Source organism: Acipenser ruthenus, chromosome 6, assembly GCF_902713425.1.
Source record: "Acipenser ruthenus chromosome 6, fAciRut3.2 maternal haplotype, whole genome shotgun sequence".
NCBI lineage: Eukaryota > Metazoa > Chordata > Actinopteri > Acipenseriformes > Acipenseridae > Acipenser > Acipenser ruthenus.
The window spans coordinates 22,165,563-22,308,155 of record NC_081194.1 but is presented as its reverse complement, the minus strand read 5'-3'; the positions used below and the strand labels follow the sequence as shown (position 1 = coordinate 22,308,155).

The window sequence follows — 142,593 nt, the reverse complement described above, 5'->3', positions numbered from 1 at the left end:
ATCAATTTAAGCAGCTAACCAAGAAAATGTTAGCAAATTAATCCAACTGAAGTATGAAAGGTGAGTTATTTGTGGGGTTTACTAATGTGTGTACATGTTGAGTGTTTAACGTTTTAAACGTACAACTTAAACCCCCACAAATATTTCACCTTTCGTACTTCAGTAATGTTCAATTCCTTGCTTAACTGCCTCTCCTAGCTCTGTCAGTCCTCTTGTCTTTAGTGTATCTACGTTTATGGACACAAACGTGATATTCTGTGAAACTCCATCATGCTGAGGGCAATGTTTTGATATCTCTTTCCTATCACACTAGGCACTGTAGTGAACTACTTTGAAATTATTGTTGAAATATGACATTCAGTCTTTATTTCAACAGCACCAAAGATTTTTGCTCTTTCTGCACACCCCGTACTTTTCACTAGTTGAAATATTTCAACTGTATCTGCCGCCTGGTTGACATAGTTGCTGTAAAACCCACTATCGCAGAAAGCACAGCAAAGGCATTGGCAAAATGCATCAAAGGCACAGGTATTTACTAACAGCGTCTCTACAATCCTTTACTGGTAGTAACTGTCTGCTGCTGCCATTCCTCATTAGACCTACTTTAGCCTTTTTCCCAGAAAGAGATGTGCAACCACTCAAAACAAGGGGATAGCTATGATGATTTGTTCTGTTTTTTTTGTGGAACAGCAAGTCAGTCCTCTCCAGTTTTCTACACAGCTGTCATTTGATGGATAGACAATTTCATAATTTTTTTCAACATCTTCTTGCAAGTTTTCAGAAGTCTCATATTTCCTTCTATGGATGCCAAGTGATGAATTAGTAACCTGTCTACTCTCATCGGCAAAGTCACATGTTTAAGAACACAGTGTTTCAAATTCTATAAATCAGCTTCGACACTGGCTAAGCTTGCAGTGATGTTCTCACCTTTGAATAACAGAACCATTATGCCGCCCCGTCGTTGAGTGACTCTGCCGGCAGTTTGGGCAAAAAAACCCCGTCAGTCAGCCATGTGTTCCTCCATCGGTGCCGTGCTTAAGCCTAAGACATCTTAGACCTGAGAAACCTCAATGGGTTCTTGAGGCCGGGCAATTGGTTTACAACTGTAGACTTGAAGGACGTGTATTTTCATGTTCCTATCTGTCCAGCGCACAGGAAATATCTCCGCTTCGCCTTTCAGGGGAGCGTTTTCCGTGCTCCCTTTCGGCCTCTCCTTAGCCCCCCACACGTTTTCAAAGTGCATGGATGCCTTCCTAGCTCCCTTGTGGCTGCAAGGGATCAGGGTACTGAACTACCTGGATGACTGGTTGATCTGTTCCCAGTCACAGGAAGGAGCAGTGGCACACAGGGCGACAGTGACAAACCATCTAGCGAGACTGGGTCGCACTCTCAACGAGGCCAAGGCCAATTAATACCGATGCAGTGTACGGTCTTTTGGGGTCTCCGGCTGGATTCCGTCACCATGCAAGCCTATCTGTCGGATGACAGAGTAGAGGCTATTCAAAACAGTCTATCTTTTAGTGCAAAATGTCAATTCCTGCTGATATTATACCTGTAGTTTTCAGTTATGCTAAGAAGTTGAATTTGAAATTATAAAGCAAAATATGAATGTTAAAATATAAGAACACAATTTCGACAAATTGTTCAAAATGATTTTCTTTTATTTTCTGCTTAATTAAAAAAATAAGGCTGCTAAATGAAAGGAATTTTGCAAAAAGGTTTTGCATCACCCTATAGAATTACAGTAGGACGAACACCTCTGGAATGGAGGTTGACCGTAACTCTGAAATGTTCGTAACTGAGAAAAACGTATGGTTATTCTTTCAAATGTTTACAGCTGAACATTGACTTAATACAGCTTTACTATGCAGAAGAAAAATGCTGCTTTTAACCATCTTAATTTAAATGAAACAAGCACTGAACCAGCGTCCTTACCTCATCATTTTTTATGTTAACTTCACTTTATTTTTATATACCGGGTAGTAGTTTATGTTTAACACACTACTGTATATTATATATCATTTCTCTCTTGCTTCTTTTTTAATGTTCTGTTATCCTCGAAAAAAAAAGTCAACACAAAAGCCCCCCGATTTATATGTCCAAATAGTAGTGTGAGGTCCTTACTAAAAAAAATGTTGCAGACTAGCCTATTAGTCTTTATAATTGACATTACAAAAAAAAATAATAAAAAAAACTTTCCTGTATAAGTAGCCTACTACAGGATAAACTGTGCAAATGTTTAATGGTACTCTGCTTTAGGTAGCTAACATGCTTTTTTGCTACCAATGTGTGTAGCTCTTGAAGCATCATTAGGTTCTTCGGTGTGGCTTCTGGCTGTTGTTCAAGCCATTGTGAGCGGGATCGCACACTGTATGCCACACTCTGATTGGTGGATGTATGTGACGGATGCGAGTGGTGTAATGAATAAATAAACATTCCCGAAACAGTATTTCTCCCAAACGACTGTGTTTATTAAAATAAACCTCCCCTTTACCAGCGATGGTATCGGGTGAAACGCAGCTGGCTGACAAGCCAAACAAAAACACAAAAAACAAACAGAAAGTGTCCACAATGAAATCCTGAGTGTCCTGTGCATGAGAGTGCTCTGTAATCCACACGGGGTGTGCTGATGTTGGTGAAGGGAAGGTAGTGCTCTGTGGTCTGGAACTGGCTCCGTGGCTGCAGTCCCTTGCTCCTACTCCGCCTCTGAAAACACACAACAAACACGTAATCCAAAAAACTCAGAGCTCCGGCTGGTGGCTCAGTTTCTCAGCGCAAGAGTAGGTATTGACGTAGCTGCTTCCCCTTGTACCTACCAAACTCCTCCCTGCAATCAACACGTCGCCATGGTTTCTCCAATGGAGGGCTGCCCAGTGGCTGATTGCAATGGATTCGTCCTGAGTACTTGCAACTACGCGCCCCTCCTAATCTGGTTACCTTCCAGTTTCCACCTACCATCAAGGTGGTCCATCTAGAAGGCAGCGTACCTTCACTCTTACACAGCGCCCTTTCTGGTTGGGAGGGAGATTTACAGCATTGATTCTTTCTCTATCACAATGTATTATTGGCGATCCAATCCAAACCGCCAATAAAGCCAAAATAAATTCCACTCCAAAATGTCCAGTTATACGGTATGTCAAAGCAAATATTAAAGGAAGGTTGGTGTTTCTTATGCGTTTCACTTAAAACCGGACATTAGGGCATCCGGGGTTGGTAATTCCTGCCACCCGGACACAGGTGCCAATTCCCGGACAACCCTATGACATAGTGACATTTGCAAAGCACCAAGGTTTTTTTTACTTTTGTGAATGAACACCAACGGGAGACAGAAATCCCCATTTGCATTAGCAGTAGCCATCAGCGTGACCCGATCTTTGCTGGATTTGAAATCCTTGTCCTGTTTTTCTGAACTATCTGCCAGTCTTATTTGGAAGCAGGCATCAGTACAGACCTGTCTCGTCGCAGTTAAACATTTGGGCTCAGGTAAGCTCATACTGTTCAATAAATGATTTGAGAGTGTTTTTAAATTCACTAGAGGCATTCGAGTCAGCTGACAGAGACTCTCCTTCCATCCCCAACTGACGTATTCCATGTCGATTTTTTAACCGACAGAACTGCTCTGTACATGCTTTAAAATGTTCCTCACTTTTGTCTGGATACATCTCTCGTTAGAGTAACTTTGCCTTTTCCGTAAGCATCACACCGTTTATAGGAGTGCCTTTTGATCTCTCTTGTGTAAACCACATATGCATTGCCTTATCAAAATCATCAGCAGGAGCTTTGCATACAATACACCTGCTTTTAACTGCTCCGCTGTCTTTGGCCTCTTTTGCGAATTGTTTTATTTTTTCCTGGTTTTTCCTAATGTCGGTGACAGTTGATTTCCCTGTACCGTATATCTAAGTCTGAAGTATTCTGTTAGATCCTTCTTGATGTAATCTTGATGAAATAATTCATTTTCCTGAGGTGAAAATGGAGCTGTCCTAGAGGCAGCTTTAAACACATGTTATGAATGTGTTTAAATCACCAATGTCACTTTTACATTATTGTTGTGTTTAAACTAATATCACAGCAATTTAATTGTATAATATTGAAAGATATATAACACTATTGATGGAGCTACTCAGTGAGGTAACATTAAAAACAACCATTTGGCAAAAAGCAAACTTTTTGCTTTTGTGAATAGCTGGATTTTATGAAAATAACTGGCGTATACACCTTTTTCAGGTTAAAACAAGTAATGCTATTTTAACACACCACTCAGCACATAGCATACAGTCGCATTGGCTACAACAGATAAACAGACACAACTGGGTAACACAGCATAGTAATACAAAGTCCACAGTTGGTGTTCTTATTTCGTATTAGATAGATTCAGAGCTCATATATATTAGACATAAATGTAATTATAGACTTGGTATTTGGAAGGTTCCAGAAATAATTTGGTTATATGGTCAGGCAATCATTAGCACATGTCAGCAAAAACATATGCCTGTCATTTAAAATTATGTTACATTATGTTCCTTACAGGAATAACAAAAAGCCTATTTACGGAGGTAATATTCTGCTATAATAATGTAAAAAATGTATGATTACTTTTACAAACTTGATTAGGAAGAGAGAAACATAATAAAAAATCAAAAAGGATTTAATTCCCATTTACAATCGCCAGGTTAACATTTTATTCAACCATACCACAGATGATAGGCTTCGATTAAAGGCTATTCTTGTGGACCATGCTCAGCTGTTATTGCTCATATCTACAGTACTATGTCAAGGAAAAATTCTTTAGTTTTTTAATTGATTTATATAATATATATTTTTCTTCTGATTGTAAAATTGATGCTTGGATAAAATATATGCTCCGTAAGTGGTTCTCTAAATAAATTGAAGGAGATTACACAGCTTCGTTGTATGCCTATAACCCCTTTCTGTGATGTAGTTGTGACAAAATTACAAGATTAAGATTAAGATTTTACCATGTGTTACTTTCATAACAGATGTTGGCTGGTTTGCTGTCTTTTTACAAAACGTATCCTTGCAAACGTTTAAAAGTTTTATTGTTTTATATTTTATTGGTCTTGAAAAAAACAAGCATAGATAGTTTCCCTTAATTATTAATTATACTTAATGGTATTATTTAAATTCACATAGTAAGTTCGTTAAATACTTGACTTTTCTTCAAAGCTGATTTCTGCCACCATTTCTGTGGTGGTGATGTCATAAACAATCTGAGTCGGTACATATGATATTTACACACCCTACTAATTCCAGATTACTAGCCTTAAACTTTTACACCCACCTCTGACTCCAACATCTCCTCCCGTATCTCTACCTGTCTGTCTGCTATTTCCTCCTGGATGCACTCGCATCACCTCAAACTCAACCTCTCTAAATCGGACCTCCTTTTCTTTCCCTCCTCCTCCCCCTCCTCTGATCTCTCTATCTCTGTTCCTCTGGAATCTACCACACTCTCTCCCTCTTCCTCCGCTAAGAAACTTGGAGTCACCCTGGACCCCTGCCTCTCTTATTCCCAGCACATCTCCACTCTGGCACGCACTTGCCGATTCTTCCTGAGCAACATCCGAAGAATCCGACCCTTCCTCACCAACTACTCTACCCAGCTCCTGGTCCAGGCCCTCGTACTCTCCCGCCTAGACTACTGCAACTCCCTCCTGGCTGGCCTCCCTGCGTCCGCCACCCGTCCACTCCAGCTCATCCAGAACTCTGCTGCCCGCCTGGTGTTCTCTCTGCCTCGCTTCGCCCACGCTACTCCACTACTCCGCTCGCTCCACTGGCTCCCGATCACCGCTCGCATCCAGTTCAAGACTCTTGTACTAGCCTACAGATGCCTTGACCAGACTGCACCCAGCTACCTCCAGACCCTCATCTCTCCCTACACCCCCACTCAACCTCTCCGCTTCGCCTGCACTAGAAGACTGGCTCTACCTCCGCTACGCTCCCCTGCCTCCCGAGCCCGCTCCTTCTCCACCCTTGCTCCGCAGTGGTGGAATGACCTTCCTACAGATGTCAGGACTGCCCAGTCCCTGACCACATTCCGGCGCCTCCTTAAGACTCACCTCTTCAAACAGCAGCTGTAGAGCTCCTCTGTTTGTATCCTGGGTCACTATCACCCTTCTTTTAAATGTGCTTTATTTTGCTGTTATCTGCCACCTATTTTACTGCATTTAATCCTGTACTTCAGAATACTGTAATCTGCCAAGTGTTTAACCTGTAGTATTTTGTATTTAATCATATCCTGATGTAACTATCACTATTTAATCATATCCTGATGTAACCATCACTATTATCTGCTGTATTATTGAATTATGGTTTGTCACACTTGAACAAAAGTTATTGTATTTCTTGCTCTTATTGTATTACTTGTATTGTAACACTTGAAATGTATTTGCTTACGATTGTAAGTCGCACTGGATAAGGGCGTCTGCTAAGAAATAAATAATAATAATAATAACAAACTTGTGCTGTTTAGCAGTTTCTTTTTGAGCTAAACAAATTACCTAGATAGTGGATAATAAGTAAAGCCCTGTGAAATTATTTACATTTTTTATAATTTTTTGTTTTATTTTTCACAACTTTCGTTATATTTTGTTTTACCCACAAAAAAAGTTGTTTTATTACAGATACACAGTAATAAAATAACTCAAATAGATCTGTATAAATAAATAAAAAGTAACATCACGTACATATTTTTTATAACATTATCCTTTTTTTATTTTGACATAAACAGACCTAGTACAGAAAAATAATGTAGTTAGCATAATTTCTCATTAGTGACGGTAACTGTAACGTACGTGAAATCCCCCACTATTTTTAATTAACTGCCTATTTACAGTAAATACTGCCCATGTATTCACAAGGAGCTTTAATCTAGCACAAATATTCAAATTAAGAATTTAACGCAAGCGTACAATAGAACTATAGGTTTTCTTTTTCATGGTTTGTCATCTATCACTTACAATCAGTGAATACATGCAGAGGCATGTGTACAATATATTTCCTTCAACATATTTTTATCCACTGATGCCCAATTAACAATGCTATCTCCTATTGATTAAACGGTTGGCCAAGAGAAGTCAAGAGAAATACTTTGCAGGGGTGTTTAATTGTTATGCGCGGTTTAGGCATTTTAGAAACAAATGTCTCTTCTATTTTAATTCCCAAACGACTCGCTCCAAATTATACATTTGCGCAAGTCAGAGCTTCTGTTTACCTTCAGCAAGCACTAATCTGCAATTCAGTGGCGATTCCGCTAAAAACACACACTCCTATAATTGTGGGATCTCAAAATCACTAAACTAATCCTATTCCTTATAACAATTGAAATACTGACCCTGGTTGTGCGTGGTTTTGGCATCTTCTTCTGGAGCTCTGATCCCACTTTGAAATACACTAATTGGAGGACTTTAGCTTTTAAATGTTCATTGTCTGGGATTTTAATACCTTGGAAATGGACTGTTTGCAGCTCAGAGGTGTGTTAGTTGACCCTTTTTATTGTGAGACACTCACTCACCAACTGCTTTCCACAGCAAACAAACAAGGTAGGAACTCTCAGACAAAGTGTTTGTCTCTTTAATAATTATTTACAACAATACTGTTTACAAGAAATAAACAAACATTTCTCATGTGCCGAGCCTCAGCCCTGCCACACAAAGCTCGAGGGAACAAAAAGGGTCACTGGGGATTTAATCTGTCTTTGGATTCCTAAAAGGAGTTAGCAAAGTTAATCATTGTCACTATTTTAAGTGTAGGAGACCAGGACCAGTTTGAAATTGAGTAAAGAAGAGACTCGGGTCAAAAAATGAAAGACATTTTTCTTTTTACACAGAGTTAAGTGTATGGAATGGGTTACCACATTGTGTTTTTGCTGCTGAATCATTGGGATCATTCAAGTGTCGACTAGTTTTGGGATCAATCAGCTTCTGGGATATGGATTAGTATTGATGAGCCAAATGCCTTTACTTATTTATATGGGTTTAGCTTGGTTCACTAAACTGCAAGCTCAAATCATTGGTATTGAATTTTTTTCTACCAACTAACAACCCAGCTCAAAGATTCATTTGTCACTTCTGGATGTTCCTGTCTCTCTCCTTCACTGGTTTCTAGTGTATTGAACAATTCTGTTCCTGTACAGTCTTGTTTCTTGTTATATATGGCCCTGTTATTGTGTAACTAATTTAATTAGAAAGCTAAAACAATAAGTGTTGGTAAGGATGTCAGATTGTTAAATATCATTTTAACAATATCTTTATTAAAACAAATTGCTAGGCCAAACATTATATGTAGTTCATAGCCAAGAACGAGTCATCCTAAGTAATGTTTTTGTTATTTCAATATTTGGCTGTCAAGAAATGGAAAACAATTGTGCTAATCATGTCTTCTTGGTGATTTATATCTGTACTATGAAATTTGATTGTTAGTCAATGCAGGAGAGGTGTAATAACTAAAGCATTAAAGAATAATCCTGTGGGTCGATCGAAATGAATGAAAAGTAACAAAGTGTGGATTATAATAACCTGCGGGATAGAACCTGCAATGAACCAAACGTCTCCACATAGTCAAAAAGGTCATCATTTCTGGTACATTGGAGCACCATAACCCCAGTCTTTTCCCTGGAAAAAGGTCACATTTTAGAATTTTTGGGGGGATTTGTTTAGTTATTTTAATGCAATTTTACCATAGTAGCATTGCAACGCAGGTAGTAGGTAATACTCCTAGGCTAATACAGGATTAGAGAAGATGAGCAGTGACTTTATACGTGTCTTTATGAGACACTTCGTGGTATGGATGTTAATCATTTTGTTTTCCTTTCTCTTTCCTCCATGAACCTGTTCATTCAAGCATATTTTAAGGGGCAAAAACATTTTTATATACTTGTGCTGTATGTCTGGTGATAAGAGAAGTACAACAATTCTTACATCTGAAACCAATATGTCCATGTTAAGTAATCCCCTTCGACTGAAATGAAATTCCCCCTCCAATTTGAATGGTGACCAAATACAAAAAAAGAAAAAAATGGCTCTGGGACTCAAGGGAGGATAGATTAAGGTATTTGCATAGTGCTAATGGCTTTTTGCCATGAATTCAGGAACCTTTGTGCTTTATATACGAGTATTCAAAGAATGGCAATAAATAACATAAATTGGTTAACTGCATAGAAGGCAATGAGTACTTTATTTTACTTTTTTCATAACTAGTTTTTATGCTCCAGTACATATTTATTAATTATATTTGTGTTTTATTATTCTTTTAAGTCTATATTCATGCAGGTAAATAGGCATATTTCCATTTAGAAGTAGGGTATTACCATATTTCATCACATCTTTTATCTTTAGCATATGTCAATGCATATGGCAGAGCCTGCTAGAAATAAAGAAGTAGCTGTGTTGCACAGATTCCAGATTTTTACATCACAGATGTTCTACTTGATTTAGAATAATTTGGAATTTGAAGGATGCTTGAGGGAAGATAAGCAAGCTGTGATTATGGTCAAGAAGCAGAATATTATTTTTATGTAAATAAAAAGTATTCCTTCCGGGAAAATAAAATGATTTGTGGCTAGATTAGAGCATCGACTATACTTTAAATAACTACAGTTCCAGAATCAGTGGATATTTGTTTAAATATGTCAGTCCCATAAACAGCATATATTCATTATATATTTCCATGGGAAACTGACATACTGTACAAGCCTATGTTGGCAATGCAATTTTAAGTACTTAATATATACAAGCAGTCAATATTGGATGATAAACAAGTTTCCAACTTTCATTGATAACAATTTTGTCTGTATCCTACAATAAACTCCATGCCCTTAGTGATTTGTTTTATTTAAGCAATACAATTTAAGAATGGAGATTTTCTTTCACCAATCAGAAGAAAAGTAAAATATACAAATACTGTATTTACATATTTTCGGGTGGATTGATTTGGAACAGTGATTAAACATAGTTGGAAAGATAACGTTCGCTGTCCTTTATCAGAGATTTGAGCCCTCATATTGACCAATCAGGTTAAGGAACTACAGAAGTGTTATAGAATTATTCTGGGGTCTAAAGTGTATTAATATTTAAAAAAAAAAAACTATAAGTATAATTAAGCAATAGAACCCAAAGACATTTAGGTGTAGATGTACGGTGTCCATATTAGGACATCGTCATTTCTCACGTCTCAGCGTCAGTTATCAGGAATTTCTTTGTCATGGATCATTAAGTTTGGCGATCAGTCGTCATTTCTCAATCATTTTTTTCTGTCATCCCTCATGTGTTTTTTATGTCAGCCATTATTTGTATCAGGTATCATTTGTATTTTGTGTCCGCCGTCACTCAAATTTTGAGTCACGGAAAATCTCTGTCACTCCAATTTCGAGTAATGGAAAACCTCAGTCACTCAAATCTCGAGTCATGGAAAACCTCTGTCAATGAAATTCTCTGTCAACCATCAGACAACATTTTTTCTGGGACTTAACGTAATAGCCAATCACGTTTCTAATTTTGCATATCCTATGATTTCATTGGCTACTGCGAATGTCAATCAACTGAAAACAAAAACTGGACCCATAATTGTACTAATAATTCTCTTTTTCATTTTTTTTTATGTTTTCAGCTCTTTAACTAGTGGAGATTGTTCACATAAGTGTTCAATCCCATAACTGTCAAATTCATTAATCACGCACTGAATTGGCCACAAAATACACAGCTGACTTAAATGCAGGTACCCCATCACAGTTCCATAGTAAGATAATAATCTCCATTACAAATGTCACTCTTTTCAGCAGCATTTCTTTCATCTCTATCTGATTTCACACATTCTTTTTCTAATATATCAGCAATCTGCTCTTTGAGTGATACACTATAAAAAAATTACACTCTTTCATGCTATTTTCTCTGTTACATTCTACATAGCACTTTCAGGTGGCAGGTAAGCCTTGCACATTTTACAATAAAAATGTATATTTAGGGAGTCTGAAGGATGTTTAAAAAGCTCACCTCTGTAATTGTGTTATAGTGAGCATCGCTCCTATGATTATCTCAACCTGTGCCTCAATGTGAAAATGTTATGATAAAACCCAAGATAACATTAATAAAAACTATGCAGTGAAATGAGACCATGCACTGAATGTTAAACAAAGTATTCTCTGTGTGTGTTTAAGGAAGTTCACAAATCTTATTGCAAATAATATTACAAATTTTACTGTAAACTGTTGCAAATGTCAATGTATTTAATTTTGCTTATATATATATATATTTGCTCTGAAGACTTGTTCGTAATTCTATTTGATTTTCTACAGAGAACTTAAGAAATTCAGTTTTTTCAATTTTACAGAGAAGATTCCAGCAGAAAATCCAATAGGAAATCCTATTGGGAAGGTTCCAAAACCAAAAACTTTTTCTATGGGATTTCCAATATGATTTTTTGACTAGGTAATTGCTGCTGTCAGCAAATACTTTTTTTCCCATACTTAATTTGCTATACTAAATTGAAACAGATAGATTGAGAGGATAGGAAAGCGAGGAAGATGACTAACTAGAGGGCGTGTACAAGAACAGAGATTTTCTTTCATCAAGCAAAAAAAAAGGTTAAAACACATGAATACTCTATTTAGGCTACGTATTTTTCAGTGGATATATTTGGAAAAGTGATTAATAATTTGAAAGATACCGTTCTAGGTCCTTTACCAGAGATTAAATCCCCTGTATTGACCAATCAGACTAAAATAAATCAATTTTTAAAAATTTATTTTAAGAAAAAAAACGACGTTGACAAAGTGCAGCACGCTATCTCGTTGTAAACAGGCCCAATTACTGCTTGTTTTTTTCTCATTCATGATGCTATTTGGGACAGAGAATGTTCAGAATGTTCAACGCGACACAACTTTGAGAGCACTATAATTTACCTCTGTGAAGACTAGTAACTGCAAGTGCTCTCATATGTTACACTGATGAAGGCACATGTTGAATGGGTTGTCTACCTAAATATTTTGCAATAAGTAAATATTATATATATATATTCAAAAATAAATGGGTTGTAGGGAGATATTCAAATAAAGCATTACAAGAGCCAATCAAATCGCGTAAAAGTTGCCTAACGGCTTCTACATTCACAGCGTTTTAAAAGTCAAAATACAGTAGCTGCATACATGTTTTGCCCTTTTTGGGGCTCATCAGTACAGCGCAACTGTATTTTGACTTCAGAAAGGCTCAGGAGAGTAAGTAAAAACAAGTAGCTTTCGAGTTAAGGTGAGAGAAAGCAATACATTCAAAAACAAATCTTAAAAATATTTCCCAACATAAAACCAATGTCATCTTACAATAATTGATTTTGAGTTTCAGTGTTTTAAAATAAAATATCAAACAGAACAAAATTTCAATGTACCATTTGTAATTCAGTAATATGAGAGAATTGGTCAGGGATCTGAATACTTTTGCAAGGCACTGTATATATATATATATATATATATATATATATATATATATATATATATATATATATATATATATATAATATTTTTTTATGTGATCTGGCTGTTCCTAATAGTCATGATCACCAATAGAACCAAGGTTTCAGCTAATGTCTGGTTGCCTTTTAACATCTATGTGGTGGCCTTTTCAGGTTTGAGTTTGATTTTAAAAAACGACTTGGCCAAGCTTCTCTAAAACCCATTTGAGTCACTGCTGCACTCTCTCTTTGCACATTGTGTGAACTTTATCAAGCATACAATTAATATTAATGAAGTGAATCAAACATGACCTCACAACAGTTTAGGTCCAATTAATATAGGAATCAATAGAAGAGTGTGAGCAATATAGAGAAAACTGTGGCATGCTTAATATGATCAATTATTTAAAACATTTTAGTGACAGGGGACATACCAGATTAATTTCTGGAACAAGGTGCTGTATGACTGTTTGTTTAATGAAAGCAATCTTATTGAACATTTGTTCTGGGGGTTTAATAAGAAGACATTTCATGATTAAAGATGATTCAATCATTTTGAAGAATAATATGTTTCTTTTGCAAAATAATCCAATTCAGTATGATTGGTTACTTGATGGGTGCTTTAGTAGTGATTTTGGAACAGTAAATTAAGAGAGTTGTAATTATAAAAGTGGAGTCTCTCCAAAAGAATAAAAGAAATGGAAAAAGACCTTTAGGTCAAAATAATTTTGAACTTTTCAAGCATACAAACTTTAGCATACTGTTTACATCTGTTGGATTTTATAAAGCACAACAGTATGGGTCAGAGGAAAAGGTGCTAGTAATAATTTGAGATGATTTTGGAACATAAAACAGTGACGTATAGAGACTGGTGAAATGTTGGCTTAATAAGTAATTGTTTTTTGTTAACTAATTACATGAAGACTGATAAGAGAAAAGGGCAGCTGGCTTTGCAGAATTATATTTCATCTTGCCATTATACTCACTATTTGTCTTGATAGATTGTGCATGCCTTATCATTTCAGAGTAAGGTCTTACTCATGACTATTAACAGTTCAAAAAATGAGTTTTAGATTAGCTGTTTTACTTGTTCTAAGAAATGAATACTTGCTGGTGCTGGTACTTATACTTAGATGTCATCACTCACACATCATTATTTAACAAGGATTTTGATCATTTTAATTCTTATTATGCTAGATGTGTTATTATTTATTTAGTAGTTTGTCAGGATGTGAGTGGTGTGGGGAAGAATAGCAGTTCCAAACAGTGGTATATTTATAAAAGGACCGTCTCTATATTTGTAACAAGTAATCTCTTGGAAACTATAATAAGATCCAAAATGGAAAATTACCTAGTTGGTAACAATATCCTGGGAGACAGTCAGCATGGTTTTAGGAAAGGGAGATTGTGTTTAACTAACCTACTTGACTTTTTTGAGGATGCAACATTGAAAATGGATAATTGCAAAGCATACGACATGGTTTATTTAGATTTCTAGAAAGCTTTTGACAAAGTCCTGCATAAAAGATTAATTCTCAAACTGAACGCAGTAGGGATTCAAGGAAATGCATGCACATGGATTAGGGAGTGGTTAACATCTAGAAAACAGAAAGTACTGATTAAAGAAGAAACCTCAAAATGGAGCGAGGTAACCAGTGGTGTATCACAGGGATCAGTATTAGGTCCTCTGCTATTCCTAATCTACATTAATGACTTAGATTCTGGTATAGTAAGCAAACTTGTTAAATTTGCAGATGACACAAAAATAGGAGGAGTGGCAAACACTGTTGCAGCAGCAAAGGTTATTCAAAATGATCTAGACAGCATTCAGAACTGGGCAAACACATGGCAAATGAAATTTAATAAAGAAAAGTGTAAAGTATTGCATGCAGGCAATAAAAATGTGCATTATAAATATCATATGGGAGATACTGAAATTGAAGAAGGGAACTATGAAAAAGACCTAGGAGTTTATGTTGACTCAGAAATGTGTTCATCTAGACAATGTGGGGAAGCTATAAAAAAGGCCAACAAGATGCTTGGATATATTGTGAGAAGTGTTGAATTTAAATCAAGGGAAGTAATGTTAAAACTTTACAATGCATTAGTAAGACCTCACCTAGAATATTATGTTCAGTTCTGGTCACTTCATTACAGAAAGGATATTGCTGCTCTAGAAAGAGTGCAAAGAAGAGCAACCAGAATTATCCCGGGTTTAAAAGGCATGTCGTATGCAGACAGGCTAAAAGAATTGAATCTATTCAGTCTTGAACAAAGAAGACTACGCGGTGACCTGATTCAAACATTCAAAATCCTAAAAGGTGTAGACAATGTCGACCCAGGGGACTTCCTTGACCTGAAAAAAGAAACACAAAGAATTAGGGTCTGGAACCAACTCCCCAGTAATGTTGTTGAAGCTGAAACCCTGGGATCCTTCAAGAAGCTGCTTGATGAGATTCTGGGATCAATAAGCTACTAACAACCAACGAGCAAGATGGGCTGAATGGCCTCCTCTCGTTTGTAAGCTTTCTTATGTTCTTATGTTCTTATGTATATTCAGCATTAATGGAATCAGTCTATGTGTAAGTGGATTACTGCAACTAGTTATCTTGTATTCTTTAGCATTGGTCAATAGGCTATATGTAGCATTTCTGACTGAACAATGGGTGCACTTCTGTTATAGGCATGAATAGCATGCCATACCACAGCATAGTCATTTTATCTGTAGTGAGCTAGCAGGCTTTTATATTTTGTTGCATATGTTTGATTTTATGATTGTTATTAAAAAAAATAAAGTTAGTTAACAGCACATATAATAATAAATATTATTATATGTGCTGTTAACTAACTTTATTTTTTTATAACAATTATCCCTCTGTTAAATTTGCCTTTGTCTTTGCATTTGTCTTATATTGCTATAATGATAAATGCTTTGCACTTTAAAATGTTACATGAACTTTCCTCATTAGTATACAGGGTGGATACAAATAGATGACCAACAGTGGTTCTATCAGCCTTTAACCTAATTTACGTACAAAGGGAGGTGTGAAGCTCTTGTCATTCTCTTTATTGAACAACCTCTTTAGGGGGCACACAAATAAATTGATTATATGCCTGTGCTTCTAAATGGCAAAATCTTTGCTTCATACCACAGTACCTGGGGGAACATTGCATTACAGTATGAGAAAGTCAATTATGAATAAAGAATTGCTTGCAAATTTGACTAAGTTCAGAGCAATGCTTTTTTATATCCAACTTGACAGTAAGGGGCAGAGCAAGTTAATCTTAATGAGGTTTAGCAAATGTCTAGAAGACACCGGGTACTACTGCAGTGTTTGTCAAAAAAAAAAAAAGGCAATTTATTTAGTTCCTTATAAGCAACTGTGATCAATGAGGTTGTTTTCCTTTCTACTGATAGTAGTTGGTATTTCAGAGTCAGTAAACCTGTATGCTGATCCAGATTATTTATAATGTGAGGTAATAACCAGACAACCCCACTAGAATCTAGATGTAGTGGGTTGTCAGCATGCTTGCTTATATTTTTCTGTAATTTATGTTTTGGTTTTTAGGATGGCCCCTTCCCATACCCCAATCCGGGGCAAACGATCATCTAATTATCCTCACCAGAATAGGCTAAAAAGGCTGGCTTTTATATCAGAGGGTTTGGGTTTATTTTAGTTTCCATTCCTTTTCTTACAGATAATTTTGTACTGGTATTTTAGCCTATTTGTATGAATTGTATTTTGCTATTTAGTAGTCTGGATTATAAAAATATCCTGTTAAGGATGTAACTTGAAATGTATTATTACAGTTAGTAGTAATATTGTGGTTTTTGTTAATTATTCATTGGAATAAGTAGTATTGTTTGATAGTTTGCTTAGATTCTTTGTATTTTATCCTCGATAGCACTCTGTTGCACTTTTGGATTTACTGAATCTCTTGAAGCTTATGCTGATTGTTTGTAGTAATTATTTGATTATATAAATTTTGCTATCCTACTTGGATCTTAATAAACATTATTTTACTTTTTATTCTTGCCTTTATCTTTTCTCCACTGATTATATCCCAGTTATCTACCACTGCACTATAAAATGAACCTGTGTGCAAAAGTGACTTAGTTGGGTGTGTTAACCAAATTTATTGGTGGTATAGACAAGTGACTGTTTTGGACCCCATGTCACTTACTGGGTTCTAGGCTCCTGTACCTAGGAAGCGCTACATACACAGCAAGACCACAGTGTTCTTTTTTCCAATTACCACACAGGGGTTGTTTTCTTTTTGTTTTAGTTAAATTGTACAACAAGATAAATAAATAAACATTGCATTATGATATTTTATGTAGCTGTTTCTTACCACGCTAATGCTTATCAAGAGGCATAATAATGAAAACAACTACTAGTCATTTTTTTCAGAATCTATGCCAAATAGTCCTGCCTACTATTGTCTCAATCTCAAATCTCAGTAGATTTGTCTTACAGGTAATAACAATAACAGGTAATAACCAGTGTGACAGGTTGGCTGGGCGGTGATGCAGGAAGTAAACAAACTGACACCAGGCACTGCAGTTTTCAAATAATAAAGAGAGACGCAGCGGCGCCGTTTTTATTAACAAAAATAAATAAAATATTCAAACAAAAACACTGTGCTCACAGAGCGAAATAAAAAAGGTAAACAAAAACAATCATGAACACTACAACCACACAGGTCAGGCTGGGCAATAGCCTTCACTGTTCCTGTATGTATGTTATGTTTTCTTTTAAGTTTCATTTAATTTAATTTAGTTTCGTTTCGTTTCGTTTCGTTTCGTTTCGTTTCGTTTCGTTTCGTTTCTCTAAACTCCCCCCCCGAGCTGGAGAGCTGCAGGCTTTTATATTCAGGTGACCATCTCCCGATTAGCAACAAAATGAATCACTTAATTAATTCGGGAGATGGCCACATTCTGCACGAGTTTTCTAATTATTCCTGGCAGAAGACGAGCACCAATCTCGCCTCTGCCAGAACATGTTTACATAAAACAAAACAATAACAAAACCCACGGCACTCGCCGTCATTTAAAATACATAACTAAACACAGAAATAATAACAGAACACACAGTGCTTTGCCGTCATAGAAATAAATACATAAATAATAACAAAACATACGGCGCTTTGCCGTCATATAAATACATAAATAAAATAAAAAACAAATACAAAATACACTACACAGGGGCGGAGGGGGAGACCCCGATCTAAAAATAAATAAAATAAATAAATGTACAGGGCTCGCTACCGCCCCCGCTACAACCAGTAAGAAGGTATTTAGTATACAGCGGGAGTTTGGTTGCAGTGAGTTTGACCCTGGTATCTATAATTCTGCTACAGCAGTAAGCAGAACGAACTGACTCCCAGTGAACCGTGTTTATTGTACTCTAGCTGAAAACTACAGTACTTTTCTCTTATCCAGATACATTTGTCACGTTCGTGCTTCATAAGGGTAAACACAGGAGTGGCAGGTATCCTGGTGTGCTAAATGATTTATATATTCATGCTCTAGGCTTGAGTGAAATAAGAACATAAGAAAGGTTACAAACGAGAGGAGGTAATTCGGCCCATCTTGCTCGTTTGGTTGTTAGTAGCTTATTGATCCCATAATCTTATCAAGCAGCTTCTTGAAGGATCCCAGGGTGTCAGTTTCAACAACATTACTGGGGAGTTAGTTCCATACCCTCACAATTCTCTGTGTAAAAAAGTGCATCCTATTTTCTGTTCTGAATGCCCCTTTATCTAATCTCCATTTGTGACCCCTGGTCCTTGTTTCTTTTTTCAGGTTGAAAAAGTCCCCTGGGTCGACATTGTCAATACCTTTTAGAATTTTGAATGCTCGAATCAGATCACCACATAGTCTTCTTTGTTCAAGACTGAATAGATTCAGTTCTTTTAGTCTGTCTGCATATGACATGCCTTTTAAACCCGGAATAATTCTGGTCGCTCTTCTTTGCTCTTTCTAGAGCAGCAATATCCTTTTTGTAGCGAGGTGACCAGAACTTAACACAATATTCTAGATGAGGTCTTACTAATGCATTTCCCTTGATTTAAATTCAACACTTTTCACTATATACCCAAGCATTTTGTTGGCCTTTTTTTATAGCTTCCCCACATTGTCCAGATGAAGACATTTCTGAGTCAACATAAACTCCTAGATCTTTTTCATAGATTCCAATTGTACCTAAACATTTCAATGTCATAATTGGCTTCCAGCCATAAGATTATGTTAGCAAGAATTCTTACTGAACTGTAAAGTTTGAAAGAAGAATGGGTAACAGTGCAAAAATAAAATGAATAATAATACTGTAGAAAATGCAGTGACTCATTTTGCCATGTGAAACAGTGTAGTTCATACAAGAAAGCTAATGTTGTGGATTCCAATATTAGAGTTTGGAGAAATAAGGCTTGTGGAAGGTCCCAACTAATTAATTAGCTCTACTGTATTCTGAGTTATTTGGTTTTATTTAGATCACTGGTGATATAATGAGCTTGACAGCAAAGATTGTGGGAATGCAGTTACTGAACATGTTACCAATCACAATGACTTCCGTATGGCCAGTCTTTGGGGAGAATTTGTCATGTGCTTAGTGATGTCATTGCCCATGTCATTGATGATGTCATATGTGATGCTAAGTGTGACAGGAAACATACACATAAGGGTGCTCATTGAAGTATATAATGAAACATTGTTGAACATGTTCTCCACAGTTATTACTGTCAGGAAGCTGAACACAAGGTTGCTCACGCTGTTCTCCTGGTAGTAGCCAGTGCCACATTGCACTGAAGTTTTCAGCACGCCGCTCACATATGTTGTGAAGCACACAGCAAGCGAACACCATGATGGGCACAAACGTTATGTCACCGTCTATTCTTAAGAACATAAGAACATAAGAAAGTTTACAAACGAGAGGAGGACATTCGGCCCATCTTGCTCATTTGGTTGTTAGTAGCTTATTGATCCCAGAATCTCATCAAGCAGTGGGGAGTTGGTCCAGACCCTCACAATTCTCTGTGTAATTCTCTTTCCGATGCAACCCCTTGTTCTCCATTGGTCTGCTATTCCGGCCCCTGTCGGCTGGATTTATGAGATGGACTGTTTTCTGTCCTAGGTGTCAAAGCACCCAAAACTGTCTGGATTGTGGCACGGTTAGTTTATGACCAAGTAGACAAAGAGAATGGCTTAAAATCCCCCCCTCTGTATATTTCAATTCTGCTACTTTCACACACAGAATGATATTATGACCCACTCTGACACTACACGGGCAATTCACGAACCATTGTTCACAACGGAAATGTCACTGTATTAGATCACGTGATGTGACATTTCTGTTGTGAACATTATTTTTTTTATTGTCCTCAAAATATATTTTGTGTTCTCGTAATTTCTGGGGGGTTTTTTTTTTTGGGGGGGGGGCTCTGGAAATATTTTTTGTGTTCTCGTTTTCTTTTTTTCATGCTCTCCAAATATTTTTTATGATCTTGCAATTAAGGAATTTTTGCGTTCTCAATTTTGTTTTTCTGCTTTCAAAATATTATTATTATTATTTTTTAATATTATTTAGGCTTTTTTGTTTTTTTAAATACTATTTGCGGTTTGTACTTCTTGGCCACCATAGTAGAGGGTTGAGTTATACTCTGCTTTTTTTTGCTGAGTCATTTCCAGTGGGGACTTCTAATGGATGCTTTATTTTTTGTGACCCATTATGGACATTATTTCAAGCCCATCTTTGGTAAGAATATGAACAGCAGTAGCATTACATCTTATTGAATGATGTGTCTATCAATTTGATAGTCTCCCCGCTTTGCTCAGCTTCAATATCATTAATCCAAGGTAATTCTTACCCATTGGATCCGGTGAGTAGGTGATGTTGTGGGAGGCACCATAGGTGTAAATAAAAAGCAGGTGAGTTTTCAGGCACGTGTAGTGAAAGTACAGGACAGAGTAGATTATTAAAGTCCTCCTACATCATTCTACAATTTGTTTGTTTGTTTGTGTGGGGGTTGATTTTTGTTTTTTTCGTTGACTCTTAGTGTTTCATATCTTTTTCTTGTCATCTGTTTTTACTGAAAACGTGTTGTGTAGTCCATGCTTATTGTAATATTAGGAGGCATGGAGTACATGTTTTCTTCAATTTCCTCATCTTCTTTCTTGTTTTTGTTTAACTGTTAGCAGATTAATATTTAATTATCAATATTTTGTGATGAAACGCCAGCCATAGGCAATGATTTTCATGTGATTGACCAATAACAGAGCAGCATCTCTGTCCTTATAACAAGTAGATTGATCAAATGTATTACATATTTGTATATTTGTACTACCTGATCACAACTAAATGAGTTCAGAGAGTTTATCTATTATATTAAACAGTAAATGTTAGAAACCAGAATTTGAAAGAATCTATCAAATACAGTAGCTGATGTCACCAAAGCAGAAAACAATTTAAGATAATGTATTGCAGCATACCAGCTATTCAGGAAAAGAAGGAATAGAACAGACGAGATGAGACGAGGATTCAGGTTTAGAACGTCAATTATTGTATTCATGAGTCACAGTAGGTATACCTCAGACAGCTGTACAACAAATCTCACTGCACACACACTGCCCTAGAGATGTGCGAACCGGTTCCTTTTAAGCCGGGTACCTGGTTCCTGCTTTGGAACCGACGAACCGGTTACAAATATCAAGGTTCCGGTTCCAGTGAATACAATTATGTTTTTAATAAAACTGATTATTAAAAGAATAAAACTGTTAAAATTAGCAGACTTTTCATTTCTGCCAAAAATACATTTGATAACTATAATTGACACGTTTATACTAAACACATGTACTTAGCTGGAATATATATTCATGTTTTGTTGTCGTTGCTTTGGACTACTGACTGATTGCGGTTGTGATGAGTTTAGTTTGACTTATTTTTTGCTCTGTGATTGTTGTGGTATTTCTAATGTTTTTTATGACTGGGCTTTGTTTTGACCTAGAGATTGGAAATCTAATGTAAAGCAATATAAGGATACCTTGAATAAAGCTAAAGCCACATACTTTTCTAAATTGATTCTAATTGGAAAAAATAGACCTGCTACTCTGTTTAGTACAATTGATAAATTGCTAATCCAAAACTGGTAACTATACAAAATGTAAACACAACTCAGCGTAACAAATTACTGGATTTTTTCCTTGATAAAATCAGGGCAGTTCGAGCGCAGTTATTATCTGCTGATTTGGCTTCCTGCACCATGCATGCAGGGGCTCAATGCCCTGCAGGGCTAGTGTTGCTGGTGGAAAGGCTGGATCACAGCGACGCAGCCCTAGCATCTTGGACTGCACTCACTGTTACAGTATTATTGAGACTTACCTGCAACTTCTGTTACAATATTAAATGTGCAGCAGTGTGGAGTAGTGGTTAGGGCTCTGGACTCTTGACCGGAGGGTCGTGGGTTCAATCCCAGGTGGGGGGACACTGCTGCTGTACCCTTGAGCAAGGTACTTTACCTAGATTGCTCCAGTAAAAACCCAACTGTATAAATAGGTAATTGTATGTAAAAATAATGTGATATCTTGTAACAATTGAAAGTCGCCCTGGATAAGGGCATCTGCTAAGAAATAAATAAATGTTGCCATTTTCTGTGTTGCTATGCTAGCATAATGTGTCTGTGTATTTTCTTTAACTTAAGGTTGTATTAGGATGTGGTTAACAGCAACACATGCTGTGATCTTCCACAATGAAAGTTATCGAGAAGGAAATACATTCCTTATTTGGTTATGATGTATGGAAGCTGTCAGTGTCTGGTAATCTTGTGTACCACTGTATGTGTCTTATAATCTTTTGTCACAACATATCTTATTAGCAGGATATGTTTGTTGAATGCATGAGTTGTGAATATGTTTATTTTAGAAACTTAGAAGTGACCAGGAGAGGTAGATTATGGGAAGGTGCTAGGTCAAGCTGTACCCAAATTACTGTAGGTATAAAATAGGCTTATTTAGAGCTCTTTGATGGATGAGAGGAAGAAGAGAAGACTACATTCTGCATCTCTGGAATTGGTAGATATACATATCTCTTACCTTTTCTGTAATGCTTACTGTTAATCTAAGTTTAATGAAGTGTTAGTATTTTTTTTTTCCGGATAATGTGTAGTGTCTAAAGATACCAGACCAAAGCATTTTTTTCAAGAACAACTTAAATACTGTAGTAATATATGTTAAATGACAGTGTTCTAAGAAACCTATTTTAATGATGTATACTGTAACACCCTGAAAGTTATAGTAAACTCAACCACCGTCCTCCATTATTAGTCCCACCTGCTAATGACTGTATAATATATTGTATAAAAAAGTCTTATTGTCTAGCAGCAGAACTTACCATAAGTGTAAAAATCAATTGGCAGACTGTAACAAAAAAAACATCACTTATTCTGGGTGCACGTGTTAATTGGTGTTATTCTGTATGCTAACACTCAATGTGCAAATCTATCAATGCCAGGGTTCTCTGTTTTTATTTGTAAAAACACACTGCTACACAGTCATGGGGAAGTGTTTTTTTATATGGATATTGTCCACTTGGGGAGTTTCCATGCAACCATCAAACTTGGTGGAGGCTTATAACAGGAATCACAATTACTTTACTAAAAACTTTCCTTTAAAACAGGGATATCCAAACACAGTCCTGCAGGGCCATTCCACTCTAGTTGTAAGAGGTAAAGTGATATAATTAACTATTTCAGGGTTTGGATGGAGGTTTAATTTGTTCAATTAAAAAGTGTGAAGCAGGGTTGGAACACAGACCAGGAGTGAAAGGGCCAACTTTGGCCACCCCTACTGTTAAAGGTACTAACGACCTTTGTACTAAAAGACTCAAGAGTTAATAATTTTGCTCAGATCTTATTACCTTATCAGCAGGGTTTCACGGTATGCAATATAGCTGACATACCCAACATATATAGACCCAGCCATTACAGTCTAACAGTGTGAGTCTTATTTGACCCAGCCATCCAAACAATGCCTTCACTGCTGCAGATTCCAATCCTCATGTTAAAGCCATGAAATCTGACTGTCATGTTGATGACAGATCATTCTTAATACTTGAATCAGCTTCTGGTTCCAATAGGGCAGTGATGACTGTCAATGTTTAAGTCTAGAGATAGAGAGCCAGTCCAGGGGGAAAGGAGGAGGGGACCAGTGTGACACACTCAACACACTGGAGTGTCATTCTGTGTTGTGTGAGTGAGGTCAGGTGAGGTCAGGTCGGCTCAGAAACAAACTCTTCAGAGATTACTTTGAAAAAGGGATTTCCTAACAAATTTTCTAAAAGAATATAATTAAAATATACATTTATTTAAAAAATTGTTGATATTGGGTAATGGCCTTTGTGAGTGTATTTGACTGTGCAAATAATTGTACTTTAATGTTTTTAAAGAAAAAATAACAACTGGTGTATAATTTATTTAGAGGTGTTTTTGTATGGAGTTGGATGAGTTCCTCATCACTCAAGCACCTCTGCTTTCTGAGAGCCATCAGTCTAAACTGCCTAACATCTCACAGAGGGCATGTGGCTGATGTCATTTCTTACTAAACGTAGGCTGCTTATTGTTTTTCTAAGAGTACTTGTGATATTGTGCATTTCCACACATTTCTCCCTGTCCTCTGTGGATAAAATTGGTGTTTAGACATTTATCATTGTCACCAAAAACCTGAGATTTAAAACATGGATGTATTTTCTGTTGATTTTGCCAGTTGGTTTGTAAAGGCCAATTGGGTGAAGTTGTTTATGTTTATACAGATGACATTATCTGAAAAACTGAAAACAATAGGGCTGTAATTTACACAGATTCTACATTTGCTACTAATTATAATAATTATTGTATATAATTTACCACACTGGTTTGTCTTATCCTTTCTATCTGTTTTTGGTGAAGTAAAATGATCAATTCTGTAGCTTTCCACATTTTTTATATTTAATGAACATCATTTGACATTGAGCTAAGGCAATAACAGCTTTACATGAGAGTAACATTTTACATTTTACATGCCAACATTGCAGAGTATTTATAGAATGATTCACAACATTTAACAATTAATAACAATCACAAATAAGCATTCATTTAGGGATTGTAGGTACTATCGTAGACAGTTAATATTCTTAAAACAATGACGCATCCTATTATAATGTATAAACCTGTTTTCAATATCATTCTCTGAAAACGATAGCGGATTTACACTTTACAACAAGACAAAAATAGACCACATTCAATGCTGTTCAAAGTTCAATAAATCGTGTTTGTTCTGGGAACTTATTCTTAGAAAGATGGTATTTATTAAGCATGCAACAAAATACTTTTGTAAATCACACAAAACAGTTACACATTTAATATCACATTAAAAAGCATTACAATGAGAACTAAGGTTTTAAACAACAATTTGCTAATTAAATATTAGTACATGCTGACACTATAGGGAATCACACAATACCTGAATAGATTAAGAGTATTGTTACCTAGCCTGGAAAGCAATTGAGTTTCAGCATGATATTACCTTGTGTTTCTTTGAGTATCTGGGCCCCTGATCTTGATGGATTAATACTGAAAGCTGAGGGCTTCAGGCACGATCTTGTAGTTTTCTTTCTTTTGAATCCAAGGGAGCGTAGAACAGAGAGCAGGTAGCCAGAGATCAGAGTTCAGGGAGCAATGAACTTATGTTTACAGTTGGCTTTATACTTTTCAAACAAAGGAATTGTTTAAATTTCCCACCGCACATTCTGATTGGCTAGTTCATGTCTGGCTTGGGTCTGCAATCTGGATTGTCCCCACCCCACCCCACCCCCCTTTCTCTCTTGCATGATTAGTTCATAATTTAGAAAGGGGAAACTTTTAAACGTATATAACTTTTGCTGAATCATTCTGATTTTATTCTGAATCACTGTTATTTTTACCAAATATGTCGGGTTGTGACTTGGTTTGACATCGCAAACAGTTTCATTTTCTTAGGGTTTTTCTACCTGCGTTATTCTGTGCTTGTTAGGCAATTTAATAATAAAAATGCTTGCCTCTTGTACTCGTACTGAATTTAAATCAATAATGATGTTAAATTGTTTCAAATCTGTTGTTTTCTTGAAGATGATTTTAAACTACTGGTTGTTTTTTCCTTTTTTTTCTTTCGCCTTAGTGTAGGCTTTGTGCTAACCCTCTTCCCTCACTAGACTGGGTAATTCAATTTCAAAGAGATGGGTTTGATTAGCCTTTGTTTAATGAGTGCCTGGCATATTCAAATTGTTAGATCGATCGTTATCACTAGGCAAAGCTAGACAAATTAGGTTAGATTTAATTAGATTTAGTTTTCTGTTAAAATGTAAAATATCCACAACATTTGCAATATATTTGTGATGACAAAGACATGTCATGATCAAAGACTGTTTACACGATTGCTAATTCATTATTTTGGAAAAAATCATGCTAAAACCAATTAATATCCATAATAACACTGAAAGGTTTGTTAATTGAAGTAATCAATACATATTAAATATCTCTGAAATTGTAACAAAGGTAAAATGTATACCACTGATACACAACAGTTCATGACATCCCTAACTCCAGTTAGTATTAATTTCTAAGGTTTGCATGGTTGCTATTACTCACTATAATTTAAAAAAAATGTCTCCAAGCATCTTAAAGTCAAACTGAACTCACTATTTTGTGTGACTATGTTTCAATGTATTACAGCAAAAGCAATAATGGTCTAAACGATAAACATCAGTTACAATAACACATGTCTTTCTTCCTTCAAGCAAGAAAGGAGAGAAATATTTTAAAATGCTGCAGGCAACCACTTTGACATATTTAGAACTCTTAGGTAATACACAGACATACACTTTGTGTTCAAAAAAACATTTCCAGAGGACAACTGCAAGCTAGACCAGAACAAAACATGTAACGTTTACTTTTTATTTTACCACATGTGACTAGTGTTGATATGAAGTAATATTCATTCTCTGCATACTGATAATGCCTAAGGCTACTGTAGATGTTTTCTATGGCATGTCATAGTCAGTAAATTAGAATCAAACAACAAAATTGAATTTATTTACTACACTGAATAAAACCTAATATTTTAGTTTTAACTTGTAGGTTGCAGAACATTACGACCTATGGCAGTTTTTGTCATTTATGTGATCCACTTGCAGAAGAAACTTCTGTAAGGTTTATGTGACGTCATAAACTATGGGACCGTTAGGTCAATTAGTTTATAAACTGTTTCAATGGGGTATGCCTTTTTTTTTTTTTTTTTTTTTTAGTCACTCATAAATTAAGCTTTTTATTTAAATTCTGTAGTCACTGTCAGAGTCGAAGATTATTTGTCTCGTTCGCTTGGTTGGTGCTACCATGGTGGAGGATGATTGTAAATCTTCACAGAGACAGACTTGTTAAAAGTGCCTAAAAACTATGAAGTGTGGGTGTCGTCGAGTGATTTAAAACAATAGGTTATGGATGTAACCCCGGTTCCCTGAAAGAGAAGACGACCACTAATCAATACTTTTGGGATATGCCTGCCATAGGTCAGGTATTCGCTGAGCATTTTATATCAAAGCTGAGGATATGCCCCTCCGTGGAGTGACGTCCTCGGTCCCGCCTCACTGAGGTACTAAATAGTCACTACACGGAGAACTCATTCTCTTTTGCATCAAACCCCCGAATGCGAGTGATGCGACCTCGCAAGGTTTGGTGGTCGCCTTCTCTTTTGGGAAAGTATACCAAAGCCGTCGTGAGGGAGTATGAGCGGACAGCATATGAGGGACGTCTCGCTACCGCCAACTAGTGTTAGTGATGTCAGCGTGCAACCTCAAGGACCCTTGTGTGTAATAAAGACATAAAGTTGGTAGAACCTGGTGAATGTATGCAGAGTAGCCCACCTAGCCGCAGTACAAATATCAGTCAATGAGGCACCTCTAAAGAGGGCCCATGACGTAGCCACTCCTCTAGTCGAATGCGCAGCCACTCTCCTAGGTGGGAGTAGGCCGGCAGGAGTATATGCAGTCGAAACTGTTCCACAATCCAGTGGGATAGCCACTGTTTCGAGAGGGCTTGACCCAGGGTCCTTTCACCATGACAGACAAAGAGCTGCGGCCATCAGACCCAACAGTTTCTGACACAACACCAACTGTACTGTGGATCCCTGTTGAAACAGGTCTAGACAGTTCTGAATGACAGCCACTCTGTCACCAGGGAAGGGAATCCAGCCGGAGACCCAAGTATACCGTACTTTGCATCAGTGTAAAATTGGCTTTTGGCATAGTTCAGGGTAAGACCCTGTCTCGCCACATGTTCTGTCACTATCGACGTGTGGATCACTGCTCTCTCCTGTGACTGGGAGCAAATCAACCATTCGTCCAGGTAGATCAACACCCTGATCCCTCAGGATGATGGGAAATGTTGTTCTGAGAGGTTCATGCAGGTACATGAGAAGACATCTTGAGGCAGGGAATGCAATTTAAAAGTTTAAAAAAGTGGTCAAAATATAAAAAAAAAATAATTAAACAACACACACACCTTACATAAACAGTTGTAGCAACACATGGGAACATGTAACACAATAAAATAAAAAGGTCCTTATGTACCCTTTAAGTGCTTGAGGATGCAGCACGCCTCCTCTGCTGTAGGCGATGAGACGTTCTGCACCGAGGCTCTGGAGCACCGAAGCACCGTTGTGCTGAGGCTCTTCAGCACCAAGGGTATTGATGCAAATGGTGCCTGTGCACCGAAGCACTGAGACGCCAAGGCTCTGAAGCATCGAGGGTGTCGAAACACCGATGCACCAAGGCTCTGAGGCACCGAAGCACTGAGGGCACCGAGGTTAGCGATGCAGGGGGTGAATATGCACGAAGCATCGAGGCCCCAAAGGTACCAAGGGCACTAAAGGCACCAAGCACCAGGGGCGTAAGCATCGAGGTTGCTGGACTGGTGTCTAGACTGGACCGCGTGCGGTCACACAACAGATGCAGCGCACAGCTTAAAGCGGTGTGGAGCACTGCCTACAGGCATTATAAGCCTGGCCCATTAGTAGTCACACAACCAAAAAACGACACACACACACACACAGCAGAGCTGAAGGTAGAGTAAACAAAAAAATATGGGTTTTTTTTAGGCTGCACACACCGAGTGGGAGGGCAATGGTACGCCCAGCGGCATCGACACAACAGTGGGTACGGCAGCGCCGGGCCCCAGTGGAGGAAGCGTTTTTAGCTGCAACAGCAGAGGAAAAAACACAAACAGCAGAAGCTGTAGGATACAAAGCAGCCTACAATTGGCGAGCGATGTAGGCTGTTGAAATAAAGAGAGAACGGAGTGCAATTGCGCAGCGTTTGCTCAGTCCTCAGAAGCCGAGTTACTGATTCCGGGAAGTGGCAAGCCGACTTCCAGCAATATATGCAGTGGAATTAGCAGAAAACTCAAAGTGAGAGCTCTTTTACAAAGATACAATCACGCAACTGGAGAGGTTAGTTATACCTACCTTACCTACCTGATGGTGAGAAGCAAAAGAGAATGAGTTCTCAGTGTAGTGACTATTTATTACCTCGGTGAGGTGGGGCCAAGGACCTCACTCCATGGAGGGGCCTATCGCCAGCTTTGATATAAAATGCTCAGTGAATACCTGACCTGTGGCAGGCATATCCCAAAAGTATTTGTTGGTGGTCATCTTTGAATTGAAAGGGAACGAGACATTTTGTTTGAAAGTGGTTGGGGTGCACAGGAGTCAAATATGGGTCAAAGGTCAAGTATAATCTTCTAGCTAGACGAATATTTTTAATATTATTATGTTTAATATATTTTCTTAATGCATGTCTTCTGCAGCTTATTAGATACGTTTTGATAACTTACAGCTAGAGAGCATGAATTGCCTTGTATTATTACTATTGGAAAGTGCTGATAAATCTTGCTTTTCTTTTGTCCATTTCAGCTAATTTCTTGGTCTTACTAGAACTCACTTTTTTTTTTTTTAAAGTATCCTATCTTTTTCTTAACTTTAAAAACTTCAGTCTGCTAAGGTTTTCCACTGATGTTTATCCCATGTCAAGTGCTTTGTGTTGCTTGCCAGGTTATGATTACAATTCATTTTATTGTATTTTTTGTTTATCCTAGAGTTGGCTTTATATTTAAAAATGATAAAGTCATCTCACGCATATTTGGTAGTACAATACAATAAACATCTATAGGCCCCCTTAATGTAAAGTATCCCAGAGCAATGTTGCATTATTAAGAAATACAAAATCAAGCTGTGTTTTTTTTAATGTTGGGGGAAAAATGGTTAATGTTTTTGACTTTGCTTAACTAATTCGCAAACAAGCTAAAATACTATTTTAAATACTATTTCCTCCTATCAAGATTGATTGGTGTGCAGGTTCATGTATTTACTATTTCAATTGTATTCATTATCATGCGAAATAATGGCTCACACTGATTTTATTGTGCCACACTATGGTAATCAGAATGAGTATGTGATTTATATGATAATGCATGGCATTATCATATGTATTTAAATGAGGCATCCCGCTCTGAGCTTTATTCACATCATATTTACTAAAGGGTGATAATTGTAGTGTGCACCTTAAAGTAAGCGACAATTAGTTTGTTCAGAAACCAGACTTTAACCACTGATAGGCGCGCTATTTAAACCGAATTAAACCTACTTGTAAATAACAGGTTATATTAAGCATGAATAAACAAGAATTAATCATTTCTTAGATGTTATTTTATAGTTCATTACATTGGTACAAATAATAGAGTGGTTGAATAAAACACTGGACCAAACAAGGTATTATAAATACCATATGGGAGATACTGAAATTTGAAGAAGGAATGTATGAAAAAGACCTAGGAGTTTATGTTGACTCAGAAATGTCTTCATCTAGACAATGTGGGGAAGCTATAAAAAAGGCTAACAAAATGCTCAGATATATAGTGAAAAGTGTTGAATTTAAATCAAGGGAAGTAATGTTAAAACTTTACAATGCATTAGTAAGACCTCATCTGTGTTCAGTTCTGGTCGCCTCACTACAAAAAGGATATTGCTGCTCTAGAAAGAATGCATAGAAGAGCAACCATAATTATTCCAGGTTTTAAAGGCATGTCATATGCAGACAGGCTAAAATAATTCAATCTTTTCAGTCTTGAACAAAGAAGACTATGCGGCGATCTGATTCAAGCATTCAAAATTCTAAAAGGTATTGACAATGTCGACCCAAGGGACTTTTTTCGACGTGAACAAAGAAACAAGGACCAGGGGTTACAATTGGAGATTAGATAAAGAGGCATTCAGAACAGAAAATAGGAGGCACTTTTTTACACAGAGAATCGTGGGAATCTGGAACCAACTCCCCAGTAATGTTGTTGAAGCTGACACCCTGGGATCCTTCAAGATGTTGCTTGATGAGATTCTGGGATCAATAAGCTACTAACAACCATACAACCAATGGCCTTCTCTCGTTTGTAAACTTTCTTATGTTCTCATGTATTATAATTTTAAAAAAACCTCTTCCATTAGAATTTCTAATTCCTCTGTCCTCGGTCAATGTAAGCCACCTCCACCTTTCACAATAAGCCACTGACCAAAAGTTACACGTGGACTGCTGGGGCTTTTTATGTCACGGTGGTCATGGGTAAGTCTTGGACATCATCATCACATTAAATTATCGCTTACAATAGATGTAGTGTGCACACTATGGTATGTAAATTAGCCAAATAGTGTGCTCGGAAATTAATGCACTCTCTGTTAGTAAATGGGACAGTAAATTTAGATTTATGGTTCACGTTAGACTTACTACTTAATGTGCACGTTGCAGCCTCATTAAGTGCTCTTTCATAAGTGAGGCCTAATAAGCTTTGTTTAAATTAACTTTATTTCTAGTTGTTCAGAGCGGTAAATGAAGAAAAAAAACCTGAATAGCTACTGTTGCTAAATATACAAAAACAATATTAACGTAAATACGTTTAACAAAACACCAACAGAGGATGCTTATATCATAGGTAAGTTCTCAGTTTCAGATACTGGTACAGCAAAAACAAATGTTGGTGACAATGACTGTAGCTGTGCTCAGAGCACTCCCAACCTCTATGGGAACTGATTGGGACACCCTTTCACTGTTAAATTAATCGGCTCTTTAACTCAAGTTTCAAAACATAATATCTTTCTTTAATATCAGCTGTATCCCCTGGAACAGCTGAAACAGCATTCACGTTATCTGGGGAGTGGATGAAAGCCAGGCGAAGACAAAATTGCCCAGACAGGGAAATGTCTTGAAAACTGTACCACATGATTGCTTAGCCTATATATATATAATAAAGTATTATTATTATACAAGTTCATAGTTCTTATTGATTTATTGCCCCATCCAGACAGGTTTGTCTTGGTTTGGAAGCATTATAATGTACTAAATGATAATAATTTTTTAATATGTAGACTATAATGAGAGAGTAATCGTGTGGTATCGCTTTTAATATGTTTCGCATTGTTTAGTGCCAAATCTTATCTTTAGTTTTTTTTCCCTTTTTGTCAGCTATAAATTATTATAATATCCTCTTCAGTAAATTTGCCCTCTCTATGCTTTAGCCAGTGTCTCACCTCTTATGCAAATACACCTGCATCAGTTGGGTATAGCCTGAGTTGCGATTAATTTCCTGTTAGATTCATTTAAATGTATTTATTTCTGCAGCTTTGCGATATTAGCAATTTCCCTGCATCTCTTTAATTTCACAGACTTGTGAATATATGCAAAATATCTGAAATGCAAGCGGTTGCCTAAAAGTTGCATACATTCACAGAATCTTTGACTATTTGGTCCTTAAATTCTTCCTGATTTAAAATTTTGACTCTATTGACAAAACTAAATAAAGTGATAATCGGTACCTCTTAATTGCATGAGAACCTCACTGGTTTTCTATATTTTCACTTTCGATATGCAGATATTTTAAATACAATGCTATAGAGAAAACTTTGAAATTTAACATATTTTTATATCCATAATTAAAGAGAAAAACAACAAGTGAAAAACCAATATATTCTCTCTTCTCTAATTAGTAATGAAAGGCAGTAAATGTAATCTAAAGCATTGGTTAGCAGTTCTTTACTGGATTTTTTTTAAAATCAGAAAACATTAACTTCTCTATTTGTTTTAAAGCCAGCCATTATTGCCGGTACCACAAGGAATTTGAAAATTGAAAAAGGTTTGAGGATACAAACAAATGGCAAAGGGATTTCTTTTATGCAACCTTTTTTTTTGTACCAAATTTGTTTCCTAGAAAGCTTATTGAACACCATCCCCCCATCTTTGATTCAAAGTGAAACTTCCCGTTTCAGGTTGTGTCCATTAATAAGATTTGTAGTGGTGGGTGTATTTCTAACATTGCTTTTAATGGATGTCATTCTGACTGCTGATGTGCTCTGCAGGTAGCTCATAGATCTCTCCCGATACTTCTTCCTCTGGCAATGGAGGTGACTATTAAAATGTCTCCGGAAACTCTCACTCAACAGATACAGGGCAAAAGGGTTGACGCAGGAACTGGAGAAGCTCAGTACTCGGGCCAGTAGTGTGATAACCAGGTGTGCCAATGAGGAGTCAATCTCTCTGTAGTTGAAGGAGCGGTACATGTACAGGACATGGTTTGGAAACCAACAGAGAGCAAACAAACCAACAAAGACCAAGACGATTTTTGCAAGTCGTTTCCTTGTTTCCATCTAAGAAAAAAAGTTGTTATTATAATTTTAGAATTAAAAAAAAAAACACTCAATCCTACTATCTGAAAAAAAAATAGTAGACAAACAGTGTCTAAAAAAAGAGTGGAATGTTAGAAATGGCTGCTTATTTAAATTTCTCATCCCAGCATTCATTACAAATAACTGACATGGGTAAAGACCCGTATATTCCAGTTTTGTTATTTATTCTAACACATATTTTTGACCATTATTAAAGTTGTAAAGTTTAACCCCTTTTATTCCAATTAATGGGCTGTATTTTTTTCAGATAGATGCTATCTGTGAAGAATATTTGCATTTTCCTACAACATTTATGCATTATCCCAACAAAGAAAATTACCTTGTACTAAACATATGGAATTAGCTTAAAAAAACAAACAAACAAACAAACAAAAACATTAACCTTACTTAAAGCGTAAGCTTCATCAATTGTAACCTAGTATTAGCCAAATTGACATTTTTAACGCATTATTTTATTTGCTTTGTCTTTGCTTTTGGCTATGTTGTTCTTAATATTAATTTGTTAAATGTGCTTTTGGAATCACAGCATTACTTAAATACATGAGCGTTCGGGATGTGCTCTTCAGTGAATGCAATTTTATTTTTACTTTTTACTTAAATATGTTTGTTTTTAATATTTCCTTTCAAGATGATTTCTGCTGCCAGATGTTGTGGTGAAGTCTGCCAAATAATTGCTTCAGGCTATTAGTAGTCTCATAAACTTTGCAATGAGAGTTGAGTATAGGTGTAGAATATGTGTACATGATAAATACTATACTAGTAACCTTAAAAGCCCTGAAGGAGAATAACAAAAAAAAAAAAAAAAAAACCCTGCAATGTTAATCTGTAGACCCCTCTAGTCCCATCGTCCTCATCAGTACAACAATCATGTCAGTGAAATCTGAAACTTCCCCATCGTCCTCATCAGAACAACAATCATGTCAGTGAAATCTGAAACTTAGAGTACAGAGTTGATAGGATTTCACTATAAAAGAAACAGCAGCCAACATTAAATAACTGGTTTTGAAATGATTTTAGCATTAAATATCAGCTATTTTTAATATAAGTTAACTGCTCTTACATGTAATTATTTACTGTATTCTCTATTTTTTGCTCTTATTTGAATTTGATCTTTTGCTACTGATTTTATTGTACTTTACAACTGCTCTTATCTGTGATATTCTGAAATGTGATACTTTACAATGTGATATTTTGTAATGTGATACTTTGTACTGTGATATTTTGTAACAACTGTAAGTCACCCTGGATAAGGGCGTCTGCTAAGAAAGAAAGAAAGAAAGAAAGAAAGAAAGAAAGAAAGAAAGAAATAATGTTGAATCAATTAAAGAAAAGGTGCATATTCATGTGCAGGTTAGTATTAAATGTCTAACTATTTGAAATAAATTAATAGTCATGTAACACTACAGTAATTCTTTCATGAAACCTTGACCCAAATTTCCCTTGGTGTTTCTCTACATCAGTGGCGCCCAACTTGGTTCTGGAGGGCCGGTGTCCCTGCAGGTTTTTAGTCCAACTTCACCCTAAAGTACTTTACTGGACCTTATTATGAAGCTTAATTGGTCCAATTAACTAATTTAGGGAATGGTTAGAACAAAAACCAGGAGGGACATCGGCCCTGCATGACCTGAGTTGTGCACCGCTGCTCTACATTCATGTGGGGGTTTAGAGTTCTGTAATTTAGCATTTGTACAACCTTTCTGTTACAAGTAACTGGTAAAAAGAAATCTAAGTTGACACTAAATGAGCAACAACATATGTCACTGATTAGTTTTCTGTCCCTAGGTGATAAAAAACATATTTTCACTTAGCATAAAAATAATGAAATTAAAATGCATACAGCTTTTAGGCAGCATCTGGGAGTAGGTGAAATTTAAATTAATTATTTGAATCACAGTCATAAAAAAAAGCATAGCATATAATTTACTATACAATTGGAAGTACAACCATTCTATATCATGAAAAATAAATAATTTTGTAGATGCACTAAGTCAGTCCTCATGAAAAAATATATATATTGTAGTATTATGTTAAGATTGTAGTATTAAAAATACAAAGCTACACTATGGCACCAAAAAGTTAATCAGAAATACATTGGACCACATTTATCTGAATGCCAGCTAATGACTGTGCAGCAGTTCAGCAGTTTCTGTAAATGCAGTACATCACATAACACTGCCTTATACACCCCATAAGACCTCAGCAATCAGCTGCTGCCTATCCAATCACCAAAGTAACAAGTAAGCACTGGCCACGAGCAAGTATCCTTGTGGTTCTAAAGAAATGTCTTGCTGCTGTACAGGCTGATCCTTTCATAGTGTTTTCCTAGATAAATCTGACCTAGAGGCTACAATTTATTAAAGCCTTATCCAGGGTGGATGTTAAGATATATCTTAATGAAAAACAGAACAATGTGGCTCTGTGCAATGCGCAGCTCTCAAGTAACCTTATTTTCTGTGTTCAATATTTGATTTTTCCATCTGTAATTCAGATACTGAAAAAAAACACAATGTTGATTCTCTTTCTGAAAAAACAGTGATAATTAGAAAAGTTAACAAGTATATTGTAGCAGTGCAGTAGAACTTATGCTTGCGTTGCATTATCGATTGATTCAAAATAATTAGTAGTTTCAAAAGAAGCACTTCAGTTTACTCTTTGTAGTGGGTCTTCAACATCTGATGGTCCTTATTTTGAGATAATAATCACATTAAGCCTTACAAATAACCTACTTAGTGTGAACTGCGCTTAATGTACTTAATTTAAGCCACATGACATGTTTTTCACATAAAGCACAGTTCACATTAAGTGGGTTATTTGTAGGGCTTAACATGATAATTATCTTATGTTAATGAAAACCCTCATTTTTTAGGATAGTATTGGGCAGTGCTAGGCTTGCCATTTGCAAAGGTTCTAGGGGTTTGGTTTGAATGTAAGCACATTAAGCCACGTTAAGCGTTTTTTCACATTAAGTGTTTTAGGATGCCCCCCTAGCAACCACCTGGTGCGTTTTCTTGCCAATTTGTTATGTATTATTAAAATGATTATAAGTACTAAGTACATTATGATACTGCTTCCATATAGCTACCTGCACAATATATTATAACAGACTTGATTACTAGTTGGTTGCTGTAAAACAATAATTCAAAAAAGAAAAAAGGTCATAAACTGTAAGATATATTCATTTACCTGTCTTTTGGTGTGCTCACTGAATTCTCCAGGCATGTTGTGTGCACTTTTGATTAACGTCCTTGCAATGTGGTAGTAGTAGACGCTAATGATGGTAAGGGGGACGATGAAATAGACCATGAATATCATGACAGAGTGAATTTTGGGGTGTAACTCCTCAGATAAAGGGTATGGTACACAGGCAGTGAAGCTGACGTTGTTGTCACTGATATGCACCACTTGGGAAAAGATTGCCTCTGGAATGGCCAGCAGTACAGAAATGATCCATACGGCGACTGCCTTTAAGCAGGTCCAAAGAACTGCACTAGATTTCTGGATGTCCATAGGATTTACAATAGCTTTGTACCTGTTAGGAAGAAAGACATATTGTTGAGTTTTTTTTTTTTTTAATTCAGTGCAGCTCATGTTTTTTTAACCTTCTTGCAAGAACATTCATTCAAAAAAGACAGAGATCTGCAATAGGATAAACAGGAGGGAAAAAAGGGGGAGGGGGGAAGTCGTAATCTGTTTTTGTTTGCCTTCTAGAGGTACTGTAATAGGAATTCAACACTCAGTAAACAACCTTCGGCCACTACTGCAGTTTTTTTTTTTTTTTTTTTGCAATTACTAACTGAACATCAACAGGCATGACATTGAAAGGCACTGAATTTGAAATGGAATAGAATTAATTTCTCATATATTTTTCATGATCACATAGAGCAAATCAATTTAGATGAGTTTCAGCAACATAAATGGTACACAAGGAAAGAAAATCTTTATAAAAACCTTTAGTGAACAATTGTTTGCTATCATACTGGCTAGAGAGATTTGACAGCTGTTGCATCAGGCAACTCCATTAAAGCACCTGAGGTAAAGTAATACAATTACTGAAGGGGTCGGTTTTCTTATAGTTTCATATTGTTGTCAGTTTAATTTTAAAACCCCTCCAAGCAACCCAGTTGCTTTAGGATGCTGCTGTCATTCCTAAATTACTTGAAGTACTTGGGAACATCAGATAAACAGGGAGACGAGTGTAGCCCTTAAAGAAGTAAGCGGTTGTGTTTTCATGTTTCTGTGTTCCACTTTGATAAACTTATTGATAATTCATTGATCAGATTCTGAATGTATTCACTATTGGGGACTTATCTGGAATAAGTGGAACAGTTTAAAGGCTTAGAGAATGCCCTGCAGTGATTGCAAGAAATGCAATACACTACCTTTGCTGTATCATAAATGTACATATTTTGCATATCCTGATCATACTTCCTCAATGATACTGCTGTTTTTTTTTTGGTCCTCCATTTAAATCATAGCATCAAGGAGTATGATATGGATACAATATGATGTCCATAAGACAAATGTTCATTCATAATTGGATGTTTGCAAGTGAAAGATGAGAAATGTTTTCAGTTTTATTCCTCACATGATTCATGGTTTAACTCATTACTAAAACTGGATTATGTTAAATATATTGCCACAATATGCACAACAGGATTCAGCAAAAGTAACCCTTTAACGTATTATTTATGTGCTTATCAAACCTCACAGACTATTCATATTCTAAATGTGTGTGATCTTACCAAGGAACCAAGGTTTCTTCTAACCTTTATATTTTAGTTACATGTGGGTGATAAACCCCTAACTGCAACCTTACAGTCAAGACTAAATTCAGAGTTCTTGCCCCTTTATTACTGACAGCCGGACTAAATCAAATGGTCTATAAAAAAACAACAAGCAGGCTTCAGGCAAGGTGAGAGCTGTATCAGTCAAATTCTAATTTTGCAGATAATTACAAGGTGGAATGCTAATTACAAGAAGCTTATAGTGCAGTGGCAAGATAAATTATTTTGTGAAAATAATTCCTGGGAGACACAGCTAATAAAATATATACAGTATAAGGGGCTGGTGTGAATGTTATTTTGCTAAAAAGAGATGAGAAAATAGCATTGGTTATTTTCCCTTTATTATTAATGGTGTTACATTTGAAAATAACCTTACTAAAGGAATCTAATTCCAGTAAATATGTTATATTGATATATACTGTATTGCAGCTGGGTTTCCAATAAGAAACCAGTACTTTCATTGTAAAGTAGCTGGTCAACAGCGCATCAGCAGTTGATTGGATTTTTACCAGGCTAACTTGTAACAGTCAACACAAATACTACTTACTGTAAGAACTCAGTGGTGTGCCTAAGTTGTCTGGTCCTAGTTTTTTTACATTAACATTTTTCTTTCACAATTACTAGTTAAAATAGTGCTTCATAGTAAAGACCTTGATCAAATAAATCTTTTCCCAACAGTTTCACCACAAGGTGCTTTATTCTGCTTTGTTAGATTTGGAAAGGCCACTAAAGCAATAACACAAGCAATGGCGGCATATTTTTTAATTGCCTGATGCCTACGCTCCCAATAACAGCACCTTGTTCAACTTATATTTTGATAGGTGTTTTAATCTTGACATTTTCTATTGATCCACGCAGTCGATTAATCGATTAATCACACCTGTTTGCTCGTGATATGAAATTGTATCTAAAGACAATTACAAGTAATACAAAGCATTAACATTGTGCTATTTATTGCAAATGTTTCATAAGGCCAGCTAATGTTTAATATATATATATATATATATATATATATATATATATATATATATATATATATATATATATATATATATATATATATATGTACATTTGACAGCTTGAAAATATTTGCCTACATGTAATTGGATGTTAGCCAAAGTGTTTTTTGGGTTGGGAGGTCTCACATCTGCAGAGGTGACCCTGCATTTTCTGTTTTCTTTTTCTTTTTAATCAGTGGTGCTGAAGGTTAAAAGGGTAGAAAGGTGTGTCGGACTGTTTGTAATGTAAAGATGAATCTGTTTATTTGATTCACTCTTATCAAATATATTATTTATTATTATTTATTTCTTAGCAGACGCCTTATCCAGGGTGACTTACAATTGTTACAAGATATCACATTATTTTTACATACAATTACCCATTTATACAGTCAGGTTTTTACTGGAGCAATCTAGGTAAAGTACCTTGCTCAAGGGTACAGCAGCAGTGTCCCCAACCTGTAGTTAAATCACTAAGCCTGACAGTTTTTCAGATATTATTTTCTGATACCATTTAAAATACGTTGAATAAAAAGAAAAATCAACTTACTTGCATCTAAGATGATACGATAAACTTGTAGTACTGCCGTGAAAGGAAAGCACCATTTAGAAAATGTTGAAAGTTGCAGTCTTTTTTTCTTTATTCTGAGATATTGTGAAATATTGGGTACACCCTTAAGTAAGCACCCTCCGCCATTTTTCAAGATTCTTTTTCACAGTGTTTTTGATACCGCACTGAAGTAGACAAGATGAATTGATCAATTATTTTTAATCGATCAAAGCCCACAGGTGTGATTAATCATTAATCGATTAAAACCCCTATATTTTGATAATTTCAGTAGATGTTGTGTTTAATAGCAATGTGACACAAAACATGGATATTATTCTTTTAAAACATTTATCACTGCCTCAAAGTTATTTATTTATTTATTTGTTTTTCTTTTAATAAGCACATTAAAGTTGATTGGTTCAGGAACAGCTATGTCAGAAATGCTTTACAGTAATGCTAATATAGTTGATTCTTTGTTATACTGTTAAATCTAATGGATGCATTGCAAGCACTTTTAGCACACTATAGTAATGTTGTGCTTTCCAAATTATGATTGAGATGTCGGTAATACATATACATTTAGCAATTAGCAACATGGATTCTGAACCCCTACAGTGCACTCTAAATCAAGGGTTTAAGGATTATACATACATCTTAAGAAACAGATTATAGATTTATTCACTGTACACTGTAATGTGATTTTTTTGTTCACACACGTTTTTATAAACAGTAATATTTTGTACTATTAAATTTATGTTTCAATCTGAAATGTTTGGTTCCCTTTCAATTTGAAGACGACCACCAAAAAATACTTTTGGGATATGCCTGCCTTAGGTAGGTATTCGCTGAGCATTTTATGTCAGAGCTGCCGATAGGCCTCTCAATGGAATGATGTCCTCGGTCGCGCCTGCTGAGGGAATAAGTAGTCACTCCGCGGAGCTCACTTCCTCTTTTGCTTCTCACACGCTTCTGTGTCACTAACCAGAGTTTGTTTTTCGAAAAGAGCTCTTCTGAGTCGACTGTAATTCCCTTGCATTCGTGCTGAGAGCCGACTTGCCGTTCTCGTGGAATCAGCGGCTCCATTTTGAGTGTCTTTTGCCGCCTTCTTATGGTCTGCTTCACTTGTGTCGCAGGCCGTCTTTTCTTGGCTGTCTGTCGTATGAGCGAGACACCGGTGCAGTATTGGTGTGTGCGTGTGTTGTCTTTCAGCTTACACCTTCCTCCGCTGGGGCTCGGCTTGCAGCCCCATCGTTGAGTGACTCTGCCGTGTTAGCCGTGTGTTCCTCCATCGGGGCTGTGCTTTTGCCTGCCTAGCTGTCGAGAAGACCTTGCCGGCCACCCACCTCGGTGCTTTGGGCCTTCAAAAAAAAAAGGGTGTTCTCCCTTCTGCTTTGTTCTTTTTTGACTAACTGGTGCTCAGTGCATACTGCACTTGCTGCACACCACACTTGGTGCACTCAGTACACACAATGCTCGGTGCACACAATAATCAGTGCACAAGACATTCGGTGCGCACGGTGCTCGGTGCCCTCAGCGCCCACGGTGCTTGATGCGCACGGTACCCTTGGTGCTTGGGTACCTCAGTACGCATAGTGCTTAGGCGCTCCCGTGCATACACTAAGTGCAAGACGGTGTGCTTGCACGTCTCCCTCCAGAGCTACCGTCCTGTCTCCCTCCTACCCTTCCTTTCCAAAACCCTCGAGCAGGAAGTACACCGCCAGCTCTCTGCTTTCCTGACCAACCACTCTCTGCTCGACCCTCTCCAATCTGGCTTCCGCTCTGCTCACTCCACTGAAACCGCCCTCCTGTCTGTCACTAACTCACTAAACTCTGCCCAAGCTGCCTCTCTCTCCTCTTTCCTAATTCTCCTCAACCTCTCTGCTGCCTTTGACACTGTTGATCACTCTATTCTCCTATCCTCTCTCGCTGACCTGGGAATCTCTGGCACTGCTCTGGCCTGGTTCTCCTCCTACCTCTCCAACCGCACTTACCAGGTAACCTGGCGTGAAGCAAACTCCACACCTCGCCCTCTCTCAACAGGAGTCCCCCAAGGGTCAGTCTTGGGTCCTCTCCTGTTCTCTCTCTACACCCGCTCCCTGGGCCCCCTCATCGCATCCTATGGTTTCTCATACCATTTCTATGCTGATGATGCTCAGATTTTCCTCTCCTTCCCCCCCCTCTGACTCCACCATCCTCTCCCGTATCTCCACCTGTCTGTCTGCTATCTCCTCCTGGATGCACTCGCATCACCTCAAACTCAACCTCTCTAAATCTGACCTCCTTTTCTTTCCCTCCTCCTCCTCCCCCTCCTCTGATCTCTCTATCTCCATTCCTCTGGAACCTACCACACTCTCTCCCACCTCCTCAGCTAAGAACCTTGGAGTAACCCTGGATCCCTGCCTCTCGTATTCTCAACACATCTCCACTCTGGCATGCACTTGTCGATTCTTCCTGAGCAACATACGAAGAATCCGACCCTTCCTCACCAACTATGCCACCCAGCTCCTTGTCCAGACCCTGGTACTCTCCCACCTAGACTACTGCAACTCCCTCCTGGCTGGCCTCCCTGCGTCCGCCACCCGTCCGCTCCAGCTCATCCAGAACTCCACTGCTCGCCTGGTGTTCTCTCTGCCTCGCTTCTCCCATGCAACTCCACTGCTCCGCTCACTCCACTGCTATCCAGAGTCGTTACCATTGCATTTGGCAACCTGGCATTGTCGTCGCTTGCGGCTGGCAGTGGGGTTACTTCCTTCAGCTGCAGGTACCTGCATCGCACTCTTCCTCTGTTCAGAATGTTTCAGGTGAAGTTCTTCGGCTATGCAATACATCATTTCTCCTCAATATCTTCTTGCCCATGCATTCCTTGTAAAGAATAACAGAGCTGATGGCTGCAAGATCCAATACATTGTAAAACACATGACCAGGCCACCAGCAAGACCAAGCTTTCACTGAGTATTTCCGTGCTATCTGGTCTAAAATGTCAACATCATTGTATTGTAAAACTCCACAGTCTCCCTTTTTTTCACCAGTCCCAATGGTAACTGAAGGATGATGGGCACTAAGCATAATTACATGCCTTTTCGGCTTGCACTTGTGAACTGTTGGAGTGCAGTTAAAGTGCTTGTGACCAGGCTGGCTGGTGGTGACGTCAGACCCGGAAGAAGATGGACACACAGTCAGTACTGCAGGGTATGAAAAGCGCTGCTTGCACATTTTATTAATAACAAATAAAAGGTTTAAACAAGCCCAAAACACTTTACAAAACAAAATGGCACAGTGGCCAAAACAGACACGGAACCAGCACGCGTAGCAATTATTATTGATCTTTTCTCTTTCTCTCCTTAATTTACGACTTGTTCTGCCTCTCAACACACCAACCCCTTTCTCACCCATGATCACCAGCTCCAGCCACATTCCCACGTGTTTTTACAGGGACGATTTTAAGTGCCTTCCTGTCACCACTATTCCACACACACACAAACCCACATCCCCGTGCTCACATACCAATATAAATTAACTCCCCCATGATACATAACCCAAACTATACAAAATAAACCAAAAATACACCCAGGGGTGGGGGTACCCTGTCACACATCTCCCCCCTTGTGCACACCACACATGGCCTCAAAGGCCACCCCCCCACTTAAAGTCTCTGGGGTACTCCTGGGCCAAGAAGGGAGGCATCAAGGGGCCCACGGGCGGCAATGTTGCCAGTAGCAATGCTGTCAGCGGAAATGCTGACAGCTCCAATACGGGCTCCTCCAGCCTAGGCGATTCTGGCACTGAACATGATGCCAGTAGCAATGCTGGTAGTTGCACGGCTGATAGCGGCACTGCTGTCAGAGGAAGTGCTGACAGTGGAGCGAGGTCTTCCTCCATTGGTAATGCTGTCAGCGGAAATGCTGACAGTGGGGCGAGTTCCTCCTCCCGTAGCACCATTGCACATATACATATAAACATCCCACATACAACATAAAATACAAATTACACACAGGGGCGGGGCACAGTGCTTCAGAACTGTAGTGGAGTCCTGCTCTGTTTGCAGGTCTCCTGCAGATGGTGGCAGTTCTCTCATTTGTTTATTTACAGTTCCAACAGGCTGTGAGGTAAAAAATTGTCGGTGGTAACATTTCTTCCTTTTCCTAAATAGGGTCCTATGGCAAAGTGGTTTGCAGTGCGCAGCTGTAGAGGTGATGCGGTGCTCAAGTAATGACAAACAACAACGTTCACGGTGCAATGATGGTTTATTTATAATCCAAATCCACTTGACAACTGTAAATAATAACTATGTGTACTGCTCCGTAAAACCCATAGGGTTCAGTCCCGAAATAATAATCACAGTAAATATACACACAGAACACAAACATGGTCACAAGTCCAAAGTGAGTGCTTTTAATTATTTGTGAACAGTAGTGTGGTCTTGTCCAGGTTTGTACTGGTCTTTAGCGACAGCTCCTGGTTAGCGAGTGCAATCACTTTTCCTCCAATCCACGATCGCCACATCGCTTCCCATCTGGGTCGATGACTTGGTGTACTGTAGCTCTGCCCACTTCCTGGATGGCCGACTTAAAACTGAACCTGGAATGAACAGCCAAACCATCCAGTACGTGGCACACTGTTCCCTTTACACCGTGCCCTGTTTGTTTGTTTATTGTTCCTTTTACATTAATAAATGTGCACTCTAGCACTTTCACTGCAGCTTCCTTGTCTCCGAGTTTCCCCTTTTGACAGTAAAATCAATGTTATCGTGCTACATTTGGAGACTCAGAGCAGGACTACAGGTGAAAAAGATAAATATACAAATAAACAAACAGGCCACAAGGAACAAAATAAAGCGTTAAGCAAAAACACAAGGATAAAACACTTACACAGGTCAGGCTGGGCATTCACCTTCACTGAACTGTCCTCCTAACACCACCAAACAAAAGGATATTTTCTCCCTTTATATATATGTGTGGCCATTCCCCAATCAGCACTTAATTACCTAATTAGGGAATGGCCACATTCCACCTGTGATTTTTGGCAGGGATGGTTTTAACTCCATCCCTGCCAAACTTACATTCACTCAACACTATTTACAATGACAGGACTTTCATCCTGCTACGCTGTCCCTTTTTGCCTGTATCAAAAAAGCATCAGCAAAGATATATTACTGCATGACATAAAAGGTTTAATGTACAACTATATATCAGCATACAAATGTATAGTATAGCAATCTCAAAAGGAAACTTTACTGATTTACAGTACACTCTAGGGAACAGAATATTTGTGGTGTCACCTTCATTACTGCTACTTCAATATATACAGTAGTAAAGAACTGTGGCTGAACACAGACATAGAATACAGTGTTTATTTTCATCAAGTTTTTCTATTTCTTTCTTGTCTTCTTTTTATGTGTTTAGTAGTAATAGAAAATGCCTAATTATTTCATTTATATGCATGCTCTGCTGCTTGTCTTGGTTTATACCCTGCAGTGACCTTTATGTTTGTGCTTTGATCAATAAACTGACATGACACCTTTTATATTACACTCAGGGCTTTCTCTGGATCCCTTGATATAGTGGGGTAACCTGTACATAAAGGACGTATAGCACTCACTCAGTCACTCTCAGTCGCTCACACACACACACACACACACACACACACACACACACACACACACACACACACACACACACACACACACACACACACAGATTTACATTACATCTATAGAACTGCTTATCTCTTAATAATTTGGGGATATAAGGAAGGGTCTGTCCATCAGCCTTTACGTACATCTACTATTTGTGACCTGTCTACCCACCTCTAGTGTGGAGCATGTTCTCCTGACATACCTAGGGTCCCTTTATTACTCTTTATTACTTTCTAAACATTCTTGAAGAGCAAGTCCACCCTAAAAGGTTGCACTTGTAGTCCACTATGTTCACATGTGAGTATAACATAATACTACTGAAAAAACCTACTCAACCGACCTTTAAATACATTTATTGATCAAACAGTGTTAGAAGCAAATTTCAACTGTTTGACACAATGTTACAAGACTCATCACAGTTGTAATTAAACATAGTTACAGTTGCCCCCCCTTTATAACGCCACCCTCGCATACCGCCAGCTGTTCTCGCTGAACAAATGTCACCAATATAACAGTGCTATTTGTACCTGTTATAAAAAATTAAAACATTTAAATTTATTGCAGACATAAAAGGTTGTGTGTGTGTGTGTTTTTTTTTGTTGACCCTCACTATAACGCCACCCTCGCTTATTGCCCGTTTTTGCCCATGACCCTTACCTGGCAGTATAAAGAGGGTTGACTGTACTAAAATTGTAACCAAACATAATTACAATGTATGTTTTTCTGTAAGTTATTTCTGTCTTTAACAAAGTTGAGAAGTTAATTGTGTCAAACAGTTTAACCTGACCTTTCTGCCCCCTCCTACTTCCAGACTATTATCTCTCCCTACACCCCCTTTAAGTTTCTGCTCTTAGTCGTAATCACTCTTAAATGTAATTATTTACTGTTTTTTTTTTTATTTTCTCTTATTTGAATTTGCTCTTACTACTGATTTTATTGTATTTTATAACTGCTGTTATCTGTAATGTGATATTTTGTAATGTGATACTTTGTAACAACTTTAAGTCGTGCTGGATAAGGGCATCTGCTAAGAAATAAATAATAATAATAACTTCAGACCTGATGCCATCCACAATTAGCATTCTAATTAGAATTTTTTCCATTATTTTTGCTTGTAATTAGTTAGTAAATAGTGTGTGACACTTTGGGAAATGCCATTCCTCCAGCAATTTTGGCCAAATTACTGCCACTTAGTAAATGAGGCCCAGTGTGTGTGATAACACCTTTAAATAACTCACTCATACTCAAGTATGATTATACAGTCCAATTAGTTGTGCATGTTTTGTTTAGGTTCTGTAAATATTTGAAGATATTTAAAGATGTTAGTGGTTAAATCTACTGATGAATACAAGGTTGTCTCATTTCAACGTACTAATGTATATGGATTTGGAAATGAAGCATATAAACAATAGCCTACTGTATGGTTGTCTAGTTGTGGGTGTATTGTCACCCTGCAGTTTCAACAGTTTAGGGTGTAAGTGATGTCAATCTTTAGAGAAGATTTAGAATTACCAGTGACATTATTTTTGGTACCCATCAAACTGTAGCACCTTGCATGCTTTACATTCCTAGCCTGTTTTTTTTCTTTTAAATCAGGAGCATCCATTCTTAAGTAATCCCCTGCACCTTGGCTGTGAAGGCAATGTTTTGTAATTAATACATTGTATATCAAATACATGCAGTCACCTACCTTTGAATTAATGCGTCTGTCTGTAGATTCAGATTATTTTGTAGATTGGCTAATGTTATCCTGATTAACATCAGGCATGAAAAATTACACCTAATTTGTTGGAGTGTTTTATTGGCTTTACAGAAAGGACAAACAGGCAAGGATATTACACAACAGTATACAGTAGGTGCAACAACAAAACAAACAACGCCAGGACACACTGTTTTAAACAGAACAGTAATTCGTTTGACACCGGTATCACATTTTGACGAGTTAACACTATTACTTGTTTATACTTTAGGCTCACAAAAAACAAGTGTTACTAAACGTACAGTTTATAAGTATATTGAAATGTGTTTAACCACTTCAGCTCCAGGAGGACGTACGTCAAATGAAAAAGCACTTGGGTACCTTTCAATATGATCTGTTTGTATGCTTGTCCTAAGGCAGTGTAAGTAATGTGATATGTGTTTTGAAGTCGGGAAGGAGAACTCGAAATCATCAGGTGACTTTATTATCATATTGCGTTCCTTGCAAAAATCCCTACCTATCTGTGAAGACATTGAGAAGAGTTGGAGATACCGCAGGACACAGTAAACTATCTAAACTATATACATAGTATTTGATTTTCATTATTTTTGCAGTTTTTTATTGTTCAACTTTATTTTATATTGGTATCTGATTGCAAAAAATAAAAAATAAAAATGTTGTCTTACATCGTTTCTGAGAACGGGAGTGATGAAGATTTTATGCCGTGTTCGGAGGATTATGAAAACAGCGACAGTGATATAATCTTTATTTTATATAGCGCCTTTCATGTGCACATCTCAAGGCGTGTCACAAGAATAAAAAAGCAATTTAAACAGTGACATTAAAAAAAGATAATGTCCAATAAAAACAAGAAAAACAATAACTACACGCAACAACACATAACAGGTTAGACAATAAAAGCCAAAGTATAATAGTGGGTTTTCAGCATTAATTTGTGCATGTAATACATTATTCCATGCACAAACAACTGTGATCCACAATCTATCTCAGTTAGCTGACATTACGTGGCATGCAAAGTTATATATTTTTTCTTTTTTTTTAAACAAGAAAAATCTCACTATTAAGTTGAGGAAATCAGACAAGAACTGCGAGATATAACTGGTGGTGGGTTCCCTGTATGTTAAACGCTATTTATGTTGCTTTGAAAAATTATAAAGATTACTGATTCTACATAAACTGGATCCTGTCTTCATGTAAATAGGTGACATACAATATAACAATGTAAATACCTTTAGAAATATAACATTGCCATTCTTACCTGTCTGCGCTCAGAGCTGTAAGGGTGAAAACCGAGACACCTACTGAAGTGAGTTGGATTACAGGAATCAGTTTGCAGGCGACGGTGCCGAAGATCCATTCTTCAAAGAAATACCTCGAGGCATCTACGGGAACACAAGTCACCAGAAGCAAAAGGTCTCCAGCAGCCAAACTGGATATAAAAATATTGGGCACGCTTCTCATAGCACTGTTGGTGATGAAGATCTTTATCAAAGTGATATTCCCCAGCAAGCCCACTGTAATAATGAGAATGTATATGGACGGAATAACGCATCGTATAATAAAACCAACAGTTTCCCTGTCATTAGATAGCATTCCCTCGGTAAAGTTTGAAGCAAATAACGAGACATTATCAGAAAAGGTTACGTTGTTAAAAAACTCTTCAACCGTCATTTTAAGACTCTTCCCACTGTAGGTTTTGAAACTGGAAAGATTGCATTCAGAAATTAAAGTAATAGTGCCTTTAGTCGATTGACTGACAACTCTTCAGTGTGCAGCAGCTCAAAAAAGTAGTGCTCTGTATGACTGATGTGGGCAAATCGCCTGTCCATTGGTTAAGCACCTTTTAATTTTCAGTTCAGTTCCATTGCGTAGGAGCTGTCCATTCCAGTTAGTGCTGAATCGTCCTCTATTAGTATTCTGGTTGGTTCTTAAACACGTATTTACTGTAGGTAAAGAATTGATTAATGTTCTAATCCACTAATCTATATGGTTTAATGTTATTCTGCAAGCACCGCAGTTCTAAACTTTTCATAAACGAAAACGAAGTATCTGCCTTAAAGTGCCTGATCCAGAAATCTGAACCAGAATAAGTGAATTGAGTACAGACGTATTGGTTCAGTTTCTTCTGTTTTATATACGTTTTCTAAGCAGTGGGAGGTAGATTGCTCCTCCTCTCTGTGCTTCTACTAAAGCCTGCTGTTTGTGCAATAGTGTTAAGTACATCAATACGTCAGAACACACTACGAAAAAAGATTAAAAGATGCTGAATGAGAAATTAAGGTAGAATATTGTTTTACTATTTAAAATTATTATTATTATTATTATTATTATTATTATTATTATTATTATTAGTAGTAGTAGTAGTAGTAGTAGTAGTAGTAGTAGTAGTAGACGTAGTAGTATTACACAGCTAATATATTTACAGTATTAGAAATAAAATTAATGGAAATGGATAAAGATAAGGCAGACTGATTGTGCAAATCCATACAGGTCTTTACAACAAAATTAATCCACCATTCACAAATGTCACAGAACAGAGCATGGAGGGTTTAAGCATGATCTTTTTTCATTTAATCTTTAGCTGTTGAATGTCTTTGCAGAAAGATTTTAATCATTAGAGTGTAAATCTAAAACTGGTCTATATTGGTAAATATTTCAAATGTAAACTCCAGCATGATATTTTGTGATTCTATTCTATAATTGACTATTTTTTAAGTGGCATAGATGTATTCATTGCATAAATCACCAAGTCATTTTAACTAATGACAAATGTAATTTTCCTAGGATTTCTTTCTTTCTCATCAATACATGTAAGTAATAGCTAATGGTCCAGATGTATAGGAGGCTGTGTTGTCCTATAGGAGGCTGTGTGGTCCAGTGGTTAAAGAAAAGGGCTTGTAACCAGCAGGTCCCCATTTTAAATCCCGGCTCACTCACTGTGTGAACTTGAGCAAGTCACTTAACCTCCTTGTGCTCTGTCTTTTGGGTGAGATGTTGTTTTAAGTGACTCTGCAGCGGATGCATAGTTCACACACCCTAGTCTCTTTAAGTCGCCTTGGTTAAAGACATCTGTTAAATAAACAGATAATAATGACAGATATCTCAGACCTTTACATTTATATATTGAGGTTGTGTGCATGTTGAACAGTATTTACCATAATTCTGTCATGACTGTTAAATAATTTTGTTTCTTTGTATTTTATAATAGGGTACATGTTCTGGTCTATAGAATCTACTTAAATCACCGTGGAAATAACAGGTACAGTAGGACAAAGTCAATTTGTACACCAATTGCAGGCCCACTGTGTCTTCTGAACATAAAAACATATTTTTTCTAAGATATTTAGTTGCCTTAAGCTCCCAGCAACTGGATTATCAAACCTTGTAATCCCCAAGATGACAGATCCTGCCAAACTTAACTGCTTATGTCTATTTTTTCTTTTATAAGAATGTAATGTCCTGTACTAGACCTTTTCCTTGTTACTAATTATACATTTTCTAGTGCCAACTACATTCCCGGCTGATCACCTCCCATCACACAGATGAATCAATTTGATGGCCTCCTTTTTGTCTCCTAAGCAGTTTAAGTAATCATTGGTGGCATTACGCCAATGCCAGTACTGAAGGGAAAGTTTACTTTCTCAAGTTCTTTTAACATAGACACAGACTGGTAGAATGCAAATGTTTCATTATGCGTCATTATTCTTAGTTACTGAACTAAGATGCTACCATATCTCATTACACATCACTGCAATCTATATATAAAAGTTGATGCTTTTGTATCCTGTCCTTAATTTGACCTTCACTTCACATTTGGTCCTGAAGGATAGTAATAGTAAGCTCACAATCAGATGCAAATACAAAAACATAGTTACAACAACATTACATTCAAAGACAGAATAATATTGGGATCAGCGGTTCAAATCCCAACTCCGTCACTGACTGACTCACTGTGTGACCCTGAGCAAGTCACTTAACCTCCTTGTGCTCCATCCTGCGGATGAGATGTTAAATCAATGTCCTATTGTAAGTGACTCTGCATATAATGCACAGTTCACAGCGTACTTCTGTAAAGCGCTTTGTGATGGTAGTCCACTATGAAAGGCCCTATGTCAAAATAAAGATATTATTATTATATTGTTTGTGTGGAGTGTCACTGCTTTGATTTACAATGACCTTTTTTAAAGCTGATTGTGTTTTTTATGTCCTCTCCTGTGAGATGTATTCTAATTAAACTTTGCCACAGTAGTATGAGTTTATGTCTGATTTATTTCAATACATGATTTTAGATGATCCACTTGTGTTGTAAGTGTTTAATAAATATCAAGTGTTTTCAAAGTCAGTATGATTATTTAAATGCAGTGTTGTACATCTACTCACAAATGACTAGATGGTCCAGAATTGTGAAACTTCAATAAAAAAAATAAAAAATATATAAAAACTTAAATGCCCTCCAAAAGCAGGCTGCATTGGTTGCAATTTGTCAGAGAGCACAAGCACACATGGAACTTGTTAATCATTCTAGGAGAGAGTCCATTCATCAACCAAGTGGAGAAAAAGGCATATCTGAGTGTGTGTCTGGCACTGTATCTCACCTAGGAGGTTCTATTCTGCTGGAAATGTTTTTCATTGGAAATCTGGTGAAGATTAATAGAACAAATACAAAGGAGCATAACCACAGTATCCTGGTCCAACATTCTCTACCCAGTGAAAAAACATTTAGTCAGTTCAGGATTTCATTTTCAGCATGATAATAATACGAAACACAATGCATGTATAAGCTACAGATGGGAACTTATACCCAAGTAAACCAACTGTTCTTAAGTAGACTGGGATTCCCTATGAGGTGATGGCTTAAATGCTGGATATATATAAAGTGATCTTGAAATCCACAAAATCATTTACTCACTAAATGCACAGTAATATACAGTACAGTATGTGAATCAGCAACTTAGTCAATTACAATACATTCTTACTCCTTGTGTTCCCATACCCATGACTTGCACACTATCATATTATGCAGTATACTAAACAAAAAAAGAAAAATCAATATATCTTTTTGATTGGGTATAAAATTCAAGTACGCCTCATATGCTTTTCTTTAGCATTGTCCTACCATGGCCTAACTTGTTCTCTATTGAACACTTGTACAAGCTGCTTGGTCACATTTGATAGCCAACCTGATATGTGATCTATGGAATATAATTTCCTTTGGTCATCTGTTCCCAGTACCAAGTAGTGTTTGGAGTAAAAAAAATAAATAAAAATAACGTTTAAAAAAAAAAAAAAATTGAAACAATCTAAACCCCCAAAACACATTGTGACTAGAAATATATGTTTAAGTCATAGTCCTGTTTAAATATCTGAATGGGGAAAAAAGGGTTTTAATGACAGTAAATTAAATTGCTAGGTGCAGGATAGATGCATTGGGCATGTTCTAAGTAGTAAAAGCAGTAATAGCAGTCCTAGTACACAGTGGGTTCCGTGGAAAACATCCACCACACCATTGCAAAGCTGCGGTATCTCGAGGCACAATCGAGTTTGTAAAACATAATTTGCCAATAAAACATAGTTTACACTGGTCTTTATATTGTAGAGTAGGTTCAAACTGGGTGGGTAATCTAATCGATCAGCATGTAACCCGATTTGTTTTATAAAATAAAATAAAACTAAAATGGGTACACATATAACACATATAACATATGTTTGTTTGTTTTTTTAACTGAATGCCTACCTCATACATTAATTAATTAATTGCAGATTTTTCAAGAACCACTCTGTAGCTTTAGAACATACCCTATCCTTCTGTATGCTACAAGTAAATTATATTGTCTGGCCTTATTCCCATGGTGTGCCTCAATCTGGTAGACCACAGGAGCGATAGCATCCCCAATCAAAGAAAAAGATCTTCAGCAGAAAGAGGACCAGTGATAATGTTGCCAAAAGAGGTAAGAACTATAAACCTTCTTTATTATTAAGTAAAATACCACAAACCAGAGTATCAGATGTCTCTTGCAGTCACAATGCTGTAGTTTCATTTAAAGGGTTGTATGGATTATGATTTCTACATGTTTGTTTGGCGACATCTGCTGGTTATGTTTCATGTTTCTAAAAATAACAACACAAAAGGACAAGACAGCCTTTTGGCTTTTTGACCTGGCAGAATAGACTTTGAGACAACAAAGTCACTGCTAGTTTGAAAATGTGAAGCTTAACCTTTAAAAGCTTTTCTTTGATTTAAATATGTTCATAATAAAACCACTTGAGCACTAACAACTCCTTTTCAGACAGCAGACTTCAATGACTAATATTAACATAACATTTATCATGCACAGTACATTTTTCTTTTGCTTGTAAGTAATTCATACTTGGAGTGCAGTGAATTAAAAGTAAACTCTAATACTGTGCCTCAGCAAACAATTAATAAGTTTTATGTTAGCATCTTTGATTCAGGTAAGTTTTTAGTCAGTAGTAAAGTCTTTTGATAATGCAAGGGGGAAATAAGTTGATAAAATAATACACATTTTTGTAAAAGGAGTATGACATTAAAATAATAAAACTTGTGATTGTGTTCAGTGGATTTCTGGTATTTTCAGTTTTTCTTCAAATGACACTAAATAAAGCATTGACTGTTTTGACATTACAGTTTCCCATGCTTCCATGACAGTTTAAAAATCACAAAGCATGAGTAGTCCCTGGTAAATTGCCCCCTGCACTGTTTATAAAATATGATATCACAGTTGGAAAGAAACACAAACAATGCTTTATTATTTTTAGCAATGTTGTTTACATTTCTACTTGTAAAACAAATAGTGTGATCCACGACAATGACTTGTGTACCGTGTTATAAACAACAAAACAGGGCTCAGTTGCTTTGAGAGTAGCCTATTCATGCGGCAAAATAAATACATAAATAAAAAAAACAATAATAAAGTTTTATGTATGGTCTTTTAAGGGAGAATGTGTTAGACAATCAAAGGCATTTCCATTAGTTAAGACAAAAACAGTTATTTATTTTTTTTGCTTATACACATATATATGTGTGTATGTGTGTATTTATTTAGATTTCCAGAAAGCTTTTGACAAAGTCCTGCATAAAAGATTAATTCTCAAACTGAGTGCAGTAGGGATTCAAGGAAATGTATGCACATGGATTAGGGAGTGGTTAACATGTAGAAAACAGAAAGTACTGATTAGAGGAGAAACCTCAAAATGGAGCGAGGTAACCAGTGGTGCACCACAGGGATCAGTATTAGGTCCTCTGCTATTCCTAATCTACATTAATGACTTAGATTCTGGTATAGTAAGCAAACTTGTTAAATTTGCAGACGACACAAAAATAGGAGGAATGGGCAGACACATGGCAAATTACATTTAATATAGAAAAAGGTACTGCATGCAGGCAATAAAAATGTGCATTATAAATACCATATGGGAGATACTGAATTTGAAGATCTAGGAGTTTATGTTGACTCAGAAATGTCTTTACAATGCATTAGTAAGACCTCATCTAGGATATTGTGTTCAGTTCTGGTCACCTCGCTACAAAAAGGATATTGCTGCTCTAGAAAGAGTGCAAAGAAGAGCGACCAGTATTATCCCAGGTTTAAAAGGCATGGCATATGCAGGCAGGCTAAAAGAATCGAATCTATTCAGTTTTGAACAAAGAAGACTATGCGGCGATCTGATTCAAGCATTCAAAATTCTAAAAAGTATTGACAATGTCGACCCAAGGGACTTTTTCGACCTGAAAAAAGAAACAAGGACCAGGGGTCACAAATGAAGATTAGATAAAGAGGCACTCAGAACAGAAAATAGGAGGCACTTTTTTACACTGAGAATTGTGGGAGTCTGGAACCAACTCCCCAGTAATGTTGTTGAAGCTGACACCCTGGGATGCTTGATGAGATTCTGGGATCAATAAGCTACTAACAACCAAATGAGCAAGATGGTCCGAATGTTCTTATGTGTGTGTGTGTGTGTGTGTGTGTGTGTGTGTGTGTGTATATATATATATATATATATATATATATATATATATATATATATATATATATAGTGGGTATGTAAGTAGTACAATTGTATTTTGTTACATGTTTTCTAGTTTTCCATTGTGTTGTACTGTAGAGTTGGTTTTCTGCTGACTAAATTCATTGGGGATTATAGCTATACCACATGCCCTGTGCTTTTGTTTTTAGCTTTTTGTTGTCATTTTTTGTCAAGAGTAAACTGATTAAGGCACCACTGATAAAGGAGAAATCTGCTGACAAGGGCTTTCTACAGCAAAGAGGTCATTAAGAGCAGCAGAATCAGATCCCGAGTTTGCCTGTTGCCAGCAGACTGTCAATGAAGGGAACACGCTACAATATATTTGAACTAGGATAGCAGCTGCAAAGCCATGTCTTTAAACTACATCAAGAATTTTTATGAAGGATGTGTAAGTATGCGATTACTACAAACAAGGAGCCTTCTGTAATAAGCAGTTTGATGAATCAATAATATATATTTGGAACTAGTTGCACTGCAGTGAAAGCTCTGTGAACCATAGCAAGTTAAATAGTTAAATTAACCCTTTGTTTTTTGAAGGTGGAATATTGCTTTTATTTCTTTGTGTTTTAAAAGGGTGTTTCAGTGCTGTTTAACAAGTGTGATTCACCATGTCAGATTTTTTGCTGAGTTGTGCTATTTTATGTACAATAGGTTATCTAGTTAATCTTTGTTATTGAAACAGTATTATATATATATATATATATATATATATATATATATATATATATATATATATATATATATGAAAAAAATACAATTCTTGTTCAATTTGCAAGTACAGTATAAGAGTAATCCGGTGGACAATTCAATTCCACCTTAAAACAAAAATAAATTAATTAATTAAAAAAGTTATACAAGTTATCTTGTAACCATACATTTGAATTTATTAAACCGGTAGTTATTTGTAATATTTAAAGTAAAGCTTTTAAGGACATTATTTGGTTTTACATTTTTAAAAAACAGATATGCTCTATATGTATGACAACATGACAATCATTTTGTAACAATACTTGAAGAAAACAAGGACTCCTCTCTTTCATTGTAAATTGTAAAACTAGGTATTCACTGGCCTGATGCTCATCCTGATCTGACTCTAAGAATTAAAACAAATTAAAAACAAAATTGTTTATTTCTTTTTTATCATTTAGCTCAGGCCTCCAACAGTGATTGGACAGTTCCACACCCTCTTCTTTGGCTCTGTGCGCATGTTCTTTCTTGGGGTTTTGGGCTTTGCGGTTTATGGCAATGAAGCTTTGCACTTTAGCTGTGATCCAGACAAGAGAGAGCTAAACATCTTCTGTTATAACCAATTCAGACCAATAACACCTCAGGTAAATGAAATTAAAGCACCTTTGTTGAACTATATTATACTGTATACCAAGGGTCTCCAATCCTGGTCCAATTAATTAATTTAGGGCACAGTTGGAACAAAAACCAGAAGGGACACCGGCCCTCCAGGCCCAGGTTTGGACACCCCTGCTGTATGCTGTTTGTTTTTTTTATAAGAAAATGTATTATTGTAAAATGTGAAATAACGTGTCAGATTATTTACTTCTGCAGGCCCTTATCACAAAACAATTTCCTCATTGCAATACAATAGTTTGGTATTCAGCAGTTTATTGAAAAGGGCTCCAAATTGTAGTTTATTTTATATTTACCATTTAAATGTAGCAGCGTAAAACTATATCGTTTTTTTTTCAGTAAATAACCAGAACAGATTAAACACAGAGCTTTATCTTTCGTGTGCATTTGTGGTTGTTTGTGCCATCATATGCCTCTAGCCACTGTTTTGTTTTATGCCAACTGTGTATAGGTAAATTGTATTGAAGTAAAATTATAACATGTAAGGAAATAAATGGTGTATTTTAAAAGCAAATTAAAATGTATGTATTTGTTTGTTTATTTCAGGTATTCTGGGCATTACAGCTGGTGACTGTTTTGGTTCCTGGAGCTGTTTTTCATCTTTATGCTGCTTGTAAAAATATAGACCAGGAAGAAATCCTCCAAAAACCCATCTACACTGTGTTTTATATAATCTCTGTCCTGTTAAGAATTATTCTTGAGGTTCTAGCATTTTGGCTTCAGAGTCATCTTTTCGGTTTTCGGGTTCACCCACTTTACATGTGCGATGCTAATGCCCTTGAGAAAACGTTTAATGTTACCAAGTGTATGGTACCAGAACATTTTGAGAAGACCATCTTCCTCAGTGCAATGTACACCTTTACTGTTATCACAGTGGTGTTGTGTGTTGCAGAGATTTTTGAGATACTCTGTAGAAGATTGGGCTATTTGACCAGTCAATGACCCCAATGTTATTGACAGCAGAGCTTCAGGTCGATTAATAAACACTCTTTGTGCATTTGCTTTGTGTGTAATCCAGGTCTTTAAACAGAAACAAAGTCTGCATGTTAAATACCTCTGTTTTTTTCTGTTGGAAATTAACATACAATAGCCTTTTATTTTGTATTGCTGCAATCACAAAGTTCCCATAGGACCGACAGACAATTATTGTGAACCTACAGTAGTTGGAAAAGAGAAAAAAGTTTTACAGTTATCAGTTTTTAATTTTAAAAAGCTTCTGAGGATCTGTTATGGTTTTGTTTTGTGTTTTAATCAATATCAAACGGATTGTTTTTCTTTTTTAGCTGTATAATACAGCCATAAACTTAAAGGTGAGACAACATATCCATAAATTTATATTTTAAGAAATTGACCTTGTTTTAGATGCTTTAGATGTTTCATTAATTAGACCAGGGTCTTTGCTAAATGCAGGATGAATATGTTATTCTTATTTAATTATACAATTTATCCACAACTCTGACAGGTGCGGGTTGGGAGACTGTGGTGCAGCATAGCCAGCTGGTCTGACACTTATTGGGAACCCCCTTGGTGATGCTGGCTCAAATACATTTGGTTTTTCACCATTAAGTTCCTGTGCTTCATACTTAAGTGAACAATGCCCTGATACTGGTTTGTTTCAGTTCTACATTTTATCAAACTGCAAATGTCCATTATATACATATATATTTTTTTGTTTGGAAAAAACAAAAACAAACATATAGTAAGAAAAACACCACAACAAGTTCTATCCAGTGTGACAGTGTTTTGGGAGGTCTCATTAGAGTAACAGCTGCCAGCAGTTGAATTGCTATTTCCTTTCAAGTCATTTATCTTTGTTGTGGAAGCTGAAATTAATGTATGCTAACAGAGGGACAGGGACAGTTGTGATTTTTAAGAAATTTAGGAATTGTGTATTTCTACTAGTTTTACATAGAAGCAGCGTATGTTCTATATTTATAAAAGTTGTGGGCATTTTAGAAATGTGATAAATCTTTGGCAACTTTGTTTTCATTTTTTGCAACTGCAGGCGACTTCCAGAAAGATTTTTGCAACTTATTATCTTTTTTATTAAAAGGTAAAGCAGGTTGCTATTTCTTTTTATTGCAGTTTGTGGCACAGTAATTGCTGTGAATACATGCCAAAGTATCTTAGAATAATATAAAATTCCCAAATATTCAAAAGGCTGTTCTTTTGTAATCGATAAAACACTGGATAGTGTTGAAAATCCTGAGCGAAAATATCTTAACTTTTTTCCCCAGCAGTTTAACCATAGTTATCCGTACAACCTGGAACATGCGTAGTGCTGTCAATCGCAGTTTACCTTGTGATCAGTTATTGTTTTATTTTAATTTTTATACTTACTCATCCTAAAACAGTACTGGTCACAGTGTGTCTGGATAACTGATGTTTCACTGTATTTTTAATCTGTTAAAGACCCTACACATAACATAACCTGTGAAATAATCCATGTGTAGTGGCCAATATAAAAGTTATTAACTTTATTTTGTTTATTGAGATCTGTAAGTAATTATCAAGCATCCATCCAACTTCTGTTTTACTATTTTCAGCTAAATGTATCATCTCAGGTACAATATGGTTTACTGTGTACAGGTATACATTCTGACCATTTCTGTGTAGTTTTTGGATACTAATTCCAGTAGTTGCTTTTAAGGTAAATTTGATCAAGTTTACAGATGTCCATAAATGTCTGTAAAACAATAATAAAATGTGTATTAAGTATGCTGTTTTAGTATTTTGTATATATTCTAATTTAGTTATTTTTTAACATCTGTAAGGAGGAACGTTTTACCTTGTTACTGATTTCTTACAGAGCCTCAATTTAAACAGTGTGATGGGTTATGAAACAATACATTGGAGACGTATGTACAGATTGACTACAATGTTATCAATTTTCTGTTCAATTTTTGTAAATAAGATGTCACTTACAAGAAAATAAGTTTTTCAATAACATTTGGGCGGGGCATTCAGCAGAAAAAAAAAAAAAAAAAAACTTTGATTGTTCATTATTTATTCCAGCAGCACATGCCCTCTAAATGTATGGCTTGAATTTTTGAAGAGAAGTCTTTTTCAGTGTCTTCATGTAAGTCAAAACAACATTAATACCCTTCGGAATTGGCATTGCCTGCTTGAGAAACATACTGTGTGATGGTCAGATATATAGCAGGTAATGCAAACTGCAAAGAGGAATAATAATTCACTTGGCAAGAGACTCGGAGAAGGTGATATTGTCTATATTGACCGACAAAGACACACACTGTACATGTAACATTCATGGGGTTTCCTTGAGGGTCTATTTACACGTGAAATGGCGATGCGCGCGCAGGTTTGGGAGAATTACTTGTGTAAATCAGGTTTGAGGCCGAAAAAAACGGTCAAAGAGAGGGATAGGGTAAATCTGATTTACTCGTGTAAATGACGAAACACGAGAAAAACCACGCCCAGTTTCGTGTGGAAACCCGCATTTCACGTGTAAATGTTAATGAGCTTGTTTATCCTTAAATATAAATATTGCAAGGGAGCAGGTCAGTTGTTACTGTGAATTCCAAGACAGCAGAAAGTAGTGGCTGATGGCCGATTTTATGGTTAGCAGTGGTATAGTTCACCTTAATGGTAATGCGGGCGACTTTTTATTTTATTATTGTTTTTTGCTGTGTTTGGACTGTCATGTTGTATATCTCTTGTGGGTTTACAGTTCTGTATAAAACCACTTACCATGAACTGCATTATGCCCTTGTTATAGTAGTAAAGCAGCTGTTAGAGAATACCCTTGCTGTAAAAACTACGCTAAATTTAAACACGAAGAGCAATGAGCTGCTTAAATGTAACAATTAATTCCCGCCCTTTTTTTCCAAAGACAATGTGTGTCCGCCCCATGTTAATAAATATTGGTGAACTGGATGTCATGATCCAGCTCGATCGTCCAAAACAGTGCAACAACATCCAACAAGTTGTTGATGCCCTCTCAGAACTGCCCAAATATGATTGCAAATGAACATATTGATTGTGTTTTATTTGTTTGCATCATTAATATTTAACACAACAGTAAATCCAACACAACTTAAAAGAAAGGAGAGAATCTCTGACAGGACGAGCCTCCTCAGATCGCTGCTGGCCAATTGAAACTGGCGGCTAGGTTTGCTGCCCCACCGGTATTTTACCAGACTGTCCGGTATTTTTATGTACTTTGACCCCCTGTCCGTTTTTTTTGGAAGATGTCCGGTAATTCTAAGCATTCTAATCTATTGGATATATTCTTTAAAAATGTGTTACAATAAACAATTTAATATAACATGTTGTGCTTGTATGAGTGAAATTCAAATACTATAACACAGCGGTGTGTAAATGCACCAGAAAGAATTGAGGTAACAACGTAAGCCATCAAAACACTGTACCGTTATGTTTTTCTTGTGTGCTCACCGCTGTGTGTTATCTGGTATGAGCATGCGCGCTGCTGTTAAGTTTGACAGCCCTTTGAATGAAGAAGCGCGAAACTATTAAGTAGCATACTGTAACGTTAGTCACAATGGCAGAGACAAATGAAGAAGTAGACAATAGGAGGGGATGGGGTGTCCAGTATTATCGTATCTCAAAGGTGGCAACCCTACTGGCGGCTGAGGTAACATTCATAGTGGCCAAGTCCGCTTATAATAAGCTGAATTGGGCTTGTTTTTAAGAGGCACGGGTTCGGATTTGCATACCCATACTCTAACATGGATTTGCATGTTTTGGGCTGTTTTGAATGGCAGTGCTGCTTTTTTTTCTCATGAGACTTGGCAACACTGGTAACCTTCCTTATCTGTCTTATAGGCAGCCACTGATTCCTGAATACCTCATTTTGTTGTTGATAAGAGTTTGTGCAGGATACAGCAGGCAGTGGCAATTTTGGGAATGAATTAATGCACTTCAGTCCGTTTCATCAAGTGCACACTACCCATATTTGCCCAAGCGTGGTGCTGAATGCTTCCTCAGCAGCTGTCAGCCGTCCGGACGGGTAGGGTTCTCTGCTGGTTTTCAGCCATGGTGATCTGCAATACCTGTTGGTCAGTTTCATTTTATACCTCCCAGTTCATTTTTAATTAATGAGTAAAGATAAATTAGTTGAAACAGTATTCACTACTAACTTCACGGCACCCCACTAATGACATTTGAAAAACAATTTGGGCAAGAGCAGTAAAACACATTATTAACCAACCAGGCACGAGGTATTTTGCTTTATTACAGCAGCTTAGATTCACTCGTGTACCAGTTCTCTGCACAAGGAAACCACATTTTCGCCAAATTTCACAAGCAATCTTCAAAAACAGCACGAGTACTTTACGCATAGCTAATTTATATATCAACCCCCACCTTTCCCATTCATTTGCATGACGTCGGATGAAAAGCCCGGTTTACTCGAGTAAAATAAACTGAGCGAACGGAAACCCCAAAAAGCATTTTACACGAGACATTTTTCTTGTGCAAATGTCTCGAGTTAAAGAAACTTGCATGGAAACCCCATGATTGTTGTTAATGTAAACACTGAGATATGTTATGTACCTGTCTTTTCCTTCTTTACTATACACAATTCTCTGCTTTAGAACATAAGAACATAAGAAAGTTTACAAACGAGAGGAGGCCATTCAGCCCATCTTGCTCATTTGGTTGTTAGTAGTTTATTGATCCCAGAATCTCATAAAGCAGCTTCTTGAAGGATCCCAGGGTGTCAGCTTCAACAACATTACTGGGGAGTTGGTTCCAGACCCTCACAATTCTCTGTTTAAAAAAGTGCTTCCTGTTTTCTGTTCTGAATGCCCCTTTATCTAATCTCCATTTGTGACCCTTGGTCCTTGTTTCTTTTTTCAGGTCAAAAAAGTCCCCTGGGTTGATATTGTCTATACCTTTTAGGATTTTGAATGTTTGAATCAGATCGCCGCGTAGTCTTCTTTGTTCAAGACTGAATAGATTCAATTCTTTTAGCCTGTCTGCATACGACATGCCTTTTAAACCCGGGATAATTCTGGTTGCTCTTCTTTGCACTCTTTCTAGAGCAGCAATATCCTTTTTGTAACAAGGTGACCAGAGCTGAACATAATATTCTAGGTGAGGTCTTACTAATGCATTGTAAAGTTTTAACATTACTTCCCTTGATTTAAATTCAACACTTCTCACAATATATCCAAGCATCTTGTTGGCCTTTTTTATAGCTTCCCCACATTGTCTAGATGAAGACATTTCTGAGTCAACATAAACTGCTAGGTCTTTTTCAAAGTTCCCTTCTTCAATTTCAGTATTTCCCATATGATATTTATAATGCACATTTTTTTGCCTGCATGCAATACTTTACACTTTTCTCTATTAAATGTAATTTGCCATGTGTCTGCCCAGTTCTGAATGCTGTCTAGATCATTTTGAATGACCTTTGCTGCTTCAACAGTGTTTGCCACTCCTCCTATTTTTGTGTCGTCTGCAAATTTAACAAGTTTGCTTACTGTACCAGAATCTAAGTCATTAATGTAGATTAGGAATAGCAGAGGACCTAATACTGATCCCTGTGGTACACCACTGGTTATCTCGCTCCATTTTGAGGTTTCTCCTCTAATCAGTACTTTCTGTTTTCTACATGTTAACCACTCCCTAATCCATGTGCATGTATTTCCTTGAATCCCTACTGCGTTCAGTTTGAAAATTAATCTTTTATGCGGGACTTTGTCAAAAGCTTTCTGGAAATCTAAATAAACCATGTCGTATGCTTTGCAATTATCCATTGTCAATGTTGCATCCTCAAAAAAGTCAAGCAGGTTAGTTAGACACGATCTCCCTTTCCTAAAACCATGCTGAATGTCTCCCAGGATATTGTTACCATATAGGTAATTTTCCATTTTAGATCTTATTATAGTTTCCATAAGTTTACATATAATAGAAGTCAGGCTTATTGGTCTGTAGTTACCTGGTTCGGTTTTGTCTCCCTTTTTGTGGATCTGTATTACCTTTGCAATTTTCCAGTCTGTCGGTACAACCCCTGTGTCAAGAGACTGTTGCATGATCTTGGTTAGCGGTTTGTAAATAACTTATTTCATTCCTTTGAGTACTATTGTGAGGATCTCATCCGGCCCAGGGGATTTGTTTATTTTAAGAGCTCCTAGTTCCTTTAACACTTCTGCCTCTGTTATGCTAAAGTTATTTAAAATTGAATAGGAACAGGTCGACATGTGAGGCATGTTGTCCGTGTCCTCCTTTGTAAAAACCTGTGAAAAGTAATAATTTAATATATTTGCTATTTTTTTTTCCTTCATCTATGATTTTGCCATTTGTGTCTCTTAGACATTTAACCTCCTCTTTGAATGTTCTCTTGCTGTTATAATATTGGCAAAACATTTTGGAATTGGTTTTAGCCCCCTTAGCAATATTGATTTCTATCTCTCTCTTGGCCTTTCTAACTTCCTTTTTGACTTGTGTTTGCAGTTTCAAGTACTCTCTCTGTGTACTTTGTTTTTGGTCCCTTTTAAATGCTCTGAAAAGTGCCTTTTTTCACTGAATATTTTTTGTAATTGATCTATTAAACCATTTGGCCATTTTGTTTTAGATTTAGATTTGTCTACTTTTGGGGTGTAATTGTTTTGTGCCTCTAGTACTACATTTTTTAAAAACAGACATCCTTTTTCTGTGGATGTTTTCTCTATTTAACTCCAATCTACTTTGTCTCTGTTTCATACCTTCATAGTTTGCTTTTCTAAAATTGTAAACCTTAGCTTTTGTCATTACTTTTGGGGTTTTAAAAAATACTTCAAATGTTGTGGTCTGAGTTTGTCAATGGCTCTCTGACCTCTGTTTTAGTTATTCTGTCTTCGTTATTTGAAAAGACTAAATCAAGGCATGCCTCCCCTCTAGTCGGTGCCTTCACAAATTGCGTTAGGAAGCAGTCATTTGTCATTTCCACTATTTCAATTTCTGTCGTGCTCCCCACCGGGTTCTCCTATTTTATACGGGGGAAGTTGAAATCCCCCATTAGTATGGCTTCTCCTTTTCTACACGCATTTCGAATGTCATTGTATAACAGATTATTTTGCTCAGTGTCTGAATTTGGCGGTCTATAGCATGCTCCTATTATTATGCCCTTTGATGATTTCCATTATTCTGACCCATATTGATTCAGCGTTGTTTTCTTTGTCCAGATTTAACACCTGGGCTTCAAGACTATTTCTTATGTATAGTGCTACCCCTCCGTCTCTTCTGTCCTGCCTGTCTTTCCTATACAGTGTGTACCCACTAATATTATATTTGTCTCCATCACTCTCAGACAACCAAGTTTCTGTAACACCTATCACATCGTAGTTACTTGTTAGTGCAGTAGCTTCAAGTTCTAACATTTTGTTTCTCAGACTCCTAGCATTAAGATAAATACATTTAATAGTTGTCTTACTTGAGTTGTTGCCCTTGTTTTGATGTGGTCTCCCTTCTGTTTTTTTTTTGTTTTCTCCCCCCTTCCTTTCTAGTTTAAATGCTTCTGGACCTCCTCAAGGATCCTTTCTCCAAGTAGATTTTTTCCCTTTCTGTTTAAGTGCAGTCCGTCCCACCTATATAGATAGTCCTTGTTGTAGAATGAGCTCCAATTTTCAAGAAAGGTGAAGCCTTCCTGTGTGCACCACGATTTCAGCCATGCATTTTGATTTTGTATTTCCAGCTGTCCACATGGTCCTTTGCAAGGTGCCGGCAGTATCCCAGAAAATACCACAGTTTTGGTCTTGTCTTTTAATTTCCTTCCTAGCTCTCTGAACCTGTGCTATCGTGGGCTGGGCTTCCCGTTTGCCCTGCCTTGCTTAAATTTTGGAGAAAAATAAATTGGCCTTACATCTGAAGAAAGCACAAATGGAGAGTAACTATGACTAAAAGTTAAAGAACCTGTGTTTAAATACTTTCAACTGAATTGAGTAAAATACTCTAACCTTGAACTTGTAAAATGATAAGTGTCACAAGGATAATGAGATTCAGACTGTGTGGTTTTACTAATGCATACCCAGGACAGCTGCAGCTACTGTATGAGCTGCATTTATAAGGCATAAGCAAGCACAACTGTGAAAGATACATGGCAAACTGAACACATTCAAGTTATTAATTCCATTTAGGGATATGTAATATACTGTAGTAGCGTAGTGCATTAAAATGTATTGCACCCCGAGCCATACTGCTAAATATTTGTATATATTGCACCCTAGAGCCAGACCACCACTCCAAGCGATGTGTAAACGGATATTTTCTGAGAGGAAAATTACTTTATTGCTCTATGAAAATTAGCTTAACAATAAAGTTCAGTAAAGCAAATGCAAAATTATATTTCTTTCCAAGGGTACTGATTTCCATTACACGAGAGTAGATGTTAAAACTTCATGCTGATTTGAACTTGGCTCTCGCCAAGATAAGCACCAACTAAGACGCAGCTTTACAGTAAACTAATGTGATCCATCTGTGTCTACATCCATTTGCGTTTCCTTCCATATGATGATGTTGATATCCTTTTGCCTGGTGTTGATGGCTGAAGTGTAATGCTGGCTCCAGGGATCAGCTTATTTTGCCTCCCTAGCGCATCAGCATGACAACCGTTTGGATAAGTTCTGCACAAGTTCTTATTTTATAAAAATGATAAATGTATTCATTTTGAAATAATAATAGTATCAATAGAAACATTTTGAAAATGATGTATTTATAGATTATTAGTTGTATTTATCCTTTCAGATTAAGGATGGCATTGGGTAAATAGGTATTTAAAATAAATAATTACGGGCTCCCGAGTGTTGCATCCGGTAAAGGTGCTCTGCGTGGACTGCAGGATGCGCCCTATAGCCTGGTCGCCGGTTTGAGTCCTGGCTATTCCACTGCCAACCGAGGACGGGAGTTCCCAGAGGCGACGCACAATTGGCCGAGTGCCGCCTGGGGGGGGAGGGCTTAGGTTGGCCAGGGTGTCCTTGGCTCACCGGGCACCAGTGACCCCTGTAGACTGGATGGACGCCTGTGGGCTTGCCTGTAAGCTGCCCAGAGCTGCGTTGTCCTCCGACGCTGTAGCTCTGGGTTGGCTGCATGGTGGGCCTGCAGAGTGAAAAGAAGCGGTTGGCTGTCAGCACACGTTTCGGAGGACAGTGTATGTTCGTCTTCGCCGCTCCTGAGTCAGCGCAGGGGTGGTAGCGGTGAGCTGAGCCTAAAAATACAATTGGATATTTAAAATTGGGAGAAAAACAGGGTAAAATCAATTGGCGACTACTAAATGTATTAATAAATAAATAAATTGCTGTTGAAACCTGAGGGTCAACCTGTGGCCCCTATATATTAGCCCACCCTACAGAGATGCTTAATTAGGTAATGCAATGAATCAATGAATCAATCAAAGGTTGTTTCATTTCTGTTTTTGTTTAAAAGAAAAAAAAGTGGGCAAATGAGCTCAGAACAACAGTTGCCAACAACCTGGAAATAATAATAATAATAAAAAAACAGGCAGTCTTATTAATACCAAATGTATTAAAATAAATAAAAAAAAAAACTTCTTATGTCCAAGCCTTGTTGCTTTGTGCGTTCCCTTGCTGTACAGGTTATCTAATCGATAATAAATTCCTGTTTGACAATAAGGTTATTGATAAAACACTGTGCTGAACTATGGTAAAATGATCTTAATCATTTGTTACTTGGTATAAAAATAGATTAAGGAAAATATAAATGTGTAAGGTTTAAGTAGGCAGTTAGTGAAATACAAAGCAGGTTCTCAAAAAAGAAAAACAAAAAAAAGGATTCATGAGAAAGCACCCTATATTGTTTAACATGTCATTGAATAAGTGTTGCTCTAAGTTTCCAACAGCTGCATGTGTTTAATTAAACTCTGGAGGGGGAGCAATATGGTTCTAATACATTTAAATTTCGAAACTTTTTTTACAATAAATCTTTATGTGGCTAATCCTTTTAATAGATTGCAGCTTTTTACGGCTGATCCCATTATAAAAAGAGACTTGTGTTTGTAAGATCAAATCATTTTATTATAATACTTTTATGTATTTTTGTTTACGACTGTAAGTAGCCCTGGATAAGGGCGTCTGCTAAGAAATAATAATAATAATAATAATAATAATAATAATAATAATAATAATAATAATAATGCCAAATCCTGTTGAAGGTTTGAAGCATGTGTTGTTAATTACTAAAAAGAACCATGCTGCTCGTCACTTCACTTGCTGTCCGTGAATACAACGTTCCAGAAGCTTTATTGCTCAGTAACTAAGTCCGCTTCACCAACAGATGTCGACAGCTACTGTTCTGAGTTAAAGGGTTCAGGAAGCGGAAGTCTCTGCAGTAGTGCTTGATTTGTGTTTGGGGAGTTGTTCTTACAGTGTTTGTGCGAATTTTAACTTATTTGTACAGTGTTTAATCAATGTTTCATTAGTGAAGATGGCAGCAGCCCTCCCCCCACAGTTAAAACAAATTCAACATCATTTACGGACTGGGCAGGAACATGAGAAACGGGACCCCGTTGTGGCTTATTACTGTGAGTCTAAATTTAAATTTCTATTTCCATACCCATTACAGGCAATAACCGTATCGTACTTAGTGTAACTGTCTACACCCAATTGGATATGCTACTTTATACAATCCACTGTGCATACCTTGAAATCGGGAAATAATGCTATACAAGCCATACAGTATAGAGAGAACGACACACACACACAATCGGTTGCTGTGGGATACCTATCTGTATCGTTAATACTGTTCCTTAGTGTATGCAGCAGCTTTGAATTGAATGTAAAGGTTTGAATGTTGCTGGTGGTCCAGCCAAAATAATTCTGTATTCAGTCAGGTGACACAAAACTCTTCGCCCTGGTACAGCCCTCGGTGTTTTGAGCCAGCCAGCATTATTGTAAGAATTCCTTACTCTTTTGCCTGGGCAATTTTCCTGCTATTATCAAATGAAAGCAAAGACAGTCTTGTTGTACTGTAGACCACAATCATAGGATCTTCCTCTGACATATAATGTGTATGCAGAGAGGCAGCCAAATTCGCTACTGCCAGTAGATATACAAAACAAGTTATTAATATAACTACCAGTTTCTCGGTTAATTAAACGAAACGGCAATAACGTATAAATATACATTACATATCTACTGGCTGTACAATTTGTACTGGTAGAGGTAACCCCAGTACAGTAGAGCTAATCATTTACAATGTCACTCGTATTGGCTTAAAAAAGGGTTTATTTGGGTTTTCAAATATAATACTATACTAACACAACCCACCTTTTTTTTTTTTTTTAGTTTACAGCGTGTTATTGCAAATTTAAGTAGCGGCATATTGATTTTTTTTCTCATCTTTCGAATAGATATGTAGTATATCGCCATACTGTTTTCTCAACATTTAATAAAAGTTTAGAATGTGTCCACTGGCTGTGAGGATACAGGGAACGTTTTATGACTGCTATTTATTGCGGGTTTAAACCATTTAAAATAACATCCAATTATTGAGTAGTTTAACCTCTCTAGCACAAAAAAAGTATTTTTTACAGTGCAAGTACAGTGCTGAGCCTGAGTTGTACACCCATCACAAATAATGGAGCCTGGCAGTTTAAGGTCCTAGGTGGTTCAGACTTCTCTCTAGTCAGGGCTTGAATTTCATTTTTGTGTGCTGGGGGGATTTCCTCCCTATGCTGCAGCCAATGGGGGGGGGGGGGGGGATTCCAAAATTTTAGGGGGGGAATGGCAAAAAAAAGGCACTTTTGCATATAAAAAAAGTATATATATATTTTTCTGCATCATCATTCACACTGGTGTTGCGTTAAAATAAGCTGCTTTCAGGAGACCTAACAGCTGTTCATCACTGTGAGACAGAGCACTCTCCATTGCTTTTGCCATTACAGGAGGCAGTGTAGTCCAGTGGTTACAGTCCAGGTCTTGTAAACAGAAGGTCACTGATTCAAATCCCACCTCTGCCACTGACTGACTCCCTGTGACCCTGAGCAAGTCACTTAACCTCCTTCTCCATCCTGTGGATGAGATGTTAAATCAATGTCCAGTTGTAAGTGACTCTGCATATAATGCACAGTTCAGCTGTGTGGTCCAATGGTTAAAGAAAAGGGCTTGTAACTAGGAGGTCCCCGGTTCAAATCCCACCTCAGCCACTGACTCATTGTGTGACCCTGAGCAAGACACTTAACCTCCTTGTGCTCCATCTTTCGGGTGAGGCGTAGTTGTAAGTGACTCTGCAGCTGATGCATAGTTCACACACCCTAGTCTCTGTAAGTCACCTTGGATAAAGGCGTCTGCTAAATAAACAAATAATAATAATAATGAAAGGCACTATATAAAAAAAAATATATATTATTATTATTATTGCCTAACATGAAGTTTTTGCGTGTAGTAGAAGAAAAAGGTGCTTTTCTCTTTAACCAGCACTCCATTTCTTTTTTTTTTTAACTCTTTACACTCAGCCCTTTTTCCGACTGTTTTTCATTGTTTTCATTTATGTATGTTTAACTACTAGATAGTTTATACTGCATGCATGTAACATATCAAATGAAAGGCCACAAAATGTCATTTCCTATTATGTAAGTTGGAACAGGATCAGGCAAACTAAATGTGGTAGAGATGAGAATATGTGTAACAAAAAAAAAACAACCCCCCAAAAAAACGTTTGGTCACTGCAGGGTGGTGGGGGGGGTGGGGGTCGGACGGAGAGCTGAGCTTTCCAACGATACCACCCCTTTCAGTCTAGCTGCTACAATGACAGAGGAATAGACTCAAAACGAAACCTAAGCTGTTAACTCTGTCGCTTGATGAGAGGCTTAACTTCAGGTGATCGTAGTTCCGGCTAGGAGTACTGCATACACACACTGAGTACGTCTTTGGAAAGCCTGAATCTGTACTTTTAGACACGCTTTTACGGTGCCTGAGTAATATGTGCGTAACCTACGGTGCACTGGCACACCATAATGAATGGGGCTGAGTTTTAATAGTTAAAGCGAAAGTCACCGCTTGCAAAACAACAGAGAGACTTAATATTGTTGTTTTTTTTGTTTTTTTTTCAAAACTGTTTACTTACTGCATTGTACTGAGTTTCTATAATGCTTAAAGATAGCGGCCGAGAATCATGTATGAGAGAATAAAGTCTCGCACCACTTAAAATATCCATCACTACTTCTATTTATTTATTTTAAACATAACTACACAGAATGCGGCTCATAGGGCTTTCGTCACTGACACCCACTTCCTTAGAGATTGTTGTAGCGTTTCAGGCATTCTAAATTGGGTGAAAAATACAGTAGCTTGGTGTCTTCAAATATCTCTGTGGGATTTTCCCGCACTGAAAGTTACAGATATACGGGAGCAACTTGGAAAATTTGTGTTTCCTGCAATCCCGCGCTGAAATTCAAGCCCTGCTAGTGAAGGCGTAATAGCCTGAAACAGGGTTCGTACGGGTGCTTACAAACCTAGAAAGTCCTGGAAAACTGCTTTAACAAAATCTAGTCCTGGAATACCCAGAAATTAGCATTTAAAGTCTGAAATAATATGGGCATTAAATGTAATTAAAAAAACACTGCACATACAAATCATGTGAAGGAGTTAATAAGCTGTTTCAGAAGATTTTCCCAGACAGTGAATTATTATTATTATTATTATTATTATTATTATTATTATTTGTTTATTTAGCAGACACCTTTATCCAAGGCAACTTACAAAGACTAGGCTGTGTAAACTATGCATCAGCTGCAGAGTCATTTAAAACAATGTCTCACCTGAAAGACGGAGCACATGGAGATTGTGACTTACTCAGGGTCACACAGTGAGTCAGTGAGTGAGCTGGGATTTGAACCGGGGACCTCCTGGTTACAAGCCCTTTTCTTTAACAACTGGACCACACTGCCTCAAGTTAAATCATTTTCTTGTGGAGAACAAAAATGTGCTTACCTGTGTTAGTATGGTTGCTCCCTATTTCAAGTCCATGTTATCAGAGCAAATCAGCAAGATCAATTTGTCTTGTTTGATGAAAGTCTGAACCATAAATCTCAATCCCAGCAAATAGATATCCATGTGGGAAAACGGCAAAGTAGCCACAAGATATTACGGGTCCCAATTTTTAAACCACGCTGATGCCAACACCATGCTTAAGAAGTTTAGCACTTGTGTTGAAAAAAAAGAAATCCATGCAGTCTTCTTCAGCTGTCTATGGATGGTTTGAATGTGAACTGGAAATGTTTTGATTTGCTTCAAAATCAATTAAAAACAGACTCTGATACAGCGTTATTAAACGTTGGGAGCGGCGGACTGCATATTGTTAATGGAGCTTTTAGATGGTTTTCTTACGTGTAACTGGGAAATCACCAAACTGTTATCCAGGATGTATTGGCTGTTCAAAGATACCCTAGCTAGGAGGGAAGATTATAGCACAGTCACAGGTGGTGAATGTTTTCCTTTGAAATGTTGTCAGCATAGGTGGCTAGAAAATTTTCCGGTAGCAGAAAGAGCACTTGAAGTTTGGCCTAATGTCATTAAGGATGTTAAACAGGTGAACGAAAAGAAGTGTGCTGATCCAAAAACGGAATTCTTTGAAACAGTTAAGACGATGTAGTGACAACCTGGTTACTGCTAAAATCAGATTTTTTTTTTTTGTCTGTCACTAAACAAATCGCACCATTCCTTACTACCTGCCAGACTGATAAACCTATGCTGCCTTTCCTTTGCGATGACATGTTATTATAGGACTGATGCAAAGATCTGATGTCCTTAAAGAAGACACAACGGTTATTAAGCTTATGAAAGTGGATCCAGTGAAAAAGGAAAATTACTGCGACCTCAAAAAGGTAAAAGCAGGCTTTGTGGCAGACCAGTATTTTAAAAGATTTGTTAACAGCCAAAAAAGTCAGTGAACTTAAAGTGCTTGAATTTAAAATGGAATGCAGAACTGCACAGGCTGATTGTGGATAAATTACTGGAGAAATCGCCAATCAAATATGCTCTTGTGAGAAGCATGTCTGCCCTAGATCCAAGGCTTATGTCCTCTGCTAGAGAAGTGCTGTGAAAATGTGATGAAAAATGTGAAGATCTTAATGGATGCCAAAAGAGTAAGTGTGGTGATATACTGCACAAGTTTGGAGAGTTTCGGAAGTAACAGTGGCTTGGTTTACATGAACTTGAAAATTGACTCTACAGTCATGACTGTGTGACGTTGTCACGCAGTTACATCGTGAAACAGCAAAAGGACTTCCTTTTGGCAGTGCGACTTTAAGGGCAGGGTCAATCGCTTTCTCACGATTAAAAATAGCTATAAAAACCCATGTAAAGCGGAGCAGGAATCGTGCTTGTGGCTCACGAGGTTTCAGCAGTCAAGATCCCCTTCTTCTGACTTAATGTCACGTAATCTCCAGCAGAAAGGCCGTACAAAACATAGACACCCCCCCAACACACACACACTGTACATTTATGGACTACTTCAACACTAGAACCGCCACGGTTATACTCATACCTGCCGACGGCAGTCATTATCACGGTACATTTTAAACATCATCAGTATTAAAATGAAAGACAAACTCGGATACAACTCAAGTTTTATTGCAGCACATCATATCAAACATCTGCACAGCCGAAACGCTGTATTTAAATGAACAATTAAACATAAAATAGTTTATTTTCTAACTTGCCACATATAAAGCACTACTTAAAAAAATGAAAAACTATAATAAAATAAACATTTCAAAAGAAACTAATTTGTAAACAGGATGCACATACAAAACTGTAAAAACAAAAGTAGCATATGATTTATCCTGCATGTGTGTCACTCGCAGCACAGAATCCAGCTTGAGCTGCTGCAGCCTGCGGCTTCACAGTTTTCTGATCTAAATGTTTCTGCTGAAGCGCTGTGGCTAACTTCAAAATGAAATCTCTCCTACCTTATACAAAACGAAGGAATTGATGGCTGCCAGGTCCAGTAGAGATAACAGGCTTATATATATACATATATAATGGAATGTTGTAGGTTATATTCAAAATAAAAACATGTATTGTAAAAGGCGGTTCTAGTGTTAATGAAATGTAACTTTTAGATGTTCCACAAACACACACACACAAATATAAATTCCAAGTACTAAAACTTGTAGAAATTATATTTTATATTATTGTGCGTGTGTGTGTGTGCGTGCGTTGGAAAGGTAACCAGACAAACAAGTAGCTAATGCGCGGCGTAATTCAGAATGTGCGTGAAAACACTCTCCTCACAATATTCAGAGTTATTATTTTCCTACTTAGTAAGCAGACACGGACATTTAAATATCCCCTCCCCTAAATGACTATGAATTGAGTAATCTGCATTGGTACAGACAATTTTTTTTTCCTAAATCAGAACTGCATAGCAACGCATTTCCTGAAAAGTACGGCAAACAGGTCGTGAGGAAAACTGTCATGACTTGTGCATGTAAATGAGTCGCCAATTCAAAGATTATGAAATGAATGACAGAGTTGATGTCCTTCTGTATGAACACGTAGCCTATATTACATCTTTTACAGATTTGTGGCAAGTTATTAAAAACATGCTGCTTTTTTTGCATCGCCAGGCAAGTGTTGAGCAAGGGTTTACAGTGAATAAGGAGCTTGAAGTTGAAAACCTGCATGAGGAATCATTAGTATTTCAACTTCTTATCCTCGATCACATTGTCAGTTGGTGGAATACTAAATGTGCAAATTACAAAACCGCTTTTGCACTTTGCATCTGGTGCTAGACAAAAGTAAACGGCACATCTCGAAGAAGATGGTAGAGGTTCTCAGAAAAAAAGAAAAGGAGAATGGAAACGGACATTGCCAGTCTAATAAAATCGGCTGATGAATTTGCTGAGAAGGCATGATCGACAGGACACTTAATGTGGATTAGTAAATCCAGCAGCTTGATGAGAACTGCTAAAGAAATAGAGCGTGACCTCCCTTCCCTTCAAAGTAAAACTGATGAACTTCTGCAAACATTAAAAATACCAATTAAACAGCCAGGTAAGATTGTCAGTTAATATTTTTTTAATCAAATATACTAAGTCTGTTCTTTTAATTATAATATTAAAATAATAAAATGAGCTGTATTTTTTTAAATCATTTCTACCGTTAGATGCCTGTAAGGTATTTTTCATAAATTATAGAGGATGCTATCCAAAATAAAATTGTAATTGTATAATCGGAGGCCTTTAGCGTAAGACCTGCTCCTGTTTAATAATTTTAATTTAACCACATCTACAATTAAAAATGGACGTGCAAGAATAAATAAGGGTCATTTAATATGGTCCTAGACGGTTGTTTTGGCAGTTTTGTGATGACTTTGTGTGTTAATGTTGTTTCTTGGTTGATATGACAGTTTATGAACAACTGATATATATATACACACACACACACATATATATATATATATATATATATATATATATATGTGTGTGTGTGTGTGTGTGTGTATATATATATATATATATATATATATATATATATATATATATATATATAATTTTTTTTAGCACCTCCATTATAGTTTTAGTTATTTGCAGTTTTGACTGTAAAACGCTTGTGCATCGTAGCATGACATTCTTTTTTGACCCTGGGAATTATAATGTGCGTAGTCATGGAAAGTGCTTGAAAGTCCTTGATTTCACTTGGAAAAATAGCGTCCGAACCCTGCTGAAAGCAGGAATACATAATTAAAACAGGGATGGCATAGGTGCATGTCAGTGTTTCATAGTGATGAAAGGGGCTTGGGCAAATCCATTCTGTCTGGTAGGTGTCACTTGACACACCGTACTGTATGACATGGCTTTTTTCTGCCAAGCTGAATTAGTACCATCTTCCATAGGGCTTTTTTATTGTTCATTTTAAAGTCTTAGTAACTTTCCTTTCATCCAACATTAAAACATCAATCATAAGGTCTTCAGTAATAAAAACCTGAAATATCGCTCACCAGTACTGTATTGGTATAAGAAAAGTTTGTTTAAAAAAAGTAATTTCAGCTTCCAATCACTTAAAATATGCTGACGATTTTGTAAACAAGACCAACCTACTAGTCCCAAGCTTTAAATGTGTTACTGTTTATAGATAAGAACTCAACTTTATTATCAATATATTGTGTTATGTTTTAAGCAACATACTACAATAATGTTCATTATGGTAATTCTTTGTTTATTAGTTTTAAAATGTTTAGTAAAACGTGACCTATTGTTTGACCTCATTAGTACAACCGGCCCCCTTTGCCAATGACATCTTCAGTCAGGGTCGTAACCCAGTATAAATCCAGTAGAAAATGGACAACCCTGCATTTTTTTAACGCAAGACTGAATGTGAGAGTGTGTACATTTGTTTTAAGTACTCGCCCAGAAGACTACTGAGACACAGACATCAACTAGTCCTCATCAGATTTAATTTGCCTTGGGCGAGCGTGAGTTTCTAACCCAGGTATAGCGCTTAGTTTGTTTCTGAAGATATTTCTTGTCTGCCACAGGATTACTTTACAAATGCTTCATTTGTTTAGTATTTTATTTATAGAATGCTTATGATGGTTCAAAAAGCCTTTTATTACTTAAGCCCCAACTAATTTATCACACTTATTTAAGAAATAACATACTTAATCCTTTTATTATCAGTAGTAATTTTGCACTATATTGCTCTTCGCCTTTTCCATTGCTGAAAAGCTTAGCACTTGAATTTTACAGAGGACTAAAAGCCAATTTGTGAGGAAATTTAAATTTTACATTTTTGTGCATAATCTTGCATTGACTGGTAGATCAGTGAAAGCGGGATTCTATATTGTTACTGCCTGTATTACAATAAGTTCCCAGCACCATCTGTTTGCATTGCATTGTTAGGGTTTTATTTCACCAAAGCTCTGTAATACAGGACTTCAAACTATGTGTGTAGTTTTCCTCTTGATTTGACAGAAGTTGATGATGGAGTAAAATTATTGACATTAAAGTATTTTCTATTCGATTGTACTTGTTCTTATTGATTCATCTACTGTACACAACCTAACATGTCACTCTTGAGATGAGGTGAGTATCGTTTAGGTGTGGCAAAAGTGCAATTTGATAGGCTCAGACAATAAGGAGAACATGAGTCACTCTTTAGTCATTAAAGATCAGTTGAATAACAAAATAAATTACCACTGTGGTAGAATGTAGTGTAGACCCAGCTAAACAGGTTTTCCTGTTAATTGTTTTGGAAGGAGTATTGCCAATTTGGTATTTTTTTTTAATTATTATTATTTTTTTTTAAGAACACTGTACTGACCACAAGGGGTCAGTATTGACATTGGTTAAAGATGTTAGTCATACAGTAGTAGCCTACTGTACATCCAATTAGTATCAACAACTTTTGATTTTATATCAAATTTTACAACAGCATCATTGCTAGACAGATGGATTGCAAATAGTATATTAGAATTCTATATTAAAATCAGCATGCATCGATGTCTAATTATCCAGTTAAGTGATGCAAAAACATTTTTACATGAGAATAATACTTAACAAAATGAAATAGATTTTACAGGCACCTGTGATCGTAAGAAATACATTTAGACAAATGTTTAGACTAGCTTAAGTCTTAAGCATTCTTTGCATGGGGCTAAAATCCAGGTGTCCTCAGGGTTGGTCAAAAGCAGAGGAAGTGTTGTAACCTCCATACGAGGATTTGTTTTCATTAAAGTCGGTAAATGCAAAATTTCATTTGATGATGTGGCCAGAGAACACACTTTTTTGTGCATGATTTGTAAGCAATGACCCGGGTGTAAACAACTAATTTCGTTGTATTTTCCTAATTTCGTTGTTCTTTTCCAAAGGCGAGAATAACTATTTCTTCATTTGAGTCAACAATTATGTTTTGTATTTTCGCCCATCCCCAATTTGGTTTTGCACAGTCATAGTGTTTTATTGAACTGGAGAACCTCAGGACAGAACATACCAATTTTAATATTATATTATGGTTTATTCTGAAGGCTGGTATTGCTTGAGGCGAATACCCCGGAAATGCTATCAATTCTAACGTTTGCACGGGATTAAAAAGACACAGGGCACTTGAGTTTTAAATTTTACAGTGGGTCCTGATGTCCTGTAAAAAAAAAAAAAAAAAAAAAACACACACAAACAGAGGACCTGTGATAAAAAGAAATGGATGGCTCGCACAGGACTAAATTTCAGTGATGTCAGTAAAAATTCATTAACCACCTGTTTAAACTGGAAATACTCTGAATTTAAGAATTGAGTTGCGGACTTATTTAACTGTCCGTGTCTCGGTTTGTTGTTGTTGAAAGATGCTGAGCGCCAACCGAGCTGACAGGCTGTGGATTGGCTGATGCAGCAGTGGCGGGTACAGTTGCAAAGTACTGATTGGCTGTTTTTGGTGGATATCAAAATACATTTGGACCAATTGTGTCATGTTTAGTATTTGTGGACCAATACTGTAGATGATAACAGGATTCATTACTGGAAGTCAAAATGAAAAAGCCGGTACTTGGGCAGATTGATTTTAAATTTGATTCACAGTTGAAGTTGCTGTGACATAGCAACAGGCATCTATCGCCTATAGAAGCTCACTATAGCTGGAAGCTGATTGGCTGATGGTACTGCAAAACGTAATGCAGTATCAAAGGGCATTACAGGTAGGGCAGTGATAAGTGTTTTGGTCAACTCCTATTATGTCGATTTGTGCCCTAGAAAGCATTACATTTTGTCTCGTCTGCGCTTCCAATGTGGAAAGGTAAAAAACAACACACAAATACATTGTCTAAATATTTGCAGAGCTAAATACTTAAATATAAATTGACCCCTGGCATTGGTGCGTTACTGTGGCAATGCGCCCCGCCCCTGTGTGCATTTGTGTGTTATGTGTTGCGTGTTGCGTGTGTAAATGTTGGTGTATAGTCATTGGTACACGGGATATAAACGGGTCTGTGTTTCACGTGTATTTAAAAAGTGTAGATTTGTATTTAGGCACGAGGAGAGCACAAATCACTTCACGTGCTGGTTAAATGTAATATGTGAGCACGGGGTTGCACAGAATTAATTCACGTGCTGGGATTCAAGTGAGTAATTAATTAGTAATTGAATCCCAGCACAATAGTATATATAGACGCACATTTCTTGCACTCAGGGTTAGGTGTTCAGAGAGTGGAGAACGGGTGAGAGAGAAGGAGTAAAATCGTAAAAGTGAAATATAATAAGTGTTTTGTTTGTACTCACCGTGTTTGTTCGTCTGTCCTGCACCGTCTGTTTAGTGTTTAGTCGTTTTGTATGTCTGTTTATTTTGGCGCAAGTGCCGTGTCCAGCGTTTTTGTGTTTCAAACCTTTTATTTTCTGTGCTGTTTTATTAAATGCTGAGCGAAACCATTCGCTCAGCTCCACCAAACTCCAAGTCTCTGTCTGTTTGTGTTCCTGTTTCTGGTCTGACGCCACCCACTCCGGCCGTCTTTGTGACAGTTACGTATTATAAAAAAAAAAGAAACACCCTCGAGATTCACATACTCTGTTAGATGCTAGGTTATTCATAAGCTAGGTATGTAAAGGGCCCTATCGTAAGGATCGAACAATAATAAATCATTTCTAATTTATTTTTTAATGGTGAATTGGCAGTAAGTGCATGTCCACTTTGTAGTTGTCATGTTAATCTACAGAAAGCAGTTCACTAAGTTATTCAGTATGATGCAAAAAATGTGAATTAACCCTGTACACCTGTATTAATAGAATAAATAGTTTGGGCATACTTTTTATATCTTAGTCAAGCAAAATAAATTCGTTACGGTTATAATGTCTCCTTCATAAATCAAGCTTTAGCAGCCTTGCCCAAAGTTGTAAGTGTATGAAAAAGCCACTATTTGACCTTCTATTTTCCCTCCTGGGCCTGGACTGAATCCAGTCTTCAAATTAAACTTTTGCTACATAATGACATCCTTGTATTTAGGAAGGCAGGCAGTGCAGGCTGAAATTCCTGAATACAGAATTCTGCTCTCACTACAGATGTCAGCGGGTGCGTGTTAATGAAGAGGCCATGCTGATGTGTATTGTGTATCATGTACGCTTAGGGGTTTAAATGTAAAAAGTGTTGAACGGTTGTTTACAACAAAATGTCAATAAATCGGTCATGGTCAAGTCTATAGCTCTAATGTAAACACAACGTAATGGAGTTGGTTTGACTATAGCTCCTTGTTAATACACCTTAATATTATTCAACTTGGAGCCTAAAAAGAGGGACATTTAGTCCTAGGTCTTTTTAACAGTACCTGGACTTTAATGGCTGTAAAGAACATTAAAGTCCAGGTACTGTAACATTTCTGAAGGAACAGATATACCCCAATACCCTAATACTGTAGTTTTGAGTATAACATGCACCCATTTATATATTGAGAATGAAGAAGAGGAGTACGCGGAATGCATCGAGGTGTGATTTGTGAACTCGCAACAAACATGGGAGTGTATTCACGTGTCGTACGTATAGTTCCATGCCTGCGTGCATGTTGCCAGAGCACAGCAGAGATGAAAGTAGGTGGAGACCTCACTGAAACTTCAATAACCTTGAAATAGAACACAGTATTTAATCAATGACTACTGCAACCAATAACATAGAGTAAGTACATGTATTTTTGTGTGCTGTTATATTTTTGCTAATGCCATATTTGTAATTGATGTCCTGAGGTTGTGGTTTACAGTATAGGTGTATTTTACATAAAATATGCTAAATTAAAATGCATCAACTAAAATATTTCACGGTGTAGAATTTATATACAGTGGGAAGTCAGCTGTAAATACAATTCATAATGTAACAAAACAATGTAAGACGAGTATAAAATTATATGTTGAAGATGTACAGTTAAACATGGCGGTGATTTGATCATGACTTGTTTTTTTTAGCAATTCAGGGACTGGAGATATTCATGTGATTGAAGATCAGATGAATGCAGCCATGTATCAAAACCTTCAATAAAGTAGGCTGATTGGCAGACAGTTCTTCCAACACAACAATGGCCCAAAGTATGCAGCCAAGTCAATACTGGAATTCTTGAAGAAAACGAAGATAAAAGTTATAGAATGGCCTTTGCAATCACCAGATCGCAATCCAATAGAAATGCTTTGGACTAATCTGAAAAAATCTGTAGTCAAGCATTGTATGTATCCAATCTGTTTGACCTGAAGGAAATATTTAATACAAAATGGGCACAGATTTCACCAATAAAACATACTGGTTACGAATTATCCTAAACATCTGAAAGCCGTAATAAAAGCAAAAGGAAGACACACTAAATACTCAAGCACGGGTGCCAATACTTTTGTCTTGAATGAATACTTTAAATTAAAATAAATTTTTTTTAAAATTATTTTTATAAAGATTAGTTATTGAATTACTAGAAATTGTGTGTTTTGCTTTTTGTTTTATTAAAAAGTGGTTAAAGTTTACTGAAAGCTTGTTCTTAATCTGTTACCTTGAATTATGATATAATAAGCATAGGGTGCCAGTACTTTTGTCTGCGACTGTATAATTGTGAAATTAAATTAGTTTGTTTTGAATTCTGCAACTTATTAATTTAGTATCACTTAAAATGATTAGCACTTTCCACTTTCAAAAAAACTCTTCATTTAAAATAGATTTGAACTCCATCTGTTTTTGCTTGCGCTGAGTTAGTGGCCTAATGTGCACTGCTTGTTGCTAGTAGGGATGGGAAGTTTAAACGCATAAACTGGGAAAGAAGTGGTTAAACGTTGAATAATACGCTAGACGTATAATCTCACGTAACAAATTTCACCAAACACATTTTTTAATGTATTCATTTTTAGTAATTTATGATCATATACAGTCAGTTCGTCATGTATCCGACTGCTGTGGAGCCAGAGTAAGAGCGGATATTATAAAAGGGAAGGGGTTTGGCAACATATTAACTTTTTATTTTTCTACCAAATCTCGGATGGCAGAAGTATTTAGTATTGGTTGTGTTAGAACAATGTGTACAATAGCCACATTTAAAATTGCCACATTTAAATTTAGCCACATTTAAATTTGTTTGTTCTACTTCAGGATTGAATGAATGGACCAATTAATCTCTAATGTTGCTAGCACATTTAAAAATAAAACGCGATGGACTATCTTGTATTATAATTGAGAGGGATCACTTTTTAACATGGGCCAGTGTTTCAAAACAATTGCTTTCACGTCGTTAGAAAGGTAATTAAATTCAGTTGAAAAACAAATTGTTTTGTCACGGTTAGTCTTTTGTGTTTTCTTTTCAAGTAAGGCGTTCCGGTCTAGATGTTTTAGTTTTTTGTATGCTCTCTGTCAAAGTACGGTCATCATGTCCTCGAGACTTGAATTTATAATACATTTCATTAGATTTAATTTCAAATTCAGATTCTGTGCTACGGTTCCTTCTCTGACCCTTTGGTATATTTCTAATCATATGTCGTGGATGTTGACTTTTTGCAAGTAACAATGAGTTACGATCAGTTGGTTTTGTAAATACTGTAGTTTCTAAAGTATTCATTTCATCTTTATAACATTTCTAAATCTAAAAAATTGATTTTGTATCAATCTGATTTGCATTTTAATTGCAAATTAATATTAACTGAGTTAATGTAGTTAACAAATTGATGTAGTTGTAATTTTGTTCCTGACCAAATTAATAGTATATCATCGATGTAACGTTGCCATAGGTCTATGGTCAAAGTATTCATCTCACTGTACACATTTTTCTTCCCAAAGTCCAATATACAGGTTCACATCATTGGGAGCAAACAACGCCCCCGTTGCAGTGTCTTTCGTTTGTAAAAAAATATTGGCCCTCAAAAACAAAATAATTTGAATTTAGACATAATTCTAATAAATCCTAAATAAGTTCAGGAGGGTGGATTAGCATCAATCGATCTAGAATTTAGATAGCGTGTAACGGCATCAATGCCACCTGTATGTGGGATATTGGTATACAGACTTGTCGCATCAAGGGAAGCAAGAATTTTCAAAGGGTCAACTTTAAGATTATTGATACGAATTAGCACATCACGTGTATCATACAAATAGGACGGAGGTTTACAGACATAGGGTTGAATAAAATAATCTGTATATTGACAGAGGTTCAATCACTGAACCGATTCCTGACACAATTGGGCTCCCAGGTGGATTTATTGGAGCCTTGTGTATTTTAGGTAGGCAGTAAACTGGACGGATAGGATAGTCCACTTTTAGAAAGTCATATTCCATTTTATTAATACAATCATTTTTCAAAGTCCGATCTAGATGGTATCAATTTTGTCTTTAATCGTTGATGTAGGATCAGTTTTCAATAGTGTAAAAAATGATGTATCTAATTTGAGACAATATTTCAGTACTATATCTGCTTGCATCACAACAATTGCTCCACCTTTATCAGCAGGTTTAATAATTATCTCTTTGTTTATGTTAAGTTGTCTTAAGGCCGACTGTTCTTCTTTTGTTAAATTATAATATGTAGGTTGTGGTTTCTTTAAGTGTTTCAATGTCTCAATTTATTAAATTAGAAAATGTGACAATACTAGGGTTCTGATTCATGTTTGGGAGAAAATAAGATTTATTTTTTAATTGTATGCTTTTACTTTCATCTACCATATCAGAACTAGTGACAGTTTTCAATACATTAAAGTATTTTTTTTTTTTTTATGTAATTGACGAGTAAGCTTAAAATTAAGTCCCAAAACATTCACATTGCTAGTTGGAACAAATGAGAGGGCCTCAATTTAAAACAGTTGCCTGTTCCAACTAGCAATGTGAATGTTTTGGGACTTAAGGTGGACTGTTTTTTCTTACATTAGAATTGTAGTGATTCAAAATGGGTTCTTTTTGTTAAAGTTCTGATGCCACCTTTGAATGTAAACATCAATCTCTCTTTCCTACTTTCACCTGAAGAAGAGACCTTGAGGTCTCAAACTTGTGATTAATTATTATTTAGTCCAATAAAAGGTATCCCATCTCCTTCTCTTTGTCTATCATCTCTGGACTAATACGGCTATCATTTCATCCATCAATTACCTTTCTTAACAAAGACTGCACCTCCTGTGTCCCAAGCGCATTGTGCTGGTAGCCAAAATGGCTTTCCTTAATTGTAGTTGATTGCGAATGGTAGTCTGAATGGTTTTAGTGTTGCTTTGTTCTGAAAGAGGAAAATCTGAAACTGAGAACCATCAGTATTATTGCCAAGACCACATATTACAAAAGCTGTAATTGTAGAAAGGGTACTCTCTGATCTCCTTTTGTACAGATGACTTATTACGTAAAGTTTAAAAAAAAATATAAAACCTAATCTGCTTTTTCTGAATAACAAAAGGGTGTGGTGCATAGTAAGTCAGGTCATTTATCTGGTATCCTGGGAAAACTGTTAATAAGCCACTAATCAAAAAGTATTTCAAGTGTTTTGATAAACTGAAATAAACAGTTTGTTTTGGCAAAAGTCTGAAGTTTCTGGAAAGTTTCCCAAAAAAAGCAACTACCCCCTTAAGGTTTGGAATCAGGCTACAAAATATATCAATTATGAGAGGTACACTTTTTACAGTCCTGGTTTGTCTGTTTTTAGGTATGTGGAATGTAAATATACAAATGTGTGACACAGGTCCCAGAAATGTATAGTAACCATAGCAACAAATACCTTATTGATGTGTTCAAAGTGAAATTCCAGTTACCTGATTATTTTCCCTAAGGAGGCGTTTCCTAAGCAAGAACATGCCCTTGTTTTTTTTTTTTTTTTTGGGGGGGGGGGGGGGGGGTATTTAAATGTTGCTTGTTTTTCTTCAAATGGAGTAATATTTTAAAGATATGTGTTTTTATAACATGTAAATCTTTATTTTCCAAGATATTAAAACTCAACGAAACTGTTGAACCAAACTATTCACGGCTGAATCATTTACATTTTTAGTAGTCCTTACGTGATTTAAACTTTTGTTCTGGTGAATCTGTTCATAGCTCTTTGTAGTTAATATCGTGGTAGACATTCACATTTTTTCAGGTGTTTTTAAATAATTTTTCATTTAGTTTTGAGACTGAGTGTTCAATTGAAACTATTTAGTGTTTTACAGATTAAGACAAATACACTTAAGACTTAAATGTAAGGTATAAACCATGACGGGCCGTGCGGTTTCCATGCCTGGGGTGGTGAGCACCAGAAGTGGTATATATCATCGGAACCGTACGGCCCGAAGTGGTTTATACCACTTATAACACGGCTACCTGTCATTTGTGGGAAGAAAAATAATTAAAATAATTCACATTAATTCACAAAAAAACACATTTAAATTAAGACAAACCAGAAATGATTTTGCAGTTTGTATCTCTTAGACATTTAACCTCCTCTTTGAATGTTCTCTTGCTGTTATAATATTGGCAAAACATTTTGGAATTGGTTTTAGCCCCCTTAGCAATGTTCATTTCTATCTCTCTTGGCCTTTCTAACTTCCTTTTTGACTTGCGTTTGCAGTTCCAAGTACTATTTCTGTGAACTTTTGTTTTTGGTCCCCTTTAAACGCCCTGTAAAGTGCCTTTTTTCTCTGAATATTTTTTTAATTGATATATTAAACCATTTTGTTTTAGATTTAGATTTGTCTACTTTTGGGATGTAATTGTTTTGCGCATCTAGTACTACATTTAAAAAAAAAAAAAAAAAAAAACAGCCATCCTTTTTCTGTAGATGTTTTCTCTATTTTACTCCAATCTACTTCTGTTAGTCTCTCTTTCATACCTTCATAGTTTGCTTTTCTAAAATTGTAAACCTTAGCTTTAGTCATTACTTTTTGTGTTTTAAAAATCACTTCAAATGAGACCATGTTGTGGTCTGAGTTTGCCAATGGTTCTCTGACCTCTGTTTTAGTTATTCTCTTCTGTATTTCTTATGTATAGTGCTACCCCTCCGCATCCTTCTGTCCTGCCTGTCTTTCCTATACAGTGTTTTTTTTTTTTGTTTGCTACATTGTTCTGTTATGACGCATTCAGCAAGAGCGTAATAAAGAGGTGTTTTATTTTGGATTGTAGGGAAAACCAATTGAACTTTAAACTTAGTAAGATTACTTAAGATTTTTTTTTTAAGTAATTTTTTTTAATCGATCGATTCGATATTGGTGGGGCTCAATTATCGATTTCAGTTTTCGGGTTAACCTGACAGCCCTAATACATTGACGATAATCTTTGTAACGTTGGATGTATGCAATACACAGGGAACTAAAGCTTACCCCCCATTCACACAGGAGCGATTGCAAACGACCCGAGATCGGATCGTGCGAGAAAACGATCTGAGCTCAGATCGAGGAGCATTCGGACAGGACAGCCTCGGGAAACAAGCCACGTTTCGTTTGATGGCTTGTTTGCCCTGTTACTGGCCCGAAATTGTTTAGCATTTTCACAGGAATTTCAAATGAGCTCGACTCTCATTGAATGCCCAATTGATTTTTACGCTGCACTGTATTTTCCGATATGTGTAAATAATGGCAAATAATTATGTTTTGGGATTTTTTTTTTTTTAATTATGTCTCATTTTGTTTTTTAAAGTTTTCTTTCAACATTTTATCAATGTGCAACATAAGTGGACAGTAGAAGTGATACTACCGAGACAGCGACAAGCTTTTCAATACAGGAGGAAAAAAAAAGATGCTCAATCAGTTTGTTTGCCTTACAGCAACGTTTCCCCTCTGCAGTGAAATGTCAAGGTTTGTAAATAACCTGCAACCACATTAACAATTTCAAAACATTCAGATGTATTCTCCCATAGGTCTCACACTTAGTGGTTGTTCTTCTAGTGATCCACACTACTCAAAAGTTTATCGTTAATTTTATTGAAGAAGCATAAAAGATACTACAACAAACATGTCCACGATGCTTTTCGACTCAACGAGTCTTTGTCAGATGGTGAACAAATTAGAAAACAGTTCCTATTTATACATCATCATTAAACACTCAATTATAATTGGCAATATTAAATTAAATAATTCAATTGATTTATTAGGACTTTATGAGGAACATTCCACCTCTGCATATTCGGAATATTGGAGGTGGCATATTCTAATAGTATGCGGAATACTAGCCAAATATAAAGCTATGAAAACAGCATATTCAGACTATGAACAGTCAACAGACACGCGCAATAACAAATACTCACAGCAGTAAACGTGATGGCACTTGTGAATGCAGCTACTTTTGGTCTGATGAGGAGACATCACTTAAGGATTTTAAAGTAGTAAAACAGCTTAATGGCAAGAAACAGATGTGTAGAAGTGTTTAAAAGAATGGCAGAAAAAAATCATTTTTGGGGATTTGAGAGAACTGTGGATCAAGTTTGTCATCGATGTGTAGTTTTAAAAGCACAGTACTATAAAACAAACAAAAAAAAAACAGAAGTGGGATCGAATCTATCAATTTTTCCATACTTCAACCTTATGAATGACATACTGGGTAATCGCCCTTTGTCTTCACCGACCCGGTGTAGCATGCGAAAGTGCATCCCATTAGATCGTGCACCCCTTCAGCACAACAGTGTGCCTTTTACATGCGCACGTCATGTTGTAGCGCTGTGCCCTATATTTCTGTGTTGTATAAATCCTTACTGTCACTTTAAGTATTTACAATTCTGTAGTCCTCTGGAAAACTAGGAGGGATGTGGTTGGAGGATTTCTTTTCGGTGCAGAGGTTAAAAAGCGGGGAATGGGGTTTGATGAGGAAGAGAGAGAGAACGAGGAAAGAGAGAAGCATGGAGACGTTCTAATTTGGGAACCGCAAGTGGATGATAAACCAGTGGTTTTAGTCCTGTTGTTTTTTTAGTAGTTCTTACCTGTATAAGTTGCCGTAGGTTTTTGTTTACCCCTAAGAGAAAACGTGTACTGCTGGTTCGAGTGACTGCTGTTGTTGCTGTGTTGGTGTCGGAGTTGATGGCATCCAGGCGAATCGGACCGGCAAGCTTCAAGCGGGTTTGACTCTGAAAAGCTATTATTAGTATTGCTGGGTTTTGTTGTGTTTGGGCAACTAACCATGTGCGATTAATCTTGTACTGTGTGCTGTTATCTCGGGACTGTGCTGCTATCTTGGACGGTGTGGGGACTTACCTGGTTGGTTACTGCGGTCTCCCGGGTTGCGGGAGTTTGTTATTGTTTTGGCCGAAATAAGGACAGATTCTGGTATAGTTTGGGACGTTTTTTTCTTTTTACTCGGCAGAAGAAATATTATATGTACTCCTCGCCGTTTGGCAAAGACACTTTATTTTGTTTGTTCTCTCTTTTCTGTTATGTGATGTTGGGGAAGATCGCTCAAGGAACATTAACTCGTGCATTAATGGCATTTATAAAATGGGTTGGGAGATATCTGCGTCCTGATTGGCTGATAGGCATTCCAAGCCATTGAATTATTACAGTACAATCAACGGGTAAAAAAGTCCCAGCAACTAAGACTTTTTACAAACAGATATTATTGCCCCGAGCGTTTTAAGAACGTTTAAAAAAATAATTTTGAATGGGCCGCCATTTTTTTACCCAATAAAAATAAAATACAATGTCTCCATGTAAATTTCAACTTGTTTGGTGACTCCAATGTCCACACATTCCTGGAGGATTTAGACCGCAACAGTTCAGTAACGGAACCCGACAGTATTTATAAAAGAAAAAAAATGAAACTGTGAGTACTACAAGACACCTCTCTCTCAGTACTGCTGAAATTAATACAATTGAAGCCAATAAAGAAGAGCAGAATACTAAAAAAGTAACCGCTTGGACTGTGTCAGCACAAACAAAAAATAATATGGACTGGGAAAACTGCATCGAAGACTGAAATAAACAGTTTTAAAGTGTTCAGTTAGCAGCTACACAAGCTTGCGAACAGGCCTAAATCTTTTTTTTTATTTTTTTTTTTAATTCTCCCACATTTAGACAATCCTATAAACCTAATTTCAGATACCCACTTTAAAACAGCAAACACCGTCTTCATTTCTGTCCTGAAAACTTACACGCGACAACAAAAAGACAAGTCACAACATCACCCTGCTGTATCCCAAACAGACTTGAACAAGTTTCAGCGGTACTCAGGACGCAGATATCTCCCAACCCATTTTATAAGGTAGTTTAAGAAGCTATTGGGCACCAGCTGAGAAAGACAGGAAGTCTCGGAGTTACATCGTCTCTGCAGTACAGTCGTCAACTCTACTCGCCAAACAGTGCCACCTACTGCGCAATCTGTCCAACTGTGTATCCAGCCATTTAATTTAGAAAACTGTACATTCCCTGGTACATTTGTTTATCTGTTAAATTCATTGGATCTGTTACATTTATTGGAACTGTTTTTCCTAGCGTAATAATATATTTAGGGAAAAATAAACCTATAAATTTAAATAAATGTGTAAAAAAAAAAATACATTTTTAAATAAACTAGTAACTTGTGGTTATAAAAAACTAACTATATATATATATATATATATATATATATATATATATATATATATATATATATATATATAGTGTGTGTGTTTTTAAGTGTAAAAATTGCCCATAAGGTACAGTTGAAAATATGTTTTGGGTGATCCCTTTTAGCATGCAGAATCATATTTCTATCAGTTGCTTTTTGAAAAATAGATGTATCAAGTGTTCCATTTAAGATTAATCAAAACGTGTAAATCCAAAAAATGTATTTTTGACTGACTGTATTCCATTGTAAATTTTAAATTGAAATTATTTGCATATTTCTATTCTCTAAACAGGATTAAATCAGCTTCAGAACCAGTTCGTACCATCAATATATTGTTTCCAAAGTAGCATATTTTGTAAAGGAGGGTAAGCGGATTTGTCATTAATAAATTGGCTTTCTCAATAGCCCATGTATAGATTTGTATAATTCTATGTGAATGGCTTGAGTTTGTAAATAATATTTATTATTAAATAGAAAATAATTGGATCTTCATACAAATGCAGTTTATTCCAATAGAAGATTTCTAGGTACATCATTATTTTTTGAAAGAATGACAAAACCTCTAACCCTCCTTTATGTGGTATATTACTATATAAACTTTCCACATTGAATGTGACCAGAAAGGCTTTAGCAGGAACAATCTGTTTTGCTAGCAATTTGATAACATCTCTAGTGTCAGAAATGTGCGAAGTAATTTCCTGAAACTATTGGTCTCCCTGGTGGTTTCAGGGGATTTTTTATGTATTTTTGGTAATATGTAAAATACTAATGTTATCAGATGTTCTGCTTTCTGGAATACAAGCTGATTTTGTGTTCTCAAATTACTGGCCATGGCTCTGTCTAAAATATATATATCTCCTGTTTAAAACGTATTATTGGGTCTGCAGTTAGGGGCTCGTAGTAATCTTTATTTAACAATGTGAGAGCTTCAGAAACATAAAGCCTAATCCTCAACATTTTGGTTAACAGTGGAGCCTCCTTTATCAGCAGATTTTAATTATAATCATCTTATATTTAAAGTATTTTGGAGTGGAATGTGTTTTTTTGTTGTTTTTTTTTTTTTTACCAATATCTTCGGTATCCTTTTCTACCAATTTTGAAAAAGTACTTAAGGTTGGATTTGGAAGTAGAAAGAAGGACGTTTTTTTTTCTTAAACCTTTTCAAAGGGTTTTGTTCAGAAGTGATATTTCTTCATTGCAAATGTTGTTGTTTTTTTTTTTTTTTTTTTTTTAAATGCAACTGTCTAAAAAAAACTTGTAACAAACTATTTTCAATATAAAGTCATTCAGTCTATTAGCAGGCACAAAAGAAAGTCCCTTACTCAGTACAGTTAATTGTGTTGTGTTTAGTGTCTGATCAGGTAAATATAATTACCGGTATTTGTGACTCCTGGTGGTAATACTCAGCGCTCTCCTTATTCTCCTCTTCCTCTTCCCTCTCCTTGTCTTCTTCGAACCACTGTCTGATGATTTCCTTCTGAACGAGGAGGATAGTCTAAAAAACAGACTTTTTCCTGATCCTTGTGAGGATTCACTTGTATGTCCAGGGTCACTGGAATCTCTTTCTGTAGTCATTGGAGTTTGATGTGTATTGTTTTCCCCATCGTTGGTTCTAATTTTTAAAATTGGCTTCAGAATCTTTCTTTAGTTTCTTTAATGTCTTTAGTTTGTATGATTTCAGTTCATTCTCTAACTTGCTTAGTTCATTCATGGTTCTTGTAGTTTTAAAATCTTCCTGTTTTTTTTTTTTTCATTTTATGTTGCAGCTTCTCCTTTTAATTGCGCTGCTTCCATTTTCATTGAAGTATTTTCCTGTTTAGTTTGTTCAATAATTAGTAGTGTTAGATCCAATGAGCATTTATTTAGCACCTGTTCCTATTTCTTTACAAATGTTGTATCTTTAACTCCACACTTTGCACACCACTGCTTTTAATAGAGTAGTGATTCCACAATGTACAAAGTTATGCTATATTCCAAAAATCTCATGTTTCTTGTCTTGCAGCAACTGCTGGCTGTGCAGCGTCTGTTCTCACTTGTTTAGCTTCAAATTAAATTGGAAAAGTGTCGGAAAGAAAAAGATTCAGACATAACAACAAAGGCTGAAATACTTACTGTGTCAGACCGATGAGAACATTTTGCTTTGGGCCAGAGTGTATAGGCCCTGCATGTAAATAAGTTTCTATTAAAGGTTTTTTTTTCTTTTTTTGGGGGGGGGGGGGGGGGGGGATGTAGCAGTTTTTATTATTATTATTATTATTATTATTATTATTATTATTATTATTATTATTATTATTATTATTATTATTATTATTATTATTATTTATTTTAAACTGTAGTCTTTTAAACAAGTCTCCATAATAACAGTATTGTTTTTTTTAAATAAATCTACTGTACTATTTCATTGGATTTAGTTTAATGTTCTGGTTGATCAAATTATAACGTGCAGCATTTAGTTTTAGAAGATGGCCTGTAGTGACCTGATCTTTAGTGTGTTATACCAGCTGGTGAAAAGCTGTATTTCAGTTGTAATCTGTGACCAACCAGTTTCTTATCCGATAACGCCCTCTAGCGTGCAGAACTGTACATCGCATTGACCATTTTATCGTAGAACATAATGCGCCATATATTTTTATAGCTAGCCATGGCTACCATTGTAAAAAAATGGAGACTACAAATGTGTTTATTTTTTTTCATAGAGGCTTTAGTAATTTCTCTATGAAAAGAAAATGAGTACAAATTTACTGTGGCAACTTCAGTTGGGATAAATGTTCTTTTAACTTGAGAATTAATCTGATGTTATTAAATACTTTGTGTTTTTTTTTTTATCCATCGTTACAGAAGTTTGTAATTTAGGTAATGATGTTACAGTACATCTCATGCCACTTGTGAATATAATAAAATAAAAAATACTGTATGGTGAGGATGTCTCATTACAGGAAATATCCTGTGGGAATTTCTCCACCTTTCCTGTAACAATGACAAAAATATAAGTGAGCAGTGGGTGGTAATGAGTGACACTGTGCTCATTAACGCAGGGGGACTCTTGGAACGGCGTCTTCAATGCAGAACTTTTCATTGTGTTTATACAGCGCGATAACGTCTTTGTTTTGCATAGCTGAGTGGCATATTTAATAATTGACCCGTATGGTCTGTGTTTATTTCCTAAAGTGGGGTGAGGTGGGGGGTTGTGGTCATGGTCAGTGCCATTTTTTTTGTGCAGTAATGAATCATAATTCCAAAGCTACTGTAAAATATAGTCCCAGACACATTTGATTCAAGGTGTCTGGAAATTTAACTGTAGGTTTATGTTCAAACTTTCTTTGATAGAAACGACTTTATTAGGAATTGACCATTAACAGAGGAAATACACATTTCTGGATACAAGTAATGAAAGAAAACAGAAAATAGTAATTGACTAACATACTGTTTTTTATAACTCAGAAATATACATTAAGCACACACCCATTAATTAGCCTACTGTATGTTCCGGACATTTCAATTTGATGATACTAATTTAGAGGTTGACTTGTCAGTGTTTCTAAGCAGCAGGGTTGATTTTGTTTATGCATGTAGAATGTTATATTATAAAAAAATAAGTAGTAGTTAGTTACGTGGGAGATAAACCTATTGAGAGGCACCGTTCACAAGAGGGTCCCGGACTGGGTGGCAGAAATCCTTTACCTCTACCCCTTTCTCTGATTCTATTACCCTGTTTCAGTCCCCTGGTTGCAGCTACATCTTTGTAGATTTGTTACCTCTTTGCACTTCTCAGCCACTGTAGATTCCTTGGTTTGAATGTATAAAAACAGATTTAAAATATGTTCAATTTTTTTCTTTAGAAATGTCCTCCCTCAGGTGTAATTTGTCACACTTTTTTTTTTTCTGACTAACTTTTTTTATGTTTTTTCAAGCTTTAAAACAAGTCCGTTCAAGATAAAATTGATTCCAGTAAATAGTAAATTCACCAAAATTCATCGTTAAAGATATGATTTTGTCGCGATGTGGTGATGTTTAGTACATTTCACGGATGAGTTGCGGAAAAAAAAACAATAATAAGCTTTTAAATAGTACACAAAAAGCAATAATATAAAGAATATTGCAATTTTACTGCTGGCAAGTTAAAATGTTACTTTAGAGTACAAAACTTAGTTAAAGGTCCTTTCACACCAACGTAACTTTTTTTTTTTTTTAAAGAATACTTTAAGATGCAGGCTTTCGCACCGCGTAGCGAAACAGACTGAGAAACTTATTTCTCTGTGCGTGTCTGGCGTAAATGTTGTGTGTGTGTGTGTGTATATGTATGTATGTATATGTGTGTGTGTATATATATATATATATATATATATATATATAAAATATATATATGTATAATGTATGTGTGTATATATATATATACACACACTCAAGGGAGCCTGTGTTTGAATCAAAACATTGGAGGTATTTATAAGTTTTTGACGGCTTGACAACTACTTGTTATTGTTTATATTCAAATCCATCCAGAAAAAAACCTCGTACCTACTGTAAAATATGGTGGTGGATCTTTGATGTTATGGGGCTGTTTTGCTTCCACTGGCCCTGGGGCCCTTGTCAAGGTCTACGGCATCATGAACTCTACCCAGTACCAGGACGTTTTAGCCAAAAACCTGGTTGCCTCTGCCAGGAGGCTGAAACTTGGCCGCAAGTGGATCTTCCAGCAAGACAATAACCCCAAGCACACATCAAAATCCACAAAGAAATGGTTATTTGACCACAAAATCAACATTTTGCAATGGCCATCTCAGTCTCTGGACTTGAACCCTATTGAAAACCTGTGGTTTCAATTGAAGAGGGCAGTCCATAAGGGCAGACCGAAGGATATCAAGAATCTGGAAAGATTCTGTATGGAGGAATGGTCTAAGATCCCTCCCAATGTGTTTTCCAATCTCATTAAACATTATAGAAAAAGATTCAGTGCCGTTATCCTTGCAAGGGGAGGGTGCACAAATTACTGAAAACAAGGGTGCCAATAATTGTGACACTTCATTTTTTTTTGAGAAATGTGTAATTTTGGTTGATTCCATTGAATCATTAATAGTCAAATATATTCCACATGTTGGAAAATTACAATATATGGAGGTGACTAATATATATCCGCTTTACTTGCTCTTATCTCCCCCCTATTTTACTGCATTTAATCCTGTACTTTAGAGTACTGTAATCTGTCAAGTGTTATTTAATCTGTAGTATTTTGTATTTAATTATATCCTGATGTAACTATCACTGACACTGTTATCTGCTCCGTTATTGAATCGTATTTTGTCATACTTGTACTTGCTAGAACCAAAGTCATTGTATTTATCTTACTCTTAATTGTATTATTACTTGTACTGTGATTCTTGAAATGTATTTCTGTTTACGACTATAAGTCGCCCTGGATAAGGGCGTCTGCTAAGAAATAAATTATAGATAGATAGATAGATAGATAATTATACATACAAAATCATGTGAAATTGCTTTTATTACCGTGTTCAAAATGAAGCAGTATATTTTTTCTTCAATAATAAGAATGAGACGTTTAAATTGGTTGTTTGAGTAGCCTACAGAGCACTGCCCCTTTTAAACATAAAAACAAAACAAAAAAGAGTTGCAAGGTCAAATCGCAGAGGCAGCAACGTGTTTAAGAAACGGGGCATCACAAATATCAGAAAAAAACCCCAGAAACAGATAAACCTCTCATTTTATCTACAGTTTGCAGGAAATAAAAAAGCTCTTTAACAGCAATCTAAAGTATCTTGTTTAGCAATGTTTAGTTTTAGAGAAAGTGAGTATTTATTGTCAACTAACTACTTGGGTACACTAGCTACATTGTATGAAAAAAAGTTTCAAGAAATTTCATTCATATTTTTTGAAGATGCAAGCCCACTTTTTGTTTCAAAAAAATAAATTAACAAGCGTTTTATGTATACAACCGAGAGTTTACAGTAGCATGCGATCTGTTCATTTACATGCTCACTCAGCGAATACAAATCTGATTTGCTGACATACATAGCTACACGTAAACACAACCAAACAATACAGACACTCACATTTGTATTTTCAGTGCATGGCATACTGCATTTTAAAGGAAATAAAGGCAGTGCCTAACCAAATATGTTTTTTCATAAATTTCCAAGATTTCATGGACTTTTGTTCAAATTCATGATTTTCACAATTTCCGTGACCTCCATGACAATCGTATCCTTATTCATTGTAAATACCAAATAAGAGTTTACTTTATTTAACGTGGTTGCATTATAGTTTACTAGCAATCATTAGAATCCCTTTTTCAGAGTTTGTAGCACACAAAATAACAAAAAAATCTTGTAGCACAATAATAATACTAATAATAATAACAACAACGTGTTGGACCTGGGAAACTTCGTAATATACAATGTGTTTAAAACAGCAGTCGCTGTATTAAAATTACAACTTCACCGGATACACTTTGAGGTTAAAAAATACTCAAGTTGATTGCATTTATTCAGCAATTGATACCCATGCGTTCTCCTTTTTCATCTGATCTTTATAATCAGCTCTAAAGACAGCATATACACAGGGATACGCTGAGCACCTTCTCAAAACAACCGGTCATCCATTTTGACATTATAATAACCATAGCAATGAGGTCAACGACAAGGTCAAAGTTCAGTTGATTTGAACTGTCAGCGAATGCAGTTTGAGCAGGGCAATTGCCGGTAGAAAGTATAAACTGCATGGTGACACGACAGCGATCGCCAGTCGAGCGATGTTAAGTGTACAAAAACGTATCCGCCACTTTGGCATATAAGTATGTGAAATTTACCCGCCACAGACCAAATTAACCAGCGGGTGTTAATTTCAATTTATAAATATATATAAAAAAATAAAATCAGGGCGTGAATTTCAGGACCGCGGGAATCACATTTTCCAAGTTGCTCCCGCATATCTGCAACTTTCAGTGCAGGAAAATCCCACAGAGATGCTGCAGCAATCTAAGGAAGTAGGTGTCAGTGACTAAAGCACTATGAGCTGCATTCTGAGCAGTTCTGGTTAAAATAAATACATTAAAAAAGTACTGACGGATATTTTAAGTGCCGCGAGACACTATTCTCTCATACGTGATTCTCGGCCACTATCTTTTAAGCATGATATAGTACACAGCAATATAAGTAAACAGTTTAAAAAAAAAAAAAAAAAAAAACGATATTAAGTCTGTCCAGGTGTTTTGCAAGCGCCGACTTTAGCTTTAACTCTCAAAACTCAGCCCATTCATTTTGGGGCGCCAGCGCACGAAGGTTATGCACATATTACTCTGGCATGGTAAAAGCCACCTACCTGATGGCTTGTTTAAAAGTACAGACTCTGGGCTTTCCAAAGCCGTATTCAGTGTGTGTATGCGGTACTCCTAGCTGGAACTACGGCTGCCTGAAGTTAAGCCTCTCATCATGTGACAGCTTCGGTTTCGTTTTGAGTCTATTGCTCCGTCATTGAAGCAGCTAGACTGAAAGGGGTGGTATCGTTAAAGCTTAGAAGCTCAGCTCCCTCCCTACCACCTTCCCCCTCCTTTTTTTTTTTTAACATATATTCTCATCTCTACCACGTATAGTATGCCTGATCCTGTTGCAACTTAATATGAAAGGAAATGTTGTGGCCTTTCATTTGATATGTTACATGCATGCAGTACAAACTATCCAGTAGTTAAACATAAATGAAAACAGTGAAAAACAGGCGGAAATGGCTGAGTGTAAAGAATTAAAAAAAACAAATGGAGCACTTGTTAAAAAGAAAAGCACCTTTTTCTTCTGCTGCATGCAAAAACTTCATGTCAGGCAATGGCAAAAGCAATGGAGAGTGCTCTGTCTCGCAGGTATGAACAGCTGTTAGGTCGCCTGAAAGCAGCTTATTTTAAAGCAACACCAGTGTGAATGATGATGCAGTAAATATATTTTTTTATATGCAAAGTGCCTTTTTTTTTTTTTGCCATTCCCCTATAAAATTTTGGACTCCCCGCCCGTCAAACGATTAAATAAATTTAATCATGATTTAATCTCTGTTTTAATTGCATATTAAATTGATACAATTACTACATCCATCTAATTTAAATTAGTTTTATTACTGATGCTATTATTATTATTATTATTATTATTGTTATTATTATTATTATTATTATTATTATTATTATTATTATTATCCTTGACTGTAAATAAAATTGTTTAAAATGTTTTTATTTATTTAACTAGTAGTTTTACCCATTGAGACCGTGCCCAAAATGTACTTGGGGCAATAATTTAGAAATTACAAATGCAACCAACACAATAAAACGTGCGGTTCAAGCTTGATCAGCAGCATACAGAGATCAGAAATCATAATACATAGGATATCTATTTTTAAATGTGATTGTGGACTGATTTTTTTTTAATTATAAATATGTAGCTACAGTAAGCAGTTCTAGGAAATGAACTGTTCATTGTAAAGAGAACATAAAAAACTCATCATATCCAAAAACTATAAACTAACAAGAAAAATGGTTAGCTTTTACATACTACATGCAAAAAAAAAGCAGCAACGCAGCCTCTTTTGATTCGTGGGCTTGCAGCGATCCTGAATTTCTGTCGAAACTGGTGGGTTTAATTTGTTGTATTGTTTTTGTCTGTAGCAGAAGAGCTGCTGGTCTATTTTGAGAAATGAAGGTGTGTTCAGCACGCAGCAGACGAGATGTACTGTCAGCATCATTTTCAAAAGGGGCAAAATAAAAACTAGGTCGCAAAATGATTTTTGATTATAAATCAAGAATACAAAAAATATAACTGCACAATGTTAAATTTAAATTTGGTCCAATTTAATCTATTAATCGGAGCAGCCCTAATATATATCTATCACTCCTGGTTTTTAGACCTGGCTAGCTTTGACTGAAGTCTGGTCAAGGCTTTTATGTCATTGATCTAATTTGATCCCGCAAATTGTTAAATTTAAAATGGCAGCTTGGCAAAAATGAAAGGTCAGTAATAAGAACTGCACATTTTGTGTGAATTAAAGTAAAAGCACCTGTAAGGGATGTCCATATATATAAAAATAATATGAGCAGTTTATAGGCTGCATTTAGTCCATACCCTGTATTGTGAAGTTTCTCTACACAGTCACTTCCCTTGGGATAACATGAGCTAAGGAACAGAAAGAGTTGGGTAATTTTAAAGTACTTTTTAATATAAACCTATGGATGAAAATGTTTAATTCTTGAAATATTGTAACATGTAAAACCTTGACTACTGTATGTGCTTCATTACCAATGCAGACCTCCGCAGCCCCCAAAAAGTTTTTTTCTTTGTTGGTACTATTCTATGTTTATGAACAGTACTGTATTTAATATTTTGTACCAAATGCAGTGACCCAGTTTAATTTTAGAATTTTTTTTTTCTTTTTAATTTCAATTTGTAGGTCGTCTCTACGCCATGCAGACAGGAATGAAATTGGACAGTAAAACCCCTGAGTGCCGCAAGTTTCTTGTGAAATTAATGGATCAGTTGGAGACGGTAGGGCTGTGTTATGTAACTCTTCCTGTGTTAAGTAAAGTATATGAATTGTGTGCAATGTGGGCAGATAGCTCTAAACCAGGGGGAGGTTCTGTTAAGGCAGCTGAAAGAAGTAATTACTTGCTGTGGTGATTGATGGGTTATTTAATGGAAACTAAATTGATACTCCAAATGTGAAATTATTATAATTTTGTTTTGAGAACTACCTGTACAAACGTAAAAGGTATAGGTGTTTCATTTGATGCACTGCCAAGGCTTAGAAAATAAACTAATCACTTCATGAATTCTACATTTTTAACATTTTGGCAATGAATAGCTTTCTGTCCGCAGTAGTTGCTGTGTGTGCTGTAAAAGTCCTGACATTTGATTATTTTAGGTGGTGGAAACATATACAGAAGAGTTCTTTTGGATAGTGTTTCCTCTCAATCCTGGGGCATGGTACTATTTTACAAACGCCTCATTTTCAGCTGTGGAAACCTTTCATCATTTTGATTTTGTATCTTGTTTTTTTCTTTTTCTTCCAGTGATTGACATTTAGGTACTGCACAGAGAGTAATATGTGCACTATGTTATGCACCTTTTATAGTCGTTTTAATGTTTAGTATGGCTCACTGGGTTAATGCACCATGCTGCGCATGAGGCATGCTTTGTTTTTGCTCACAATCACAAATGTATTCCTTCTACAAATGCATTCTTTCTAGGCTAGAAGGTAATTAAGTAAATACCTGTATTATATAACACAACTAATAGCTGATATCCTAATGAATTGGGACCAGGAATAATTCCTGCTAACATGATATTTTCATTCTGGTAACTTCTGGTAAAATAACTACAATACAACCCCTTGACCTGTACAGTACTGAACTGTAAATGTCAGAACTGTAAATGTCAGATCTCAGTGTCTGGTTAACGCATTTTAATTAGTAACACAGAAAAATATTGCAAACAGCATGAGTTGTTTGTAAAACCCAAGTTAATCAAGGTTTCGTCTTGAATGTATAATACATACTTTTTTTTTTACTTTTCCTCTTATTATTAACTTGTATTTTTCCATCTATTAATAAAGAAATGTCTTGTTGTCCTCTACTTCCAAGACTGCGTTGAAAGCAGTTTGAAACGGGTACAATAAGTTTTCATCAGCAGAAGACCAAGAACAAACCAGTTTATTTGGCCCCTTCATCACACAACTGTTAATAACTCAGATTTCCAGATGATATATACCAAATGCTTTTGAGATATTGTCTTTTTATACTTAGATATTCTGTATATACGGTTATACATCAGAAACCATTTCGGGTACTAGCTTCATATTTGTGGGGTTATATGTCTTGGTGACCCATACCATTGACAGTGACCTCTGACCAAATATGGGTGTTTGTTCTGTATAGAGACGGTACACTTCTAATTATTGAATTACTACACAGTCTTTCATTTTCTTTAAACTTTGCTGGTGTTGTCCAGTTTATTTTAAAAACAAAACAACAACAAAAAAACTGTTCACTGCTAAATTATTTTCAATGATTCAGACTACATGCTTTGAAATAGGGTCTTTATACTTGACACGCTAGTTGGTGTGATTCTCTCAATAGTTAAATTAACCGTTGTGGAAGGTGACTGGATTTATAAAGTACAATTACAGATTAATTACCCATGACTAATTTCCTTGCTGATAAGAAACCCAGATCCTTGGTGCTATAATATAATTGCCCATTTAATATTGATTCCTTTGTAGAAGTTTGTTTTTGGTTGACTAACAAACTTTTTATTTCGTCCATAGCTGAGATCTGCAAAACATGATTTTATTGTTCACCTGACGTGTGTGTTACTTCATACTTTTTTTTTCTCTTTATTTTTTGTATCGAATGTGCATGCAGTAGTTATTTTTATTTTATAATATTCTTAATGTTACACCTCCTTGAGTAGATAAAGGATTGCAAGACAGCAAGCAGAGCCTGTAGGAAAATTAACTTTTAAAGAGAAAAACTTAATTTCCTGTCCACTGGGTCTCTTTAGAACATGGTAGAATTTATAATTAGAGGACTGTGAACCATAAAATGACAATAAAAGCATATGACTGGCTTTCCACAACCCATCTGAAAAAAAAACAAAAAAAAACTGCCGACCCTTTCTTGCACTGCTTTTTTTTTTGTTTTGCCTGCATTTATTTATATATGTCTGCATATTACACTATAGGGTGGTTTTATAAAAATCAGAAAAACAATATTAAATTCACACTAGTGAATTTGGCACCAAAAAGGGAGAAGATACTTGGAAGACCACCTCAAGTCAAAACTGTGGCTAAAGACAATTTCTCTTGTTCAGAGATTCCATGATTGAGGTAACAATGAAACCAGTAGAATGGGAGACGCAACATATTGTAGCGACCTGACCGAAGTGAAGGGACTTTTGTGTGCTGTGTGTCTTGTTCGTGGTTTGTGTATTGTGAGGCGAGCCCACGCAGATGGGGCGGGGGTGGGATTTGTATGTAGTTGACCAGTCAGCTCTTCTCGTAGCTGAGGTTAGGTTGTGTTATGTCAGGTCCGGTTGGCATGCAGGCGGGTGAAGCACAGGGATTGGTGGGCGTGCTGAAAAAGAGAAGGAAAAAGGGCTGGGGGAGGAGAGCAGCGGGTTAGAGGTGAAGGGAGCGAGATACAGAGAAGATTGGGAGATTATTTGTGTTAGAGGCGTGGGTCCCAGCCGATAGGGATTTGTGAAATAAAAGACAATAAAACCGGAGCGCTGTTCAAAAGCAACGTGTCTGTCCGTTTGTCTGCACTAAACGGTATCGACCGAAAGAGTGAGACCACCGCTCGCTACAATATCTTGATACTGTCCATCAATTCGATTTAGGTAGCTGATGATTTTATAACTAAAATGTTGGTTTATCTGAAAACCTTAGTGTCTCAGAATAGGCAAGATCTTAGCAGGTCTTTACTGGAACACTACTACCTGCAAAAGACTCTTGCTAGTGAAGGTTCGGATTGTAAAGCACAGACATTTTTCAAGAGGAAAATTGTATGTAATTATGCTTGTCCAAAGCCCAGTTTTATTTATAGGGCTTCATGTAGCAGAATGTATACAAGGACTAGGAGGTATGTACTGAATTTAATATGATATGTTACTTCATGTAAAAATGTATATTATATTTTATAGTTGTCCAGTGAAGACAATTTATTGATTCATTATAATTTTACATTATTGTGTTGCCTTTAAGTGCTCTTTGGAAATGATGCATACATTGGGCATACTGTACTTGTAGTACACTTCCTGTTAATAAAAAGAGCTACTTATTGAAGCATTGTATTAATTTTTGTATTAATTTTTGTATTTTCAATTTTTGTATTACGTAGCCAGGGAAAGTTGATGTAAAGTATAGTACTGCAATTGTTTAGTAAATTACATGTATTCAATTATTAAAATATACGGAAATGCCCATCCCTAGTTAAGACTTGTTTTTCCTAAATTTTACTAACAAATGTTTACCATGGTAGGTGAAGTCACTATGCCCTACATTCATAAGCATGCAGGGCCTTCTGCTTCCTCACAGGGTTCATGCAGCACATGATGCTGTAATATGATATTATAGCTTTGACAGCACATACATTTAAACCTTGTCCTAAAGGGACCACCCTCTACTGGGCTAAGTAGATAATTCAGTCTTCTTGTTTATTTTATTTGGAGTTAAATGAAGAAAAAGCTGAATTAATAATATATATATATATATATATATATAATATATATATATAAATATATTTTGTTTTTGTGATATTTTTAACTGTATACTTGTACCAGGCATAAGATTATAGCTACATTCAATTGTTTACACTTTTGTAAATCAATAAGTGCTGTTTTTTTTTATGAAACACGTCAGCCTAATAGCTGTATCACTCTTCTCCAACTTGTTTTTTAACACACAGATTTTAAATACAAAAAATTGAAAATAAATAAAAACAAATTCTTCTGGGTCAGAAGATTTCCTCACCCCCCATCAACCTCTTAAGTATGACTGGAACGGTATTTAAACAGTGAAGAACTTGAAATATACAACTTCTCCTAAAACAATGGACACCACGGCTTCTTTAAAAAGCAAGCTATTTCCAATCAGTTGTCCTAGAGCAGAAGGCAAAAACATTGAAATACAAGAGACTATTGTTTTTCAGATACTGCAGAAAGTCAGACCTGTACAAACTACTACTCTGTGTAGCAGACCAAAAAAACATGTTTTTAGGTGACAGAACAAAAGGGAATAGTATCTTTACACAAAAGTAAATTCTACAAGATATTATAGTTTATTGTCTCAAGATTACCCTGCCTGCCTATGTTTGTTCCTATTGTAGAAATTCATTGAATGTAATGCTTTAAAATTCAGTCATCATTACATTTATCAAGATATAGTCCATTATTACTTTCATTCTTAATATATTTATTAGATTTTAAAAAAATAATAACTTTGTATTATTATTATTATTATTATTATTATTATTATTTAAAACAGGACTAATATTGTTATTGCACTTTACTCTGGGCATGCTAGCCCTCACATTTAACTAATAATACTTCCTCAAAATATATCCTTGATTCATTCACTGTGATGAATAAAATGAAGCAATCTCGGTTTCAAAAATACAGGTTGTGGAAAAATATTGCACCAAGAGAGGCAATATGGGGCCTTGCAGTTTCACAACACATGCACTCAAAGGAAAGAAAAAAAAAAAAATACCACAACTCTCCCGGTTTACTACAGCTCCAGAGTTAGGCAACAACAGAGTACAATAAAGCTTGAAAAAAAGGGAACTCAGCTAATGTATTACTTTTCTTATCTCCTGCCAAGCCTATGCAAATTATGTAAATATTTAGCAATTTCTTAGATACAAACAGGTCAACATTGGATCATTCAGAGATCCTCACTGAACTTCTGGAGAGAGTTTGCTGCACTGAAAGTAAAGGGGCTGAATAATTTTGCACGCCCAATTTTTCAGTTTTTTATTTGTTAAAGTTTGAAATATCCAATAAATTTCGTTCCACTTCATGATTGTGTCCCACTTGTTGTTGATTCTTCACAAAAAATTACAGTTTCGTATCTTTATGTTTGAAGCCTGAAATGTGGCAAAAGGTCGCAAAGTTTAAGGGGGCCGAATACTTTCGCAAGGCACTGTACATACTGTGGTGTGTGTACCATTGTGGAAAAGTGGGTTGCAGTGCGCAGGTGTAGAGGTGATGCAGTGCTCCAAACAAAGACAAACAATACAGTTCTGATGAAGTGATGATTGCTTATTTATAATCCAGGGGTCGGAACTGACCAACAGAAATAATAGAGATACAGGCAATACACAACAATGTGTACTGCTCTGTATATTTAATTCATGGGGCAGTCCCAAACAATGTACACGGTATTCAGAACACATACACGGTCACCAGTCCTCAGTGAGTGCAGTAGTGCTCGTGCTGTAAATACAATTTATCGTGATCCAGTGCAGTGATGTTACTGGTAAGTGCCCTCCTGTGGCTCCAGAACGTGTTAGCCGTCTAATAATAAGTAACAATTAGACAAAACAAACACTCACGATACAGTACAATATGGGTTCAAAGCTTTACCCAAACGAAGGAACAGATTGCTAAGCCACATCCCCTTTTATACCACCAGTCATGCCCCCTTTGGTAGTGAGTGCAATCCGCAATCCGCAATTGACACATCGGCGACCATTTTGGGGCAATGACTTGTAGTATTGTGGCTCCGCCCCCTTTCTAAGATGGCCGACTTCCAACCCTGGAATGAATTTTCTGGCCATCTGAGTCCAGGGCACTCTGTTCTGTTTACACAGCGCCCTCACAGGTCGGGAGGGGGATTTACCACCAAGAATCACTGTATTTGTGTCACAACCATACTGTATATTGCATCTTGATTCATGCTTTTCATCTGTTGTGGTAACACATGACAGCCCCAATGCAGTTAAACGTTTATTTTTTAAACTTAAAACTACAGTATGTAATATACAGGATGTGCAATTCATATCGCCTGACGCCCGGGGCAACAAGATTTACTGTTCTACTTTGCACGTCAGACAAGTAATTGTTTTCAACGTTCTGTTGCTAGAAAAACTCATGTAGATTTATAGAAAATAAATTGAGATGTTTGTATAGTGCTTGTTGGCTGCAGTGGTTTGTCATGATACCCATACTATAGTTCTAATTTTGTATGCTGTGTAATATTTGATCATACTCCATCATTCTTGAATGAAATCATCAAAAAGGACTGATATTCCTTTAGTTTTGTACGCTTATTTTTACTAGGTAGGTACTGTACATACGGAAACTTCTAGTTTTTATAGTGAAGCCATTGATCTCTATTCTATGTTTTTCTTGCATATTGAATTACAGGGAAAACTTTATTTTAACTGGCTTGCAAAACATGGGATATTAGAACCTCCCTACTGGACTTTAACATTGTTGTAATTCCAGCCAAAAACATAATAAATAAATACAGGCGTCTGGTTTTATTGCACTAAGATCCTGCTGTTCAGTTCTAAGTGCAAACTTGACCCTTTAGAGTTAAGGGATTCTGGCAGAACACAATGCTACCCATCAAGTAGGATTCACAAGATTTTAACTGTGCAAAGTACAGAGTTACAAGCCAGCGGCTTTATAGGTCTGTTCTTTGTAGGAAAGCAGGAAACAATACTGTCCCTAAGGAATGTTTTCTGTTGTAGGAGAGAGAATTTACAGACATCCAGGAACCAATTAAGAATGGCTTGGGATTATCGGAATGTCTCAGCCAAGGCTTTACTGTAGCTCCAGCAACATTAATAAAATTGCACAGTAACACAAAGTGAATTGTGTACGTTTTTTTAAAATAATACGATTTCACGTGTCCAAAGTTTTAAAAAGGTGTAACAAGGTTAAAATGGTCTGTCCCAATATATTTCCCGTCTCACCTAAAATCAGAAAGTACACCACCCACTCAATATATCGCGGGTGTCAGGGTCCAATACAAATCCACTATATATCGAGGGCCACGATATAGCGAGAGACTCATAGAGAAACAAATAGGCTAATAACAAATACTGTACAACCACTCCCTCGTTTTATCATGGGCGTCAGGGTCCAATATAGATCCTCTGCTTTTCTCATTTTTCACACAAAACGCAGCACACTGTTTTAATTCGTACTGCAGAGGGGAATTGCTTCTCATCAACTTAAGTCTCCTATTAATTTCATGTATCTTCCTCTCCTTTCTCAAATGCCCAAACCCGCTGCATTGAATGAATCCATTCCCAACATAGGAGGCTTGTAGCTAGGGAGCTGACCTGTGACTTTTGCTAGTGCATTGCTTAAAAAACCGCTTCAGCAAGTAGATTTCCTTTGTGTTATTGTGCAATGCATGTGTATATGATAACAGTAAAATATTAATGCTTTGTTTTTAATTGTTTGTATATTTTTGTTTGCGATGTGCAGTACGAAATAAAACTAACAGTAATTCTAAGTGAAATTGACTATGCATAGTGCAGCTAAAGCATGTTTAGTTAGACTGTAAAAATTAGGAGCGATATATCTGAATCTGCAGTATAGCATGCAAAAAAGCACAAAAGCTTACTGTTTGTTACTCTGATCATTAGGTAAAAACAGTACTCACCACCTTGCCTCTGCTCCAACTGTGACAGTTGCATCATGTTTTTAAAAATTGTGCCAGAAAGTGTTTACTTTGTATTTGTAACACTATTGTCAGTTGTGCCTGCTACAGTATCTGCTCTTTTATACCCTATTAAGGATGGTTTCCTTGATTTAATATATATATATTTTTTAATTATTGAAGTTATCCTTGCCAATTATCTACCAGGCATTGACTAAAAATAAACCGTTAAAAGCCTTAATTTAAGTAAATTTGCCAGATTATATCTATGCCCATTTCATGAAGCATATAGTTGTGAGGGCCCCAGTGTACAGATGATTTAAATTGGGGTTTCAAAATGTTCCCACCATGTATTTCCAGTAATAAATCATTGTTTGTTTTGACTGGAGATAGTGTAATGGGGTTTGCCGTTTTAACAGGCAGCTGGTAAATGGTTTAATTGTTTACATGCTGGCTTTGGGCTAGGATTAGATCTAAAAAAGTTATTTTGTACCCTTGACTGCTAAAGCCATGAAAGTATAATGCATACTGAGGATAATATTCCCTTTGCTTAATAAAAAATACATTAGTACAGTACATTGGTAACAAAATGTAAAGAATAATTGACATTGTTTCTCTCAATGTGATATTAATAAAGTTCTCCGCAATAACAATTTGATTCTTGGTTTTACAGTGAATAGCTAATTAATCCTCTAAAATTGAACTTTGGCTGCAGGTACCAAAAAAATATTATAAACTTGAATACAAAGAGTACTGTATTTTATTTTTTAAAATGTAGCCTAATACATCAGTATATGTTTTTGCTCTTTAAAACCCTCTCTCCATTCATTAATCAAACAAGTTTATAATTTATTCTGTAAAATTGCTACAAAAATAGCACCTAGGTACTGTAAGGGGGAAAACCTGTTTTCCAAACAAAGCACACTATACCAAGTAAAAGAGCTTTCCACGTGTCCGAGTGCCTCACCTGGTAAAAGCACAGCGGTGTGGTGTGCAGGGCGAGTCATACAGCGCAGGTTTGCATCCTGGCTGTCCAAAGTCATCGGTCTTAGCCGGGGATTCCGAAGGGAGTGTCACATTGGCTCTGGCGCTCCCATGGGTTAGGGAGGCAAAACCGGCAGGGCCTGCTTCTCCTCATCGTGCTGCAGCTGACCCTGACATCCGCTCTCGATCAGGTGTAAAAGAGGAAGCTGTCTCGGTCGTGGGATCGGAAGACATACACTGAACCTTCATTTCTCCTGAGCTGTATTGGGAATTGCTGCGGTTTGGGGAATTGAACATTTCAAATTGTGGTGAAAATCGGGGGTAAAACAATAGGGCACAATAAATTAAAATAAATACATAGGAAAGGTGGCTTCCCTGAGACATTTTATGTTCTAATAGTCTCATTTGCATGTATTGCAACATTTTTGTCCGACACTCATGAAATATATTCACAATGATTTTCCATTACAATTTTAATACTCGTTCGTTAGTCTACCAAGTTAACATGATAAAACCAGGGAAAGAAACACAATCTTTACCCTGTTGGTCTCCACCTGACACACTACCACACACTGAGGTGGTGGGAGGTAAATGTTCAGGGATTCAAGTAAGTGGTCCGCACAAAATAAAAAAACATAAAAAATAAAAAATAACAATACTTGTACTACAATAAGAGAACACTGATATTTTGTTTTGAATTATATTTGAATGATAATTTTTCTATCAAATGTATCTAGTATTCTACTATAGTAAGCATCCCATAATAAGACATGACTAGTATACAGTACATGATCACCTAGAAACCATAGCTCAGCAAATGGCTGTCGGATTCTGACGTGCAAGAGCAGAGTTTGACCCTTATTTTATAAATCGCCATCAAGGTAACTTCGTGTTGGTTTATTTTCATTTTCAATCCTATGGCCACTTTTGTCACTTCCCTTGCCAGCACCGGTGCAAAAAAATGAATACAAACACATTAATATTGGAGCGTTCTTACTGGAATAATGCAGTTTTTTTTTTTTTTTTTTTTTTAATAAATAGTTTTTACTTGGTGCTATTGATGCTACCTTATGTCAGCACACATGTTGGTTTATGTACAGCATTGAATTATGTTTTTACAGATATATATTTGCATAAAATAAAAGCATACAGGAATGACAGTCTACTCTCACAATCACACATATTTCACTTGACGAAACAGGCAGTTAAAAAATAAAACATCAATAATAGTATAAGGAATAAACTCTCGTGGCAAGATAAATGACTCAATACAGATTTTTATAATAATAATAAAAACACAACTGGGCAATTATGTGTTAATGATTGGGAAAATGCATTATTCAAAATGCACATTTAATATAAGACACTGATAACATTTATAATATGAATAAAACTTTAAATGTGCACTTACCGTGCTGAATCCTGGAAGAGCAACAGAATTCAGATCATGCAGTAGCACTTTACTAACATTCGATACTGCCAACGTATTTGCCAGAAACAGACGGTTCAGTACTTTTTTACTGTTGTGTGTGGTTTTTTTTTATTTTATTTTTTATCTCCCCTCCAACATTCTGGATCATCAGAAGAGGCTTCAACCAAACATATGTGCTTCAGTTTGCGCATTACTAGGGGTCTACTTAAATCGCGGTAAATTTACATATTTTTCACGGTATGTTGCGGAATAAAATTAGGATTTCACGGATATTTCGCGGACATGTTTAAACATTAAATAAACCTAAGTAGACAGTATTTCAGAACGCTATAAAGCCTGAAAATAGTGGTACTTGCTTCCTTACTAAAACAGAGTGCTGGCATTTGTTAAAGGCGAGTATGCAGCATCCCCCTGCAGTTGACTTGCCCGTACATTGAGACTGCACGTCTGCATCCACTGAATTGGTTGGAAGTTAAGGCAAAGCTTTGCCAAGTTATACAGATGTGGAAATGGATTAGAAACAGTCCAAAAACTCGGTTACACAAGGGCATCTAGCATACTTTAATAAAGTCAATGTATGCAGCACGTTCTTTGTTATTTGTCCCATCCAATAATTTATTTTATTAGTACCGAGTCAAAACAAGAAGACGTGGCTATTCGGGTCTAAAATTCCAACTGTAAGCAGTAGGTTGAAGCGAGGTGGCTGTGCTGGATCATTTTAGTACTGATTTAACTTGCAGACAGGAATACTTCTTGTCTGCGCTGACTTTCCAGTTTGGTTTCTGAAAGCTGTTTATTTTACGTTCTGTTCAGCAGCCTCTGTAGTAGCCTTTTGTTTAATCTGTGATTCTGAAGCTAAATAGCGATCAATCGTATTTTCTCCAAATACACATTAAGATATGGAAAACAATTACCTCAGTCTTCATGTAGTTTCTTTGGGAAATATCTTGAAACGATCATCAGCTTTCTTTGTCGTCCATTTCTACTATTTTACCTCCAATGCTGAAAACTAGATTTTAGCAACCTAAATCAAAACAATGCAGCACCAACTTTGTCCCGCCCCCTCCTGCACAGTACGGTCACATAAAAGCAGTAAAGACGCACTGATAGGCTGATTAAAACTTTGTCATTTAAATAGTAAACAAGAATGTTAACTGCTTTGGAGAATTTATTTTGTAAATGTTACTTGTGGACATTTTTTGTTTGTTTGTTGCTTAAGTACAATGCACCCAGGACGGCGAAGGAATAAAAAAGGGCTATCTACAGAAGGAAGATGCGTAGTTTGCGTCACTTGCGTTGTGTAGTAGTTCATTTAAACAAGGTTTCTTTTTTTTTTCCCTCTCCGTACTTGTTTGTATGCATTGGCCCCCTAAGAGGTGAATTTCGCGATGATCCCTCAATTTCACGATTTCCGCGAAATCGCGATTTAGGTAGGTCCCTACTCATCACTACCACTAAATAAACAGTACGATTCTATCAGCTCAATGTCTGTTTCGCTTCAACCGATCGCACAAGATACATGCGAGTCCACACTTATGAAGACAAAATTTTGCAAACCAAAGGTACGCACAGTGTGTAAAGTGTGTACGGCTGCCTGCGCCAATGGTTGCTAGGACTGTAAATATGCTCGCTCCAGTTTTCCTTGCAAATGGCAATTTTGTGTTTTGTTATGCGAGTAACAAGTCGAATAAAAAGTTGAATGGAAAACTGCCTTAATAAAGATTAAAGTCTGTCATGGAGCCGGATGAGAGCACAGCTGTATTTTATATTGGTCTCTTGGTCATGTTTGATTGTGGGTATCATGGAGGAAAATTGTAAAGCAGCTCCCCCCCTATAAAAGTATATTAACAAACCGTGATTTATTAATATATGTCAAAAAAACAAAACAACCATTGGTGTGTCTGTATGAGACAACATGAGTTGAATGCTAGAGCTCGGATACACCCAGTGAATTTATAACAATTTGCGTGAAGCTTTTATTTCTGTTCAGTGAGGATCGATAAAAAAAGATTTAGAGCTTTATTACTGTCTCGCGTTTCATGAATTAAAATTCCACATTAAAACACTACCTTGTCTACCTTTACTTGTAAGCCTGTGTTTTTCATTCTTTTCATCAGTTAAATCCTTTACATTTGAAAATGGTCTCATATTAAGACAAGTGTTAAGGAATATATATATATATATATATATATATATATAGATATATAGTGAAAGAATCGAACCACTTCGTGGTTCGTTGCCCCTTTAAAAACACTGACCCAACACACAGCGGTTGCGCTATTTTTAATGAACACAAAAACAAAATAAACAAAACAAACACCTAGCTCTCTTTGAGCACTAACTAAAACAAAACAGGAACCTAAACTAAACACAGGACAGCTAAGCTGTTTACCTGTACAAAAACAAAACAGAACAACACACACAAAAAAGGCTTCCCACTACCTTTTCTTTTAATTACGGCTGTACCCACACACCAGCACAGTCGGGCTTCTACCCTCTTCAGCAGCTGCCCAGAGCAGACTGACTGCTCTCCTTAAATACCCTGCACCTGGCTCCAATTTTCAATAGTAGCCAGGTGCAGGTAATGATTAATCAATAAAACAATTAAACAATTAAAACAATTAACAAAACAATTAAACAAGACAAATGTGCATTCCGCACATGTTTTTTCTGCAGAGAGGTTTTAACCCCCTCCCTGCCATCTCACAATATATATATATATATATATATATATATATATATATATATATATATATATTACTGTTCAACACTGGTGCCTCAGCAGAGTCCTTTTTTAAAAAAAAAAAAAAAAAAAAAAAATGCAAGTTGCCCTTTTAATTGACACCATTTTTGTGACATTTTCAGTGGAGATGCAGAATTGCATTGTAAGTGCAGTTTAAGACTACATTTAATAGAATCACTTTAACTGCAGTTTAACACCAAAAAGCAGTAACAAAGCACATTATAACTGCAGTTTTACACTAGACTGAAATAATCATTGTAACTTAAGTTTAACACCACAATGTAGTAAAATCGCACTAACTGCAGTTTAATATTGCATTTAATAGAATCACTTTAAAAGTTCTAACTTTAGTTAGAACATTTGTTTCACGTTCATGATTTTTATTTTTTTTTACTGTTAATGAAGATTGCATTATATACGTTTCATTAATATAGGATAATTAAAAAAAGGTTTTTATGGACAAAACATGAGGCATTTTGAGACCTTGTGAAATTAACCTTATTAGTCTTGTCCATTTAAAACCTGTTTATACTGGCATAAAGCGCTACTACATTACGTTGTCACTTATGTTGACTAGTGTGAAACCACCTTAAGAGACGCTTAATTTCTTACCTTACAATTATGCGTCAGATTTAAAAAAATAGATACAAACGATCAACATTGTTTTACTATTTTGCTACTGAGTTTTCACTATTTGCATTTAACATATGTAATAATATGTGGTAATATGCAGCAGTCATGTATGTAACACCTCCACAAAAGAGTAATGTTTAATAAAAAACTCCTCAAAGGAGGGAAAGTCATTGCAAAGAAACTGTGTTAATGCAGCAGTTAGGGTTGAACTCCTTGCCACAAAAGCAAGGAAATGTGGCATTAGGCTGTTTAACCCTAACTCGCCATTCCCACCCCCACGCAAGCAGCTGCAGACTTCCGTCATCAGGTATGACATAGAACATCTTTCCAGATGACACAAGAGACATCCATCATCGTGGTCCACCTGTGCTGTAGCAATATGCATGTACATGTACACTTCAACACATACACACCCACTTCAGGCTGCAGAACCGTAACAACTTTATAAAAATAGAACTGTATTTGCATGCAATTTTGATCTCAATGCAAGTATGAAAGTAATTTACTTGTTATGGGGCTCAAGGCCCATTCCACCAGTAAATACTGTTGCTTCAATAGCTGCTTCCAGGGACATTATTATCCAGAAATCTGCAGGGCTGTTACCTGGAAGTCAGTATCTCCCATTACCATATCGACCTTGAGTTACGCTGGGATGCTTGTCTTGCGGCTTTGGTTCTGCAGTCTCTTTTTCCTAAATAAGGGGTGTGTGCCTTTACACCTCCTCCCAGAGAACTGCTAGGAGTCTGCCATAGTTCTAGGAGTGGTATATGATGCACATCAAACAACCCACCGACCTCCCCTGGCATATGGCACACTGATTCTTGCTTCCAGTGTGTAAGACCTGACGTCACAGGCCTGGGCCGAGGAGGATACCACCCGGGTGGGTAGGAGGAGCAAGCTTAACCCTTTGCAGTCCTATGTCAGACCTGGTCCGACATTGCAATTATTCCTCTCCGGTCCAATGTCGGACCCTGTCCAACATCATCAAAAAGACGCAAAAAACGGGTTTCTAGTCGTTTTTTCTCCTGAAAAAGCCGAGAAAACCATTCAATGATCGAGTGGGAGACAGGAGCCGAGACAAGCCGAAAATAAAAAGGGCGTATCTCATGAATAGTCATACTTGCCCCTGGCATCGGATAACGGCGGCCATAAGGAAACAAGTTGGCTGTGACTGCATCAGCGCTCAGAGGATATCACAGACATTTGCAGAGCTTTTTTCAGATGTTATAGTAATAAAATAATGACTTGGATCGCATTATTGATGCATTTGGTGATAAAACGAGTGATCAGGAGATGATTAATCGGTATGTGCAATTATTATTATTATTATTATTATTATTATTATTATTATTATTATTATTTTTATTATTTATTTCTTAGCATATGTGAAAGCTATAGCGAACGAAAGGGTGGGGCGGGGCTGGAGATGCCTAGTGAGTGCTTTGTTGATATGCAGGGCCTTTTAACCCTTTGCGGTCCATTTATTAATTGCGCGTCAGGCACGCCAGGTCTAATTAATTTTCACACGTGCAGTTAATTTTAGACGTGCTGTTTAAAAGTATTTTTTTTCACAGTCAGACGGGTTTAAATGGCCCTGCATATCAACAGAGCACTCACTAGGCATCTCCAGCCCCGCCCCACCCTTTCGTTTGCAATAGCGTTCGCCTATGTAAGAAATAAATAATAATAATAATAGTCGTACATACCGATCGATCATCTCCGAATCACTCGTTTTATCACCAAACTCCTCAATAATGCGATCCAAGTCATTATTTTATTACTATAACATCTCAAAAAAGCTCTGCAAATGTCTGTGTTTTCTGTGCGCTGATTCAGTCAGCCAACTTGTTTACTTACGACCTCCCCCATTATCTGATACCTGATACCATGTATGACTATTCATGAGATAAGCCTTTTTTTTATTATTATTTTTTTTTTTTCGACTTGTCTCGGCTCCTGTCGCTCCCACTCAACCATTCAATTGCCGCCTTGGCTTTTTCCGGAGAAAAAACGACTAAACACCCGTTTATTGCGTTGCTATAATGATGTCGGACCCAGTCCGACAAAGGACGTGTGAGGAATAATTGCAATGTTGGACCCAGTCCGACAATGGACCGCAAAGGGTTAAACCCGTTTGACTGTGGAAAAAAAATACTTTTAAACAGCACGTCTAAAATTAACTGCGCGTGTGAAAATAAATTGGACCTGACACACACTTAAAGAATTAAAGGGGATAAAAAAATATTATCTGCATGTCGTTCAGGCCTTTCCGAAGCAGTCGACCCACCACTGCTATGCCTTCAAATTGAAGAGATTTTTCATTTGGTTTCAGGGCACGGACCTAGATCCCTTGTCCTGCCCAGTGGCGAGCATCCTGGATTACCTCTGGTCCCTCCCAGTCAGGCCTACGGTTGACAAAGTGCACTTGGCAGCCATCTCTTCCTACCAGGCGTGGGCTGCAAATATAGTTCTATTTTTGTAAAGTTCATATGGTTCTGCAGCTGAAATGGGTGTGCATGTGTTGAAGTGTACATGTAAATGGATATCCATTGCTACAGCACCGGTGGACCATGATGATGGATGTCTCTTGTGTCATCTGGAAAGAGTTGCATGTTGTATGTCCTACCTGATGACGACAGTCTACAGTTGCTTGTGTTGACTGGTTTTTGGCTGTGTGTGGGGATGGGAATGGCGAGTTAGTGTTTGTTTTATTTTATATATATATATATATATATAGATAGATAGATAGATAGATCTGCGTGTGATGAAATACATTTACAGAAAAAATAAAATATGGTTTAATTATATAGTAATTAAACCATATTTTGTTATTTTTTTACTATAAAGGTAGATGTATTTCATCACACACAGATCAATGTAATGTAAAGGATCCAGAGATGAATAACAAAAGCAAGAAAAGTATCAACATTAAATTCCAATAAAAAATGCACAAATATTGTTTTTACTCTGTTCACTCTGAATCGTGAAACGAAATCGCCACGTAACTCATTCAGAACTACAGGGTTTTTTTTTTTCATTTTCCTGACCAAGTCTGATGTATTCAACAGCTTTATTCCAGAGAGATGTTGTTTAATTCATATTTATGCTGGCTCAATCCAATAAATACAATTTTGTTTCCTCTTCATTCCCTGATGGCAGGTGCTGATTTAACCAATTAAGATATTTCCTAATTCCCTAGCTGAAAAGGTAGTCATTAGAAAAGGGTGAGGAATATGTCTTGCCCCCCCCCCCCCCCCCACCATTTCTTGTAACATCTCAATGTATACATGTGTGCAACTTTTTGAATAGGTCCAATTGTTTTGCATTAATTTGCTACCACAAAACACAAATACTGTAGTGTGGCCTGTATTGCTTTTCTAGATTTAATTACACAGGGAACAGTAGTTCTATTCAGGAGCTTCAAATACACATGTTAATGTAACCAGTATTTGCTTAACTGATTTTACAAGGAAACCTGATGCGTTCTAGTAGACTGTAACATCTTTGAAAGAGCCCTGTTCCTTTACTGTAAATTGCTTTACTGAAGCACTTTTATGGAATCCAGCCATTTTGAGCCATTAGACAGAATATGTGATCCCCATTAACGTGTTAAGAGGTGGAAGTCACTTTGAGAAGTAATGGACTAGATTAAAATGTTCAGAATTGCAATATATTGGATAGAAAACAAACTATTTGTTATGGTAAAAAAAGTGCTATAGTAATTAAACTGTTAATTTTAACCCCATGAAATATATAGTGCTAAAAGGTTCAGCAGTTATTTAAATGGAAAGTCTGCAGGCTCACAGGTTTCTTGTGAAACTAAGAGCAATGCTTGCTTCACTTAGGCGGTTTCAGTGCTTGTTTTTCAGAAAGTGCAGAGCACTGAATGCCCTCTCATACAGCACCTTAGTAGGGAACAGAGACAAGAAAAGCAAAGCAACTTTAGCCAGGGGCTTGTAGTTCTCTTCAAACTGGTACACTGCTGGTGTTGACGGCATTTATACTCTTTCACTGTGGATTTAACCTCCTCCATGGTTTTCATGGAAGCCTTACTGGCAAGAACTTCTTGGTTGCCAAAACAGTGAAACATAAAAGGCTTTTGGGGGCAGCTCTCTTGGAAATAATTCAGCACGCCTACTCGTGTGCGTTGCATAGCTGCTGCTCTGTCGGCTGTCAAGCCACACAGGTTGTCAAAGTTAATGTGGCATTCCTCCATTCTGGCTTTAACATCAACATTTAACATGTGCTTGGCACTTGGACGATCACAAAGGGTTGCCAAACCTAAAACTCTCTTACAAAAAAAATGGTCAGCACAATAAAAAAACCGAATGCATATTATTACCTGGTCATTATTCTTTGTGACATCAGTGGTCTCAAGGCAGGCTGTAAGGGCTGCAAGCGAAATTAGCCAAAACTCGTGTGCTCCTCTAATGTGTCGTTGCTCAGTGGTGCGTCTCCTGGAAAGTGTGTTGTCAGGTTGTACAGCCAGAACCTTTTTTTTTTTTCTTTCACAAGTTCTCCGTTGCTGGCTTTGCACCAAAAGAAAAGCAACTTTAAAAGTAGCCATCTGTATTTGACCCGTCTTACTCAAAATAGCCGGGTTGCAGGGCATTATAGCTGGGAGCACTTTTAACAGAAAAATAAACTTGCCTTACCTTACAGTGCCTTTAGTAAGTATTCACCCCATTGGAAGTTTTCACAGTTTGTTGTGTTACAACCTTTTTGTAAGATGGAAATTAAGTTGAAACCAATATGTACTGTACCTTGTTTCCTGCAGATAGTTTCACAATTTGTCTTCTAATTATTTCTCTCTGATTTGTGTTTCAGATGAAGAAAGAGTTAGGTGACAATGAGTCGATTTCTCAGGAGCTGGTTGGCCATGCTCACATTGAAAATTATGCTTTAAAAATGTTCCTCTACGCAGATAATGAAGATCGCTCAGGACGGTTTCACAAGTAAGATTAGAGCATTTACAGAACAAGTACCTGCTAGCATTAAACTTGGTTTGAATATCCAGTTATGTACCACATTTTTTATGTTTTTCTTCCGTAAATTCGCTCCTGCTGTAACAGTTTACAACTTTTAACTTTTAAACCCAGTGCAGAAATAAAACCCCTTGAAGGACTTTCTTTTCAAAAAATGTTGATGCTGTCAAGTAGAATCCGTTGCTTGATAGCTTCCAACCTATTTACAAATTGACAGTACTAAAAATAAGATTGCAGGAGTGCAGCCACAGTTTGTGCCTGCACCCCACCAACATACTTGTTAGTTGGCAGTGTAGTTTTGTAGTTTTATCTAGATTTTTGTGAATTCGGCATACACTATAGATAAGAAGCTGAATACAAACAGGAACACAGAGGACCTGTGTCCAACTGGGGGAAATTGAGTGGGGTCCCATGAGGGTCAGTTTTCAGACTTGTTTTTAATTAATGTAAATGGCCCGAAGGACAAAATGTGAGCTTGTTAAAATTGACCCTGCAATACTGAGGATAGTAATTGACACATAGAATGTAAAGAAAGAAAAAAAGAACATTCAAAGAGGTTTGACTCTGCTATGACACAATGGCAAAGAAATGTAATATCAGCAAATGTACTGAGGGAATAAATAGGATTGCATTAAAAGGTTTTACACAGTTATTTTGTCATGCTATTAAAAAAAATCACCACCTGCTGCCAATGTTGCATGTATTTTTAAGGCTATAAAGGTTAACGTAAGCATTTTATTATACAGATATTCTCTGAAATATTTTAAGAAACTAATATTCATGGTTCACTAATAATTAGCACAACTTATTTGAAACCTTTGGTTGTACGTGAAAGACACTAAATGTATTGCAAAAAAAAAAAAGTTACCATCAGAAGTCGGACCATATTGTAAACCTAATTGATTTTATGCTTATACTGTCTTGTTCTATTACATTATTTGCTTACATTTTCCATGTAGGAACATGATTAAGTCATTCTACACTGCAAGTCTCCTGTTAGATGTCCTCTCTGTGTTTGGAGAGCTCTCTGAAGAGGTAAGCGGGTATGTTTTGGAGGAACACTGTCATAATAATCTGCAAGTCCATGCTTCATTCCACTACTAAAACATTTTCAACAATCCAACAAGTCATTTACAAGCTACACGAATATAACATAAAAACAGTGTATGCACGGTGAGCTCAAACCCATAATTTAAGTGCATGGTAAATGCTTAATGTACTACCCATAACCAATATGTAGAGAAGTTATAGAGAACAAATATTAATATTTTTATATCCTGTACAAATGATGCATTACGCGGTACACTGGGGGAACCGTTGTACCCCAGGGCACCTCATAAAGATGAATGCCAAATCTTACTGACCATAACGCACTTTTTGATCCAAGTTCATTATAAGTATAGTTGAAGGGATTTTAGACTACTGCTGTAGCATTAAAATTATTAGCATACCCCTGCTTTGCATCAAGTTTGGAAAAAAAACTGTTCATAGTTGGTAGTTAATTTAGAATTATATAATTTTTTATAACAGAACAACATTATGTAAAACATTTTTTTTTAAATACAGTATTTCATCCCCCTGCTTTGTATCACGTATACAGAAGGGGAAAAAAACAAGCTGCAGTTATGATTGTGCAGAAGGACAATACACAGCCTCCTGCAGTTTGATTAGGTGCACAAAAAGCTGTGGTCTATGCTGTTTCTAACTCCAGGGGTCAATGGGCTTTGGGTACCTTGTTTTGTTTTGAACTCCTGCTTTTCAGCAAAAAGAAAAAAGAAACCGAAATGTAGTTCTCATGTCTTTTTTTCAATGAAAAGAGAAAAGTAACAATTGAAAGAGCTGTAGGAAAATTATTACCGCGAGTACTTTTATATTGAATCTTTTGTCATTTTGTGGAGTCTTGATATGAGAAGTATCGGATCCAATACAGGTCCGAATGGAGAGGGTAGCAAAGATGAAGAGCTATTACTGTGGTTACTTGAAATGTGCTTTTTGCAGTTCTTTCTGTAATCATTGCCAACTAAAATAATCAAAAATGAATAGATCAATCTTTCATTGCTTCCGGTTAAATACTGATTAAAACAATGTTAGGAGACGTGTGCAGACGGTGACATACACGTCATACGGCCAGATGTTCAGTAAAAACAAAAAGGTAAGCTTTTTTTTTTTACTTATTTATTTTTTTATATACAACAATTAAAAATAGTCTACTACAAACAAAGCTTGCCAAGGGCATTTAAAAACAAACACACACACACACACACACACACACACAGTGCAGTGATCACAACAGTAAAACAATTAAACGTTAAATCAATTATGAAAAAATGGCAGACTCGTTTTTGGTACACCGGTATATCCCGTAAGGTATTAAATATTTCTAGCTTTGTTTTATTTATTTATCAAATTCCACAACTACATACATTATTTAAATACTTTTAGAATGCACTATAAAGCAACATATATACATTTTTTGTAAGGCAAGAGGTGACTAATATCAGAACACAGACAATGTTCCATTGAGCACCCCTCTCTCCCTGAGGGACAAGCATTTCCTTGCTGCACAAAGCTCATTGGGTGATATGTTTTAACACTGTGCCTTCATAATGTAACACTAATGTAACACAATGAGCCCTTAGAATCATCCCTGATTACATTGATATTTGAGTTTCATAATGAATGACTGGAAACTAGGTTGGTTGCAGGAGAGAACTTTCAGCACTTGGCTTTGAAGAGTTCATTTTTTTTTTATTTTTTTTTTTAAATCAGAAATGAGTTTTATAATTAAAACAGACTGGCAGAAATGATGTGAGCTTTCAGCAAGCATTAATTTCAATCCATATGAGAACTGTACAGTAAAGGTAGCATTCACCAAATCTTTACTTGTAATCCCTCATACTGTTGAACACTGTGGATTGCATAACACTGTTTTTTCTCATGCTCTAAAACTCCTCAGCTGTGGGTGTAACAGCATTAGGAAAAACATGTCTGATTATATTTCCTATTCAGAGACCCCTTGAATCTAGATTTGGAAAGATGTGAGTTCATATACAGTACTAAACTTTTACATGGAAATCTATAAGTGCTGTTATAGTATCCTGAAAGGTTTATATATATATATATATATATATATATATATATATATATATATATATATATATATATATATATATATATAAATAGAGGTGGTAATTGCATGTTTATCACCAATAAGGCCTTTTCCTTGGGGTCACAAGTTTGAACTAAATGTACTTAAATTTGTATAATTTTATAACGGTTCACTATCCGTTGTACAAAAGACAACCAAGACAAAGGCAGCAGGATGCAGTTTATATATATATATATATATATATATATATATATATATATATATATATATATATATATATATATATATATATATATATACTTGTTATGCTACAGTGTGTGTATTTGTAATATGTCCTATAAAACCTTCAGCAGTGGGATATTTCTTATAAAGCCTTAAGCCAGTCATCATGTGTTGTAGCTGGTTTCTTGTCACTATCACTTTTTAATTTACTACTGAATTTAATTGAGTGCGGTGGTTTAGCTCATTACCTAACGTGATGTTTTTCTTCTCTATTCAGAACTTCCAGCACAGGAAGTATGCTAAATGGAAGGCAACATACATCCACAACTGTCTGAAGAATGGAGAGGCGCCGCAGTCAGGGCCAATTGGAATGGAAGGGGAAGCATATGGTGAGAGCTGATATTTGCAATAAGTGGTACAAACAAACCATGGCTTCAGTTATCCAAATACATTTTGTTGAGAATTTCTCAAGCAGTATTGAAACCTGTTTCCTCGCTGGATAAGCTGTTACATTCCTCTTGGATAAAGATTAGAGGCTTTCCCATCCATATACGCCATTTTTATACAGGTGCATTGCCAGGGATTTGTATTCTTATATTTTAAGGGTGGATTTAAGAAAAAAAATCCCCTGTGATGTTTCTGTAATCATTACCATGAATGAATAACTGGTAATTTCATAACAAACATCTGCTGGGTGTGCTCTTTTTGACCTGACTGGGTTATGAACTGACATTTCTCAAGGCTACATTTCAGCTGCTTTTTTAGGTCTACGTCAGCACCAACCTATTATAACAAACAACTTAAGTTATCTTTCCAGGGGAGCAGGAAATTGTTACACAAAGCTTTTTATCTTTTATAATGTAGTTGTAACTGCTATTGTCTTACATACAGAAAAACTGACCAATTTTTTTGGTCATTTTCCATTGCATATATAAACTTTTTTTTTTTAATGGCTTGAATTCAGAATAATTGCATCATAATATGTCAAGTTATCCCAAGTGCGGTTTCAGATTCCCAGGGAGATTTGCAAATAGTATTTCCCTTAGTACCTCACCATCAGGACCTGATTATAGTACAACCTTAAACATAATCCCATGTGTTACTGTTATGTGTGTTGTATAAATACAGCAAATGAGTCTTTTTAAAACAATTATGTTGTGTGATATTTTATCTTAACATGGTCCAGCTATTGTAAAAATACAAATTTTTAGAGGCCACCAGATAGAGCTTATCACTCAGTTTTAGAGTAATATATATAGGCTAACTTCACTGTAACGAAGCCCTATGAGAGCTGGAGAAGTGTTCTGTATCAGGGTGTTCACTATAATAGGGTTTGGCAAGTTGCTGCATCAGAATAATGAAGAAACACCCACATTGAATTGAACATCAATATATAGTACTTTTTATGAGGATTACTTCACGTCAACATTTAAACGGTATGTTTTAAACAATAAATAAATGAAAAAGGAAAGCATGTACACTTACATGCTGAATGCAGTAATCACATGTCCTTTCTCTTGAAAAAAATATCCAGGGTAGATGGCTTTATATTTTTCAAGCTTTTCTCAATGCTGTTTGCAGTTGCCTCTTCACGCCCGTTTGTTTGCATTTTGTGTCTTGCCTTTTGAATTAGCCAACCATGGTCTGTGTTTTCACTGAGAGAGTAACACATTCACACTGGAGAAAGTTCAGCGTCAGTCAGTACTGAGATCATTGTATCTGGGTTGATTCTGTAAATGAACTAATTTCCTGTGAAAATATCAGTTCTTGCTGTAGAGATTGTTAAAAACGGGGGCTCGTTATAGTGAAGTTAGCCTGTATTAAGATTTTATAAACAAAATATTTGATATGTATACACTGTATACAGTATGTGTACTGTACTTGTTTTTAATTTGAGACACCAGTAGCATGAATTAGTTGATCACCATGACCTATATCCACTGTATGCAAACGTAAACCATTTTACATACAAACAGGCAGATGGACACCTAGCTCCACACTGTACACTCCCAGATTCCGATACTATCAATAGCCTGTACTAAAGTAAACCCAGACCAATTTTCATCACACCTGGATAAGCAATTCTTTAGATATATGCAAAACTGTAAAAATAACACACAGAGAGACACAGCCCCCATATACTCCCAGATTTGTTATTCTTTTTGTACAGAAATACAGTCAGAGTTTTGTAGCTGAGTATTAGAAAAAAGCACAGAAATCAAAGACTCGGATGTGCCAGAGAAAGACTGTAATCGCTCAGACTGCTTTGCAAAGAGGGTCTTCTTTTCATCCCTACTATTTTCAGTGGCACTGTCTTGCAGGGCCAGCTAAATGGGATTTATTGCTGAGACACTGGAGAACCGAAAAAAATAACATGTAGAGGTATTCTTTGTTGGCCTCAGGCTTGTTTGATTAAGTAGCCATTATTTCAATAATATATCTTTTTTGTTTTTAAACATTAAACCATTCCCTGCGATATACAATCAGCGTACACCTAAAGATGCTGTAGAAAATGTTCTGCTTTGTTCATGCCAGTAATAAAAGTGCCATTGTTCCAGGCACATATATTTGCTTGACTTTACCATTTGCAAGTGGAGGAAACCAATGAGCAGGGATAATGGAATGGGTATGTCATGAAAAAAAAATATTTGATGCATTTGGAGTTGAATCTTTATCTTAAGAAATGAGATCCCTTTTACAAAGGCACCCCAGGAATGTTTATTCCATAGATCTGCATTTACACTTTGAAACAGAAAAAAGGCTTGCGTACCAGTCAGAGACATCAGTTTAAAATGGAACATTTTTCCCACCCTCTCTGGTAAGAGAGATAAGTGACAAGATGTTTATCTTGTCGCAAATGTTGCATCTCCAATGCCCCGCTGACTCAGACAGGAAACATTAATTTAGCAATAAACATCTTTTGATGGGGATATGTTTTTGTTTCAATTCAGGAGCTGGGCACAGAACTAAAAACAATATGCCCTGTATTTTCAAAAAAGCAATAACACCACCTTTATATCCTCCCACCTTGTGCATTTTCCAAAGAGGAGTGTGGATCTTGAAGCGCCCATTTCTTATTCTTATTTTATGTCTTTAAAGGAAACTTTTGCACATCCATCCAGGTCAGAATACAAGATAACTTTGTTAATTATTGAATTCATGGTGCATACTGTAGGTTATGATTTATAATGTTGTTTAAATGCTTGTGATGATATTTGTTGTCTAAACATATGTAGGTAATAATTTAAGCTTTAAGGTGTTTCTGAATTATTAATCATATCTAGTAGGTTCATTTATGTATGTATGTATGTATGTATGTATGTATGTATGTATGTATTTGTTTTGTAAAGTATGTAGCTTCTGAAACAATTATTTTAACCCCTCAAAGGGTCCATTAATTTTCTTTCTGTCAAACAAGCATGATCAAGCATTTCTCAGAACCTAAGGCATAAAGATATTCTTAAATTGAGCCATTCTAGAATTACAATATCTCATGTGTTTTATGTAAAAAACGCAAAGCATGTTTTTACTGTTCATATTAGAAACCTCTATGTAATGTTACCCTTACATTTTAGGAGTCAGGCTTGTTTTGTCACTGTTCAGCTATGGAAAACATAAAATTACATTGTTGATTTTAATGTATTAAAAATAATAGTCAGAGTTAAATATGCCAAAGGTTATTGCTAGGTTGAGTATTAAAACCAAAAGTGCCATTGAACCTTACGTTGTGCTTAGATTTGTATATTTGATCAGTCAGTTTTAAAAGCATTTTCTGATTTTTAAGCTTTGATACATAACACTGGTTTATATGTTTATTTGATTTTTTTGTTATAGCTAATTCATCATACATTTTATTTTAACTATGTGCTTTTAAATTTAACAGAAATTTACAGGCACAGACTTACGATCTGTTTTGGCACGTGTTTTTGTCATCTGATTAAAAGCCCAGTTCTGTTTTGTTTAAAAAAAAAAAAAAAAAAAAAAAAAAAAATTCACTTTGTCCTTCTGGTCTAGTATGGCTGATAGAGGAAAAGCTTCTCATTAAAACTGTCTAAAGCCCCTTTCACAATGGCACTCCTACCCGGGTCACAAGCCTGTGTGTGAAACCACGTACCTGGGTCGGACCCGGGTCCCCGTGACCCACCTCAGGATGTGGGTAGACACGCTTTGACCCGGGATAAGCGAGACAAAATGCTTGACGGCCGTTCATGAGCAGACACAATAACAAACAGCCACACCTGCTTGAAGGTTTCATTTCCACAATGAACATTTCTGTTTTATTCTGTTTAGCCATATTTTTGTTGCTTGAGACACACCACCATGAGCCAAACATTTGCTTACATTTGGGCTGACGGTTCAATCCAGAGAAGCTTGGATGGTAGCGTCAGTAGCAAGCTGCTTCTGGGGCATTGATATGCGTATTTTGTTTACTTGCCTCTGTCACCCAGGTGAACCCTGCTTTATCAAAAGCAGTGTGAAATCGTGTATCCGACCCGCATGACACCGGGTCCTGCCAGGGTGGGTTCTTACCTGGGTAGATCATGCCAGTGTGAAAGGGGCTTAAGAGACTGGTTTGAGTCAAACACCCTATAGAGAATATGACTCATCAGGACTCTAGAGTAAAGGACGATTACTAATTCATTATTTCTCAGATTGTGTTCCTTCCTGTTCGTACAGTATTATTAGTTGACTTGGGAGTTAATTACTGGTAAACCTTGCTCTTATTGTAACACTTGAAATGTATTTGCTTACGATTGTAAGTCGCCCTGGATAAGGGCGTCTGCTAAGAAATAAATAATAATAATAATAATAATAATAATAATACAAATGTTTGCATTTGTGTAGTGAATTATGTGGTCAAAGGTGAAAAAGGGAATTATTTCTTACTATTCATAATTCCACAAGAAAATTCCCATACAGATTTGTTTACTAACTATTTATTTTGAATGGCTTTGACACAGAGAACACATTTTGCTTGTACAGCTGTAATGACTATTTTAAATATATGATTATTAAAAAGCTATTGCAGGATAAACAAAAATGTTAAAGTTCATGAAAAAATACTTGTTTTACTGCATGGTCAACTAGTCTAAAACATTTTTTAGACTAGTTACTCTTGACAGTTTTTTTTGTATTTGTTTTTGTGTTTTCATACAGCTAATATATATATATATATATATATATATATATATATATATATATATATATATATATATATATATATATATATATATATATATATATATATAAAATACAATTACAAAGGTGTATATTTCTTACTGCTAAATATGGCTTACTTCATTTTTTTGTAAACTGATCAGTTGAAAACATGAATATAGGGAATAGGAGCGCTACAGCATATGACCTCACACATGCTTCTGGAATATGGAAAAATCTGGGTATTTTGGACTGGATTTTAAATCGGCCACTCTTTTCTGGAATTTAATTCCACTGATAACTGGCAGCAGTGATACAAAACATTTTGTTAAGGATTTTAAGAGACATACTGTCCTTTTAAATATATGTTTGAGCTTGCATGTTCTACCATTTTCTGAATATAGTGGTAATGTTGTTGATGTAGGTTATTAAGTTAATATTAGTAAAATACTAACAGCAATAATTATTTGTTGTATGTGTTATATATACATATAGATGATGAATATGATGTAGAACATGGTGCAGCCTCTCGGCCTTCTCCGCATGTGCTTTCCAAAGAGGATCCAGATGCCAACACTAACTTCTCAAACCTACAGATCCCACCTGGAGCACATGCACCTGCCAACACCCCAGCTGAGGTACCTCATTTCACAGGTATGTATAATCAAGCCTTTCTTCCAGTACCCAGTAGCTAAGGTACATTTTAACTAACATATTGTTTGCTGCCTTTATATCTCTCGAGTGCTTACTCCAGTCTGTAATGTACTCCCTAGGTTTTGAACCATCCACTGTTTCTAATATTAAACAGTTTGCCCAATTTTAATGTCACCTCAGATGCACCCTACTTACCGATCTTAAGGACTGAAGATCAAGAGGAAAATCTCCTGTTCCATTTGCAAACCTGTTGTTTGTTTTCACTGGATGTAAACAGACAAGAGCACCTGACCAGTAGGGATCACTAAATTGTGATGAGGCAAAACTATCTTCACATTATTTTCTTATCTCGTGGGAGCACAAAGGCCAGTTTAGCGCTCCCTACAGGTCCCTACCAAGACTTCATCTTTCCACGAGTGGGATTTGAACCGCGCTTGCATGACACCATATAAGTGGATGTTTATTTCTATTTTTGTAAAGAACTGGTTCTTCCCTTTAATAGTACCCTCCATCATTTTGAACTTAAATGTGTCATTGTCATGTATCCCATATTGTGTTCTGTTCCTCGAAGCATCCAAGGCTTTCAACATAAACCTTATAACTTATAACTTTATAACTTTATATATATTTCCAAGCATTTGAGTATCCCAATTTCAAATATTGTTTCTATTATAAAGAAGTACAGCCTGGAAGAAAGTAAGTTCTTTTACCAAGAACAAGTAGAAGAATTGTAAGGAAGGTTAATAATAATCTGAGATTGACTGCCAAAGATATTCAAAGTGAATTGGCTGCAAGTGGGACTGGGGTTTTCATTTCAATCATAGTTTGAGTATTGCATGGTGAAGGTCCGCATGCCAAGGAAAAAGCCACTCTTTTTCAAGGACAATCGCTTAAAGTTTGCAAAATGACATCTGAATGATGGATATGAGTTCTGATCAAAGGTTTTGTGGAGTAATGAAACAAAAATCGAGCTATTTAATCATGCTGATAGTCGTTACGTTTGGAGAAAGTCTGGTGAGGCGTACAAAGAAAAGAACACCATACCTACTGTCACATGGAGGTGGTAATATCCTTCTATGGGGCTGTTTTTCCTCTAATGGCACAGGAAAATTAGGACGTTCCAATACAACAACAATCCACAGCACACATCAAAATCTACTTCAGAATGGTTAACACTAGAAGGACCTGAGATATTTTCAATACCTAGAAGCCCCGCAGCCGTCTTTCTGATGGCTGTATTCAAAACACTGCAAATAGTATAACGAACGGAGAAACAATTGGATGTAACAACAATTGGTAGTTTTTTTTGAGTAAGTTACATAAACATCTGAAAAACCGAAGCATATTATATATATATACAGTTGTATGCAAAAGTTTGGGCACCCCTGGAAAAAATGTATGTTACAATGAATCTTTCAGTGAACAGAAGTTGACCTGACCTCTACATGGTACAAAGTTAAACATGACACCTTTCTGCAAATTTTAATACAGGATTACTATTTATTTGCATTTATTATAGATTCAAAATAATAAACAAAAGTGAACATGGCGCGTGCAAAAGTTTGGGCACCCTTTTGGACCATTCTTAATTACTTCTTAAAAAGATGATTACTAAGGTCCAGAAAGGTTGATTCACTCATTAGGGCTTCAATTAGTCAGGTGAAGTCAATTCCAGTGTTGAACTATTACTCTGAAGTAACTTCATACCTTCTAATCTGTCAGACTGTGATGGTTGTTCTGCCTGGTTTCAAAAACCATGGGCTCCTCTAAGCAGATGTCTGAGGACCTGAAAATGAAGATAATTGACTTTCACAAAACAGGAGAAGGCTATAAAAAACTCTCTCAACGCTTCCAGCTAGCAATTTCAACTGTCAGAAATGGAAGTTAAATGGAACGGTTAAAGTCAAGGCAAGATCTGGAAGACCAAGAAAAATATCACATAGACTTGCCCGAAAACTGGTCAGATCTGCACAACAGAACCCACAGGTCACTGCAAAGGACCTTCAGAACAGTTTAGCTGACACTGGAGTAGTTGTTCACAGGTCCACAGTACAGCGTACCTTACACAACAAGGATCTGCATGGGAGAGTTGTCAGAAGGAAGCCTTTTCTACGACCTCATCACAAAAGTCAGCGTCTAAAGTATGCAAAAGAAAACCTTGACAAGCCTGAAGCTTTTTGGAACAATGTTCTTTGGACTGATGAAACGAAAATTGAACTGTTTGGCCACAACCAAAGAAGGTACGTTTGGAGAAAAAAGGGTGAAGCATTTCAAGAAAAGAACACCTTGCCAACTGTTAAGCACGGGGGTGGCTTTATTATGCTTTGGGGTTGTGTGGCAGCCAGTGGAACCGGAAATATTGTGCGGGTGGAAGGAAGAATGGATTCAACTAAATATCAACAGATCCTAGAAGCTAATGTTCTAAAGTCAGTCAGGACACTGAAGCTGAAAAGAGGTTGGATATTTCAGCAAGACAATGATCCAAAACATACCTCAACATCAACCATGAAATATTTACAAGAAAGAAGGAGAAAGGTTTTGGAATGGCCGTCACAGTCCCCAGACTTGAATATTATTGAAAATCTGTGGGGAGATCTCAAACATGCAGTGCATGCCAGGAGACCTAAGAATCTTTCTGAGCTGGAAGAGTTCTGCAAGGAAGAGTGGGAAAAAATTCCAAAGGCAAGAATAGAAAGACTCTTAGCTGGCTACAGGAAACGTTTGGAAGCAGGGTGACAGGGTGCCCAAACTTTTGCACGCGCCATGTTCACTTTTGTTTATTATTTTGAATCTATAATAAATGCAAATAAATAGTAATCCTGTATTAAAATTTGCAGAAAGGTGTCATGTTTAACTTTGTACCATGTAGAGGTCAGGTCAACTTCTGTTCACTGAAAGATTCATTGTAACATACATTTTTTCCAGGGGTGCCCAAACTTTTGCATACAACTGTATATAGATATATAGATATACTCACACACACATGAACATTTATTTTACAAATCAAAACAAGAAAATGCAAGTAAATAAACATCTGAACATCGGTTCAGATGTTTTTAACTTTTCAACAGCAACAGTTTGTTATCAGATGAGCAAAAGCAACTGAACAACGTAGATAAATAAAGAAGAAAATGTTTTTCAGAAGAGCCCAGCACAAGAAGTTATAAAAAACATCTAATTTTCTTTTTCCTTTTTTTTTTTTTGACAAAATGGTATTCCTTTACCTTGAGTCCTAAGGCTGTTCACAATCAACACAGATAATGCGCTTCTCCATGCCGCCTTTCTGCCAACCTGGCATAGGCGTCTCTTGCGGCTCTCAGCAGGGTTGCCAGCTTGAGCTGTGGGTACGCGCTTGTCAGTTTCTCTTTGTTCCAAATGCTTCTTGCGAGGTTCCTGTAAAATATATTCTCTCCTTGGTAAATTCTTCTACGTGCATTCTTTGTAAAGTACCTAGAAGTTGATGGCTGCTAGGTCCAATACATTGTAAAACACCTGAACAGATCACCGTCAGGAGACAGCTTTCTCGGAATACTTCCGTGCCATCTGATCCAAAACATCAACTCCATATTTTGTTGTGTTGTAAAACTCCACGGTCTCTGGTATTTATTTTCACTAGTCCTGATGCTAATTGACTGACCAAAGCAATGCAGCTGGCAAGCAGATGCCAGCCTTTCAAAATGCTGATTGAAAAACAATAGACTGTCCGTCATTCACTCAGGCACAGAGTAGAGACTAATCTAATTACAGCTAAACACATTGCCGACTAATACCCAATCTGTATAATGAAAATACAATTGTTTTCTGTGTGGCTGTCAATGTGACTCCTCCCAGGGCTTTGTTTCATGCTTTGTGAGAATATTTAATACATACGGACAGAAAGGTACATGAACGCACAGCCCCATATGTGTTACACGACTGGAGAAAATTACATTTTAAAACCAAAAGCTGTACACCTACACACACACACACACACACACACACACACACTATATATAATATATAAACTTTCATTATTCAATTCATGAAACATGTTATGTATACAGAGTTATTTTTTGCAACAACAAACTTTTTTTTTTTCATAAGGTTCATTTTTTGAAAACTATTACATTCTCGTCTGTCGGACAAAAAGTTAAGAGATCTGGGATCCTGTGCAATCTGGCACAAATTAACCCCTGACGGTATCCAACTATGAGTATACCGTATGGCAGTGGTATTCAATTACATTCTCTGGCGGGCCAGGTAAGGCAATGTCCAAACCTTGGGGGGGGGGGCACAGGGTGCTCAAACGGTTATGAAAATCTGACTATCCAATCACACCTTACATAACAGAATGTTTCAATACTACACTTGCACTAATTAATTTACTAATACATCTCAGAAATAACTATTTACAATGATACAATGTCTGATCCCCATTTAATAATAAAAATAGAAAGCAAATATATTTGTCCTGATATTTTCCTGAACATATTAAAATGACATCTTGCAAGCAAGCATTGAATAAAACTAACTAATAAAAGCATGTCAATTATTAATCGCTTTGTTTATGTTGCATAAGCATCATAAGTGCCTGATTTAAAAATGTAGCACTGTGTCTAAATATGTATAAACATGTTCTAACTCCAATGTGTTTAAATGTCAATGAAAGGTTTCTCACTTAAATACATGGCATGACAGTAAACAGAGACAAAATGAACCCAAGTGCATATATTTAACGTGCCACATTTTGACAGGTGGCAGGTGCATTTCTTACTGTTGGCAAACAGCTGTTTTTTTTTTTTTTTTGTTTGTTTTTTTTTAAGCTCAAATAAAAGACCTTTGACAGGCTCGGTTTTTTAAGCTAATTTACTGTGCTTGAATAGTTTTTAGTCTTATATTCTCTTGCTGTTTGTTGTTTTGTCAGTATGTCTCTCCCTGTCTTGGTCTAAAAGAAAAGGCATAATTTGTGGTTCTAGGTAACCAAACTACCGGTGTTTACCCCAGTAAGTCAGTGGAGGAAGAGACCTTAAGGATAGATAGGAGTAATTTATTATTTTGAGAAGTTAAATAATAGTAAACTGTAAAATTAGTATTCACCATTGGGTTATGGGATATATTGATATGAATAGGAATTAATGTTTATTGATTTTGAGGGTAGCTTGCATACAGAGTGAGTTGTAAACAAGAAAGGGGAAGGATTATAACCAGATAAAGTGTAGTGATCACTTGTTCCTGTATTATGGCATGTTGCCAAAAACAAAAAGCTTGTTAGGGGACACAAATGCCCTGTACATAGCGACGACCTTTCAATCTTGCATATCTACAATTTGAATCTTCAATTGAATAACACTGCCGTATGGTAATCAAAAGGGTAACTTGTCTGAATTCCTTTGGTGCCACTGTATAGAATATACATGTAGAATAGGTTGCACAGTCCAGAACAGCTGGTATACAATGGTACGATGAGAGGGCAAAATGACTGCCCACAAGTTGTTTTGCCAGAAGTAAGCTTTGTAGATGCTCTGTTCCCTTTCAAGTTCGAAATGTAACCATCACTGAATGGGTATTTACCTCATAAAGACCTGAATCATCCTAAAAATTGTATACCAAAGCTGCTCACTGAGCCTGTGACGCAGTCATGACTCTGCCCCAAGGTATCAAAGGGACTGCGCTCACAGATTTCAGCGCCATTTTTCCTTTCAAGACTGACCTGATTGGAGAGCCTTGTTCAGATAAGTCCTTTGTTGCTTCTATCTGTATATATTTAGCTTTTTTTGTGTTTTACACAAATTATATGCAATATTTAAACTAAGTGTTGTAATAATTCTCTATTTCACATATTGTGTGCACTAAAGCTTGTTGCTAGTTACGTCCCGCTGCGACCTTGTGCCCCGCGTGAAGCCAGCGGCTCAGGTCACTCCTTCCAAGGCATCAAACAAGATATGCCGGCTAACTTTTTGTGCTCTTCCCCCAGGCTGCATAGCTCTGGCTGGAGTTTATTATATTTCTCGTTTTTACTTTTTAGCACTATGAGACGTTATTATATTTATGTAATTGTATATTACTGTTGTTGTTTGTTTTTTTTGTTTGTTTGTTTGTTTTTTTTTTGAGAGTCTTTCTCGTGTATTTTCTGTTTTTATAGATACGTACGCACAGGCCTGTCTGCAACGTGGTGCTCGGCACACGTGCAGCAAGAGCAGCTGCTGGGATCAACAGCACTGCGAATGTTCGGTGTCAACTGCCCCCTTGGGGCCCCATGGGGCTGCAAGCGCAGATTGGCAACAGTATGATATACTCTCCTTCTCCGCCTCTCTGAGGAGGTGGGTGAACAGGAGCTGATGTTCCCGCCTGAGTATGTGGAGTCGGACAGCACATTATTATTATTTATTTATTAGCAGACGCCCTTATCCAGGGCGACTTACAATTGTTAAAAGATACCACATTATTTTTAAATACAATTACCCATTTATACAGTTAGGTTTTTACTGGAGCAATCTAGGTAAAGTACCTTGCTCAAGGGTACAGCAGCAGTCTCCCCACACTGTGATTGAACCCACAGCCCTCCGGTCAGGAGTCCAGAGCCCTAACCACTACTCCACACTGCTGCCCTACACATCCCCTGCAGTTAAGGCGGAGTCATGATTGCATCACAGGCTCGCAGCTTTGGTATACAATTTTCAGGATTCAGGTCTTTTAGGAGGTAAATACCCATTCGTTAATGGTTACATTTCTATTTCAGGGATTCAGGGTTATGATAATAACCTAATGTTTTCAAACTATTGTATACTTATTTTATGATGTAGAATGTGTTGTGGTGTCTGATGGGCATTTTCTGATGACTCTTAGCAGTCAAGAAAAGTCTGTTGGTTGTATCACATTGGTATTATCATATTTGGCTAGTTTAACACAATCTGACTAACACTAATCTGCCTAATGTTATCTTAGGTAAGGTAGTTAAGATTGAATGTTTTGCTATGTAAATATATGTTTTAAATGTGTATTTTCCTTTTGTCTCAACAATTTGTACTTTTTATTTTCTATAGGTGAGCCTAGTAACCCAGTTCAGCCTGTTCCACGAAACATCCCTGTGGTAGATCCTTCACTGCTCAATGCAATGCAACAGGGTAAGATTAAGGACTAGATTTGAGAGACATAGGACCTACTTGTTTTATCTGGCGCTACAGCAGTGTTCTATAAATACACATTTTGACATTTGATTATTTCTAACATACTTATCTCCAAAGCAAGTTGGTGGATTTTAAATTTATCTAACTTTGTTACCAGTATTTGAAATATAATTTTACAAAGCTTAAAAATACAATCTGAGCAGTGTTAACCTGGTCCTTCAGTTCCCCATAGTTCCAATGTACCAGTACTGTGATGACATTGTTCATATTTGTTTGAAAACTTTAAAAATGTTTTGGTGTAAATTCTGAAAACAAAATGCATTAGTTATATAATACTACTAAACACGCCATACTGGATTGAAGAACAAAACTGTTAATTTGGATTCACTTCCCCATAAGAATTGCTTAGCATCCAAACCCATAAGTTTTTCCATTATTTATTCAAAATGGTTTGACTTTAAATTATTTGAATGATAGATTACAAATGTAATTGCAACATCTGCATTTATTTTAAGTTGGTGTTCAGTTTCTACCCTAGATTTTGGCATATCTATAATTTAGATGGCAGGTCGTAAGTAGTAGGTCTCCCGCAAAATCTTAAAGTACTTTGTCTAATGTGTATTCATTGTATAGCTTCAATGATAGTATAGTGGCCTTGGATTTTTTTATATGTAGTTTTAATTTTAATTTGTGCTTAACCGCTTGTAATAAATTAAACCACTTGTTTTTGACGTACCAAAATCAAAAGGTGGAAGATACATTGCAAGCCCAGCCACATAAAAAGCTGCCACTAGTCAAATTAAAATCATGCAAGGCAAAGTTGGTGTAAAATGTTATTTTGTCCAACAAATAAGTTGCACATAAAAAATATTTCTTTACACCATCGTAACCAAAAGGATATGAATCAGATGTGTTGCTATATTTGTATGTCTAGTCAGAAAGTTTCCAAGCCACTGGGTAGGGTACCTTTTTAATTGGAAAGTGTCAATAAACCAAGTATAAATGCTCTATTTATATATTTTGCTCAAATATTGTGATTTTAGTCTTAAGGGGCGTTCACATCGGACGTGGCACGGCAATTTGTTTTCAATGAAGGCGGTCACGCGCAGCGGCAGAGGGATGCGGCAACTGCAGAGAGGCGCGCAAGGAGGCGGCATGCACGCCGCGTCCGGTGTGAACACCCCTTTAGTCTACCGAAATGTGTTACAATCAACATCCAGTTGTGAAAGATAAGGGTCTTCATATTTTGGTAGTTCTATTACAATCTTGATAAGAGTGGAAATGCAGTTTTACATGGTGATAAATTATTTGTACACTTGTTTACTCTAGTCCCTTAAAGTAGGCTGTAAATGCACCTGATATGGCATGTAAATATATTTCTAGTTTGCTTCTCCTGATTTGCCACCTTCCTGGAAATTGTTTTGACTAGATGAAAGATCTAACTGTACTAGTACCGTAGTAATGGTACGGTATCATTACTAAATGCTTATATTCATTTCAATTATTATTATTATTTTTTTACTTTGGTTCAATATACCAAAGTATCATTAAAATAAAAAGCATGTGTCACCCTACTGACATAGCATGCACTGCTTTATAACCGCAGTAATGTACTTTAAGGTACTCTTTTTACAGCCAATGCCACATTGTTTTAACCTCAGGCCATATCAAAGGTACACTGCCCACTTTGAGATTCTGTCTTTACAGTAGTCAGCTGTGGTGTAATGTTAGTCAAGTTCCATTTCTGATGTCCAGTTAAAAAAAAAAAAATTACTTCACTACCATATTTAAACCACTTGCCATATCAATGATAGATATCCATTTAACTTTATCCGTTTAACTATATTATCAGAAATGCCAGTGTTTCACAGTTGTTTTGGTGTTATGGATGTGATGCGAAATTACATTTGTATAATAGTGTAGTGTAATGATATTTTCACAATGAAAGCTGTTGAATACATGTAGAAGGGAATTCATAATGCTGATTCTTTGTGTCTGCAGAAGATACTGTATAAGGTACTGCTACCTGGTTCACCGGGTGACTGCTGGAGTGTTCTAGTTCAAGAAGAGCCTAATCTGAAACCGATTTACTATTTCCATATTGTGTCTCTACAGGGGAGGTCCGTCTGACACCAGAAGATTATGCTAGGGCTCAAAAGTACTGCAAATATGCTGGAAGTGCTCTGCAGTATGAAGATGTAGGCACGGCTGTACAGAATCTGCAGAAAGCACTCAAGTTACTCACTACAGGCAGAGAATGAAGCCTTTGTCTTCAGTGTCAGTATCTGGCCAAAAGAACTAAGCGCCCATTACTCTACCCTCAGCTATATCAGAAGAATGCAATTCTGTTGAAGCCCTCAAATTGTAAACGACAATGAAAGCTGTGTCTTCATATCGGATTCCTGCTGTAATATTAATCAGCAGTCATGTTACTTTTCCATAGAATGGAAAGAGAGCTGTTTGGAAGCCATGTATTAGCTTTTAGGTTATTGATGTTTATAACTAAGGATATTGTAAACAGAATAATAAACTAAATAGGAAAGACAAAAGTGTATCGGAGAAAATCCATTTATTCTGCATGTCTATTTGCTGATTGCTGTGTCTTTACCTTTAGTGTGCTCTTAAAGACTAGATGAGTTAACTTCCTCTTTACTAAAACTGCCAAAAAAAAGATTATTTTGATTTGTCATATGTCCTTACGTAAATCTAATGGTTTTTCTGTTTGCATATGGAAATGTTTCAAAATATAATTTCTGTGGTGGCTGGTTTCGGTTATGTCACTATCATATGTTTTGTGTTTATTAACATATTTTTATTAAACACATGTCATCTAAAATTTGGTTATTAATTTCGAAAATTCCTTAATTTTCTTTAACCAAGTAAGGTTTTTCAGGGGGTGATAGCTTAATGTTTTAACTTCTCAGTACACCTACACATTGTGAGTTTGCTCAGCTTGCTGTATGCTGCTGACATAAATGCAGACCGTTCATAGCATTTCATCTGGCATGGTTGGAAAAGCAACAGGATTTGTGGAGGTAAGGAAAGAAGAGCTAAGAGGAGATCCTTCATCAGTTTGGGGTGTACGTTTTTGAGAATTGGCACTCCATCAGTCTCCTTGTGCCTACAGTATGTATATGATACGTTGTCTGTCCACATACACTATCAGAAAAAACCTCTAAATTAATGAAAGTAAAAAATGTTAATGTAATTATAGGTTAAATATAGATTTTTAAAATAAAAAGCTACTGGAAAATGCAGTTGCAGATGTATACATAAAACAATACCTTTTAAAGAAGTGTGGGGGACAACATTTTGCATGTTGCTCACGTTTCTATCAAAGTTTTCTGGAATTTGAAATACTGTAAATAAACATGTACAAAAATATACAAAACTAACACAGCTTTGGGAGATCTGGGCTGCCCTTAGCTGCCAAAATTTGAAATATCAGTTAAGTGAGAAGATGGGGAAAACAGAAAAGTTGAATAACACCGGTAGGCATTGCTATATGTTATTGAACAGATACTACTGGTTTATTTCAAAACTTTTATTATTTTTTATAGTACTGCAGTACATGAACAATATGTCCATGATGCAGCTGATTAGAACTGGCAAAGATTGTGCAAAAACTAATATTTAACGGTATCTACTAACTTGCTTTTCACCAAGCGAGGCCTGTATACTGATCAGTGAAATGGTGGAACTGCTTATACCTAAGTATACAGCATCACATTTACATTTACATCTATACTCTATTTTGAGAGTTTATTTCAGCACTGACGGGATATGTGTGTTGTATGTTGCAAATATAACTTGTTTTCTCACAAGAGAGTTGATGAGAACACTGCTCTGACAGGTCTTGTTAAACCTGAGTAACCTGTTTTGGCTTTGCTGTGACGTACAGTGAGTCAATATTGTAAACACATCTCAAGCACCCAAGAGTCTTGTAATTTTGCTATAATTTTCCTGTCTGGCACAGAGTGGAAAATCAAGTACCGGTAATGAGGTGAAGTCAATTATGGAAGCTTTCCCTTTAGTGCAGAAAGTTAATCCGGTAAACATGCTCAAGTAAAGACAGTTTACTCATCTAAACAGACATAGCAATTTATCACGTAGTCCATGAAAAACATTGATTAAAACATTTTATTAGAAAAAACTTGATGCAACCTAAATTAACAGTTACTGATAAGTGAACTTTGGGGTTTGTGGATTTTTATTTAAACTTCTCAAATGTATTGGCTCTAATACCGTGCAGATGACAAGAAGTTTAATCAGATATGTTCAAATTATAGGTCTTCCAGGGTGTTTTTTTTTTTGTTTGTTTGTTTGTTTGTTTTTTAAGCCACTATCTTGTGAGATGGTGCAGCAAATCAGGTAAAAACTGAAGCAGGATTGAAATACAGATGTGGAAAAGGAACAGTAATGCATCATTTAGGAGGATCATTCACCACTAAGTATTGGATAACAAAAAAATATAAACCATAACACATTTTAGAAATCATCTTTCTAGCAATGTAATGTGTTGTACTGGAAATACTGTAGTAGTCAGATTGATTTGAAAGTGTTCTGACTATAGAACTCTGTGTGGTTTCAGGTCAGTGCTTCGGTTTTAAATATATGCCACCCAAAATATATATTTTATCACACCACCAAACTGTTTAATTCTAATAATACTAAGACGTTTTGTTAAAATGCTTAGGTGCTAGTTTTACAAGATCGGTTTAAAAAGGTAGCATTCTATTTAGCTTGACAGCAGAAATGTTTGTTTAAAGACCTATGGAAAGTTAAAATAAGGCCAAATAAATACATCCTACCAAAACTATCCCAATTCATATGCTTGTATGAAGTATATTAGAAAATGTACTGAAAAATCTGCAGTAGGTTTGTCTTGTAGAAGAATCCATTACTTAATTAATAAAATGTGAAGAAAGCTAATTATGTTTCTTTATTAGATTGTATATAATATACAAACAGTATGAGAGAGAGTACTATCCATGGTATTAACCTTTTCATTTAAAATGCCATGCAGAATACAGGTAGAATAATGCTTTGCTTTATATGTTTGGTATGCAAAAGAAACCAGGACAAATCCATACAATAAGCCAAAATGATATAATACATTTTGAGGTCAATTCCCGTAGTGATTATGTTCTATGGCTGCTACATCCCATTCATGTCTGTTATATCACTGAGGCCTTAAATGTCAGAAATATACTACCATTTATAATACAACTTGATATATGTGTGAAGTATTAAAAGGATCTTATGTATTTGTCTTGTTGTTTTTGTACTTTTTTATTTGTGGCACCACTGTAGCATAATCTGAGTTTTGAAGTGGAGATTTGAACGTGTAAATGGACATCATATGGATGATCTGGATGAAGTAATTCATATTGGAAGAAATTATTGGTTGTTCCTCCGGCAGAGGAGTCAAGAAAGTTGAACGTTTATGTGAAACATTGGTGAGAAGCAGCCAGTATATCAACAAGCTGAGAGAGACATTTAAATAAATAAATAAATAAGTTAATATGCCATGTGTCTCTTAATATGTCAGAAACTATTTTGCAGTTTTAGCAGCCATGAATGAGATGACATCATTATAACAGTAAGAGACACTCTTTACACATACACTATGAGAGCCCTATCAAGGCCATATGGGTGCTTTTTTAATATTAAAAAGTCACCAAGATGTCATGACTGAGAAAGTAAATGGTACAAAGCCAATGGTACAAAGTAAATGGTACTAAACAGCAAGAGGAATATTTTGGTCAAGTTTCAGTGACTGATATTTCACATCCATACCATTTTACTCTTTGACATTTACTGCATAAACATACACCAAAATGAGGTCCATAAAAAAAGCAGCAGTATTAACACATGTCACTGATTAAATCATTAAACAACTCTGAAGAGGGGAGTTGGAAACAGTCTCAGAAATGTGATTTGATAGTGTATTAGAAACAGGTAATCTTAAAATTGTAGCTTCATTGTTTTATTTGTGATGTACGTTGTGGGGGTCAATCTTCAAATAAAAGGGGTAATAAGCAAGCATTTGTAGAAGGCATTCCATTAGCAATACAACATTCTTCTATGTCACTTATTTTTTATGTATTTTTAGTTTTCCAAACATAATTTCCACTTCTGACTGATGAAGCCACAACAGTAAAATGAAAGGTTATGCTAAAGTATTTTAAAAGGTAACATATTTAAGGGTAGGATGACAAGTTGTAAATTGATTTGAGGAGTGTAGTTATATAGGTTAAAGCATATGGTATATATTATATAACAAGCTTGCAGTACAAAAAATAGACAATAGCTATGAAAATTACATTTTCAGTATGAAGTGAATTACAGTTTGTGAAAACTAAAATATTAATTGGTGAGATTTATTTGAACTAGGAAAGTTAGTAAAATAATAATGGTTATACCATTTAGAATTTCAGTTTTTAGTAAAATGTTTAACTTTCAATAATTAAAAACATCTTGGAAAGATTTTGGCAGCTTAAAGCCACTATGACAAAATCTAGCTTTGTTCTGTGCAATTTTCTAACCAGAGCTCAGGGGCCAGTTTACAAAGCTCTCATCTGAGTAACACTTCTAAATAATTCGGCAGTAACACAATCCGCAGCGGGTATTACCTGATAGATAATTGACCACAGCAACAGTTAAATGTCCCAAGGCGAGTGTCCCAGTTACTTTTGGCCGGTACAGTACAGCTCTGCTTGCTATATGAAGTGCCAAGCATCTATATTTATACATGTGGATTTTATTAATAATAACAAATACAGTATGTAACCCTCAACAGCACCATATTTGTTGAAGGGTTGATAGTATATAATGGGTGATTCATATTGTTGAAGGGTTGTGTAGTGTATAATGGGTGATTCATATACAACACACCATATAAAAAATAAAAACATTATTACAAAACATATTGAAATAGAACTGGCACAAAGATGTTTATTTAATTCGGTCCTAATTGTGTTCTGTAATTTGGTAATATTCCTGTTTTTTTTTTTATTTTTATTATTATTATTATTATTATTATTATTATTATTATTGTACCAATGGTGTGTTCTTTATAAATCTCTCTGTGTATATATGGGCCACGTAAACTCTGGCAAAGTGCAATGCAGAAGTCATTGGCACCATTGTTGGAATACCTCATTTTTGGTGCAAGTGTTGCCAAGGCATGTTAATTAGTTGGAAAGTAAGCCTCAGTATCCAAGATTTTTAATGCATGAAAAGAAACATCCGAAAAAACACATCTTTTCCAAGCACAACTCGGGTAAAAAAAAAAAAAAAGAAATAGCTATCACTCATCATTGTTGCATAATTTGTAGCAGTAGGAAAACAATGTTACTGAACATCCTTATTCAGCCCTGGATAAGATGGTTTTAACCTCAACAGCTGTGAAGAATCATCTAATGTCTGATAGCAAAAATAAAACTCAAATCCAGTGGTGGTTTAGCCACATGGTCTGGTGATCGATGGCAAAGGGTTGTATGGTCAGACGAATCACGCTTCTCACTTTCAGTAATAAGTGTGTGCAGGGGTGAAAGTGTAGGTTCTTGTATGCACAGCTGGATATAAACATTTTAAAAATTGAGACAATGTAAGTACCAATGAATAAATACTTTTAAAATGTATACATATCGGTACACCATACATTTATGAATACAAAATAAGCCTGAAAAAATAACTGATCAATTATAACCAATTCACCATAAACAAGGAAGCCTAAAGAGGTTGTATCCTCTGCATGTGTCATCTACTGTAATATAACACTTAAGTTAAACCTTAATTGACAAGAATTAAGAAATACAGTATTACACTATGCGATAACTGCTGTAGAGAGGGAATTTTGTTTCAAGATATCCTAAAAAAAAAAAAAAATAAAAGGGATGATGTTATAAAAAATGGTACTCCCCTACAACAGGACCTGGCCATGCTACAATAATAGCCATGGATTAGAACATATGTCCCTGTTTCTTTTATGTATTCTTTACTTATTACTTATCCTACGATAATATATTCTGTTTGTTTCTCTGTTGTGTTTCTGTGTAGATTAATTACCATGACCTATTCCATAAAAATATTTTCCAGGCAGAAACAGTATAAAAGTAGACTTTAAAAAAAGTATCCCTGGTATTATGGTTTCTGCATAATAAACAAAGTGGCAAGAGACACATTTTCATGAAGTAATATCATTACTGTGGTTTACTTATGCCTTTTTTTTGTTTTAGATGTCCACGCAAGTGAAAACTCATGTTTAACTTAAATAAACTCTTCAAAATGTTTTAGAAAAGGGGGCATTGTACAATGAAAAAACACCTCACGGTTTTGGTTTTCGTTTATTACAGTCCTCATAACAGAAAATACTAGAATCGCAACAAAACAAAACATTGATCACTATACTTAACATGTACCTTACAAGTTGGGCCCGTGTTTGAAAAATATGAAGCATACCATATCTGTATCCCGATTCTGAATCGCTTACCAAAATCTGAAGCAGCACTTTGTTGATCCTATTTTGTAATGTTAATCCCTACAGTCCCACACATCACTTGCCATTTTAGAAACTTTCAATCAAATTCTTGAAATGTGGTAAATCGGTGCAAGGCAAAATGCGTTATGATAATTATTTCTAATATTTATCAACTATGTAATTTACGGAGAACACTGATGTGGCTTTTTGCCTTCAAACTCATGTGCAGCAATGTTTGTTTCGAATATTTCAGATAGTTTCTCCGCCACACTAAAGAAAATAATTATTACTTCATAATAATCAAAATTACTCCATGCCGCTGTTTTCATGTTGCGCTGCCAAGGTCTTCTCTCATGTGATCAGAACAAAAGCTCGGCCAATCAACATGCAGTGATTATACTGATGTTAATGGTGGCCAATTAAATAAGCCCCAGTACCCAGTACCAGCATCAAAATAAGTCCCTGTATGGAGTACCGGTGTGTGTATGACGTCCTTCAATGTATTTTTCCAACAGTCAAGGTAGTTGGGGGTTCTGTTATTGTCTGGGTGTTGTCTGCTGCTATGGCTTGAGTCCTTTCCTCATCAGGTCAACATATGATGTTCTATCATCACCACAGAATGTTAATCTATGGGTTGGAGAGGATCCGTGGTGTCCTTTGTGTTCATCGCCATGTGCATCATGACCAGGTACTGCGATGTTTGGCCTTAGCATTGGAAGACAAGCGCAGCATGACCAACAGGTTGCCACCAATGCCGGCAATATATGACACACGAAGAACAACATTCCTCCATCCAGGGGAGCAACCACCAAGAAAAGGTATTAAAACCAAAACTCATCTAGGACAACTGGAAGCCGCTAGAGACTGGAAAATGCTGGCAGATGTTGGACAAAGGCTTATTTTCCCACCAGAGATTGCCACCACTAACCTTCGACCTGATATTGTGTTGTGGTCTGGATCAGCACACCTTGTTCATCTGGTAGAGTTAACAGTGCCATGGGAGGATGCTGTGAATGAGGCGTATGAAAGGAAGAAATTTCGGTACGCTCAACTAGCTGCTGAAGCGGAACAGCGAGGATGGAGAGTCCAGGTTTACCCGTGGAGGTGGGCTGTCGAGGATTTGTGGCACACTCCACAACCCAGTTTCTCAGAGACATCGGATTCAGTGGTCAAGAGTGAAGAACTATCTGAAGCAGCAGA

The 142,593-nt window shown here is 36.4% G+C and overlaps 3 protein-coding genes across 5 annotated transcripts; 2 read left to right on the top strand and 1 right to left on the bottom strand.

Annotated features, from left to right (window-relative positions):
* Positions 1-24,426: 24,426 nt before the first annotated feature.
* nmbr (neuromedin B receptor) lies at positions 24,427-49,022 on the bottom strand. Its single transcript, XM_034018542.2, has 3 exons — positions 48,187-49,022; positions 36,425-36,770; positions 24,427-33,202 (listed from the first exon to the last, which is right to left on the bottom strand). The coding sequence occupies exons 1-3, from the start codon at positions 48,597-48,599 to the stop codon at positions 32,801-32,803; spliced, it is 1,161 nt and encodes a 386-aa protein (XP_033874433.1). The 5' UTR covers positions 48,600-49,022; the 3' UTR covers positions 24,427-32,800.
* Positions 49,023-55,227: 6,205 nt separating this feature from the next.
* Positions 55,228-60,610, top strand: LOC117410646 (gap junction epsilon-1 protein). 2 transcript variants are annotated; one of them, XR_009328859.1, is made up of 4 exons: positions 55,228-55,365; positions 56,126-56,308; positions 56,886-57,649; positions 57,802-60,610. XR_009328859.1 is itself a non-coding variant. In XM_034017350.2 (3 exons), exons 1-3 carry the CDS (start codon positions 55,327-55,329, stop codon positions 57,279-57,281), a joined length of 618 nt encoding a protein of 205 aa, XP_033873241.1. In that variant the 5' UTR covers positions 55,228-55,326; the 3' UTR covers positions 57,282-60,610. The 2 variants fall into 2 exon arrangements, 1 of the variants encoding a protein (XP_033873241.1); XM_034017350.2 differs by having other exon boundaries at positions 56,886-60,610.
* A 6,957-nt stretch (positions 60,611-67,567) lies between these two features.
* LOC117411542 (vacuolar protein sorting-associated protein VTA1 homolog) lies at positions 67,568-138,154 on the top strand. 2 transcript variants are annotated; one of them, XR_009328858.1, is made up of 9 exons: positions 67,568-67,839; positions 98,162-98,256; positions 116,503-116,630; positions 117,620-117,695; positions 120,269-120,380; positions 125,644-125,802; positions 129,886-130,041; positions 132,825-132,905; positions 135,024-135,040. XR_009328858.1 is itself a non-coding variant. In XM_034019181.3 (8 exons), exons 1-8 carry the CDS (start codon positions 67,743-67,745, stop codon positions 135,167-135,169), a joined length of 894 nt encoding a protein of 297 aa, XP_033875072.3. In that variant the 5' UTR covers positions 67,570-67,742; the 3' UTR covers positions 135,170-138,154. The 2 variants fall into 2 exon arrangements, 1 of the variants encoding a protein (XP_033875072.3); XM_034019181.3 differs by lacking the exon at positions 129,886-130,041 and having other exon boundaries at positions 67,570-67,839; positions 135,024-138,154.
* The last annotated feature ends 4,439 nt before the right edge of the window (positions 138,155-142,593 follow it).

What these genes read in the sequence shown, in the direction of transcription:
- LOC117410646 (XM_034017350.2), top strand. Translation starts at nt 55,327, where the DNA reads ATGTCTTTAAACTACATCAAGAATTTTTATGAAGGATGT. An exon ending in AGAATTTTTATGAAGGATGT is followed by an intron (nt 55,366 to 56,125) that starts GTAAGTATGCGA and finishes TTTATCATTTAG; the next exon opens with CTCAGGCCTCCAACAGTGAT. An exon ending in TCAGACCAATAACACCTCAG is followed by an intron (nt 56,309 to 56,885) that starts GTAAATGAAATT and finishes TGTTTATTTCAG; the next exon opens with GTATTCTGGGCATTACAGCT.
- LOC117411542 (XM_034019181.3), top strand. Translation starts at nt 67,743, where the DNA reads ATGGCAGCAGCCCTCCCCCCACAGTTAAAACAAATTCAACATCATTTA. An exon ending in TAATGGATCAGTTGGAGACG is followed by an intron (nt 98,257 to 116,502) that starts GTAGGGCTGTGT and finishes TTTGTGTTTCAG; the next exon opens with ATGAAGAAAGAGTTAGGTGA. An exon ending in AATGGAAGGGGAAGCATATG is followed by an intron (nt 120,381 to 125,643) that starts GTGAGAGCTGAT and finishes ATATACATATAG; the next exon opens with ATGATGAATATGATGTAGAA.
- nmbr (XM_034018542.2), bottom strand. Translation starts at nt 48,599, where the DNA reads ATGACGGTTGAAGAGTTTTTTAACAACGTAACCTTTTCTGATAATGTC. An exon ending in ACAGCTCTGAGCGCAGACAG is followed by an intron (nt 36,771 to 48,186) that starts GTAAGAATGGCA and finishes TCTTCCTAACAG; the next exon opens with GTACAAAGCTATTGTAAATC. An exon ending in GTGAGCACACCAAAAGACAG is followed by an intron (nt 33,203 to 36,424) that starts GTAAATGAATAT and finishes TTTTTTTCTTAG; the next exon opens with ATGGAAACAAGGAAACGACT.